Source organism: Hibiscus syriacus, unplaced genomic scaffold, assembly GCF_006381635.1.
Source record: "Hibiscus syriacus cultivar Baekdansim isolate YM2019G1 unplaced genomic scaffold, ASM638163v2 tig00117056_pilon, whole genome shotgun sequence".
Classification (NCBI taxonomy): Eukaryota; Viridiplantae; Streptophyta; class Magnoliopsida; order Malvales; family Malvaceae; genus Hibiscus; species Hibiscus syriacus.
Window position 1 is genome coordinate 3,544,669 of NW_024063539.1, and position 144,179 is coordinate 3,688,847.

General features: G+C 33.5%; 10 protein-coding genes, 1 non-coding gene and 4 pseudogenes across 12 annotated transcripts; 5 read left to right on the plus strand and 10 right to left on the minus strand.

Moving 5' to 3' along the window:
- Nucleotides 1-287: 287 nt before the first annotated feature.
- LOC120198000 (squalene monooxygenase SE1-like) lies at nucleotides 288-25,956 on the minus strand. Its single transcript, XM_039199398.1, has 11 exons — nucleotides 25,664-25,956; nucleotides 24,917-25,028; nucleotides 24,650-24,824; nucleotides 23,615-23,783; nucleotides 23,279-23,497; nucleotides 22,878-23,153; nucleotides 22,482-22,760; nucleotides 22,258-22,382; nucleotides 12,930-12,935; nucleotides 4,091-4,097; nucleotides 288-315 (listed from the first exon to the last, which is right to left on the minus strand). The coding sequence occupies exons 1-8, from the start codon at nucleotides 25,952-25,954 to the stop codon at nucleotides 22,275-22,277; spliced, it is 1,629 nt and encodes a 542-aa protein (XP_039055329.1). The 5' UTR covers nucleotides 25,955-25,956; the 3' UTR covers nucleotides 288-315; nucleotides 4,091-4,097; nucleotides 12,930-12,935; nucleotides 22,258-22,274.
- Nucleotides 9,790-11,081, plus strand: LOC120198001. 2 transcript variants are annotated; one of them, XM_039199399.1, is made up of 3 exons: nucleotides 9,790-10,012; nucleotides 10,155-10,583; nucleotides 10,667-11,081. In XM_039199399.1, the coding sequence occupies exons 1-3, from the start codon at nucleotides 9,965-9,967 to the stop codon at nucleotides 10,898-10,900; spliced, it is 711 nt and encodes a 236-aa protein (XP_039055330.1). In that variant the 5' UTR covers nucleotides 9,790-9,964; the 3' UTR covers nucleotides 10,901-11,081. The 2 variants fall into 2 exon arrangements, with proteins under 2 accessions (XP_039055330.1, XP_039055331.1); XM_039199400.1 differs by having other exon boundaries at nucleotides 9,792-10,012; nucleotides 10,670-11,081.
- Nucleotides 11,149-18,734, minus strand: LOC120197999 (annotated as a pseudogene).
- A 20,463-nt stretch (nucleotides 25,957-46,419) lies between the features above and the next one.
- On the plus strand, nucleotides 46,420-49,198 carry LOC120197858 (annotated as a pseudogene).
- A 306-nt stretch (nucleotides 49,199-49,504) lies between these two features.
- Nucleotides 49,505-51,329, minus strand: LOC120197975 (annotated as a pseudogene).
- Nucleotides 51,330-54,632: 3,303 nt separating this feature from the next.
- On the minus strand, nucleotides 54,633-56,436 carry LOC120198102 (ribosomal RNA processing protein 1 homolog). The gene has a single exon (XM_039199482.1). The coding sequence runs from the start codon at nucleotides 56,319-56,321 to the stop codon at nucleotides 54,672-54,674; it is 1,650 nt and encodes a 549-aa protein (XP_039055413.1). The 5' UTR covers nucleotides 56,322-56,436; the 3' UTR covers nucleotides 54,633-54,671.
- A 3,607-nt stretch (nucleotides 56,437-60,043) lies between these two features.
- On the minus strand, nucleotides 60,044-60,814 carry LOC120198275. The gene is made up of 2 exons (XM_039199622.1): nucleotides 60,495-60,814; nucleotides 60,044-60,422 (listed from the first exon to the last, which is right to left on the minus strand). The coding sequence occupies exons 1-2, from the start codon at nucleotides 60,810-60,812 to the stop codon at nucleotides 60,054-60,056; spliced, it is 687 nt and encodes a 228-aa protein (XP_039055553.1). The 5' UTR covers nucleotides 60,813-60,814; the 3' UTR covers nucleotides 60,044-60,053.
- Nucleotides 60,815-73,361: 12,547 nt separating this feature from the next.
- Nucleotides 73,362-73,966, minus strand: LOC120198010 (basic leucine zipper 4-like). The gene has a single exon (XM_039199407.1). The coding sequence runs from the start codon at nucleotides 73,845-73,847 to the stop codon at nucleotides 73,368-73,370; it is 480 nt and encodes a 159-aa protein (XP_039055338.1). The 5' UTR covers nucleotides 73,848-73,966; the 3' UTR covers nucleotides 73,362-73,367.
- Nucleotides 73,967-78,945: 4,979 nt separating this feature from the next.
- On the minus strand, nucleotides 78,946-79,515 carry LOC120198213 (protein PHLOEM PROTEIN 2-LIKE A10-like). Its single transcript, XM_039199572.1, has one exon. The coding sequence runs from the start codon at nucleotides 79,513-79,515 to the stop codon at nucleotides 78,946-78,948; it is 570 nt and encodes a 189-aa protein (XP_039055503.1).
- Nucleotides 79,516-88,347: 8,832 nt separating this feature from the next.
- On the minus strand, nucleotides 88,348-90,286 carry LOC120198214 (protein PHLOEM PROTEIN 2-LIKE A10-like). The gene is made up of 3 exons (XM_039199573.1): nucleotides 90,198-90,286; nucleotides 89,988-90,042; nucleotides 88,348-88,929 (listed from the first exon to the last, which is right to left on the minus strand). Exons 1-3 carry the CDS (start codon nucleotides 90,284-90,286, stop codon nucleotides 88,348-88,350), a joined length of 726 nt encoding a protein of 241 aa, XP_039055504.1.
- On the minus strand, nucleotides 90,117-94,240 carry LOC120197989. The gene is made up of 3 exons (XM_039199389.1): nucleotides 93,524-94,240; nucleotides 91,705-91,893; nucleotides 90,117-90,915 (listed from the first exon to the last, which is right to left on the minus strand). Exons 1-3 carry the CDS (start codon nucleotides 94,184-94,186, stop codon nucleotides 90,427-90,429), a joined length of 1,341 nt encoding a protein of 446 aa, XP_039055320.1. The 5' UTR covers nucleotides 94,187-94,240; the 3' UTR covers nucleotides 90,117-90,426.
- Nucleotides 94,241-98,449: 4,209 nt separating this feature from the next.
- LOC120198215 lies at nucleotides 98,450-98,905 on the plus strand. Its single transcript, XM_039199574.1, has one exon. The coding sequence runs from the start codon at nucleotides 98,450-98,452 to the stop codon at nucleotides 98,903-98,905; it is 456 nt and encodes a 151-aa protein (XP_039055505.1).
- Nucleotides 98,906-99,989: 1,084 nt separating this feature from the next.
- TRNAP-UGG lies at nucleotides 99,990-100,061 on the plus strand. Its single transcript has one exon. It is a non-coding gene; the product is annotated as a tRNA-Pro (tRNA).
- Nucleotides 100,062-101,251: 1,190 nt separating this feature from the next.
- Nucleotides 101,252-101,716, minus strand: LOC120198217 (increased DNA methylation 1-like). Its single transcript, XM_039199575.1, has one exon. The coding sequence runs from the start codon at nucleotides 101,714-101,716 to the stop codon at nucleotides 101,252-101,254; it is 465 nt and encodes a 154-aa protein (XP_039055506.1).
- A 7,106-nt stretch (nucleotides 101,717-108,822) lies between these two features.
- LOC120198129 lies at nucleotides 108,823-110,865 on the plus strand (annotated as a pseudogene).
- Nucleotides 110,866-144,179: the final 33,314 nt, after the last annotated feature.

A 144,179-nucleotide genomic window follows, 5' to 3' on the forward strand; every position in this document is an offset into this window, starting at 1 on the left:
AGCTACCACTTTCTTCCTTTATTGCAGCCTTTTTTGACTTTGTTTTGCCATCTCACTTCTCTTAATAATTAAGCATTTCTAAGTGTTTCACAAGCTACTGCCAACTCACTTTCTTCAAGTATTTTCTTGCTTTGCCGTCATGCTAGAAATTTCATGTTTGAACATCTGCAATTTTTAACTTTTTCAACTTTCTAGAATCAAGTTTGATTTCTAACATGATTTGATCTTGCAAATAATTTAGAAGGCAAGTTGATCGTATTTATTAAAAGAATAATTTAGAATAAGATTGACACTAACTGCAACAAACTAGTTTCATGAACAATTCTATAAATGAATTTGAATTTCTAGTTTAGTCTCTAATTTTTGGGATAGTGGTTAGGTATATAAAAAAAAAGGGTTAGGCACCAAGTAAAAATAGGTTTCTCCCCAACCCCATTGATGTGCATTGTGTCCAAACAGAAAAAAGGAAGGAAATTTTGATTAGATGATGTTAATTTCGCATACTAATTACGTCTTAAATTTGTATCTCCCATATGTTTAAAAAACAATTCGAAATACAAAATTATTATAATGTGATCTTTTATCTTTAAAACGAATTCGCCTTTATATATATATTGGGGGAGATATGATTCTGTTATATTAAGTAAAACTCTTTTAGTTTTACATAGATTTAAGATTGATGGATTAGTGAAAATAGATGGTTGATATTAACAGTAGGAAATGAGAATATATTCACTGGAAAAAAAAACAAGGAGTCAATCTCAGCTATCTATTTTCACTCATCTAACGATCCTAAATCTGTGTAAAACTAAAGAGTTTTATATTGTGTAAGTGGATCCTAACCATATAATATATATATACTGAATTTAAGGTTTAATTTATATATTATAATTATTATTTAATATACTTATATAGTTTTTGAACTCACAAGAATTAAAAAAATTGTTACGTACGTTTCTTATTTATTTAATTTTTATTTTAAAAATAAAAATCAAGAATATTTGATGGTTTATTAACTAATTTATAAAGTTGGAAAGCTTCATCACTAATATACCAAATAATTATTCATATTTAGTGTGATTATTTTCTAAAAGGATATCTCAAAATTTTAATATACATCAAATTATTTATCTTGCTTATCAATTCATTATTCTAATACAATATTCTCAACAATTTTTTTGTCCAAAACCTTATTAATATAGATGATAACGAGTCAAACTTTTGATTAATCTGAACAAAAATATATATCTCTTCCATCTAAATTTGACTCAAGCTTATAAGTATATCTCTTTCACTTAATCAAACTCGACTCGAGAAATATATCATCTCCACTTGAATTTGATCCAAATAGAATTTTAGGGTAAAAATCTTTATTTTGATTTGGCTTGACTTAACTTATATATATAATTATTTTTATTTGATAACATAGAGACATGATTGAATAATTATAGGGAGAGTGATATTATAATAATTATCCTTAAATTTATAGAAGAACATTATACCACTCCCTTGAGATAGTTGGATTAAATATTTTTCACACTAAACACAAACTCCATTCATCCCAAATCCCAATCTTACTTTCAACAAAATTCAACCTAACTCAACTCAACCTAATTCGATCCGACCCGTACTCAAAATATTTTTTTTTTTAAATATGAACATATAAAATTAAATCAAAGTCTATCGATTCTAAATGAAATTAGTATCCGATGGGTGGCGTACTTGGATTCTCAGCGGACGATGAGAAATAAACAAGATGGAAGCACAAATGATTTGGTAAGATGGAGCATTGGATTCTAAAAGGATATGATGATTGTGGGAGCAAAAAGGAATGATAGCATGGTGTGGTGTTGGAGATAATGTGTTCCGCCCTTTGGGGCTCTCCTTGTCTGCATCCATTTCTACTAGTTTTATATATAACCCACCTTCTCAAACTCAACTCCTCTAATTTATTTCTTATATAGGTATTTGCAATCTTTTTTTTTTTTCCTTTTTGAACTCATTAATTGGTTTTAATAAAATAAACAAATGTTATTTTTTTAAAGTTTTAAATTCAAACATTGTCAATTATCAATTGTCAATTGATTAAAAGTAAATAAATGTTATTATTTTTTAAAAGTTTTAAAAAAAAATTATATGTACATCGTCAATAAATTTATAATTTATATTTGATGTATATAATTAATTCTGTATAATGTCATCTTTAAAACTTAAATTTGAATTATTGTTGGCAAAATTTAATATATTTTACAATCACACATTACATAGAATAAAATAATAATATATATATATATATATATATATCTTTATATTAAGTTCATATTTAAAATATTAAATATTAATAAGAATATTTAAATATAATATAATATAATAATAATTCTTTACGTAGATATTTTAATAGTCATTGTCATTTCCGTCTCACTAACGCTACTATTTTTAGTTTCACCTGAATTACTGTCACCATCCTTCCAATTAGATCTCGACTAATATACGTACTGTTTTTATAAAAGATGATAGCTTTATTTAGAGAGAGAGAATATTTAAAATTATAATAAAAATTATAAATATAATAATAAGAAATTAGTTATTTTTCTATAATTATTGATTCAAGAAATTAATCATTTGAGATTATACAATGATATATAAGGAAAAGGTAAAAAATTCATTCTAAAAATTAATAAAAGATAAATATAAACATATATGACTACATTGGCAAACGAACTATAAAATACGATCAAACTAATGAAAGGTCAGCGAAAAAACACAAATTTGAGCCGAGCGATATGTGAACTATATACGAGCGTAAACCACGTATGTAAATCCAGTCTAAGAGTTCAAAAGCAGGAAATATCAACATAATAATAAATAAAAATCATATTGATCAGTTGAGGTGACTTCAAATCTAACATTGAAAAAAAGATAAACGGAAATAATGAGCAAATGACCAATAAAAAAGATTGAAAACGTGCCAAAAAAAATATCATAAAGACAGAGTTATTAAATATTAAAAAAATACAAAAATATAATATAAGAAAGTAAAGAAAAAAAAATACTAACGATAGTCGTCTGCCAAACAAAGATGAAAAAAACAAGTACACAATCTAATAATATACTGTTAAAACTTGAAGAGAACGAATCAAAATGAAGAAATGCTTCTATAATTTTCATTCAACTAATTTAATTTACAAGGAAGGTATTTATAAGCTTCTAACTACATGCTAACTAATTAACCACCTGGTAACAAACCTACTAAGTGTACAACTAACTATTCAACACTCTCCCTCAAGTTGGTGATTGAAAAACATTTTTAAGCCCCAACTTGCCCATCAGATTTTCATGTTGCTGGACACCCAAAGCCTTAGTCATGATATCAGCTAGCTGCTCCTCAGGTCTTACATGACTTGTTTCCCTCACAACTAACTATTCAACACTCTCCCTCAAGTTGGAATTGCTGCAATCTGTAAGGCTGCCCTATTATCACATAGCAGTTTAGTCGGCTGTGTATTTTCAACTCCAAGTTCTGTTAGCAAGCCTTTTAGTCAAACAATTTCAGCAACAGTCATTGCCATACTTCTATAATCGGCTTCTGCTGAAGATTTTGCTACAGTACTCTTCTTTTTATTTCCAAGAAATCAACGATTCACCCAGCTTTATACAGTATCCTGTTGTTGATTTTCTGGTCACTGGGCATGAAGCCCAATCTTAGTCACAAAAAGCTGTCATAGTACATCCTCCATCAGCCTTCATCAAAATTCCTTGTCCAGAGCTCTTTTTAATGTATTTCACTATTCTAAGAGCAGCTTCCATATGTGATGTTTTTGGCTGCTGCATGAACTGACTCAAAGTATGAACTGCATAGGCTATATCCGGTCTTGTATGTGTTAAATATATCAATCTTCCCACCAATCTTTGATAGGCACACTTGTCTTTTAGTAATTCATCAGCCCCATCCATCTCACGCCCTTTATCATACACAACTGTGGTGAACCTTTTATTTTGTTCTAAAGGTGTGAAAGCTGGTTTGGATCCTCCAATGCCTGTTTCTTCAATTAATTCCAAGGCTTATTTTCTGATTTAGCAATATACCTTTCTTTGACCTCAGTACTTCAAAGCCTAGAAAATACCTTAATTCTCCAAGGTCCTTTATTTTAAAATTCTTGTGTAGATTCTCCTTGAGCTCTTCAATCAACCCTTCACTGTTGCCAGTGATAAGTAAATCATCAATATAGATAAGGAGAATGACAATAATGCTGCCCTTTCTTTTGGTAAACAGAGAATAATCATGTTTACTCTGTTGATAGCCTTCTTGAACCAAAGCTTTTGTCAACTTAAGGTTCCATTGCCTTGATGCTTGCTTCAGGCCATAAATGGATTTTTACAGGCGACATACCCGAGACTCCCCCTGACTGCAAAAACCCTCGGGCAGATCCATATAAACTTCCTCCACCAAATCACCCTGAAGAAACGCATTATACACATCCATCTGATATAATGGCCAAAGATTATGGGAAGCTAAAGCAAGAACAGTTCGAATAGTGACCAGCTTTGCAACAGGAGAAAAGGTATCTACAAAATCCACCCCCTCCTTTTGAGTGTATCCTTTTGCCACAAGACGAGCCTTAAAATGCTCAACCTCTCCATTAGCTTTGTATTTGACACGATACACCCATTTGCACCCAATTAGAACCTTTCCAGATGTCAAAGTTACCACAGGCCATGTGTTATTTTGCTCTAAAGCTGAAATCTCTTCTTTCATAGCTTGGACCCACAAAGGATTTTGGATGGCCTCAGAATAGGATTTTGGTTCAAGAATTTTAAAAGTGGAAGAAAGAAAGGACTTAGTAGACAAAGGTAAATGATCATAAGACAAATATGTTGAAATAGGATACTTACTTGGCATGGAAGAGGATTGGTAAGAGTGAACAAAGTCATTCAGCCATGATGGAGGTTTGAAACCCGAGAGGATTTTCGAAGAGAAACACTTGATTCAAGAACAACAAATGATGGCTGACTATTATCTTGGTTTAAAACAGAAGACTCATTATTGTCCAATGGAGCCACCAAAACCTATACCAGAAGACTCAATTGAATCTGTTAAGGGTTGAGATGAACCAGAAGAATGTGATAAAGGTGAGCTGGTTGGAACTATAGGAGAAGAATCTGAACCGAGAACCAAAGCTGGAATATCAAGGACCAAAAAATCTGAATCTGGAGCAAAGGAAGAGTGAGGAAACAAAGGAGAGTCTTTGTGATTAGAAAAACGAAAAGGAAAAAGATGTTCATGAAACTTGACATCCCGACTGACAAAGAAAGTTTTAGTTTCTAAACTAAACATGATGTAACCCTTTTGAGTTGAGGAATAACCCATAAAGACTGAAGGCACAACCCTAGGAGAGAACTTATCAGCACATTTAAGTTGAGTAGCATATCCAAGACAACCAAAGATTTTCATATGTGACAGATTAGGTTTTTTGTCATAAAGCATTTCAAATGGACTTTTCCATTGCAAAACAGCAGAAGGGAGCCTATTGATAATATAGCATGCAGTTTTGACACACTCACCCCAGAATTTTATTGGTACATTTGACTGGAAACGTAATGCCCTAACCACTTCAAGCAAATGTTTGCGCTTACGTTCGGCTATTCCGTTTTGCTGAGGTGTTCTAACACAAGAACTTTTATGGAAAATTCTCAAAGATCTAGTTTGTTCACATCTGATCAGTTGAAATTGGACGTGATTCCGTAGCACATGAAATTGGAGATTTAAGACTGTAGAAATTAGATAATATATGATCTGTGGCACCTGTATCTAGAATCCAACACACATCAGAACCTTTAGTCATTGAATAAGCGGAAATATTACCTGCCAAATTAGCGGATGCCTCTAATGTAGGCCCTTTGAGCAATTCAAGAATCTGATATATTGCTCACGCGTGAAACCTGGTGCCCCTGTAGGTTTTTGAATGTCAGCCATGCCTGTTTCCTGACCCGAACTATCTTCAGATTTATTGACAACCATGGCAGCTTGTGAATTATTCTTCTTTGTGAACTTAAAATCCGGGGGGAAACCATGCAACCGATAGTAATTCTCACGTTTGTGGCCTCTGATTTTACAATGATCAGATGTGTCATTAAATCGACGGCGTTCTTGATTATGTGAGGTATTCGTGTACATCACCGTGGAATATATCAAGGGCGATAGACCAGACAATTGAACACGATGAGATTCTTCTTGTGTAATCATCGAATAAGCCTGGTTTACGGTAGGCAACGATTGCATGAGCAAAATTTGACTCCTCACAGCAGTGTAAGTCTCGTTCAAACCCATAAGGAATTGAAATAATTTTTGCTGAGCCAGAAGCCTCTGATTTTGCTGCGAATTCTCACATTCCCAGGAAGAAAATGGCACCAAAGAATTATATTCATCCCATAGCAATTTCAGTCGTGTGAAATAAGTTGAGACTGAAGAATCACCTTGATTCATCGTTGCAATTTCACGATGAAGGTAAAAAAATCCTCGATCCATCCACCTTGTCAAATCTCTCTTTCAAATCTTGCCAAACTTGCGCCGCCGTGGTCGCAAACACTATCCCCGCCGGCAAATCACTGCTCACGGTGTTAAGTATCCAAGATAGAACAAACGCATTACAACGCTCCCAATGCGGATGCAAAATCTCGTCGTAATCCTCCCGTCGACAATCTCCAGTAACAAATCCCAACTTATTCTTTGCTAACAGAGCAATTCGCATGGTCCTGCTCCAGATGTTGTAGTTCTCAACTCCTGTGAGACGATGCGACACCAAAACGCCTCCTGAAGTATCAGATGGATGGAGAAAAAGAGGACGATTAAAATCGATTTCCTGATTTCCGATAGGCGGCATGACGAGCAATCACCAAAGAAATTTTGCTGAAGAATTTGGGAAGAAAGAAAATAATGTGATAAGCCCAAAGAAAAATGGCCCAATAACGTGACCCAGACCAACAACACAAAAAATGGTCTGCTGAAGAACTAAACTAAATCAAACGGAAAAGAAAGAGCTGAAGAATGCCAAACAAATGATGAAGAATACAGAAAAGATGAAGAACACCAGAAACAATTTACAGGACGTCAGGATCTTTGGCGAATGATAATACATTATTATTGTTTATTTCACTTTCAGGTATAATACATTTTGGTTTTATAATATTTTTACTTGAATTATCAAATGGAATTCAATTAAAATATTTTATGCTATAAACATTGATATTTAATTTATTAATCGATTAATTCAAATATAAACAACGATTCTTCCAACTCGGTTTATTATATTCACAACATGAATATTCTTATTTCTAATCTTACTAAAGATATATCGCATATCATCCTGCTAAATGAATATATAATTAATAAAATAATATTGTAAAACAAATAATTGGACAAATTTTCATTAAAATCAAATAAATATAATGATTCTACAAGTTTTATTTTCTCACGGCCCTATCCAGTTACTTGGCCCATCATTTCATAGGTCCATTGAGATTCACTTAAACCAAATCTCAATCTCCCAAAGCAAGCCCAAAAACTTGAGAAGATTACATAAATATGTTTTTATTCCTAAATTTCTGCTTTTTCTTTGTTACGACATAAATAGCCGCCAGCACTTGCTATTTTTTTCACAAATAGAAAACAATAAAGAAAAGAGAAAATAACTTCAGTGACAAAAAATCCTAGATAATATACGATTTTGATCAATTTTTTTTGGATTTACGAAAATGACCAACAAAATCGCAATGCGATCTTTAATTCGCACTGCGATCTCCACTATCGCAAATTCGCGTTACATTTTGCGTTGCGATAGTTGAAAAGCGCGTTGTGATTTTCCATTTTACGTTGCGATAGTCTACAGTTGTCGTTGCGATTTTCTAAATTCGTTGCGAAAATTTGTTGTGATAGTTAAAAAAAAGATTTTGTTTCTTAAAAATCTTCTCTAAAAAGTTAGTATCCGCGCGGACGTGTCGAAGACACGTATGACGTATGACCACGACCACAACCCGACCCGACCCGAGACGGACGGCGACGGTGACGCGCAAGAGTCCCCCTTGCTCTCTATCACTCAACAAGGAAGTGGGAAAGCCAACCCTTAAATACCATTCCCAATAGTGTTTCCAATACTATGTGAGATTTGAGCATTACCAACACTTGTTCCCAATACTATGTGGGATTGAGCCTTAAATAGTGATATTATTTTTGAATGTTTTGCTTAAAATTACAATAATCGCGATTGATTGTAGATTAACTTTTAATTATGACATATTTAATCGTATAATACTAATGCAATTGGTTGCTGATTCAGTTGTTTTAAGGTGCATGATTGTTAATTGTTTTCTGAATAATTACATTATATTGGAAACAAGTGTTGGTAATGCTCAATCACACATAGTATTGGAAACACTATTGGGAATGGTATTTAAGGCTTGGCTTTCCCACTTCCTTGTTGAGTGATAGAGAACAAGGGGGACTCTCGCGCGCCGTCGCCGCTGTCTGTCTCGTCTCGGGTCGTGGTCGTAGTCGTGGTCGTGGTAATACGTGTCTTCAACACGTCCGCGCTGACACTATCTTTTTAGAGAAAATTCTTAAGAAACAAAATCTTTTTTTTTAACTATCACAACGAATTTTCACAACGAATTTGGAAAATCGCAACGACAACTGTAGACTATCGCAACGCGAAATGCAACGCGAATTTGCGATTGTGGAGATCGCAATGCGAATTAGAGATCGCATTACGATTTTGTTGGTCATTTTCGCAAATCCAAAAAATATTGATCAAAATCGTATATTATCTAAGATTTTTTGTCACTGAGATTATTTTTTCTATAAAGAAGATTATCCAAAAAAAAAAAGAGAGAGAGAGAGAACAATAAAGAAATAAACTTCAACAGAAAGACTAAATACACACAAAAAAAGGGTATAGTATAAGGACTTTTAATACAATTTAACCCAAAAGAGACGATTAATTCAAAGTCGGTTTGTAGATTGCATATCCAAAGAGACGAATATTCTATAACAATGAAGCGAGAAAAAAGAAAAACTCGTCGGCTTTCGTAGGCTCGGTCCTTTTTAAAAGAGGCAAAAGAAAAACATAAAGTTAAGATTAAGACAGAAGAAGAAAGCAAAGATGTGTTACGAAGCGAAGTGCTCAACATGCGGCAAGACAACATGGGGAGGTTGCGGAAGGCATGTTCCGTCTGTTTATAATCGGGTGCCGGAAACCCAACGCTGCAACTGCCGGGAATGGCCGGGTGTCAACTCTTCCGCCGCTCAAAATAGTGACCAACCTTCCAGTTATTGCACCGTTTTATGAAAAGAATCTTGCCTTTTTGTTTTTCCTGTTGACTTCCAGATCTGTTTTATTTTAATGCTTGTGTTGTTCTATCTTGATTGATATCAGCTGGGTTTTTTGTTGACTTTGTTTTAAAAATTGTTATCTTCAGCTCCTTGCATATCGTTTTAAGTCTCTTACTTCTACTAGCTTGAGCAAAGAGCAAACTTACTCATAAATCATTAATATTTATGCATCACAAGAGAAAAGGCAATACTTGATCATGAATGGTTAATTAGATGCTACTAGGGATGGTAAAGGTTGCAAATTTCTCAAATTACGAATCTTTTTGTCGTAGACTAGATGAATTTTTTGTGGTAACAACTAACAAGCATTACTCCCTGCTAAAAATTGAAAATACTATGAAAGATTACGATAAAAAAAGGTTGAAAGTTTGACCCAATTAATTTTGGGTTTTTGTTTTCTTCCAAAACGAATTGATCCATAAAACTACGATTGGACCCAGAGTTTTTGGGTTGAGCTTCAGCCCATAAGGATCAGAACCCCATCCCTTCAATCAATCGTCGTCTGCACAAGTTAAACCCTAGAGGCCAAACACACATAACAAATCTCTGGTGTTTACGAGTAAAGTGTTTCTGTGTAACATGGCGCTTTTGGCGTCCTCCTTGGTGCCTTCAACTCTGAATATCAAGGTATTCCTTCGACTTATTCTCTGCTTATATATAATCTAACTATAATTATCAGCTTAAATTTATCTTCCATATCAAAATGGAACTTGAAATTAGTACAAACTCCAGTTCGTTTACACCCCATTTTTTCTATTTTCACATACAGGTTAGGCAACATGAACACCAGCCTTGTTCGTTTCAGCTCAATAGTTTTCCGTTGCAATTAAGTCGTCGTCGTCGTCGAGTTTCTACAACACGTCAAATGAAAATAACAATGGCACTGTTTGGGAATCCGAATAAGATCAAGGAACAACTCGTTATCATCAGGGACAAATTATGGGAGAACAGCCCCAACTCTGTAAAATCTTTCCCTTGGAAAAAAGCTGAGAATTTACTGCTGGATAAACTAATTATCGCGGGACAGAAGGCATTGAAGTTTTTTCTCGTTACATTTATTGTGATCAGTTGTCTGTCGGATTTCATGTTTTCTATTTCCAGAAATCAAGAATTGATAATACCCTTCGGTCTGATTGTTGGATTATTGATGTCTTATTTCTTAAAAGAAACATCCCAAGAAGCATTTCGAAGCTTCCAGGTAGATTCTTCGTTCTTTAATATTGTGTATGTGATCATTCGAGTGCCTGGTTTATTGTAATTCTGGGGTTTTTCCTGTTTAAGCAGGGGAAGGACTTGGAATTTAAATGGCAGCTCTTAGCAATGGGTGGCCTCTTTGTTGTTTTTAAGTTTGTTTCTGCATTTTTCGTGATACGAACAAAGGTGTTTCTTTTGCATGTCGCGAATGGTGGATTGATGCAAGTTTTGTGGCTATGGAAAAGCTTTGAGGCCGGAAATGGAGACGATTTGTTTTCCATGAAAGATGGATCATCTTCATCTGGAGTTGCAGAAAGTTGAGTTCTTTACTACGTCGTAATCTGTAAGTCACACATCGTGCTAGTTGTGCTGTGACAGTTAGTTGAACAAAACAATTAGCGAGTATTTCAGAAGCCGCATAACATCAAATGATGAAATTTTCACCTGCATTGAAATATTGTTAACATGCACTGACGTAAATGGGCAAAGAAGTTGAAGAGCAGTGTCATTTTCGTTTAGTTTGGTTAAAATCGAACCACCCAAATACTCCAGTTATTTGCCAACCAAAGTAGAAAAGAAACTAACATTTATTGTAATAACCAAAATTGTACAAAAGAGAGTATCGGTTCAACATTTCAATTCGTGTATACACATCAAATATATTAACACTTGGAAACTGTACAAGTATGCATATCAAAGGGCTTTTTCTATGTTTATCTTTTCCCCATTAAGAATCAAAACTAAAATGACAAAGTAATTCGATTGTAGTGTCTTTGTAGAGCAAAAACTTGATGTTCTATTTTGTAAATCCCATTGCCACCATTAACAGATCCTCTAAATGGATGTTTCTATCAACCGATTCCCCTTCCAAATGCAACGAACAGCCTACTTTTCATTCAACTTAACAAGCGGATTTCCTGAAAGTCTAAAGGTACAGATTCAAGCAATTACGAATCGATTCTAGATGGAAAGAAGTCGAACAAGTTAGCACCAGAACCACTATACCTGGATTAGGAGACTCTGGATCTTTGGAACTATCGTGATCTTTGTTCTGCCCGCTGTTTGCGGGCATGGACAAGTCCTGAGATGTGGACGGGTCCTGAGAGATGGACAAGTCTGGACAAAGAAATGGGAACTGACAATATGCTGTGCGTAGCAGCTTATAGATCTCTTCTGCCCTACCCAAATTCTGATCTTGTCTATCCTTCTCTATAAGAACCTGAACAACCAAATCATCACACCAACAAAAAAAATGTTTCGGGAGTTTGGTAGAGAGAGATTTCTGGTTCTTACCTGTGCAGGACTCCTCTTGAAAACAGGGGAAAACCTCTGCCTACAGTACTCATTGAACAGAAGAGTTAAAATTATCAGGGGAATGGTGAAACCAGAAGCAACAGGTGATCTTTTTATACCGAAGACCCCAAGGGCAATAACTTGGGTCAACACTAATGAGAAGATAGTTGTGTTGTGAACAACAGGCCAAAACAGTCCCCCGCATTCATATTTAGGTACATATACATTGAGAATCTGGGAAAAAAGAAGAAAAAAGCATGACCAAAGAACAGGTAGAAATTGAATTCTTCTAGATCTATCTTGTACTTAATTGCATAATATCATCATGCTTCATGCAGAATAAAAACACACCACGAACAACTTGTAACATAAATGTGAAAATTGTAGAGGCAGATTATCTGCTAGCTACTTAAGTACAAAGAAGATATTGACATATTCTATAATACAGAGGAAATGGAAGCTTAGATGTAAATTCCATAAAGAAGCTTTCCAGAGTTACTAATATATAAATGTGTTTTACAAACAAGGTTGACATGTAGGTTGTAAAGCTTGGAATATACTTCCAAGAATTGGCTCTCACTAAGGGGGACTTTGGCTGTTCGGCACCATTTCATTGCTCGCACTCCCCGTATTTTCTTTTACAATTTACAATATGTTTAATGGGGACTACTTCATTGGAGTGAACAAAAACTAAAATAAAAAATGAAAAGCAGTTCAATATCCAAAATGTGGAATTTGTTTAACAAACTGTAATCTAGAAATCTTATTCTCTTAGCTTAGTTTTTATTAGTGTGAATGAACAAGGTTAACAATATATCAAGAAACCATGTCAACATAAACAAAATGCACTATTATTTGATTAACAAAAAAGAAGGGCACAAAATTGATCAGAAAGCACACACACCTGGTTCCGGTAGACGAGGAAAGCAAGAACGAAGTAAATCAACAAGAAGGGCACTATTAAGGGTGCATGACAGACACGTGAAGCCAAGCAGTCCAAACAGAAGAAGTCGTGGGATTTCAGTATGGTGAGGGAAGGTTAGAGCAGAACTACTACATGGCTCTTCCTGCTTTCTTAGTATGAATCTTCTGAACCAATTGTAAAATAGAGGAAAAAGTTGAATTACTTCACAGGACAAGCTCGCCCAGCCCGATGTTAAAACATAAGTGGTAAAGAAGGTAGCCTGCATTTACTCAAGAAGACAAGAACACTAATGACTGTCAGAAATATTCCTGAAGACTCGACTTCAGATGACATTAAAGGGAAAAAAACCCAAGAGTAAGGTATTGCTATGCAGGCTTTTTAAAACCAGAAGTTGGCTATCACATGACGCATCTCTTGTAGACCAAGATAAAATTTAAATCTAGATGCACCTGAAACTTTGCCATGAGGTTGAAAGAATTGAGGTTCTATTAAACCAAATATTATGGAGTGGCATGAAAAGTTACCTGGGTCGGTACTGCTTTGGCAAGTTGTGTAGGTATATCTCTAACACTTGAGAAAACACTCAATTGTCTAATTATGGATCCAGAAAGAACATTAACAAAGAAAACATTCCAGATTGTGAAGTACAGAACTTTAACACATGCACTTCGTTTCCTCTCACTGCGTGAAACAACTCCCTCAATTGTGGAAAACAGCATCATGGTTGGTGGAACAACATACATAAATAACATCAGAATTACACTTGGTAGGTAACCTGTTACAAGCTGGTTCATGAACTTGCTGCAAATATGAACATATAGGAAAGGTTAATAAAAAAGCCAAATCTATTCTTCACTAATAACAAAAAAAAGCAAATTATGATGTACAAAATAAAACCAATTACTTTTGTAAGTTGGTTAATTAGAAGCTAGCTGTACTAGCTCCTGAATAATTTTACTCTCAAGTGTTCATATCATATATGTATATATATATAAAAGTAAATAAAACCCAAAACTTTTAACAAGATCATGAAATACCGGAAGGAGTCAATAAGGAACTTCTTCCAGAATAAGTAATAAAAATTTCATCTGTAATCTATCAGTTGTTAGAAGCAAATATATTGCAGCAGATTATACAAGGAACAAAAAGCTACGAGCATGATGGTCAAGGGATATTATTATTTATTCTTCTATTTACATCCATGTTCATTTTTATACATTGAGATTGTCTTGTCAGAGCCTTCACTCTGTGTCTGTTCCCAGTATATGCCACAACATTTTCAAAATATTTAAGTATAATGCTCATATCACCCCAGTGCACATGAAATTCCAAGCATTTAATTTCCATATAGTTTCCAAAATTAAGATGGCATAATCTATTCCTGTATACTGATTTCCTTGAGGAAGCCGATATAAAATATAAACAAATGATCACATAAAAACTTATAATGGTAGATATATAGCAGTACAAAAGGGTTTAACAAGTATTGTTCTTTTCATGTGTTATGTATGTATAAATGCATAATTGCATATATTCTAACATGCTGCAAATTCCATATTCTATTTCATTGCTTCAGACATCAGCCACAACTGCAATGTGTAATGATAGCAACATAGCGAAGACTAACCCCCTAACACAACTTAGCAATATAGTTAGCAGAAACATACTTACTGTTTCAAAATTCCTCTAAGAAATGGAAAAGTTTGTCTTAACTGGTCTAGTTGAGTCAAGCCTTGTACAAATGTAACTGGAACAAGGAACACGAACATAAAAAAAATAGCACCTAGAAGTGTTGCTATTTTAAGGAGCCAAACTTGCTTGTAGGGTATTGAGAGGTTTGACCAATAAACATCATTTGGCTCTGGGGCTAGTTGTGTCACCCATAACATGGGATTTGATGATTGAAGAACTTGAGCTGCAACAACAGCATCATAACGAGTCCTGAAGAAAACAAAAGAAGCTGGACGTTCCTGTATCAAAGACCAAAATAACATAGGATATCACACGGCCATTTCCATCAAAAGTTAAAAAGTTAGAGATCAATATTTGATTTCAAAAATCAACCACCACATGATTGCAAAAGGAAATGATAAGATTGAACCATATAGGGAGTCTCCACAAAGAAATCAAGAAAATGACCATGAAGATGGGAAGGAAATAACAGCTTAAAAAACAAGTGTTAAGATGATTTAGGAGGCCGCTACTATATCTGATATACAATGGATAGAATTATCAATTACAGTAAATGCTGGCATAAATTCAAACAGAAGAAAAATACTTGCTCAAATTCAATTATGTAACTTACTTTAATTGTGATAAGTTAACTTTTGGAAACAAACCGCCAAAGGAATATACAAATTATACACGACTACTAACCCTTAAATCGAAGTTATTAAACTCTACTTATTTGAAAATTTCCAACCTTGTCTGTTTGACTTGGCTGCAACCTATCACTGCTGGCATTACGCTCAATACTCTCATCTTCATTTTTAAGTACCTTGAAGGAACGTAACATTCCACCACAAAGAAAACATGACATAGAACTCTCTTTATTCTGCAGCTCAATGGTTTTTAGCTTTTTGTAAATCTTCTCCACATCCTTCTGCAAAGACAGCATTGTTAGAGAATACATAGAACTTATTACACATTATAAAATAAACAGAACATTGTGTGGTGCTGTGGAATAGAATAAGAATGAAAAAGGTGAAATACAAGTTCATTTTCAAATAATAATAATAACAACAACAACAACCAAATGAACATGAGAAATTGGAAATTTCAACTTAAATGCAATGTACTAGCATATCAGCATGGTAAATCCTAACTTATTTTCTAAAATAAGTAATTGTGATTGTATGGCAAGTACTGCCAAGTCATGACTGCATAATAACACTGAACTCAAACCGCTTTATATGCAATTTTTTTCAAACATCAATAACCACATGATGGTGACGGGGAACAAGATTGAAACCACATAAGAGTCTCTAAAGATATAAAGAAAAGGACCATGCACTTGGGAAAGAAATAACAGTTTAAATAAATTGTTCAAATAATGTGGAAGGCCACTACTGTATCCCATATTCTTACAATGGTTGGAATTACCAGTTACAGTAAATGCTACCATGCCATCTATCAAAACAGAGAGGAAACTAGTTGCTTAAATTCAACAATACAACTTTCTTTTTTTCGCATCATAATTCTCTAGAAAAGGAGGTAAGAGATCTAGCAGTACGCTAAAACACCCATCTTGGAAAAGGTTGAGATTAATAACATGTTAACCATCAAAGCAAGCATGCAAATTGCTTTTTAGCATCAAATGAGGGGTATTGCAAGGGTTACAAAGATCAGATCTAAATCCAGTAGGTTTCTTTGACGTCAGGAAAAACAAGATCATGGTGAACTGATATGCCTATAGCAAATTAAAATAATCCAGAGGAGATATAAAAGGCAAAATGACTTTGATGACTGAAAACTATCCAAGGCAAGCTAGCTTTTGGAACTGAATCACTGGAAAGGAGTAAATAAACTATATAATATTACTGTGACCCAGAAATCAAAATTATTATACTTATTCCAAGATTTTCAACCTTTTCAAGCTTTTCTCTTTGACTTGGTTGCAGCCCATCACCACTGGTTTTACTCTTAACACTTTCTGCTTCGATGTTAAGTGCCTTAAAGGAATGTATAGTTCCACCACAAAGACAACATGGCATATAACTCTCTTTACCCTGCGATTCAATGGTTTTTATCATTCTGTACATCTTTTCTGCATCCTTCTGCAAAGAAAATATTATTAGAGAATATACATAAAACTTGTTAAAGATTATAAAACAAACAGAACATTGCATGTGCATGGCAGAGTAGAATGAGCATAGAGTAGGTGAAATACACATTTATTTTTGAAATTACTCCTTTCAACTAAAAAGAAACCTAGTCAAGACAACCAATAAAAATGAGAAATTTGAAAATTCAACTTAAATGCAATGCATCAGAACAAGCATCAGGTTAGTAATACCTATTTTATATTCCAAAATAAGTAAAGAATAATTGTTTGGTAAGTGGTAGCTAGTCGTAAGTGTATAATAACACCGAACAAAGTCATTGATATAAAGATTTAAAACACTGTAACCAAAACCAAATTTGAGAAAATCAAGATCTCCTATTGGAGATAGTATGCAATGGATAAATTATCTTTTACTTCTCTCAGGTTTCATATCATATGTTGAGTTTTGAACTCCCACAAAGAAGCAACTTTATTTGGTCTATAGAACAAAATGATTAACAAAAAGCAACATTTTCTGTTTGTCAACACTAATAGCATCCACCCCAGAGGCCAGATGAACACCAAATCCATTCATTAGAAGTCAAGAAAGTAGTGAGTAACTGCACAAAAGCCAACCAGCTATGCCCTTTTTTCTTTAGAAAAAAACTAAAGAATTTTTTAAAATTAAAGCCTTTTCATGAAAAACTCATATGTCAACCGAACCACAAATGGAGTGGCAAAAGACTTGATATTAAGTCTTCAATTAACACTAGCCCTGGGTTCAATCATTGAACAAGCCGTATCCCTTTTCCCCTAAAAAATAGATAAATAAATAAATAAAACCATATATATTTACATCCCTAATATAGTCACTCAAGATAGATGCGTACCATTAATTTGTCAACTCTACTAGCTCGATATACCATCTGATGGGACACATAGCTTGCTGGATAGTAAGTTGAAAAGAAGTTTTCTACTGTCTTACTGTAGGAATGATCCTGAGACCATGGGATGCCACGGACTAGAACTGTGAAATGACTTGGATTCACAGGAGATCCAGTAATATGTGCTATTCTCATTTTAGTGATGCTTTTGTACTCCTACAGAAAAGAAGTAATCTCTAAATGAATGCTGGAGGACGTTTAAGAATGCATCAATTAAAGTCAAACAATGTATGAGTAAATAATGCATTTCAGTAAGCAAATCCTTACAAAGTACAGTAAAATACAAGCTGAGCAGGATATGACGTATAATGCAAGACAGTGAGTCCAAAACCTGGAATATTAAAAAGAAAGAGAAAAACAATCAATAAATAGCTGATTTTATCCAAACTATCTTACCACAAAACCATTGTGTTGGAGTTGCATCTTAATATCTCAAGAAGAAGCTAGTGAAGCAGCTTGCTTTGAGTACTTGAAATCAATTCTTAATTAGATCTCTCCAAGGAATTTTATAAACATACAATAGATAATTAACAAAAATCTTGGATTCTTCCTTTGGGTTGCATGCAAACACAGAATTCTACAGTGCATAAGCAACTATCACATCACAAAAATGGATCCAATTAACATACCATTTTGAGCCCTCTTTTACATTTCCAATAGTAAATACTTCCAGTGATTCTGCATGGATTTTCTTGTGCTGCATTTCTTGTCCATAATAATTTACTGGAAGCACTAGAAAAACACAAATCATAGCAGCAATGATGAATATCCGAATACTGTAAAGAAAAGGAGGAAAATAGAAGTGCGGTTAGTAAACCAGCGGAAGAAAAAACACACCGACCAACCATAATTGAAACATGAAAGTATTTCAAAAGTTTTTGGATATAATCACCTGAAAACAACTATTCTCAAGAAAACTAGAGCATCCACGCCACCAGCTTCCAATATGTCTTCATTAGTTGCTTGCCAGGCCCTCACGATCCAGCTTGCAGAGGGCACAAGTCTTTCAAAGCCAAAAGGATCAGGCTTTATTTGTTCTGAAATAAGCCTCCGCATGAAATACACACTAACATTGCTCGGTTGTTTTCTCAGTATGGAATACAATGACTGCAGCACCACACATATAGCTATATTGATTCCGGCAGAAGTTAAAAGAGCTGCTATGTCCATCTCAGTCCTCTATATCCTTTTATTCAAGCTTTAGAAATTTCAACTAAACCGAGAAAGGACATCAATATTACTTCCAATTTCCTCAAAACAGAAACTTTTAATGCAGAAGAAAGTAGCACGTCACAGAGTCAAGTGCTGCAAAATTGATTTGGGAATTGCCATAGTTCAGAAAACAAAATTAAACAACATTCTCATCGATTAAATCACAAAACAAAATATTCAATCCAAGTAAGAAAAGCAATGCTTAAACTGAAGCACACGGAAAACATCATCAAACTTTAAAAAAAAATAAACAAAAAACACTAATATCACTTGTTTTCAATTCTTAATTCCCTTTCTAGTAATAGAGCCAACAAAAATTCTAAACCATTTTTCCTGTCCGCTTAAATTTCCACATTCTTTTCATTCATTCCTATAGTTCCAGGACGAAAGATTATACAAAAACTAAAGCAATAAAAAAATAAAATTTAAAACAAGAAAACTGCTATTAACAATTAGTCCAAGACGGAAACTCGAACACAATCAAACAAATTGGGAAAAGAAAAAGAAAGATAGTCTAGGCAAATACAGAGCCCCATAAACTTTGAAAAGGTTCCCAACACGAACGCAATGAGATTCTGGAGCAAAATTACTCTACTCGCTTAAAAAATAGGAAACCAAACACTTGCAGAATTCCGAATTTATTACTTGTACGTCAATTGCTATGTTTTCCCTCTTACTTGAAACAGAAACAAAAATTTAAAATGAAAATAAAATTCAACCAAATTGCAGAAAGAGAAAAAGGTCTAATTTCAGAAATAAATAAATAAATAAATAAATGGTAATATCTTATAAAATAAATTTATTTCAAAAAAAATTCAAAGGATAAATACACGCGTAGAAATCTTTTTCATGTTTCTGGTGACTGAGAACATTCCAGCGAATATACACGCGAATGCCACGGTTAAAAGAGTCGATTAATTATTAAAAAAGAGCGATGATTTTCTTAACCGCGATGGCGATGGAACGCCACGTGGCGCAAAAATTAGGTTAGCGGTAGCAAAATGTGAGATCCTAGTACTCTAATCTACAACCGCCTCCGTTGTTGCAGTTTTTTTTGTTTGGTTTGGCGGGCGAGGCGCCACTTTGTCTCGCGACCTAATTCTTTTAAAGAGGGATGGCGCTCAGTGACGAATCAGAGTTGTGGAAATTTAATCGTGCCTAACTTTTTAAAATTGCTTTACACGTCATCATTTTAGATTTTAATATTTTTTTTGAAATTATTGAAATGCATTTAATAAGGTATGGTATAAGAGAAGGAAATTAGCCGACATGTTACCTTTTAATCTTATTTGTTAACTTAAAAAACTAATTCTTACTATAAGGTTAGGAATGGCAAAAAAATCCCGAATTCAAAGGGAAAATCGAAAATCGAATTAGACGGGGACGAGGAAAAAATCGTATATGTTAAACGGGGACGGGGATGGAAAAAACCGTTTATGTTAAACAGGGACAGGGACGGGTTTAGTAATCCCCACCCCGATTACCCGATATCCGACACGATAAATATTACAAATAATTATATATATATATATTAATAAATTTAAATTAAATAAAAATATATATATATATAATATTTATATATTTAATTTAAATATATATACTCGGCCCGATACCCGACCCGATACCCGTTTAAATAATCGTTTATGCTAAACAGGGATACTCGTTTTCCCGCGGTTTTTCCCGATTACCCGATGGGGATCCCCGTTTAAATCCCCGTAGTTTTTTAAACAGAGACGGAAACGGAGATGGGGGACCAATACCCGGCCCTTTGTCATCCCTATATAAGGATCAAACTCATGATTCCTATAAAAATTGGTTTTTAAAACTAGTTTTTTTTATAATCATTTATATTTTAATTATTAATTAAATAATTCAAATCATATATTGTAGATATGAGAATAATTTTTTCAACTCGGTTTAATCTATTCATAAATATCAGAATTTAAACATGAACCTTAGAATCTAATGTTTCATCCCAGTAACTAACCAGTTCTTCGTTAAAAAATTGATTCTTAATATATAGAGATCAAACTCATGATTTATATATAAAATTATTAAAATATCCTTTATTTTACTTTAAGACACTATATTTCTAATTTTAAAATATTTAAAATATATATATCAAATACATTTTGGTTGAAAAGCAAGAACTTATGATTAGAGCCATAATTTTAAAATATTAAACTTTTAATATAAATAATTCCATGCGTGGTATTACCTTATTGACTACTTTGAACTATAATTTTGGTTTTGAAATATTAACTACTTTTAGTTTTATATTGGAGATTCCATGCTTTTCTTTATCCATAAGTGATAAGTTTTTCCCTATAAAATTCATAAGTGATACGATGAACGTTGAAGGATCAAAATAAAATATTGATGCATGATAAACTTTAAGAGTCGCCTATACACCATACATTAATATGTATGTGATGTTAGCCAAAGATTCATATATGTGATATCTTGTTAAATATGATAATTTTTAAAATGTTAATTTTTAGGGTAAAGTACACAGATGATCCCCACTATAGGATATTATTTTGTTGAGTCCTCCGATTATTAAAAGTTACAAAATAGTCCTTCGATTATAGGCTTTAATATGTTGACCGGGATATGATAAAATTTGATCTCAAAATCTCAAACAACTATCATATCTCAATTAGGATGTTAGCATCCAGATCCGATGACCGTCAATTTTTAATGGAAAAAAACGAGTTTGAAACATATGAATATTTGAGCGATCATTTTGTAACTTTTAATAGTTGAATGACTTAACAAAAATAATGTCCTATAGTCAGAGAATCATTTTGTAACTTTTAATAGTTGACATACCTATAAAATAACACCTTATAATCGATGGACTACTTGTATACATTGCTAATACGTTAAAAATTATAACTTCATATGAAAAAAAAATGTGGAAAATATCTATCCATAATGTAAAAAAGTAAAGAAAATGAGGTAGAGGTTGAATTTCTCCGATGACAGATCATCTATGGACTTCGTCTTTCAGAAAAAAATTCAACGAAAGAGCAGTAAACTTTCAAGCGAAACAACTTTCTCTTTGGCGTCGATTGCAGGGGTAAACATTACTCTGGTGGTGGTTATTAGAGATGAAACATGTCTTTTCGTTTTACGAATTTTATTACTGTTTTTTTAGGATCTTCATACTTTAAAAATAATGTCTATTGGAAATAGTTTTTCGTGACTGAAGGGTTTATAACATGATAAGATGATAATTGAATCTAACTGTTTAAAGGTTATTTGTTTTTTCAAATAATTCTTTTAAATTTGGTTTTTCAATATGCTAATTAGGTAATTTATTACCTAACACGCCACAAGTAGTCTTATCACATATATATCAATTTATATGAGATGATTCCTTTTAGATTCATGATATTTATAATTATATTTTTAATTTAATTGTTATTGATATTTCTAAAGGCCATAGGATATACAAGATAAATCTATTGGTTTGGGTTGTAATAGTCCTTCAAAATGTTAACTATCTTGTGCTCTGTATAGATTATTATATGAAAACATTGCTAAATTCTTGCCTCACTTTACAAGTGGAGGAGCTCTATAATATGCAGGAACCATCGCCGGGAAAAACATCTGCCTAACTCCTTCCGCTTTGATAATGGGGAAGATGATTCCCGACGCTCCCTGTAACACACCAGACCATATCTGAGTAAATAAAAATAATACTCTAATGCCAAATGATGAAATTAAAGAAAATGGGAGGATTTGGATAGGGATGGGCACCGAGATCAATCTAGCTCCAATCCAGATTCGCTTAGGTGAAGGGAATGGCAGTAGTAAACGACCAACACCGTATATTGCCACTGCAAAAAAATGTAGAACTAAGCTCAAGGGACGGGGGTTTAAACCAGACAGCAAGGAGATAGGTCCTGTCGAGAATACACCACCGAGGCTTAGATAATCGAAGCAAGCTTGTCGCATTTCCTTCCTCGCTTGATCAGGGGAAGCACAGAATACCTTGTACAAGGCGTCTGCCAAGGTATTGATGGTCGATGCCACAGGCTGTAAAACATGACAGTCGAATCAGTTTCACCGAGTTAAGTTTGGTTAAATCTTGAATTCAAAGATTTTGACAATGCGGTTATGGAATCTCAAACATATAAATAATATATAACTCACCTTCCTCAAGGTGTAAAATGATTCAAGATATTTGCAGAGGGTAGGTGCATCATTGAGGTCACGTAGAGGCCTTAGTAGATTACGGAGGACAACAATATCGGATAAAGCAACAGTCATTCCTCCACCGGTTAATGCATTCCGCATGTTGAGTGCATCTCCCATCAATAGTGCTCCGGGCGTGGGATGAGGAGAAGCGGGCATGCTCCTGTTTGGCATTGTCCTAATATTTCCCTTATTGACGGCTGCTACAAATGAATCATAGATTTCTGGGGGAACCTGTTAGATATGCAGCACATTGACAATCCAAGTGATTCTTAAACATAAATTCAGATATCATGAGCAAAAGAACAACCAAAACAAATAAAGCTACAAGGAGCTTAAATGCAATAGAAGTTAAATACCTGGGGAGCCACGACAGTCTTTAGATAGCTTGCCATCTCACCACTCGCAATAGAAGGAACCCTCTTCCCAGGTACATCAACCAGACAGCGAACCTCTGTGCTGCTGAACTTATAGAACACAATGGGGGAAGGATCTGATAGTATAACATGCCCATAATTTGAGTATGGAAGATGACAATTCTCCAGCACCAATCCCACAAAATAAGAAGGTATGTCTACCTACAGAGTGTAATTGAGGTCATATTAATTTCTAAAATTAATAGTTTATTTAAAAAACAAAAAGAAAAGGAATAAGAAGATAAATATGAACGGAACAAAGTTGACGTATGAAATCACCTTAGGGTTGCAAAGGGAGCGACGCAAGTTTGAAGAACAGCCATCACATACAATGGTCAGAGGTGCAAAAGCAGTCAATTCTCGACCATCTTTAGTTTTGTACTTCACTCCTCTGATTATCCCTTTTTCTTCAAGTAGGGAAGTAACTGTCCCTTGCTCTAAATGTACACTGGTAAACCAATGGGGGAGAAAAAGGCATAAATACCTTAAGGAATTACTATTTCTTACCACAAGGCTACGTTAGGCAGTTGAATATTTTCATCATAATTTTAGTCAGTATAGGTCACTGAACAGCAAAGAGTTGGAGGGATGAATATCTAAAAAGGAGAAAAGATATACCGAGGAAGTCTTAAACTTTTAATTTCACCATGATGCTTAGGGATGAGTGTACAATCGAGTCGAGTCAAAAAATTTTGAGTTATTTAAGTTGATGAGTCATATTTTAAAACTTGAAGTTGACCTGAATTTTTTTTAACCGAGTAAGTCAAGTCAAATTTTCGAGTTTATGTTTAAATTTAATTGCAAATATTTATAATATTATGATAATATTTGATTCTAATTTAAATGGTTTTTTTATAATGAGCTACAATACATGTATATTTTTTCATATTTTTTTCTTATATGATATACATATATCATATAGAATCGAGGGACTCAACTCAAAATTAAAAATCAATCTACTAATTACTAAAAAATTTGAGTTATTCAAGTTATTTGAGTTGTATTTTACAACTCAATTTGAACTTGAATTTTTTTAATTGAGTCAATTTTATGAAATTACAACTCGAAATCAATTCAAGTAGAGTTTTTTCTTCAATTCGAGTCGAGTTGAAAAAAATCGATTTTTTGAGTTGAGTCGAATTTTGCTCACCGCTAATGATGCTACATTAGGCAATTGAATGTTTTACCTGCACGCCGTTTATAGGGGTGTTTTGAGAGTCTTTCAAATAAATATCACCTTATAATACTAATAGAAGGGAAAAAAAAGAAAAGGGGAAGTTTATTAAAAAAAGGAGGGGGTAGGTGGAGAGATACTTAGGAAGGGAAGCTGATTTCCCCCGCATCCTCTGAATGAAAAGTCCATTGTGGAAGCCCCTACCGGAAACATCTGGGTGGAACTTTTCTAAAGGATAGGGAAGTCGGGTATGTTTCCCATCTTTGAAAAGAGCATAACCAAATGCTTGCTGAGCATCAATCCCCTCCACACAATCTGCACTCACAAAAATACAGAAGGCTCATACAATTAATTCCATTAGTGTACAGAATCAAGAATAATCAATAAATAAGATACCCAACACACACCTTCAAGTCCCAACTCCATTAACTTGAGATAGCCTCCTGGTTGTAGGAATTCCCCAACTATACGGTCAGGCTCAGTCAAATCCCTTTCAATCACATGCACTTGACGTCCATCCTGTATGTTGTACCACATGAACAATTTACAGTTGAAATAACTTTGGGTTAAATAATGATTTTGACTCTATATTAAACGCAGAGCTATGTGGTTCATATGTTTCCTTCTTCCTTCACGAGTTAGATAGGATGTAACTACGAGTGGACATCTAAACAAAGAACCGGTCATAGAGAATATTAAACAATGATTTGACCTCTATATTCTCTATATTATATATTAGATCTATGAGAGTAATACACTTCCTTATCCCTCCACTTAGGATATAATCTACAAAAAGCGGAAATCAGAACAAAGAACAGGCATAGAGAATACATGCGGAGTGTAACTTGGCTGTCTAACTCTGTAAGGGGCTAGTATTTGATGGCTAACTTCAATGTGCTCCAATTCTTCATTTTTCTTAGAATAACCATGTACAACATATTTAGACATGGAGATATGTCCAAGGATCCTCCAACTATATGAAAAAAATTGAACATACTCATACATAAGAATTTCCAAATCCGACAATACCATGTAACATAGAGTAATCGATATCCGATCAAGTACAGGGAAGTTCATACATAGAGTACTAGTGATTGTTATTTTGAATTTTTGTTGAAATAACTAGCTCCTGATTGGATACTAAGAGAATGTACCTTGCCGAGAGTGTAAGCGAGAGCGGAACCAGCAACGCCAGCTCCAACGATGATGACATCAGCGTGGCTGCCTTCAGTGGATCCGCATTCTCTGTTATTGGTTAGGACGATGTTCACGGTCTTAGTCCTGTTCACAGAGATCCCCTTCTGTTTCCTTCTTCTCAAAACGACACCGCATAGCGCGACCAGCGTGATCACGGAGCACAAGATCCATCCAAACACGGACGAATCCGCCATTTCCTCCGCCAAAAAGCTAAACCAGAAATAGAAGAAAAAAATTGTTAAGCGCATACAAAGAAATTTATAAATTATTATATATTAAATGAAAAATGACCGTATTTTTAAATTCATATATATGTGAGAGTTCGAAACCTATATGAGAGAGAGAGAGAGAGAGAGAGATAGAATAATATTTTTTTATCAAATATTGATCTTTCCTCCTGTCAGAAAGCTGTTTTAGAGTCATAAAAAGATAATCTTCATAATGTGAACCGTGAGGTTCAATTATATTTGATGACCACCTCCTTGCATGGTCTCCAAATGGTGCTTCCATGGAGGAAGTTTTCTGACAATAACTAAAAAATGGTATAAAGTTTTTGCTTTTGGACCATAGTGTCTTTTTCTATAGAGAGAGAATCTTCTTTCCCCTGATTGGTGCTTTCATGTTCATATTAAATTTAATTTCAAAATAAAATGCTCATATTAGATTTACTCATATTGTCTGTATAAAAACATTATATTGCAAATGTCATCAAATTCAGTATCAAACATACATTGGATTTGAACAGCTTCTCACTAACTCATTTTGTGGAAGTCACACATGGGGAACAGCTTCTTATTGCATTACTTTGTTCTATTAATTACTACGTTGCGTGATCTCTAAATGATTTCTCAGTTTAACGATATATTGTTGTCCAAGCCTAAAACATGTGTATACCATGTTTTTTATTCTGTACGTATTTCTTTTTCTTTTTTCTTTACAACAACTCACTTGACCTGAATTTTGTTTTTCAACGTGTTCTTTAATTCTCAGTATGTTTGTTTATATTATGTGACATTGGTTCTTTTGTTTTTCCTGTACCTTTGAATTACGGTAAACTTTCTAATTCATTATGTTTTCTATTTTTCTTTTTCTTTTCAGATGACCTATATCGGGAGAGATATGCTTAGATTCAGAGAATATGAATCTCGAATTTGCTAAAAAAATAAAAATAAATTAAATTGTTTATTTATGTTCTTAAATTATGACGAGATTTCAAATTAGTCTTATGTATGGTTGGTGATTTTGAAATAAATTTATTTCTTTATTGTAATATAATTTTACAAATCATTTTGTGGTCAATATAGTCTTCTGAATAATATTTAAGAAATTAATCTATAATAATTTGAAATACTTAAAATCAATATTAAAATTTTCGATTTATTACTTTTAAGTTTTAACAATCAGATTTAACTAAAATATACAACTATAGTATCACAATTACCTTTAATTAAATATAAAAAAAATGAGCTTGAGGCTTTGTATGCTTGAATCGAAATTTTCTAATATTTTTATTTTTTTTGTTTTTTATTATTTCCCTGATTAAGCCATTTTAAGATATATAAATGTATATATGTATTTTTTATTTTTGGATTATTTCATTTTTAAATTGCAGCTGCATTTTATAAGTAGCGGGCGGGCGGGCGGCTGCCGGGGTAGAAAGCGAAGATAGCGGGGAAGTTGATGAAGCCACGACAGGCTGCCGCCGGCTTCTGTTGTCTTCCTCCGCTCACCTTCACTTGCCGCGTGTCCTCTTCTCCCCGTCTCTTCCTCTCACGCGCGGTTCTCTAATCACTCTACTCCCATACGTGTCACAAAATAACGGCCTTTTTGACTCGGTCCTGGAATCTAAAAACATAATTATTTACAAACTCTCTTTCAACCTCTATTATGAAAATCTATTTATATATGTTATATACGCCAATTTTAATATAATTTACGAGCCAAATAAAAACCTCATCAATAAAAGAATATCATACTTGTTAACCACTATATTCTAAGATATATATATATTTTAATAATAAATTGAATTGAGTCAAATTAAATCTAATGTTAATATTATTTTTCCAAAAGGAAAAAATATGTCATATAATAAATAAAGTAAGATAATGAACACTTTGAATGATTAGTGCAACCTAAGTCGATACACTTATCTTGTACACTCAGTTTTATGTCACTCAAAAGTTTCGATCACAATAAAATTAAAAACAATAATTGTAACACTATAAAATTAAAAAGAAACATCCTACAATAAGGCCACTTATCTTAAACAATCAACTACCTTATTAATATCTCGTAAAATGCAATGAAATCATATATCTTTAAACTTTTCTTTTCAGTCTTCATCAGTAATCAAATCAAACTTTAAAAAATCTTTCGAATATAATAAAAAGTAAAATGAAGATTCTTCGATGAATGTCAAACAATTAGTGGAAAAGAATATATGAACTTTGTCATCAAATTATTAACTTTTTTCAAATTTAAAATAACGATTAAACTTTAATTATCAAAAACGACGAATTTACTATATATGAAGATTCTTCGATAATGATGGAGGACTAAATCAGTTTATTTATTTATTTATTTTGATTAAATTTCGTGCCAAAACAGAAACGCTGACAAGCTGAGTCAAATACTTCAATACTTGTCAAAGTAAAATTTATCCCAGTATTTAAGGTAGTGGTCCTCGACCATTACAATTGTCACAGTGGAATTTCTAATCTCGCCTCCATCTTAAAATAGATTTTTGCATAGTTAATTTCAATTATAATAAAACGAAATTAATATTGAAATATCGCAAGAGATGGGTTTTAAGGTAGTTTGATTTTGCATACTTTCATATATGAGAAGAATAATGATATTCTACATTACAGATAATGTGAATACATGATATTCTATGTATCTTAAAATCTGATATATACATCACTCAAAACACTCTTTTTAACATCCATACAAAATCATTCATGTAATATAATAAATTACAAATATCTCAAAATATTAAAAAGTATAGGAAAATAAATATTTTTATATCTAGTTTTTGTAGATAATTTTAAGATGTGTGATTCCATATAAATAGTGATAGATTTAAAAAAAAATTAAGAATCCAAAATTTTAATATATTTTTCAAATGAATTTACAAACTTCTTTTTTTTTCCTACTCTCATAACACATTAAACTAAGTTTAGCAGCTTTTTCAAAATAATAAGTATATAATTGTTTCTCCTCTAAGACTTAATACATCTACCCTGCACGCAAGATCGATCAGGATAATGAGATCCTGTTCTATTAGTCATGTGATTATTATTTACACAAATGGTATTTCATGTTTGAATTTAGTGTAGGAAAATTAATAATATTTATTTATCTTTTGAGTTGTTCTGTCAAATTGATCGTTCAAAATTTGTGGTCTCTATTTAATACTAATTGAAGGTACTGGTGACACGAGAAATTTAATGAGAAATTTCAAGTTTTGTATATATATACACGAGATGAAGACATTGATTAAAGAAGTATAGAATAAAGAATATTCTTATATTTTATACTTTTTACTTTTTAAATAATTTACAATTATATATGTCTTCAATATTTTTTTTAAATATTTATAGTTATTTTTATAATTTATATCTAATAAAACTCTGAATATCGAAGAAAATAGTCAGTTAATATTTTAATATCAAAGAAAATAAGTAATTAAATATTCTACATGCATGAAACATATCATTATCAAATTGACAATTAGTATTGTCGCAACCGTCTTTCGGTTGGGCCTCGGAATTGGGCTTCGACTTAGATTAAATGGATTGGAATCGCCACCGATCTTTTATTTTAAAACAAATAGGTAGACCATATACCTTATTTCTTACCTGATCTGCGTTTTACCAGAGACATGTCGGATTCGGGAGTCGGTTACAGTCAAGGAAGGGTTAGCACCCTTGAACTGCCCTTTTGGTACTATGTAATTTCCAGTTGTTTTAAATTAAGAAAATTGTAAGTTTAAATTAAAAGGTAAAATTTGACCTTGATTACTTACCTCTGATTGTTTTAAAAAACACCCTTGAAAAGTCAAGAAACACGTTAGATAAAAAAGAAGAAGATAAAACACAACAAAAATGAAGATGTACATAGTATTAAATAAAAATAATAATAGAAAAATAAGAAATATATATAGAAACATATAGAACAAAATATAATAACAAAAAATATACGTAGTAACTAAATAATAATAATACATCTCTACTTATACATAAATAATGACATAATATATATATATATAGAAAAAATTTAATATAATATAAATAATTCGAAACAAAAATAGAGAAATATTGTAAATGAAAAGAAAAGTATACTTAAATATATATATATATATATATATATATACTAATATTAATATTAATAAAATAAATAAAGGTAAGAAAAGAAATATATATATATACATGTGTAAATAAACACTAGGAAGACAAAATAAATAAAAAAGAATATATATACATGAGAAATAATAATAATAAATAATAGTAAACATAAAAAAGTGTATATATAATAACGTGAAAGTAAATAAATATAATAAAAATATACAATAAATAAATGAGGGAAAAAAGTTGGATTTCAAAAAGTGACTAAATCGAAAGAATCGAAACGTGAAGGTCCAATTTTGAAGAGAAAACATTGATTTTGGGGGGCAATTAAATACTTTAAAAAACAGAGGGGACCAAGAGTGAGATTGCCCCTTTTTCACACCCATTCTGAAAATCAAAGTATTTTCTCAAGAAAAGAAGCCTCGGAGGCTAGATCTATAAAAATAGATCCCGAAAAATGCCTCTGTTCATCGGCAAAAAAAAAAATCGTTTTCTTTGGTGTTTTTCGAATACAAAATGTAACAAGACACAAGCATGCAAGCATAAACTCGAAAAATATACTATATTTACCTTGTATTTCTCTTCGAAAATTTACAGGAAAAAAACTCTAATTTCACTCTAAGATTGCTCGTAATTTCTGCTTGTATTTCGTATCACAATCCGTGTCTTACAAATGGAGAGGATTACATGTATTTATAGTGAAAAAAACTAACTATTCATAGAATCCTATCAACAATAGAATCCTAATGTAACTAGACTCCTTGCCCGGTTGTTGCACGTTTGTTGGTGTAGTTGTTGATTTAAAAGATATGGTGGTGGAAGAGTCCCCTTAGGAGAGAAACTCTTGCTAGTTATATCTTTTAAGAAAATAGGTGTCTACAGCTGCCCCTCTTTGTCCTTTTTCATGGAACGAAAAATAGGACAAAGATAAAAATACACAAATTTTCGTTCAGTGGAGTCGAAGAATAACTCCATGTCTAATTGAGTTGCGGATGGCTCCTCCGTCGCGAAGTCGAATCCATCTTGAAATGATTTGTCAATATGAAATGACCCCCTTGTCGTGCGATTGAGTCAAAACTGGAAAATTCTGAGCCTGAAATCCTTCGTCGTGAAGTTGAAATCGAACTCAGAGTACAGGAAGTAGCTCATGGATTGTCTTCTAGCCAAAGATACTTCGTTGTGAATCTGAAACTCGTCTTGAAGACTTTGGTGTTGTGGTGTTACAGATGAAGTTGTGTCCATCTATTCGTGAATTTGAAATCGTATAGGGCCCCTTCGTCGTGAAGTTGAGCCTGAGAATTGGATATCCTTCGTCGTGAAGTTGAAATCCGATGCAGGTCCTGCTGTTCTGAGTCCAATATCTTCTGTCGTGAAGTTGAAGTTGGTTCTGGAACTGGGAAATTGTTTTGTTTACAGTCAGCCGTCTCTTCGTTGTGAAGTTGAACTTGTGCTGTCTCGAGTCCAATGCCCTTCAATGTGAAGTTGAAATTGGCTCCGAAATTGGGAAATTGTTTGTTGACAACCAGCCGTCCCTTCGTTGTGAAGTTGAACTTGTGTTGTCTTGAGTCCAATATCCTTCGCTGTGAAGTTGAAATTGGCTCTAGCTAAAACCTGAAAAAGTTATGTATATATGTGATGAGATGGATGCAATGCTCTTAGGTATGCCTAAAATGCATATGCAACATTTGTTATTTTTTGGGCTCAGGAGAGAAATCTTGATCTCCGGTTGCTTCTCTGGAATCTTAGTTCTGGAATCTTCAAGTTCTGATCCCTGATCTCGAATTCTTCAAATATTCAAATATGATGTGCACATTCTATTTTTTGATTTGAGAAATGCTTCTCGACCATCCCAAGTATGTGCCTGAGCTGAGTGTAACAGTTTAAATGATGCTTCAAGAGAAGTTGTCTTAAAAAAGACATAATTCGTTTCAAGGGAAACGATCTTAAAGATATATGTTGTTTCATGAGAAACGGCCTCAAGGGAGACAAAATTTGTTTTAAGGGAAATAAACTCAAAGATTTTGTGTTTCAAGAGAAACTGTCTCAAGGGAGACGAAATTTGTTTCAAGGGAAACAATCTCAAAGGTTTTGTGTTTCAAGAGAAACATTTTCAAAGGTTTTTTGTGTTTCAAGAGAAACAATTTCAAAGGTTTCTTTTTGTGTTTCAAGAGAAACTGTATCAAGGGTCACAAAAAAACATATTCAAGGATTGATGTTTCAAAAGAAACTGTCTCAAGGGAGACAAAATTTTGTTTCAAGGGAAACTATCTCAAGAGAGACAAAATTCATTTCAAGGGAAATGTTTTCAATGTTTATGTTTCAAGAGAAACTGTCTCAAGGGAGACAAAATTTTGTTTCAAGGGAAACTATCTCAAGAGAGACAAAATGCATTTCAAGGGAAATGTTTTCAATGTTTATGTTTAAAGAGAAACTGTCTCAAGTGAGACAAAACTTTCTGTTTCGAGGGAAACTATCTCAAACGAGATAAAATCTTGTTTTAAGAAAAACAATCTTGAGGGAAATAAATATTCTTTCGAGTAAAACAGTCTTAAGTGAGACAAAGTCTGTTCTAAGAAAAACAATCTCAAGTGAGATAATCATCTGCATTAAATGAGACTGTCTTAAGCAAGACAATCCCATCTTCTCCTGAAAGATCTGTAAAATGTATCGGGATGTAACTATCATGATGATGGATGTTTGATGTATGCCAAGATGAAATTTATTTACTGTTGAATTTTCCCTCAAGAGAGGAAAAAATCAAGGTTTTTATTGCTCATGATGATGAATGCAAAGATGCAAATTTCATACATCATGTATGTACATGTTGATGTATATGTTGAGATGTGAGGGGAATGGTTGCGTGTGTAGTCTTCATTCTATCTCTGACTCAGTTTGTCTTCATTTCCACCAGGGTGTACTCTTGCAGACCTCAAGACAATTTTTCCTTCCACTATCAAATTTTGCCCCAAAAATGGTTTCCTTTGCCTCATTTTCGATCTTGAGCTTCGGAGCGATTATTTGTTGAATTCCAAGATATGCTTACAGAGAACTTATCTTGTTTGAAAATGCTTTTATTCTTTCGAATTTTCAAAATTTTGAAAAATATCAAAAGGAACTTTTTGAAAATGTTACCTCTTTCTAGGTTTCACAATTGAAGCAAATCATAAAACATGAGTTCATTGGATATCAAAAGAATCAAACACTCTTTTAATCTTTGATAGCTGCAAATCTTTGACAAATATCAAGATCGAAAAGTTGGTTTAGAGGTGGGTTTGTTTCATCGATTTGGTTATCGTGAAGATCATGGCATGCCCCTTTTTCTTGATTTGGTATTTTGATCGGAGGCGAACAAAATGACACAACTAGCATAATCAATGACTAGACCTTTCAGAACACTTCTGTTTCAGTTCTCTGAAATCTTCCATTTGTTCAAGTTTCGTAAGCTCTTCTAACAAAGATAGTGCAGAAATATCGGTCTAAAAATGAAATTCTTGAGTGCTCGTGTGAATTTGACTATAACAGGTGTTTCTCAACTCCCTTAGTCTATTATTACCGAAAATTTCTTTTTTAGATAAATTTGATTTATTTTGCCATTGTCTGGCTAGCCGAATCCATAAAGCCGGGGCGTTCAACCAATTGCTTTAGAGGGACAGCTTATTATTATAATCATTTTTATCAGGTTTAACTAAAGGGTTCATCTCATCACAAAGTCTTTGGCCTGACAAAAGCAATGGAGCAAACACCGAATTGCCAAGTGTCCGAGCAATGTCATGGTTTGAATGTAATCTATTCATAAAGCCAGGGCTTTCGAGTTTCCTCTATAACCAATTGCCTTAGTGGAATAGCTCAGCTTTAGAGGGACAAATCACTGAAGGGTTCGTCTCATCACAAAGTCTTTGGCCTGACAAAAGCAGTGGAGCAAACACCGAATTGCCAAGTGTCCGAGCAGTGTCATAGTTTGAACATAATCTATTCATAAAGCCAGGGCTTTCGAGTTTCCTCTATAACCAATTGCCTTAGTGGAATAGCTCAGCTTTACGGATTTAATTTCTTAAGATTGTCAAGAAGAACCTGTTATAGTCTAGGTGTTTTTTGAAAGTCAATGGATCTCATCTTTAGAGTTCAATTTCCAAACAACTGACCTAAACTGGATTTGCTTACTCGACTATTACATCTATGAAGATCATTATCATCACTGAACGTCATAAACAAATGTATAAACCAATTAGTTTTGCAATCTCATGTGTTAGTTGCCCCATTCTGTTCGCTCTTAATGCATGTCTGAATGCCAGACCTTGGATGGACTCTTCATGAGAAGAGAAAACTTAGCTCGGTAAGAGAAAAAACATGTAATCTGATGTATCTTTTTAATTAGGACCAATGGGTCTTTGTTTTGCCGGGTTCAATCTTGTCATTTGTCAAAGATTTTACAACCTCAATTATTAAACAGTTTTTAATTAAGGTGATATTCAAAGAATTCAAGATTAAAATTTGTTCATTTCCTAAGAAGGAAGTATTTTATTTAAAATGTTTAAACGTCAAGTGACTTAAAAATGTTTACGCATAAGAAGTACGAAAGAAAAACAAGTTCAAACAATATGATATGATTGATAATGCAACAAAATTCCTGACGGATGCCCCATCTGACTCTCGATCAGAATGCCCCATTACATATTGAAAGTGAATGCCCCTGAATTGATCAAATCTTGGACCTTACGTTTCAATGCCCCACAATTCTCAGTGGTGTGTCCTGAGCTCCCAATATGATAGCTGCATACGGCGTTAATATCATGACCTTCAGGATATGGGGCCTCTCTATGTTTGGATTGAACTGGAGTCACAAGATGCTTCTCAACTAGCGTTGGGAGTAACTCCTCATATGTCATTGGGATTGGACTGATGCAAATCTTTTCTTTCCTTGGTTCTCTCTGAGTTTGTTTAGAAGTACTAGACGGTACAGCTGCAACAGTTTTTGGACTTGAGACCGTAATACCTTTTTTGGCGTTGTAGGTGCTGACATTGTTGATATATCCCTCAATTTTTCCTTGTTTTATAGCTAGCTCGATCATCTCACTAGCCATAACTAGATCTGAGAAACCTCCATATGTAATTGCCACTAGGTGTCCGAAGTAAGGTGTCTTCAGGGTTTGTATAAACAACTTTCTAGTCTCTTTTTCATCCAAGGGTGGATGAACCTGCACAGACAAATCCCTCCATCGCTGTGCATATTGTCGGAAACTCTCGTTGTGCTTCTTTTCCAGGCTTTGCAGCATAACCCGGTCTGGTCTCATATCATTGATATGTTTATATTGTTCTAGGAAAGACTTGGCTAAATCTTTCCATGTCTTGATGTGAGTTTGGCTGAGCTGATTGTACCAACGGATAGATGAACCAGATAGGCTCTCCTGAAAGCAGTGGATCAAGAGTTGATCATTCCCTCCATATCCTGTCATCTTCCGACAGAACATAGTGATATGGGCTGATGGGCAGCTGTTCCCATCGAACTTCTCAAACTCAGGAACTTTAAACTTTGGTGGAAGCACCAAATCTGGAACCAGGCTCAACTCTCTTGCGTCCACTCCATAATAATCATGGTCCCCTTGGACCATCTTCATTCGATCTTCTATCATCCTGATTTTCTCTTCCATATTTTTCGCTTTGTCATCTTCATTGAAATCCGGGATATTGTAATCACCCGGATGATTATCAGGATTAGTTTTGGAAGTTTGCACCTTTACAGCAGATGATTCTTTTCCATTGACAGCAGAAGAATTTTCTTGTGGTCTGGGTAAGATCTCGGGTGACATAATCACCTGTGAGGTTGGTGATATGGTTACCCCTTCGGAGGGACTTCCCCCTACTATACTAGCTTGCTGTAAACATGATAACTTGGACACTATTTGGTCGACCAAGGATTCCTGGTTTTTCTTGATGGACTCCAGAGTACTCTGACTGTTTTGAGCCATCTTATCTTCCAGTTCTTTTTGTAGCCTTGCCATGTTCTCCTCGATTTGAGCGATTCTGGCCTCCATTTGTCTTTTCTTTTTCAAGCGGATGTTATGCGGATGATGTGTGTCCAACGCTTGAGGCAGTGTATCCAGTATTTATTCCTTTATTGAGACATTCTTCCGTTAGTTGATGCGAATGCAAGGAAAATAATAAAATGCAGAATATGTCTAAATGCATGAAATGCTCGAGGCATTGATCCAAAAAATGTGCCTGTTATTATGAATAATCCTTATTGGGGACAAAAGTATTTTATCTTTTAAGAGAAAAAAATATCCTAACAGCTTCTGACATGTTGACTAGTCTTCTGCATTCGTCTGTCACCGGTTGAATATCCTGTCGAACCGTTCAGGCTCCTTTGGCTATAATGTGCAAGCGACAAGCTGTTTGCCCCAAAAAAGGTCTAGAAGGACTGCATCTCCGACCTTCACTTTCTACCGAGCTTGTTTCTAACGAAAGTACCCATTGAAGCCCTCCATCCGAAGCTTATCGACTTGTTTCTGGAATTCATCTTGTTCTCGTAGTTTTTGAAAGGAATCTCCGGGTCAGTAACTTTTTCCTCGTCTTGCCCCTACAGCATTTTCCTCTCAAAAATTTGACTTTAGTGTGCTCAGTGTAAATTCCGGTCCATTCGAAGTCCTTTACAATGTAGCAAAGTGACATATTCTTCGATTGCGGGTACCACGTCTTCTAGATTGAATGTGACACATAGTCGCCCTGTAGACTGTCCTCTGTATTTTCATCTCTTGTATTACAACCCCTCTGTCCATTAATGCAGATTATTCATGTTTAACAAACACGTTTTTTGTGGATCAACACCTCTTTCGAATGATGCAAATGATGGAAATAAAATAAAAGAGAGAAAAAAAAATTAGTGAAGTAAAACAAAATAAAAAAATGAAAAATCCTACCCCACATGATATCTACCCGAACATGATCTCTATCCCGCATGCTAATTCCACACAAATCCTAACCGCATATTTGTCTAGTTCACATGTTTTGAACAGAAAGTAAAGCATAAAATAATTTTGGCATCTTAGGGTTTAAAACGAGGTTTTGGGGTAGGCCATAACTCCTTGTAGTCTCTGAGTTTAGGTTCTAAAAAAAGGTACTCGAGTTCTCCTTGCCGGTGCCCCCTTGGGCTTGCCAGACCCTTAGTCCTAAACCCATCACAGGCTTGTGTGGACTAAGTTAAACTCGAGAGGATACATTCCCTTATGCCCGCACGGTGAATAAATTCACACGAAGACATAAGGTATATGATCCCGAAGGCTATTTGCTAGGCCCGCACGGTGAATAAATTCACACGAAGGCGTCGCTTTCACCCCCACTTAAAGGGTTCAGAGCTCGGGTATAGAGCCTTTGGATGAAAAAGTTTGGAAAGCTGAAATCATTAGAAAACGGTCAGTCCAACTATTTACTCGAAAAAATATAACCAAAAGTAAGTAATAAGGATCGAAATGTTACCTTAAAATTCAAACTTACCCTTTCTATTAAAAAGACAACTGGAAATTACCTTAGCCTGACTCACTTACCTGTCCCCAGCGGAGTCGCCAAGCTGTCGCAACCGTCTTTCAGTTGGGCCCCGAAATTGGGCTTCGACTTAGATTAAATGGATTGGAGTCGCCACCAATCTTTTATTTTAAAACAAATAGGTAGACTAGATACCTTATTTCTTACCTGATATGCATTTTACCAGAGACATGTCGGATTCGGGAGTCGGTTACAGTCAAGGAAGGGTTAGCACCCTTGAACTGCCCTTTCGGTACTACGTAATTTCTAGTTGTTTTAAATTAAGAAAATTGTAAGTTTAAATTAAAAGGTAAAATTTGACCTTGATTACTTACCTCTGATTGTTTTAAAAAACACCCTTGAAAAGTCAAGAAACACGTTAGATAAAAAAAAGATAAAACACAACAAAAATGAAGATGTACATAGTATTAAATAAAAATAATAATAGAAAAATAAGAAATATATATAGAAACATATAGAACAAAATATAATAACAAAAAATATACGTAGTAACTAAATAATAATAATACATCTCTACTTATACATATAAATAATGACATAATATATATATATATAAGAAAAAATTTAATATAATATAAATAATTCGAAACAAAAATAGAGAAATATTGTAAATGAAAAGAAAAGTATACTTAAATATATATATATATACTAATATTAATATTAATAAAATAAATAAAGGCAAGAAAAGAAAAATATATATATACATGTGTAAATAAACACTAGGAAGACAAAATAAATAAAAAAGAATATATATATACATGAGAAAATAATAATAATAAAATAATAGTAAACATAAAAAAAGTGTATATATAATAACGTGAAAGTAAATAAATATAATAAAAAATATACAATAAATAAAATGAGGGGAAAAAGTTGGATTTCAAAAAGTGACTAAATCGAAAGAATCGAAACGTGAATGTCCAATTTTGAAGAAAAAACATTGATTTTGGGGGGCAATTAAATACTTTAAAAAAACAGAGGGGACCAAGAGTGAGATTACCCCTTTTTCACACTCATTCCGAAAATCAAAGTATTTTCTCAAGAAAAGAAGCCTCGGGGGCTAGATTTATAAAAATAGATCCCGAAAAATGCCCCTGTTCATCGGCAAAAAAAAATCGTTTTCTTTGATGTTTTTTGAATTCAAAATGTAACAAGACACAAGCATGCAAACATAAACTCGAAAAAGATACTATATTTACCTTGTATTTCTCTTCGAAAATTTGCAGGAAAAAAAACTCTAATTTCACTCTAAGATTGCTCGTAATTTCTGCTTGTATTTCGTATCACAATCCGTGTCTTACAAATGGGGAGGATTACATGTATTTATAGTGAAAAAAACTAACTATTCTTAGAATCCTATCAACAATAGAATCCTAATGTAACTAGACTCCTTGCCCGGTTGTTGCACGTTTGTTGGTGTAGTTGTTGATTTAAAAGATATGGTGGTGGAAGAGTCCCCTTAGGAGAGAAACTCTTACTAGTTATATCTTTTAAGAAAATAGGTGTCTACAAGTATTAATTATATTAATAAAAGTAATGATCAGTGTGGTCAAGATTAACGAAGAAACTTAATTAATCTTCCTCGGTTAAGGAATATTTAGTTGATTGTTTTTATGATAAAAATGAACTGTTTTTTTTTCATTTTTAACTAAAAATACAAACCCTTAAGTCTAAATTAAATTAACCAAAACTCATATTATCTCTGACGGAAATAAATGTTTTAGGTAAAGATTTTTGAATAAGTGATTTCTTCGGTTAAGTTGTACCGTAACACGGTGATTTTCCCGGTATATCACCGGTTATTGGTATTATTATCGATCTAACACCGGTCAAATTATATTTCTCGATCTAACACCCTTAGTAGGAAAGCGCGCCCCCTGCACCGCCCTATATGCTGATTTGGCGCCACGTGGGTATAGCGCACCCCCTGTCCCGCGATATACAGTGATCTGGCGCCACGTGGGTATAGCGCGCCCCCTGATCCGCGCTATACCTGGATATCTGACACGTGGGCTATAGCGCAGTGAAGGGGGCGCTCTATACCCCTAAATACACAACCCTTCACGTCCCCATCCTCCCTATAAATACCCCCGTCCTCAATCACTTTTATCACACCAAATTCTCTAAATTTCTCTTAAATACTCTCTTTTTAAGGTATATTTTATAATATTTTTACTATTATATTTTTACTTTATTTAATATTTTACTAATATAATTCTTGTGCAGATATATAATGGAAGACAGTCTACTTCGCTCGGATAGAAATCATATATCTCTACACTTTGCTGATACGGTAACATTTTAACATTTTAATTTAATTTAAATTATTAGTAATATTTAGTTGATTTATTTAATGCATGATTATTAGATTAAAAATTAAATATCTCGACACTTTGTTGATACAGTAACATTTTAACGTTTTTATTTAATTTAAATTATTAGTAATAATTAGTTGATTCATTTAATGCATGATTATTAGATTAAGAATTAAATTTTGTAATTATTTATTTTTAGGAGAAGGACCGTGTATTAGATCCTTTTATTAGGAATCTTAAGTTAGTGATACCCAGTCGTGTCTTGCCGTATTTAGTAGAGGTTGGATTCGGTTACATAGGTAGATATCAGGGTCACTGTAAGATAGAGCCAGACCTGATTTCTGCCTTAGTAGAGCGGTGGAGGCTGGAGACCCACACATTCCATCTTCCGTGCGGAGAGTACACGATCACGCTTGAGGATGTTTCTATGCACCTGGGGCTTCCGGTGGATGGAGATGTGATATCGGGGATAGCTTCCGGTTCTTGGACTACTTTGTGTCGGGATAGTCTAGGACGTGTCCTGGAAAATTTTATCGGAGGTAGGATACCGTTAAATTGGTTAGATGCCAATTTTCGGGAGTTGAGCGCAAACGCCTCTGAGGATGAGGTTAAGATGTATGCACGGGCATGCATACTGCAGCTGATAGGATGGTTGCTGATGTCGGACAAATCGCGCAACCTAGTTCACTGCATGTGGTTGCGACATCTTAGCGACTTTCGTCTCGTCGGATCATTCAGTTGGGGCTCGACAGTTTTGGCTTTGTTGTACAGGGAGATGTGTGGAGCCACTGACTACAAGCGTAATGCAATCGGCGGATGTCTCCTGCTGCTGTAGTCTTGGGCATGGTATCGATTGCCCTTTTTATGTCCCGTTGTGAAGAACCCATTCGTATTTCCACTAATTCTGAGGTAATTATAAACCTGATTTTGTATATTAATAATTTTATACAGCGTATAACAATTTTTTTCATTGAATAGGTGGTCTACTGATAGGAAAATCATCAGGAGCTACCTGATGATTTAGAAAAAATTAGGATGCTAATCGATCAGAAGGCTGGCACACAGGTATGAATTTTAATGTTTAAAAATCGATTTTAGATTATAGTTATATAATTAGATTATTATTTTGATAAAAATTATATATTATTTGTTTTAGTTTGAATGGGTGCCATATTCTACTGATGATGTGAGGGTGGTGATCCCACCTGAGTTGAGGGGTCCATCAGATGTTTGGATGGCGATGGTCCTTCTTATTTGTTATGCAACCGTCGAGTGGCACTCCACTGATCGCGTGCTCCGACAGTTTGGTTGTTTTCAACCAATTCCGGAAGCACCTCGCAATATGGACGAGTTGCATAGCTTAGATAGACGCGGCAAGACATATACATATTGGCTGGTGAGGCATCATGAGTGGGTCGTGTTATGGGAGGATCGACATCGATGTCTTCCACGTAGAGAGCCCATTTTTACTAACTTCTTGATGTATGCTGAGGATTATTATGAGTGGTTCAACAGTAACGGGAAACCGTTTCTATTTCTCGAGGATGCACGAGGGCAGACCTTTCCACGACGTCGACAGAGACGTTTACCGACACAGCACCATCGTCCCCCGACTCGTGGACGGAGAGCAGGTGCTTCCGGTTCATCCTCAGCTGCACCAACAGGACCTTCCCAGCAGCCACCGCAGCCATATATGATGCTGCCATCGCCTTTCTATTACCAGATACCGCCGCCGCCTTCACCTGGTTTTATGACCCCGCCACCGTCACAGATGACCCCTCCTGGAGGCTATTATGGGTCTATGTTTGCAGATCCGACTTGAGGTTCATATGCTGGATATTTGGCAGGTTCATCCTCATCACCCATGGCCGCAGTACAGACACCTCCTGTACAGTTTTCACACTCAGCGATGTCTGGGTTTTCCCAGTTTTCCCAGTTTTCGCATGCCGGTGGGATAGTCAGTCATACACCTCCAGGGTCCTTATTCTATGGAGGTGCTTCATCGTCATCAGCTCCTCATCAACCTGATGTACCTGCTCAGGACGATGACGACGATGACGACGACGATGACAGCGAGGAGTTAGAACCAGTGATACGAAGAAATCCTCCTCGAGACCGACAGCCACCGCCATGCGGAACACATTCGCGACGTAGGCATCGCTAGATTTTTTTATATATTTATATTTACTTTATTTTGTTTAATTGTAATTTTTTATTATTTCTCATTTAATACTTACTTTATTTTGTTAAATTTGTTGGACTTTTTTTTAATATATTTTAGTTAATTTTGTTTATTACCATTTAATATCAGTTATTATAATTTGGTTATCATTTACCATTTAATTCTTATTGTAAGTTTGTTGTATTTAAATATCAAATTGTTATTAGTTTGATAAAATTTAATAATTGTGTTCATTTTTTTAATCTTCATCAGCGATTATCGAATGACATTAACTTGAAGTAAATGCAAATTAAAATACAAGAATTATTATTTGATAAACAAATACATCATTTCCTCATCAATTGTTACTTGATGACAACAAAAGTGGACATGTTTTTCTAGTGTGTCCTGGGTTTCTACAATGACCACATCTTCTGTCTTGTCTAGATCTTTCTCAAATATCCATATCGCAATGAATTCGATTGGATTTTGGACGACCACCCTCCCTCAATAAACTCGGATTTGGTACAATCGGAAGCCAATCTTGAACCTCATCAGGGTCTTTGCCATTACCTATGGGGGGAAACTCAAATTCGTATAACTTAAAAACTTCAGATAGTAGGTATACGGGATCCACAAAATGGTTATAGTCTTGACGTGTATGCGAGCAAGCTGTTATCACATGAGAGCATGGATACTTCAGAGCTTGAAAAAACCCGCAGTCGCACGCTCTGTCCCTTAGATTTACTCTTAACGACACAGCTTCAATCCCTTGAAGAGGTTGGGGCAACTCTGTGACACGAAACATTTCATGCCTTCTAGAGAAGCTTGTTACAGACATTCCATTTGATGCAACAATTTTTTTATGTAGATCTGCAACTAATCTAGGGTGATAGACATGACCGGCTTGCATCCAGGTTTGAGCTTATCCCCCGAGCTTCGCAAAAAATGCCCCCAAACGAAAATATGTAGTTTTTACCAAAGCCGCTACAGGTAAGTGACGTGCACCCTTTTAAGGTTGAATTGATTGCCTCAGCCAAGTTGGTCGTCATGTGTCCATATCGATATCCACCATCATATGCATTTGTCCACATTTCTTTATCGATTAGGCTGATGTATTCGTAACCTTCCTCGTTCTTCGCCCGCAAATCTTGAAGCATTGATTCAAACGTTCGAGGAAGTAGTTCGTAACCTGATCAAAAAATGTATAACTTACTAACTTGCTTTCTTTGCAAAATTAAAATGATCAAAAAATGTATAACTTACTAACTTGCTTTCACTTACCCATGCGTACAATTAATTGACACTCATCATTCTTCTTGTACCTTCCATGATAGTTCGCAGCAATGTGTCGGAGATAATACATATGTTGGACAAAGGGTGGTTGCCACATTGGACCCAAAGACTCCATTGCTGCTTTGATCCCAGCTCCGCGATCTGAAATGACACAAATTTTTTCCCTCGTGATAACATGTGCACGTAAATTTCGGAGAAAAAAAGCCCAAGAATCTGTATCTTCTCCTTCGACAAGAGCAAAAGCAACTGGAAGAATGTTGCGATTGCCATCTTGGACAACTGCCAATAATAAAACTTGCTTGTATTTTCTATACAAGAAAGTCCCGTCGATCTGGACCACAGGCTTGCAATATTTGGCAGCATTAACGCACTGTGGGTAACTCCAAAAAACCCGGTAGAATTGACATCGATCGCGAAGAACTCGATCATTATGGTATGCATAGGAGGTTTTGAAGTCCACAATTGTCCCAGGATTCAACGTCCGCACCAGCCTAAACCAACCTGGAAGTTCGTTGTAAGATGCATCCCATTCGCCATGAAGTTTGACAATGGCATTTTGTTTTGCCAACCAAGCTTTTTTATAGGAGACGGTGTACCCATACTGCGATTGTATAGCTGAAATCAACACTGCAACAGCTATATGAGAGCTTGCTTTTACCATGAGCATGATGGCTTGGCATATCACTTTAGAGTCCAAGTTCGGATGATCTTGGCTGACCCCTCCAGCACAACATGTGTGAGGACCGTTGTATACTGTTAGTTCCCATATGTTGTTTTTCCTCTTCATTTTCGATACGCGAACCATCCAATTGCATCCGTTTTCGCGTCAGGCACAGTAGCATACATATTTTTTGGTCGTCGATCGGTTGACTCTGGACTGAACAGAATTATGGATATTGTAATTTTTGATAGCCATCATCGCTTCTTCTTTGCTTGAAAACTCCATGCCTAAAGATAACTCACCATCATTTATTGATGAGTAATATCCATAGTCACCGAGATGAGGCATATCCGTAAATTCTGGCTCGTACATTGCACCATAATCAGCTTCATACATGTGTGCATGAGGGTAAGTTTGTGCCACATTTCCTGGAACTTCATCATCATCGGAGTTGAATTACGGTGATTCTGGGTGAATGAATAGTCCAGTCTCAGCACCATCCGCACCAGGCTCACGAAGCGGTTCTTCTAGTGGAGATGATGGTTCCTCCATGCTCTCCACATTTAGGTCGAAGAACCTACTACTTGCACGCCTTCCCCTTGAACTGGAAGGCATATCGACAATGAGATCGAAAAAGCTCACAGTCGAATGCCTCCCCCTGGAGCTTGGAGCCATCGTGTCAAATGGAAACTGAACAGATGGTTGCGTCGATGACATCTCCATATTAAGGTCAAAGGGATTTGCAAATGAATGCATTCCCCTTGAACTGGACGCGGTGTTGCCATATGTATTGTTCATGGACCCACCTCGGTACATATCATAAGGAGTTGCGGATGAATGTCTCCTCATTATGGCATTAAAATCATTACACATTATTGTAGTCGGGCTGTCAACTTGATCAACTTGTTCAGCCAACCCATAGTGTGAGCTTAAAGATTGACCCCGAACATCATACACTTGAACAAAATGTGCATACATCTCAATAGCGACGTCTGAATAATTACTTTGAGCTTCAACCATCATTTCAACATCATCATTGTTCGAAAGTTCAAACGCTGTATAAGTTAATGGCAACAATGATGTTGGAAATCTATAATGCAACGACGACACTCTTCTACTACTTCCAACATGAATCTTCCTCGAAATCTTCGTTATCAGCTCCTTAAGAGTTATGTTTCTCTTGAATGATATTTTAACACGCTCATTTGATACGAAAACAACGTCGGTTTCATCTTCTCGAATTTCACCATCATAATAAACAATAACTGAAAGTCGCGCCATTATTTGAGTTTAAAAGTGCGGAACTATTAAATTTGTAAAAAAAATAAATGAAACAAACCTGATTTAATAAATTATATATGAACGAACATATAACACAATAGAATTTTTACACATCAACGTAAATAAATTAAATAATATAATTTTATATTATTACCTGTACCGCAAAACTATTTCGACGTATGCTCCCGCTTTCCAATTTTACAAACACAAAAATTAATTGAAAATAATTAGTATAATATTTTTTTCAAATAATCATAATAAATAATAAATATAATAAAAAATTATAACAAAATTATCTTTTAACGAAAAATCGCACGAACTTCTAAATAAAATGTGAGAAGATTGCCAGAATTATTGACTCGTTGACGGAATTGTTGTATTAATTTATAAGTTGAGAGGATAAATGTGATAAATTAACCGGCGGAGAATGATATTTATAGCGAGAAAAATTATACAAAACGTAGTACCTGATCCGCGCTATATAAAATTATGTCAGAGTAAAGGTATGTCGCGGTTCCTGTCCAACGCTATATAAAATTATGTCGGGAGTAAAGGTATTCGCGCTATACCCCTACGTGACGTATAGCGCGCTGTAGTGGCCGCGCTATACCCACGTGGCGTCAGTTCACCGTATAGTGCGGTGCAGGGGCGCACTATACCTCACGTGGCGCCAAATCATAGTATAACGCGGTGCGAGACGCGCTTTACTGCTAAGGGTGTTAGATCGAAAAATATAATTTAACCGATGTTAGATCAATAATATTATCGTTTACCGGTGATATATCGAGAAAATCGCCTGCTGTATAAATATCCTTTTAATTTATATTAGAAAAACTGTTCCTGTTTCCTTATCATTATTTGAATCGACAGAGAAACGTATGTGTTAAAAAATGAAAACTTTTTAAGAATAATTTTCAGAAATTCAAAATCAAAGTCGTATCATTTTTCTTTTGACGCTAACCTTTTTGCACTTGAATGAGAAGAAAGTGTGTCGCTGAACTCAGCAGCTCATTTCTCTGTCTTCTTCAAATCCATCCAGACCCCTCTTTTCTGTTTTTAATTTATATTTTTTCTCTTCTTCGTTTGTTTTTGATAATGTTGTTCAATTTATAGCCATTTTCCGGCAACATTTTCAACTTTTGATCTCCCAAAGATCGAAACCCAACACATTTTTTCAAAGGTAAGAAAAAAAACCCAACAATGGCGCCGTCATTTGGGTGGTGGGCAAAAGGTAGCCACAAAGGAACTCCGGTGGTTGTCAAAATGGAAAACCCAAACTGGTCAATGGAGGAGCTCCAAGCTCCGTCCGAAGACGATTTCCCTGTCGGTAACACTCCGAGAGGTACTCGCGAAAAAGCGCGTGGCAAAAACGCCAAACAACTCACTTGGGGCCTCATCTTAAAAGCCCACCGCGCCGCCGGTTGCTTAACCTCCATTGCTTCCACATTGGTCGCTCTCGGTTCCGCCATCCGTCGTCGAGTTGCCTCCGGTCGAACCGACGCCGACACCGACAACGGTTCCGCCAACGAAAATAAAACTGTTAAAACCAGGTTCTATAGCTGCATCAAAGTGTTCCTTTGGTTATCGTTATTGTTACTCGGTTTCGAGATTGCCGCCTATTTTAAAGGCTGGCATTTCGGTGCGCCGAAGCTTCAATTGCAGTACGTCTTTACGGCTCCGTTCGGCGTTAGGGATTTCTTCGATTCGTTGTACTCCCGTTGGGTTTTGATTCGGGTCGAGTATTTGGCCCCTCCTCTTCAATTTCTCGAAATGTGTGCATTATTCTTTTCATTATCCAAAGCTTGGATAGATTAATCCTCTGTTTGGGTTGTTTTTGGATCCGCTTCAAGAAAATCAAGCCAATTCCCAAACAAGTTGCTGTTGCAGATCCTGAATCTGGGGAAAATGGGTTCTTCCCCATGGCTCTTGTTCAGATCCCTATGTGTAATGAAATAGAGGTAAAAACAAACACAGAAAGCACCGTGTTTGATCATTTTAAAAGAAACCCATCAATTTTAAATCTTTGGTTTGCAGGTTTACCAGCAGTCCATAGCTGCAGTGTGTAACTTGGACTGGCCGAAGTCGAAAATTTTGATTCAAGTTTTGGATGATTCCGATGATCCGACGATTCAGTTGCTTATCAAAGAAGAGGTTCATAAATGGCAACAACAAGGTGTTCATATTGTGTACCGGCACCGTGTGATTAGAGATGGTTACAAAGCTGGTAATCTTAAGTCTGCAATGAGTTGCAGTTATGTTAAAGACTATGAATTTGTTGCCATTTTTGATGCCGATTTCCAGCCGAATCCTGATTTTTTTAAACGAACTATACCCCACTTTAAGGTAACTAAACCTAGTATTTCTGTGTTTAATTTTGGTTGCAATTCAGTGAATTTCAAGCTCTATTTAGTAGATGTTTGGATTAGTTGAATTCAAAATTTATTTTGGTTATATTTGCTTTATAGGATAATGAGGATGTAGGATTGGTTCAGGCAAGGTGGTCATTTATCAATAAGGATGAGAATTTGCTAACAAGATTGCAAAACATAAATTTGTCGTTTCACTTCGAGGTTGAGCAACAAGTGAATGGTGTTTTCACTAATTTCTTCGGATTCAACGGGACTGCTGGGGTTTGGAGGATTAAGGCTTTAGAAGATTCTGGTGGGTGGTTAGAGAGAACCACGGTTGAGGACATGGATATTGCCGTCCGTGCTCATCTTTGTGGATGGAAGTTCATTTTCCTCAATGATGTCGAGGTAATAGCTATAGATTCATCTGCCCTATTGGTAGCTGAATTTTGCAGCTATTCAACGTTCTTGGAAGTTAGTGTTTGTTATTATTATTATTTTCTGTTCAGTGTCAGTGTGAACTTCCCGAATCTTATGAAGCTTATAGAAAGCAACAGCATCGATGGCATTCAGGACCAATGCAATTGTTCCGCCTCTGTTTGCCGGATATTATCCGTGCTAAGGTGAATACCTTTTCAAGCCACTTTTTTTGCTTAAAGTGGCAATGATTTATTCTAATTGTTAATCTCGATAGTTCTCGAGTGATTCCACTTCTTAACAATGTTCTTGTTCTTTATTCCAATTGGTGCAGATTAGTGTGTGGAAGAAATTCAATATGATCTTTCTGTTCTTTCTGCTCCGAAAACTGATCCTACCATTTTATTCTTTCACTCTTTTCTGCATAATTCTTCCGATGACCATGTTTGTTCCTGAGGCTGAGCTTCCAGCATGGGTTGTTTGTTACATCCCCGCTACAATGTCATTCCTCAACATCCTTCCAGCGCCAAAATCCTTCCCATTCATTGTTCCATACCTTCTTTTTGAGAACACAATGTCGGTGACCAAATTCAATGCCATGATCTCTGGTGTATTCCAACTTGGCAGTACATATGAGTGGGTCGTTACGAAAAAATCCGGTCGTTCATCTGAGGGTGATCTTGTCTCCTTGATTAAGAAACAACCGAAACATCAACGTGGGGGATCAGAATCCAATCTTGATGAATTGAAAACCGAATTCAAGCAAGAACAAAAGGCTAAGAAAAAGAAGCATAATAGGATATATAGGAAGGAGCTAGCTCTTGCATTCCTTCTTCTAACAGCTTCAGCAAGAAGCATCCTTTCTGCACAGGGTATCCATTTCAATTTCTTACTATTTCAAGGGATATCTTTTCTTCTGATTGGTCTGGACTTGATCAGCGAACAGGTCCTTTAAAAGTACAGATTAAGAAGTTTGTAGGAAAACACAGCCGCCATTGGTGAAACACCTAAGCTGAGAAAATCACTGCATGTAAATGAAGTTTTATGGGAGCTGAGGTGAGGGTGCTTTTCACCGTCGACTACACTGACTCCAGTTCCATGTTTGCTGAATACGAGAAGAAGAATGTTGTGAAACCGTAGAAGAATGGCATGGATTTGGACATTATAGGCACACTTGAAAATGATAATACTCTTCAGTATATATAAAGCTTTTCCCATTTATTTTTCCTTTTAGTTTTTTTATCAATTCTTTTTGGAGAAAAAAACCAATTGTTGTTGAAACACCAAACAGGGATTAAGTGACGATCTGATCTAATTTAATGTGCTGTTGTAGATGTTTTGTTGATCATTTTGCATTTGCTACTACTTTAGTAATGTAAATACCATTGTGATTCTATTTCTTTCTTCTGTTTACACAAATTTAACACTAAAGAAGATACATGCAGCATGTTTATGACACAGATTATGCCTAAAAGGGCCACTGAACATCGATGGTTAAATTTCCCTAAGCCGTTCAGTTAAAGAATTTACTAACCCTTCAAAGCCTAAACAGAGTCAATCAATCATCTAGAAACTTCTACACTTGAAGGCTTAAGTTTTCCATCAACACTTTTCTGATCCTGTTCGGCAGCAGCACCAACGCTATGCTCTTTTAAACCAGAACAATCAGTACGGACGTTTACTGCTTCAATCTGAGGTTGAATGTCATTTGTAGGCTGATCACCATTCCATTTCCCATCAACTCCGGTTCCCATAAACCCATTGAACCCACCTGCTGCTGCACCCACGAGACCGACCCCGCTGTTCATATAAGCAGGATAGACGGATGGACTGCTGTAAGGCAGCGGGTAAACTCTAGGTCCGAGCATTACAGGGGGATATAAAGGACCTCTAGGAGTAGCTGGAGTGACACCATAACCAACCCTACTGTAGCCTACCATAGGGTACCCAGAGCCATAAACACTTGTACCATATAAATAATCCCCAACCGGATTATGTGCAGGAAGAGGAGTATAGCCAGGAAACATTCCATATCCAGAACCATTCGAAGCGAACTCAACAGCCTGAAAACCGTTATAAGGAGATCCCCTCACAACACCAGGCTTAATCATGTTTTGATTACTGTAACGACCATTACTTCCCTCTTTCGGCACTGCACGCTTGACTTCCACGAGCCTCTTATTCAACTCATGGAAATTCTTCTGCATAACATTCTCCACAGACAGCTCCGAGTCAAAAGTAACAAGCCCAAATCCCCTAGGCCGGTTAGACAAGCTGTCATGCATCACAACAACGTCTGTTATCCTACCAAATCTTTCGAAGTAATTCCTAAACTCTTCCTCAGTTAGAGTAGCAGATAACCCCCTACAAAAAGTTTCTTAGTCCTAAAGTTACTGTTACTGTCAGCAGCAGCATTACCATTCATACATAACTCACTATTCTGTTGTTGATTTGAATAGTGGCGTGGTTGCTGCTGCTGTTGTTGGTTCTGGAGTTGATCACTTCGGGGTATCGCTTTTTTCACTTCTACCTAGAAAACCCATTCATAAATCATATACATTAAACAACCTAAAATGCCTGCAAGCTATCATTTCCACAAACAAATTTAAAACCTTGCACCTCATTCTAAGTACATTTCAACAATGTCTAACAGTGAGAAATAGGATATAAAATGACCGAGAGATTCAAGAGAGCTTGGAACTGACCGTTCTCCCTAGGTAACATGGGTGTCTTGAAGAGCTTTATCAGCTGAGGCCGATTCAGAGAACAAAATAAAGGCAAATCTACGAGGGCTTTTGGTGTTTCTGTCTATAGCTACAACTGAGCTCAATACGGTGCGTATTTGCCGAAATGATCCATGAGAATTGCTCCACTTGTCTCCCGAGATATCCCTCCCACAAACAGTTTGCTTTTATCAGATTCCATGCTAGGCTAAAACCCTAGTTCCCAAATCCCTAGATACTGAAACAAATAACAAATGATAAAATTTCCCAAATGCAACAAAGCACGAATTACATTACTTTTTTGCAAAGGAAAAACCCTTATTGCAATGAGAGCAGTAGAAACCCTAACCCTAAAAATATAACTCTACCACGGAAAAATAAAGCGAATGGAAACGCTAGAACTCCCAAACACAGTTGTGGCCCGAAATTCCCAATTGGAGTAGGACCCCAGAATTGTAAATAAATAAACAAAAAAACTAAAAAATGCAGCAGCAAAAGCTTGTCTGGAACGAGTAATGAAACTGGTGAAAAGGCGTGAAATTTGTTTCGAAGAAGAAAGGGTTAAAAATGAGAGTGGGAATTATTTAAAATTTCTGGGCTAATAAATTGGGCCTTATTAAGGGCAGTGAATCTGCTGCCTTGTTGGTTATTGTACAAGTAAATTTCTTTAGGGTAAAGTATACAGAATAGTCATTCATTTATATTAAAATTATTGTTTTACCATTAAAGTTTGAGAAATTATATGATGATCATTAAATTTATTGAATTATTATTGAATGGTCGCTTTTATAAAATTGTAATAAATTTTAATAAGTTTAAGGATAGTTTGTAATAGTTGGTTAAGTTTAATGTCATTTTATAATAGTTTAATAAAATTAAATGGTTTTTTATATAAGCGTTTGAAAAGTTTAATGATTATTTTATAATTTAAAAAACTTTAGTGATTAGAAAGATCATTTCAAAATAAATTAGTAATTACTTTTGTACTTTACCCATTATTTTTCACCGTCTTTAATCTTTATGATTATTATTTGGGTAAACTATAACTTCTCATTACTAAATTTTGACTATATTCTATTTTTATCACTAAGCTTTAAATATTTAATATAATTATTAAACTTTTGAATTATTTTTTTAGTCGCTCGAACGCTAAATAAAAAATATTAAGACGATGTGGTCAGTGTTATGCTGATATGTAGTGCCATTGTTAATAAGTTAATATGAATGTCACTTACTGGCCACGTCATTTTTTATTTATTTCTTTTATCTTTTAATGATGAAATTCTTAAAGTTTCATCTTTAATTACGTTGATGTCTGAATAATTATTTTTCAATATTTTTTAACTATATAAAATAATGATAAATTTATCTCATCAATGTGTCAATTTAAATTTTTTACAAAACATTTTTGAAACTCTCTGATCCGCAAAGTTATCTTTAGCAGGGAAGTTCTGCTGTGCGGCGTCTAAAAATTGGCTAAAAAATGGTGTGACCGTTTAAACAAATGATCGGTTAAAATTTAGACCGGTTATGTTATATTATTTAACCGGAAATATTATCAAGCACAATAACATATTAGGTAGCGCTTATATAATGTAATAGGTAGCGCTTATATAATAAAATAGGCATTTAACCGGAAATATTATCAAGTACAATAACAAATTAGGTAGCGCTTATATAATGTAATAGGTAGCGCTTATATTGACCTATTTTCTCATAAAACCGGTAAATTTAAACCGATTACATTATAAATTGACCTATTACATTATAAATATTAGTTTCGATGTTTTCTGGATCGATACAATTTTAAATGTATCGACACTTTATGCGTGCAACTAGTTTGTGCTTTATTTTCGAAAAAAATATCGACACATATTTAAAGAGTGTCGATGCATAATGTAAACCTATTTACTAATTAATCGGTATATTTTAACCGGTTACATTGTAAATTTACTTGTTACATAATAATTATCGATTTCAAAAACTCTATCTATTTTCAGAGGAAATTTAGCTATGCCTTTATATTTACACCAGATATGTTATTTATATTTAATCGATACAATTATATAAGTGTCGATACTTTTATGTGAAGTGTCAATACTTTCGATAGGATATTTACCTATTTCTTTGAAATTGTCGATACTTTTTTACGCGTACTTATTAAAGTACCGACACTTTCAACATAACCGGTAGCGTTTTACCGGTTTTGTTATTTCGATACCGGTTTTGTCATATTCTTACTTGTTATATTGCTATGGATCGATACATTTGTATAAAGTATCTACACTTTATACGCGCTATAACTTCTTCTCTTTTAAATTCAAAAAGTGTCGATACTTATATTAACGTATCGACACTTTCAATATATCCGGTAGCTCTTTACCGGTTTTATCATTTCGTGACCGGTTTTGTCATACTTATACCTGTTATATTGTTATGGATCGATACATTTTTATAAAGTATCGACACTGTATAGGCGCTATTACTTCTTCTCTTTTAAATTCCAAAAGTGTCGATACTTATTTAAATCTAATCAATACTTTCGATATATCCAGTAGTGATTTACCGGTTTTATCATATTTTTACATGTTATATTGTTATGGAGCGATATATTTTTCATTTGTATCGACACAAACCAACAAACTAAGTTTACCGGTTGCCAAATTTTTTAATATTTTCTTCATGATTTCCACCTACAACATTGTTATTACTCGATATTTCCGGTAACGCTAAACCGAATTTGTTAAATATATTATAATGTATCCGGTAACGCCGTATATTAGCCCGCCTTTCCTGAGACAATACCTTTTAGCAGAGATAATGCTATGGTTATATTTTCTTATAAAATTGTTATTTGTTCAAGGTTTTAAACCAAATGCGGTACACGTGATTTTAGTATTCTAAATAATGTATTAATAAACTTCAAATTGATTCTTTTTATTAATCAAAGGTAATTATAATAAAATATTTATTCTAAAGATTCACATTTGATAATAAAAGTTCACTCTTATAGTATATCACTTTAACCAGTGAGATAATGTGGATTATACAACTTTGAACAACAATTAAAAGTCGAAATAAAAATAATATTTTTTTAGTCTTCCATTTTAAATTTTATTTGAAAACGATAATTTTATATTTTAGCGCTCCATATCATATTTAGTTTCACTTTCGTATTAAGAGGAATACAGACAGGTTCAACCACAATACCAAGATGTTTAAATCATTCAACTTATGAAAGCTTTTAATCACACATAATGACAACTTATAGTGAAAAACAAAATCACAACTTCAAAGAAAGGGTAAACTACACGTTTAGTACCTAAACTATTACTTTTATTCCATCTTTTAACTAAACTTTATTTTTTTCCAAAATCATATCTAAAATTTAGTTCAGGATCTAAATGTGTAGTTTACCCTTAAAGGAACTACTGTTCAGAAGAGCAGATGCTACATTCATTTCCTAACTGAATCCTAGTGTCGGAAGGACATTTAATCTCGTGAGAGAGATGATGAGTCACACCAGGGAAATAACCCCAAAGATGCAGCAGTGGAAAGCCAATAGGGAAAACAGTGTGAATATGATGACTCGGAAATAAAGGAAATATTACAAATATATAGAAAAGGACCAAATGGTGAACAAATCATAAATTCCCAACAATTGCCACCACATCTGTATCAGTGAGAATGCATACGCCCTATGTGATGAAAAGTTAGCTTCTTATCACAATCTACTTCGGTGTTCAAAGCCAAAAAAACTATATATGTGTTGAAAAGTGTAAACTGCAAAAACAAACTAGACGACAATTACGTTCTTCATGACCGAGCATGTAATATTTTTTCCCTGAAAGAACAAAATGATAAAGCAGACTTCACTAGGAGGACTTAGATTTCAACTTCTTCGTGCGTTTGACTATAGGGTGCATGTTCTTTTTTACTTTCCGGACCTTCTTCACAGATTTAGCTTTCTTTACCTTCTTTGTCATAAGAGGCATTTCCCTTATAGGACCTGGAGGTATTCCTTTCTTAAGCGCACTTCCTCTCGGAGTAACAGAAGGTGGTATTCTCAAGCTTAATGGCGGTAAAGGGCTGTGTGGCTTCCAAACCAAGTTGTTGTTCATTGAAAATCTTACCCTCTTCGAACTATTCTCACAAGATCTTGCAGTTTCATCAACTTCACCATCATCTTGATTGGTTTGCTCCCCATTCTGAGATTTTTCGCCATCCATATTTCTTTCTCTCTTTCTCTTCTTGGAGAAGGCACCACCATTAACTTTCGGCAAATCAGAGACACTTGCAACATCACCATCCAAGCCTACTTCAGCAGCAACCTTCTCAAACTGGAGCTGAAGGTTTGCAATCACTGGTTCAGTAAATGTTATTGAATCCCCATCACCGTTCTGCTCATTATTAGAACCGGAACTTTCTGCAGGTATCATAACATCATTCTCCTGACCACCGGAGCTACATTCAAAATCCTTGTTTTTCTTAGTCTTCACCTTCTTGCTCTTCTTTAAACTTTTCTTGACAGAACCATTAACATGAAATTTGACAGGCTCCGAAGCACCATTGGAGCTATCCACTTCCATCTCACTAGCAATAGGTATCAATTCAGGCAACCCAACTTCTTCATCCCTTTCCTTACACTCAGGAATCGAAATATTAATACCCGATGACACCAAATCATTCTCCAACTTCGAAAATTCCTCATGTAATCCTAACAGAACTTTTCTATTACCCTGGCAGCAATCCCCTGAAGAACTCAATTCATAAAACTTTGTAGAGAATCTCATCACAGAACTAATCATCCCCAACACAACCACTTCATCGCTTTCATCAAACTCGTCAACAGGCCACTTAAGTTCCAACAATCTCCTACCCATTTTAACAAAAACGTCAAACACGTTGCTTTTAATCTTCCCAACCAAAACTTTATCACTCACTTTACCCATGATTCCAACAAATGGGTCCAACAAAATCTCAAGAACCTCGTTTTCAACAGGAAGGAAGGGCCTCAGTTCCTCAATAAAAACCGAAGCGATGTGATAATGAACGCCATTCCCTTGAAACTCGTCATCAGCTAAAAATGTTTCATCCACTAAAACCCTAATCCAACGACGCGTAAAATCCAAATCCCACTTCCATCTCTTCAACGTGGCAAAAAATGAATTAAAAAACCTACGAATTAAGAGGTAAAACTTATCTAACCTTAGCTTATCAATTCCAGTCCACTCACGACGCATCGTAAGAAGAAAAACTGAGAAATATTGCAAAGATAAACCCGGTTCGAGCTTCGGGAGAACCGAAGAAAGCTTTTCGATGAGGTCGGACTGAATTGGCAGCTTGTCTGCGTGCCAAACGCAGAAAAAGAGACCTTTCCAGATCCTCTTCATCTCTTCATCGGAGACTTCGGCTCGCGAAGGAAGCCAAGAGTTGAGGAGTGACCGTACGGCTCGGTCTCGGGTCGAGTTTTCGCAAGACGCTAGTTGATTGATCATGTTCCGGCTTTCTCCGGGTCCTGTCATGTTGAGCCGGTTTGAAAAGGGAGTAGAAGAAACTGAAAGCAAACAATTGGATTTAGATATTAAGAAAATGGATTTGAAATCATCAGGAGAGAAACAGAAATCGTCGGAATCAGAAGTTTATTTCTACTTTGCAGCTAAAAAGGAGTTAGCTATCAAATAAACCCTAAGAGGAGTAGTTTTCGAAAGGCTTAAACAGCAATTTGACCCCTATATTATTCTCAAAATTTCATTTTGACCCTTTATGTTTTTTTTCTTAAAGCGACCGTCAACGTTTTATACCGTCACCTATTTTGGTTTTTGTTTCTAACAAGATTAAAAAAATTCGTGTCAACCTACATGGAATTAATGTAGGATATTTTTCTCATTTAATTTTATGTTGATCAAAAATTATTATAACAATTGTCTATTTTGTCAATTTCCTCTATGTAGCGTTAAAATTGAAATTTATTAAACAAATTCGTTAAATCTGAAAATAATATAATAAAAATAATGATAATAATATTTAAATATCATTATACATATTAATAATAAATAACAAGTTTATTATCTCTTTTAAAGTTATTAGAATATAACAATCCGAGACCATAATCATACATGAGAAAATAAAACAAACTATATTAAACTTCTTAAAAATTAAAATAAAATAAATAGAAAGAAAAATACTTTATCTGATATATCAATCGATCGGAAATAGTTGAATCTGTCGCTACACCCAGAATACAACAACTAGATGATTAACTACAGTAGCACAATTGTAGAGATCACGAACTATTGATTACCTTCATCTATCATCGGAAAACTAGTGAAGAAAAACTTTTCTACTTTTGAATTTTTGAGATCTAAAAACTTGTGTTTAGCATAGCAGGTTAGTACAGTATTTATAGGGATTCGCAAAGGAAAAACAACCTTCCGGAACTACGATATTTGTATTTTAATTAAATATAAATTCATAAATAATATAGTTGTACTTAATCAAATATAAATTTATGAATAAAATATTCATATTTCAATCGAATATAAATTCATAATTTTAATAGAATATAAATCTTAAATAATAGAATATTATCCTATTAATATTCGAATTTTAAAGAATCAACTCACACATTTTACCAACAAAATCAAATAATTAAAGATCACTCTAAAATCACTTATTATGTTGTCATTATTCTCTTCCCAAAAGACAACCTAATAGGATTGTTGAAGCTCAAATTTCAACTGAAAAAGTTGCCAAGAGAGAGTGAACTGGCCATTTGAAAATTTTGGATATGGAGGAGAAATGATAGAAAAATCTGTACAATAATTTATAGTGGTTCGACTTCTAAACCAAATATACATCTACTACCTTAGCTCCACAATAAGGATTTTCTAACAAATTCACTAATTTATTCTTTTTTTTCTAAGCTTAAGAGTAAACTTTACAAATATCTATATTTTCAAAGGCTAAAATAGTATCATTCCCTTTTTTACAAAAGGAAAAAAGAAGTAAACAAATAAACTTCACAAGATAGATGTTTACAAGATTTTAGCTCACAAGAAAAATTCTTAAAGATTTACAATTAAGCTCAAAATACTATGAACAAGAGAAAGAGGTAAAATAAGATTGAAAGAGCTTTTCTCTTGACTTCTATTGCTTGTTTAGATGTTGTAATTTTCTTCAAGTGTCCTCAACTTGTTTTTATATGTTGGAATAAGTTTGTGGTCGTTTCTAGCCGTTGGAAATTAATTTTATGCAAAAGTAAAAATGCTCAAAACAAGGAATACCGATCTTGTGCTAGGAGTATCGGTATTACCTTTGTAATATTTAAATAAACTAGTAGTTAAACTAGGGTTTTATGGTATCGATAACACTGTGTAAAGTAGTATCGATACCAATTTTGAATTCTGAAATTTGAACATTTTGGAAAACAACAAGTAGTATCGATACTACCAAGAGAGTATCGATACTTCTTTTATCTTTAATATCGGTACCACATGAATAATATCGATATTATTCATGTAGTATCGATATTGTAAGAACAATATCGATACTAACTCAAAAAATTGTTTTGTGTTCAAATCTGAGTTTAATGGACTTAAATTATTTTTGAAAACTTTGAACAAATTCAATAAAGTCCAAAAATATTTTACCTTAATTTGTTATATTAAAATATTATAAAATATGGTTCAACATATTGCATCGTCATTATTTTTAAACTATGAGATCTCTCTTTTCCATTTCGACATGGGATTAGTATCCCCACCACTCCAAAGCGTGATATTCTTCCTCGCTCAATCTCATAACGTCCTCGTTACGGGTCATCGTCACTGTTGTCCACCCTACCTACTCCACCCACTGAGATGATCTATATGAAATCAAACATTTAAAAAGTCACTACAAGAGCACCTTTCACGAAGCCACTACCATACTCCTAGGGATGGCAACGGGCCGGGTTCGGGCCGGGTATTGGTCCCCCCGTTTCCGTCCCCGTTTAAAAAATCGGTACCCGTCCCTGTTTAAAAAACCGCGAGGATTTAAATGGGGATCCCCGTCGGGTAATCGGGAAAAATCGCGGGGAAACGGGTATCCCCGTTTAGCATAAACGGGTATTGGGCCGGGTATATATATATATATATATATATATATATATATATATATAAATTAAATATATAAATATATATTTTTTATTTAAATTAAATTTATTAATATTATATATATATATATATAAATAATTAATTTTAATATTTATTGGGTCGGGTATCGGGGCAGGTAATCTGGTAATCGGGGCGGGGATTACCAAACCCGTCCCCGTCCCCGTTTAAAATAAATGGGTTTTCCCCATCCCCGTCCCTATTTATCATCCCCGAATCCGACCCGTTTAATTCGGTTTTCGGTTTTCCCCGTCGGGTTCGAGTTTTTTTGCCATCCCTACATACTCCCAAAAGAAATTTGTGATAGGATGTGCAACATCGCCGTTTTTAAACTCTTTAACCTCTATTTTCTTTTTCGATGTAGGATTACTGTCCTCATTTTTTTATCCTCCTGGTTCTAAGGCTTAACCTTGACTAATCCAGACTAACTCGCATCGTACACTTGGTTTTGTTAGGTGAGTCTCCAAACAAAGATTTTTTGCATTCAAAAGAACTCGAACTCGAGATATTGCTTAAGTAATAATAAGTTGCTTACCACTTGAACCAACACTACTGGTAATGTACTCACCTTTTTAAGACACCATATTTGCATGTAATTTTAATGATTTTTTAATTATATTTTATTTTTTAAATAATATTAAATTGAGTTATAAAAATAATAAAATTGAGTTTAAAAGAACAAAATCAGGTCATGGGTTTTTATCCTGACGTTTGTGAATGAAACAAACTGGGTTGGGAGGATCGCTCTTGCCTTTGCAGTACCCGATCTGGATTAGTCGGTCAATAGATCAAACATCGGTGATTAATTAAAAAGAAAAAAACAAGTGGGCTTAAGTTGAAAACAAGTGTTTTGTGGTCCAATTTAAGCCAACCCATATTGCATTTATAATTTTATAATTTTTCATTAAAATTCTAAGAGAAAATAGAAATTTTGGGGGAGGGGTACACAACATGGTTTCGTTATTATCAATTAGACAAATTTATGTGAACACCGGATAAAACCAAAGAGAACACATCTTCCATTTGACAAAAACTATCACGAAAATCAATCTGAACTAAGACAGGAACAATCGTCATGTATGATTGAAACAAGCAAACTACATCTTAGCTATGAAACATGAAGATAATCTCCTTTACAGCTTCATTTATAATCTCCTCTGCAATGGCGTTTCCAATCACTAGCCCTATACTCTTCTTCTGCTCTTCATAACCATTCCAATCCTGGGTTGAACCCATTACATCTGATTCCACCAATTCCATTTTCACTTCATTGAGTTTCTTTGCTTGCTGCAAAACCCTTAATGGTGAAGAATTAGACTCATCGGCCTCCTGTAATATTCTTACACAACTTTGTTTGTCTGGTGTGGTTTGAACAAGTAAATTCCAAAGAGAAGCTGACAATATCGAGTCCCCCATTATCAGCTTACTCAAGAACAAGCTTTTCTGCCATTGAACTCCATTGGAACTTGGAATCTGTAGCAAAAATATCAAAGCTCTTGTCATTTTGCAAAACATGAAAGATAAAACTATAAAAGGTTTTTCTACCTTCGTTATCATCAATGGTTCATCTCTGTCACTATCTGTGCATGAATTATACACTGTCGAAAATCTATCTGGTTCTGCAGTTTCTTGCTCATTTCTCTTCATCTCAGGAATCTTGGTCTTCAACCTTTTGATTGCAAATAACTTGTTACATATCACAAGTTTAAGTAGTTTAGGGAAATTCGAAATACCCTTCTTCTTCTTGTTCCTGAAACACCCTCTTTCGGAAAGGTAAATCTGTAAGACGAATGGATATTGTTGTTGTTTGAGGAGTTCACCAAGTTGCTTTGCTGCAGGCTTAGATGACTCAGTAGTCGCCATTGGAACAGTGTTGTTGAGCTGAGAAATGAAAATGGTTTTAAAAGTTGAAAGAGTGCATGTGAAACGGGGATAGGTAGGTTATTAAATGGGGGAAGACAAGACATACCTGTCAGTTTGGGACTGGACAATACCAGAAACACAAAGGAAGATTGGGTTTTTAAAGCTATGAAAGGGAGATGTGGGAGAAAGACAATTGTCATAAGACAAAACTCAAGGATATATTGCTTTAATGTCTAAGTTATGGTTATAAATGAGATCGGATAAATATTAAGTTATTTGAGATTGATTTAGTTAAAGTTTGATCAGTTCTCAATTCAAGTTTAAACACAAATCGAATTCTTAACAAGTTGAAAGTTGAAAGGAATTATTTGATATTCGACTCGAAAAGTTCACAAATAATTTGAAAAAAATAATATATTAAGTTTTAAAATTTTAAATTAAATTATTATTATTATTAATATTTATATGCTATTCTTTTAATATATATATATATATAATGTTTTATGTACTTAAAATTCATGTTAGAGTTCGAGTTTGAGCTTCAATTGATCTAAGTTTGAGAGTCTATCGAGTTCGATTTTTTTTCGAACTCGAGTCAAGTTTCAAAATTTGATTTCGAGTTGAACGTAAAAATTTTAAGCTCAAGAATTTTTTAGTCGAGTCGAGTTCAATTTTATACTTTTCGAGTAGAATCGAGTTCAACAATACTCAAAATCTATTTATCTCATTTACAATCATAGATAAGGTATCACCCCCACACCGTTTAAAAGATTTTTTTGCCATTATAATCCAATGTTTTCATCTTTATTCAAAAATTTAATTAATTAATTATAAAAGTAACTACATAAATCAATTAAGATTTCTTCTCATTATAATCCTCTGTTTCAATATTTTATAATTAATTAATTATAAAAACAATTTAGTTATTTTTAAAATCATATCAATTTTAATATTAAATAGATTAATATTTATTTTTTATTCAAATACTTTTTAATTCTATATTTACTAGTTAAACAATTTGGTCCTTGACTTCAACTAGTTATGTATCTAATATCCTATCTTTTTACCTGCAGTGTTTGACATGTTAGTCAATCTCTCCCAGGATTTGTCGGGATCTATATCTTATTTTATAGGGTAAATTATTTAAATAGTCACTTTTATTTTATAAGTGTTCATTTTTTGTCACCAAATATTGAAAATATAATATTTTGACCACTTACATTATTAATTTATAATATTTTAGTCATTGAGATGTTAAATACCATTAATTTGATGACGTGACTTATTAGTAAAAGAGAGTAATTTTAAATTTAACTTTTAAACTTTATATAAAATACTAATTTAAATTTTAAACTTTAGATAAAATAGTAATTTAATCTTTAAACTTTAGATAAAATATATTTTAACTTCTGATCTGATCGAAATTTCTTATTCTCGACCGTTACTCACCACTATCATCAATCACTGCTAGTCATCACCGAGGGTTGAATTCTAAAATTTTAGTTCATTCGTTTTTTGATCTCTTAAACTTGAATTTTACCTAATCTCACACCATATTTATAAACCTTATCCCTTTATTCTTTATTCTTTTTTTAAGGCACATGAAGGAATCCATTGTGTTTGCAAACGTCTTGAGAATCGTCACTTCAGAGATTGACGTTGCACTGAATGAGGAGCTCTGTGTAATTGCTAATATTTATAACACAGATTAAAAATTATAATTAATATTATAATCATAAAAAAATTATGAAATAATAAAGTTATTAAGAAATGATAGATTTTATTATGATATAGACTTTGATTTTTAGTAGCTTTATATTTAAAGAAATATTAATGATGAATTTATTATTATAATTTAATTTCAAAGGAAATCAAAATATTATAGGTTAGGTTTATTTATTTGAGGGATTTTTTCGGTGACACACACATTAGATTGACGTCCAAGAGGTTAAAAAGAAATTTATTATTTTATCTAAAGTTCAGAAGTCAACATAAAAATTAAATCCTTTTATTATCGTAAAACATCATCATGACATTCAACGTCTTAATAAATAAAATAAATAATATAAATGACCAAAATATTATTTTTAAAATTTAATAACAAAAAGTTACTATTTTGACAAATTACCCAATTTTATATCTATTCGAATTTATTTTACTTATTAGGTCCCAAAAGCAGTTGTTTTTTTTTCCTGAATGGCGTCCATAACTAGTCTACTTAGGTGATGGGAACAAAGGCAAATTGAATACTGAAGTTTAACATGTGAAAGTACGCCGAAACAACTAAAATAATATTTATATATACAAACTTTCAAAATATATTTATATATACAAATTAATTGTTAATAAACTAAATATTAATAACTATATTAAAAATATATATTTATATAATATAAAAAATAATTTATCACTATAAAAATGCCTAAATTATGTTAATTTTGTCCATTTAGGTGCTTAAATTTTTTTCGATCAATCTAAGTGTCTAATGTTACAAATATTATTATTTTAAGTACTCAATCGTACTCGTTTTTAAAAAATTATGTTAAGGGACACATGTCGTATTCAAGTAATTTTAAAAGTTTTATTTTTTAAAAAAACTTAAAATTATATTAAAAAAACTCAAAAACTTTCTCAAATCATAAAAAAACTCACAACTTTGAAAATTCTATTTTTAATCCCTATACTCACGTCGCCTGTTGTCATTTGCCGTCGCTTCCGTCGGCTGAACTTCCATCCGACCGAATATCCATCGGAAGATAAGACCCTGACAACCCAGAACCCAAAAACCGACTTCATCCACGCGACCCAACGTTTAAAAAAAAATCTTGAAAAATCATGACCCTCGCGACTTAACGACACGATTGACAATAAAAATGACGGCAACAAACAAGACAGATGACGAGGGCAGCAACAGTGATGGCAGCTGTGGCCGACATGGGAGATTGTAAGGTTAGGATTAGAAATTTTAGGGATTTAATTTTTTTTAATAATTTTAGAGAAATTAGGATATTTTGAAATATAAGAATATTTTTAAGTTTCTTTTTAAAATAAAAATTTTAAAAGTATTTGAATGTGACACATGTTAATTAACAGAATTTTTAAATAGTTATTATAGTTTATGCATTTAGAATGATAATATTTATAATATTAGACATCTGAATTATCCAAAAAAATAAACACCTTAATGAAAAAATGGTGTAATTTAAATATTCTTTTATATTAAGCCACAATTATTAAAAAAAATACCCAAACACAATGTAACTTAAATTTTGAAAATAAAATTGGGTAATATTTTATTTAGGGGCTGACATAAATTTTTAGTTATATCTGATCATATTTATTTATTTATAAACCTAATCTGAATTTAAATGTATTTTTTCGATATTTTTATTGTCTTTGTGAAAAAGTTAGACTGACATCTTATCCAACGCTGGAATTTTACACTTCCTTTAATTCTCAAAAATTATATATTATATTGTAGGGGACCCTTTATCCTTAGGCTAATAGATAGTGAATATGACCCTTTATACTTCGGCTAATATTTTTATATAATGTGATATGTGGGGTATCCCTTACGGTTGAGAAAAACCATGATTGAAGGGATAGGACGGGGGTATTATGGCGGTAATTGAGTTGAGTTAAGTTGAGTTTAAATATTGTTAAATTTGATTTAGTTAAAAAAATATAAAATTTAGTTTAATTAGATTTAAAAATTTATGAACTTAAAATTGTCATATTTGCCTCAAATTTGTAATAAAAAATTGAAACTTGAATCCACTTAAAAGCTTGCAAGTTTAAAATTGTTAAACTCAACTCGAAATCAAAAGTTGAAGTTCAATTCGAGCTTAAAAATTTTTGAACTCGAAATATTCTCATGTTTAGCTCAATTAAAGCTCAAACTCGGGTTTGAACATGAACCTTAAGTACATAAAGTCCTTATATTATATTTTAAAAAATATATAAATGTTAATATTATTAATAATTTAATTTAAAAAAGTTAAAAATTTAATATATTATTTTTTGAATTACTTGCAAGCTTTTCGAGTTTAATATGAAGTAGTTCGTTTCGGCTTGTTAAAAATTTGAATTGAATCTAAACTAGAATTGAGTCGTTTGATTTGAGAATTAACCAAACTTTAACTAAACAACCTCAAATTGTTCATAATTTATCTCATCTCATTTACAACTCTCACAAGTACCTTTGTCTCCTCCCATCACAATAATGAAGCACCCAACCTTTTTATCTTTCGGCTTAAACATCTTCTACTTTTTGCTTATATTCATCGTCCCGAATGGGAAGATTTCCCTTCTTGTCTGTTATCGTTTAAGACTAACTTCGTTTCGTTGTTTCAAGATGGCATGGCAAGGATAACATGTTTTTGATGTCGGTTTTCAGCATTATTATGACTCGGATATGTATATGTGTGTGATTACAAGAATTTTATTTATATATTCAATGATTGTATTTCGTATTTGTTGCTGCGTTTTTATCTAGGATTTGTACCATACAAAATTTCAGATAAACATATATATTTTTTTCATTTAATATATATTTCACAAAAATAAGATATAGTGATGGTACTTTTGTAATTCATTCAAATAATTCAACAGTTTTGGTTAATCTATCGCACTAAAATTTCAATTTCTTAACTAAATGGATAGTAATCTGAAAATGAAAAACATTGTAATATAAAATAAATAAAAAATTTAACGTAGTTTTATTTATGTAGTACATATTTCATTTTAAACTAATATTAGTAACTAAATTTATTGAATAGAGTGTAAATATTTCAAAAGTTCCAAAAAAAATAAGTATACAAAAGCCGAGTAAAATATTTATATAAGTCAGATATTTTTTCCTCTAAAATCATGGAAGTACGTAAACTATAGTCCCTTAAGAATAAAAATGATTATACAAGAAAACAGTTAAAAATTCAACTAGAACTTTTGAATAAATGATAGATACAAACAAACATCATTATTGTCGTGAAGGATAAAAACAACACTAACATAAAATACAAGACAATGATGGCTCGTTGACAAATTGACATTACCAAAACTCAATTATTATCGAAATCGTTTTTGTGTTCAATTTTTTTTGTTGTTCTTGAAAGTCATGTATGTTATTGACAAAAATGAGTTGCTATTGATTGTTTAGGTTAGATACGACCGGATACTCATAATATCACATTTTTTAAAAGACTTTATAAAATTCTAAATGAAAGATATTTTTTTTTGAGGTTTTCATTTAAAATCAAAGATTGAGTTTGAGAGTCAATTACGCATAATAAAAATTGAAATAATTTTCTTTTTGATTTCTTAATTTGCAACTTTCTCACTAAAAATAGTTTCATGATTTAAAATCAAGTTTAGATAGTTTAATTTATTATAATCCACAATTGAGGATGAGTAATTTTAAGAATGGTTTGACTGAAAGAAAGTCTTGGGAGTTGAGATTTGATTTGGAATTTGATTAGGAGTTGGATTTTATGAACAATTGGACTTTGGTTTTGGGTAAAAGAGTTTGGTCAAGTTTGAACTGAGTATTAAGTTATCGGGTTGACAAGATTTAGGTCGAGAATTTATTTTCGGGTCTGGTGTAGTTGAGCCCAGATAAAATTAATGGTAACAATCATAATTTATCTTCAGTGAATGTGAGCGTCTGTTAATATCTAATCTGATATTCTAAAACATTGATCAATAAAAAGAAAAAAAAATGTCATATGAATCTAAAGAGGCGACGTAAAATCTAAACTTAAGAAAAAAACTAATTAAAAAAAAAGGAAAAAAATGTGCTATAAGATCATTTTCATATGAAAATAAAAAGATTAATTGAACAAAAAAACCCATAACTAATATTAAAGGATATGTTAACAAAACCGGTAGAAATAATAATGTTTTAGGTAATTTTTTATCGGAAATATTAAAATAATAATAACAAAACCAGTAACATCTTTTCTTAACCGTATATTAATGCTGCCGCGCGTGAGACTTCCCGATATTATTATCAACAGTAAAAAAACTAAAAGAAAAGAGACATAATAGAAAGAATATTTTATAGTACACATTGAATATATATACAAATTGAAAATTGGATCAATTGTGGAAGCAGTAATATCTATGGGCCGAGTGGTGAATTCAATTCGATGGGTCTAACTCGGTGGGTTGGGCAAGTTAATTTTTTAACTTGACCCGGGTGAAAACAACTTACATTCAAATTAATTTTATAAGTACGAATTAAACGACCTTAGGAATTAAATGATTTATTATTATCCTTTAAGGTTTCAGATTTCTATACCTTGTATATACGACTATGAACGTTCATTGTCAGAGGATTGAGAGTCTGAATGGTTACTACATTGTATTCATCCCATATTTATCAAAAATAAAAAATAAAAATATTATTAATATAAACATTATTTTTAAAATATTTGAAAATGAGCCAAATCAAATTTAAATTAAAACTTTTTAATTCCATACCGCTACTCTATAAATGAACAAATTTAGCAATATTTAGTACTCCTTAATTGTAATTATCTTTTAATTGACACCAAACACACATAGGCTAGAAATTGAAATGCATGGTCCTTATCAGTTCAATATCCCCGGGAAATAAAGAGGAAAAGTGTAAAAACTATGACGATAGCCTGCTTTTTTAGTGGACAATAAAAAAAGATAAAGCATTTCTCACCAATACAAACCTTCCCCCCCCCCCCCCAAAAAGCAAGATTCACAAATCACCCATGTACGATGATATTAGATATTGTCGTCTTATGATAATCGGTTAAATTAAGAATAGACGCATAATTTTATATTAAAAGAGGCAAATTTATAAATTTTGATAGACTAAAATATATTACAAATAAAGGGTATAAAGAAAAAAATTTAAAATATATGAAAATTTTAAAATTTTAAAATTAACTATCGTCCTCACTCACTCTCCTCTATCAACTCCCGGGTTAAACTAAAGAGAAAGGCATCAGCCAACGAGCCTATCAATTGCAAACATTTAGCCCAATTTTATGGTTTAATGGCAACATAATATTGGCTCCTATTTTTCTTTTTATTTTGGTGGTTGAATTATCAAATCTGTTTGTTTGTTTTTCTTTATTATAATTTTTTTGCATTGATCCAAATACATCCCCTTTACCTGCACATGTATAAAAGCTTGGAGAAAATTCAGAGGACTCAATTGATCCATGCACTTTGTTAAAAGTTCGATTAAACATTTGATGTAAAGTTTTATCGTTTTTTATAATTGTATTCAATTTAATAAAATTACTACCTACTTAAAATATTAAACGAATAGACAAAATAAATTTACGAGTCATATAAAAAAATAATTACATGTTTTTAAAATAAGTAAGCCCTAATATTTATTTTACGTGGTCTAACCGTGTACGCGTAGGGGCGTGCATGTTTTCGTTACGTAAAGTAATTAATAGTTATAAAAATGAAGGTTAGTCGTGTTTACATCATGATCCATAAATTTCGCTAACAAAAAGGATGATAAGAAAATGGTAGGTTTTCTTTGCCTTTTTGACTCGATTGCATTCGATTCGTTGGATTAAAGTTTGAAATTTGATAGTTCTGGATTTCTTTATAAAAAATAATTAAAATTATAATATATATATATATATAAAGTGGGGTATTAGGCTGTGAACTTTGATGAGTGTAAACTTTTAATAACTGGAATATTCGCAGAATAACAATCATATTTGATGAGCATAGAAGCAAAGTGTGTGATAATCTCATCAAAATTTGGATTTTAAAAGCATGAGTAGATATAGTGTCATTGGTAGATCAAAATCGAGTTCAGTTTACGGTATTTTTTATTAGGTTTTACGAAAATCTAATATGATTATAACTAATCGATTGACGAAAATATTTTCTCTTAATCACTATCAAATTTTATTATTTAACTTGTTATTACCTGACATTCTTTCACTTGTTTCAGTAGATATATCAAAATTTTAAATTTACCTTTCAATTTTTTAAAAAATAATAATATTACAACCTTGAAATTTTATAAATAAACAAATTAATATTTAAAGTTTTATTGTGTTTTTAATGAGAAATAGCACATGATTTGTTTTGAAAATTATTAGGGGTGACTTTTGCTTTAGGGCAAGGCCCCCTTTACACGCACGCTTCACAAGTTCTAAAAGAATTTTATTCATTTAATTTTTATTTATTGGTTTCAGATTTATGCTAAATTTAGAAGGTCGGCATTACAGTATACTGAATGATTCCGCTGTTTGGGGACAGGCTAATTTGGTGGCCCCTTTTACATTTAAAAATATATATTTTAATTTAATTCAAAATAAATTTATTATTAAATAGTAATTCAAATTAAGCTGATTTGAGTGTAAATAATTTTGTTCAAAAATCGATTTATGAATAAGCTTATCTGGTATTAAGATTTGAGTCCAAATATGAGCTTTTAACTATTGGCTTTTCCCATTTATCCCATTATGTAAAAGGTTAATTATTTTTAGGAAAATATTGTCCTTGTAGTCTTATTTAATTTGATGAATTAATTATTACTTAGATTGTTAAATATATCGATAAGATAAATATATAATTAAAATATAAGATGGATGATTTATGTTTTCTTATTATTATCTATGATGGGTGGTTTATGTTAAAATTTTATTATTATTCTCTAAAGTTCAAACCCGAATTCCCTCTTTTAAAATGTAGTATCCTAACTAACAACTAGTTGGTTTAGTGGGACGAGGCACTAGGTCCCTTAAGCAAGGTCAGGAGTTCAAATTCCTGTGTTTGCGAATGAAGCAAACTGGGTTGGGAGGGTCGCCATCGCCTCTACAGTACCTGATTTGGATTAGTCAGTCAATAGATCGAATACTAGTGATTAATTAAAAAAATGTAGTATCCTAAATTCTTTGGTGAAGATGCAATATGCCTTATATATATAACTAAATAAGTCAATAACCTGAAATTTGTATTCACTTAAGCCTTTGTCTTCAACCGAAATCAATAAAGTATTTTTATATTTTAACTTAATTAGTTTTGTGGAAAATATAAAGATTAAATTTATCTCATATAAAGTAATGATATAATACATGTCACATGTTGTGTGGTATACATCATGTACCCAAAGTAACGATGTAGCACACGTCATGTGCCCAAAGTGATTACATAATGCATGCCACATTCAAAACGAAGATGTGATATTATCATGTGTCTAAAGTGATAATATAAAATATGTCATCTCATCACTTTAGACACACACGACTTAACAAACATTGGCTGTCAGTTTTCATTCAATCAGAGACATTTGAACCCAAAATAAAATGTTAGGAGCTAAAGTTCTTAAAATAGAATGGGGTCAAAGTGATCATTTTATCTAACATTAGGGGTGAATTTTGACATTATGCCTAATAAAAAATACTTAAACTATTGAAATGGACACTTTTGTTCACCAAATTTAAAAAAATAATATATTGGCTACTTATATTATCAATCTATAATATTTTCATTACTAGCACATTAAATTCATTACTTTAATGGTGTGATATATCGGTAAAAGAAGTTAAGTTTTAGTTTGACCCTTAAATTTATATAAATATTAATTTAACTCTTGAAATTAAATTAAAATATCAATTCAATTTATGAATTGAATCAAAGTTGGTTGCTGGTGGCTATTTTTACTACTGTCAGCAGGAATTAAACAATAGAACAACTATTGTTAATAAATAATAATAATAATAAGGGTAATCTATGTCAAATACCACTCACCTTTAGGCATTGACTCGAAAATGTCACTGACGTTTCAATTTTGCCAATTTAAGCACTGACGTTTATGTTTTACTCCAATTAAACCACTCCGCCGTTAATCCGTTAACGGGATGATGACATGGCATGGACGGGCCGTGACGGTGATGACGTGGATGCCTTACCAAAACGACGTCGTTTCAACACAACTATTTTGATGCTCAATAAATACAAAACGACGTCGTTTTGCTTGAACAAATTATTAAAATAATATGCAACTCATGGGATTCAAACCCCAAACCCCTGGATATTAAACATAATATTTAACCACTAAGCTACCTTATATTTCTCTGTTGGTTTTTCTATAAAAGTTTTTAACGATGCTTGAAAAGAACGGATGATATTGCACCGTATAAGATGTTGTGACTGAGATCTAGAACTTGTAAGAACCTAATATTGTCGATGTTGTCTAGGTTATTGTTCCTCATTGAGAGCTCGATGAGAGATACTGGAAACGTTGATGGGACTTGACCGGATACGTTGTTATTGCCAGCGTCGAGAAAGTAAAGATTTCTGAGTGAACCCAGATCAGGAAACTCACCGAAAATGTAGTTTCGTTGGATTTCGAGTCATTTCAAGCGTGTTAGGTTGTTAAATCTTGGAGGAATTGGTCCATGGAGATGGTTGTTGTCAAGGTAGAGTTCTTTAAGGTGAGGGAGTGAGCCAAGAACGACGGGTATTTCAACGGTGATTGGGTTTTCGGAGAGACCTAGTCGACCCAAGCGTGTTAAATGTGAAGGATCAGGTGGACAATTTCTATCAGAAGGTGGAAGATGCAGAAAACTCATTTGGTCAAATGTGCAATGGATGCTTCCTATGGTGATATGGCTAATGAATCAGGTGGTAATATTCATTACAAAGGTTGTGGAGCTTTTTATTTTGGGGGTGGGTGGGTGGGGGATATTATTGTTTTGATTAGCATTGAATATGCATTCGTGCTATTTTAAGGTGTTTTTGTTGCAAGTTGAAGCAATTAGAAAAACATTATGGCTTTATTAATTTCTGCCTTGAAGAGGTGTTGCACATTTGTAAAGTTTAAACTAACAACTGTGTTGCATTGATGTACATTTTGTTGTTTCTTTGGACTTATTATTGAAGGCAAATGGTCTTTGTAAGCATATGATCTTCAATTAGTCACTGATATCTGATTTTGGATTCAAGATTGAAAGTTCTTTGTAATTTGGAAATGCCATATGTTCAGCTTCAACATTGCGTATATTCATTGGGCATGGAGCTAGTTTAACCTTGACATTTTTGGTTTCTTAATGAGCTTGGATGCACCTGTGATGTGCATTTACCAGGAGCCTATAAATTGGAGAACGAGTCAGGAACTCGAAGCAAACCAGAGACGAGTGTATCACACTTGAGGCCGCAAGTGAAGTGGTCAGTGAAGATGTTGTCGCATGGGTCAATGGAGAAATCCCAGGAGCTCAATCAAGATCCGGAGCAATAGAAGGAGGGTCCACATCATTTTTTAGATCTTTGAGAACTTGTACATCTGCTGGGCGTGTTCTTGAATTTACTAAAAGCAACAACTTTGAGAATATGGTGATGAAAACAAGAGAATGAAGATGGAGATAAAGGGTACTAGATATCGATGCCAGGGGTTAAGCACTAATTTTATTTGGGGTTCAAGCATTGTTAACTGGAGTTTTAAAATTTTAAAACTTTTATAGAAAAACCAACAAAGAAATATAAGGTAGCTCGATGGTTAAGTAACATGTTTAATATTTAGGGGTTTGGGGTTCAAATCCCATGAGTTGCATATTATTTTAATAAATTTTTCAAGCAAAACGACGTCGTTTTGTCTTTATTGAGCATCAAAATAGTTGTGTTGAAACGACATAGTTTTGGTAAGGCATCCATGTCATCACCGTCACGGCCCGTCCATGTCATGTCATCGTCCCGTTAACGGATTAACGGCGGAGTGACTTAATTGGAGTAAAATATAAACGTTAATGCTTAAATTGACAAAATTGAAACGTCAGTGGCATTTTCGAGTCAGCGCCTAAAGGTGAGTGGTATTTGACATAGATTACTCTAACAACAACAACAACAACAACAACAACAATAATAATAATAATAATATAGAACTATTGAATCATTGATCATGTAAATATATATATATATATATATCTATAGATTTCTTTTAAAATTAAATAATAAAAATAAATTTGATATGGATACTAATTATAATTAAATACCAATAAAAAAGTGTATAATACCAAAGTAGAATCATAAATAAGGCTTTTAATTGGCACGAATCAACATATTGGCACAATTAAATTATAATTCCATGCATGGTGTCAATTCAAATTTTATAGTATAAGCCATTTAAAGCTAACAAACTCCCACGCAAACCAAACCAAACCACACGAATAGATTTCCAACTTCCAATTGTGCTTTTTCCTAATTATTTTTTCAATGGCATGGGATCAAAATGATTAATTTTGATAATATTAGTGGTAATAAAATTTGAGAAAATAATTCATGATCGAAGTAAAAATATATTAAAATTTAGATGATTAGAGGATCACGTACGTAAATTACTTAATATAAAATATCATAAATATGATTCTAATCACACGATAAAGTTATATACATACGTAATACGATACCAACAACACAAAATCTAGACGCATATACAAAATTCCTTTTTCTCTTTGACCCTAACTAGCTAGAAACATGCAAATTAAGCTACGATTCCATCTTTTATGTGAATCATGTATTGGATGGTTTAATGCATTCAACAAGAGCTTAATTCGTTGATTTAGTTGAAGTTAAAAGTTGATGAGAATGTTGGCTGTTATCGTGACTGCATTGCATGGCAGGTGACGTCCAGTATAGATCCATGAGTTTTGCCCAAAGAGCTTCGGATTCGGATCTTAACACTTCATTTTCTACCCATACAACGTGGTACTGATTAATAACTAAACTTAGTCGGTTCTTAAGCTGCCGGTTCTCTACGTTCAACCGGTTCACTTGGTCCGTGAGGTTCTCCAAATGCCTCTTTTTTCTCAAACGGGACCGCCTGGCTGACTCTCGATTCGATATCTTGCGCCTTTGCTTTCTTTCGTCCGGTGAATATACCACCCGACTCGAACTTTCCGAACCGGAGTTTAAACTGATCGGTTCTTCGGATTCGAAAAATGATAATAATTCTCGGAGTTCTTCGGGTGAAAAACCGGTTTCGGGAACCGGTAATGGGAATTGAACAGCTTCCTCAGCTAAAAACATTGGGTTAATTAGACTCAATCAAATATAAAAAAGTAAAAAAAAAAATGAACCAACCAAAATGAGAGTGGAAATTGAGAAAGATAAACCCTAATTTTAATTTGATACTAGGAAGTTAGAGAAGAGGGGAAAAGGGAAGGATAGAAGGGGAAGGGGAAGGGTATTTAAAGAAGGAAGGAAGGGACATGTAGGGTCCTTTGTAAACAAATTATTTTTTTTGGAAGAACAATTGCATACTTTTCTTAAGATAAAGAAAGAAAAAAAGTTACCATTTCAAAGCTAAGTTTTGTATACGAGATCTTTCGATGTTTAATAGTCATATAGACTCCGATCATATCAAAATTTAAATCGAATTAGAGTTTTAAACATGAAATACAATTCTTTTAATGTTATTTATTTTCTCATCTAAAAGATTTAAATCGATATTTTATTCCGAAAACATTACTCTTTATAATTTCACCCAACAAACACGATTGATTAAAAAGGCAAAGTTAAATAATTATAGGATACACTACATGAGTAGTCATTTTCGTTTACGTTCTGTACGCTTTTCCTCGCTAAATTAAAAAAATATAATATTTGATTTCTTTTGTTTTTATTTCATTAAAATAGGGTTATGTTCATTTTTTTTAATTAAGATGTGGTCATTTACCTTATCATATTTTAAATGCTTAGTCATTGAAACTTTGAATGTTGTTAGTGAGAAAAGGTGAGTAAATTAAATAAAATGACTACGTCTTAATTAAATAAAAAAGAAAGTGATCAATATTATATTTTTTGAATTTAGTAAGTAAAAGTGTACAAAATTAAAATGAAAGTGATCAATCATATAATTTATCCATAATTAAACAATATTTCAAAATTATCCCAAGTTTAAAGGTGATGGGTTTTTTTTTCCAAGACTTTTTTGAGAGAGAATTGGTGGGTCAAGGAGAAGATTAGGTTTACCTTAATCACGAAGAATCAAACAAAAACAGATAAAAGAAAATTGCTTGAAACACGTTTATTGGAGAGACTAAAGACACAAGTCATGTGGGATACACATAGGGGCTCAAAGGTTACAATATTTGTCTGAAAATATGTATAATATTATTTTTATTATTATTTAAATTCAGTAAAAAATCATTTATTGTATATAAAATATTTTTAATGATAATTCAGTCATTAGTTCTTAATCGATAATTATAAACACTCAAGGCACAGTGCATGCGGGAGAAAAAACAATGGCAAACATGCATTATACTTGCAAATTAGGGTTTTATTTCTTCCTTTTTCCCCCTTTGGCTAAACTATTTGTGTATTTTATATTTATGAAGCGTATAGTAGAAAAGGATCTTCGATTCTTCTATTCTTTGGCATTTAATTCATTACTTGATTTAAGAAGAAGAAAAATTCTTTTATTAAAGGGAGAATGTGCCATTTTTTCCCTGAATTTAGTAATTTTTCAACTTAGTCACTGAAGTTTTTTTGTCCATATTAGTTCTTTACTTGGTGCCTTTGATCCACATTAATCTCGGAACGAGGCAAGTTTTTCCCCCTTCAATTTGATCTTTTAACTTAGATATTGCCATACATTTTAGTCTTTAATGGAGTTTAAGTTAAGTGACTAAATTGGGAATTGTTAAGTTTGAGATTAATATGGACAAAAACTAGGGGTCAAATTTTTTTTAATTTTTTTTGCCAAGATTCAAAATTAAACGTGGATAAAAAAAATTAAAAATCAAATTTAAAGACTAAATATTATCATAGATATAACTGCTCGAATTTGAGACCTATAAAGAGAATAACACTCTTTTCTAGTGCTAAGGTCAATGGATTCAAATTCAAAACAAATAAATTCAGTCCACAAACATTTGTACAAGTATCTGGAATTTGGATTCCAATCTAACTTTTTATCCAATGGCATAAAGGAAGTTAAAAAGGGCCCAAACAGATACTGCTATGGGATATGATTGTCTCAACTTTGAAAGATGCATTAGCAAAACATGTATTTGGCACAATGGATGTCTCAAACATTTCATTGCAAAAACCTTCACACTGGGGAGCTTTATAAGGCAAGCGATTGTTTAAAGGCAAAGAGCACTTGCTTGGCCAAAATTATTATGGCCACGTGTCACAACACCATACCACAAAATTCACCCTATTCCCATATTTGGATATTTACTTTAGCCTTCCGGCAACCCCAGTGGGGCTTCCCTCTCCCCATGTTACTCACTAAAAGCACCTAAAGCTTCGATCTTCAAATCCTTCCCCTCTTTTCTGCTTATTTTCAGAGGCCAGCACACTGAGTCCTCAAAGATCAAAAGGTGACACGTCACGCATAACCTCGTAACAACGCGACACGACTTGTTGGTGGCCTGTCTGGTTGAGTTACTTGAAAAAAAGGCAGCTTCTTCAGCCATGTTAGTAAAGGTGTTCCGACTAGACGATGCCCTGTTTCTTACGTCAATGAACCACTTCCATTTACAAGATCACAATAATCATTAACATGAGTTCCCAAAAAAGGCTGAAAATCTTCTAATGAATGATTTAACTAGTTATGGATTGCATGATGTTACTAGTTCTGGTAAAAGAAGTAAAGTTAACAGCATGAAAATGCATTGTAAATGTAAAGACACTAAATATCACAAATGACCTGATAAAGGACCCAAAGCTTGCTATTTTCGTCATCATAGATGCAGTAAGACATAAATTACCACAAATGACCTAATAAAGGTCACAAATACATCAATTTGAAAGAATATAATATATCATGTAATGCACACTATGATCAATAACATCGATAACTTTTTCTAGTCCAGATGAAAATTTACAACCTGCACGATAGCAGAATGAAAGCTCGTTGGTTATGTAACGCAGCGTCCTAATGTCGGCATCGACCTTTTGGAACCCTTGCAACTTGCAAGAGACAGTATTTGGTTTACCATAAATATCATCCAAGTTCTTAGATTCAAACTGCAAAAGCTATCAGCCTATGGGCTTCAAAACAAGAAGAATGAATACAGTAATTCATGCACTAAATGGGAAGCAATGGTTGAATGTTTTTCTCTACACTAATCAGCAAAAGTGTTTGGTCAGATTTCTCCATGAAAACAGCATTAAGTTACATGAAGATCTGCTTGTATGAAAAATCGATCCTTGATCCTTTTCATCCTTCATACCAAGCGAGGTCTAAAGCAAGAGTTAGCATGTTTATAGCAAACGATTGTGTATCTTGCTCTGCTTGATGATTTCTTGGGGTATAGTGACTGGGGAAAAAGAACTCGTACACGCTGAAACTATCGATAAAGAAAAATAGAAGGGGAAAACCCCCTTAAGCAGAAAATAAACATCTATTTTCTTTCTTAAGCTACAACATTCAAATTCAGAGACGGATAAAGCTAGTTCACCTAGGGATAAGAGGAGAGGAAACAAATGGATATTGCAAGTAAGAATAAAAACAAAATATAGCATTAACTTCAGGAAAGCATTAACCTTCCAGATGGTAACAACATGAAGCTGATATACTGCAAATAATCAGAATATGCATAAAATTGCACAAATAAGACACAACACAAGAAGAGAAGTTACCTGTCACAAGCTACGACAACTAGCAGGCAGAGGGTCAAACACAGCTATGATCACAATAAATGATAGTCAAGACTCAAGACTATGCCATTGGATATTCATTTTTCCTGAGTGCATTGAAATAGTCATAAATGCATGTTCAACAACCATCAATGAGATGAATAAGATAAAAATTTGTTTCGGTTATAATCCCCTCTTAAAACTGCTTTCATCAACCCAGTGCATTTAGGATTTTATGAATGAAATGCCAAAGATCAAATCTTAGTTGGTACAGTTTTTCTTACCAATTAGATTTATCCCATCTGGGTTTATTCTTAAAGACTTTTATGAAAATATAAATTTTAACAGGCCCAATAAAAGATACAAAAAAGTTCTTACTATAATCATAGAGCATAGTTTATATGAAGGTCAGTAGGATGATTCTGTAAAGAACTAGATTTTTCCGGTAGTGAAAGAATTAAAATTCTTTTATTCAAAAGGAAATTGCATCTTATACAAGAGGGTACATAGGCTTTTTATACATATGAATTAGAGACCTAGATAAAATAGGAGTCGTCTTTTCTACAAATTAAGTAGTAGTTTTAGAGATAAATTAGGATGAAGAGTTTAACTTAAACACTACTTACAGATTCCATATCCAGACTGCATAGTCCATTCTCATTTCGTTCTCATAATTTTAAGCATCAGAAGCTTGGATGAGAAGAATCAACAATCATTACTACCTTTGCTTCTGATAAGCAGAAATATGTGACGATTGTCTCAGTCACACAATTTACAGGTTCATCCCTATCAACTTGGGAAAAATAATATAACTTGTAGCATAGGTTTAGTTGAGAAAGAAACTCAACTTCCTCATTCTATAGCAGACTTTCACTGAAAACAAGCTCGATTTATATGCACAGACACTTGTATCAACAAGAAAAAGTACAGAATGAAAAATAGACTAGGCTGAAGGATAGCACATAAATCCACTCCAATCATTTTGTGATTGCTTTTATTCCAACATTTTTTGATTAAGATTGACCAATCTGTTTCCAGAAAAATGGATTATTATCTCTATCATAATCCAGTCATCATGTAGAATTATATTGCGGGATCAACTAAATTTTCCTTAGCAGTGCTGATGCTCCTATTGATAGGCACCTCCTATTCAGTAAAATCATTGTTCAAAAAGCATACGATGTGATGCTAAATGATACAAGCTCTTATCAACAAGACAACAACAATGGAAAAAATTGACAAGAAAATTGGAATTCTTAACCCCAGAGCACGTTTTCGTTTCTAAAACACCAAGTAAATTAGTAAGAATAAAATTTTGTAGAACAACAATATAGCACTAGTTGTGGCATACAGCAGTGAGAACTGAGATTATTGAGTATACATTTTGATAAGGCAAATAAATTTGCAGGAAGCAGAGTATTGCTAATGCTATATACATTTTGCATGAGAGAAATATACGTACAAGACCCTCTGATATAAGCAGCTTCAGTGAGACTTCATTGTATTTCAGTGAAAACTCGGAACAAATGCACATTCAAGCAGGCATCACAACCCTACTAGCACTCAAGATATGTAAATACAAAGCAAGACAAAAGGTGACTATAATGGAAGACTTGGCACCAACATATCTGACAACATCCAGTCCCCGTTCCACGACCTCCTCACGAAAAATATGAACGCTACTTTTCACACCCTCTGAAAGCTTCCATAACATAAACACCACTAAAGACCTTAATGTTTCAAAGGTCACCCTCTCAGATACATCAATCACAAACTTTCTATTGTCGGGAACCGCCCATGACGAAGAGACCTTATCAACCCACCCAGTATTCTGAATCCCATCAAATGAGTTCCCTCTTTCAATTCCTTTACAAGATACTTCCTTCTCGAAACCATCTCTCATTTCACCGGCATCCAGGCTCCGATCAAGAACCAAACAAGTAGAACCCGGCTTCGAGTCCGAACTTGTCAACACTTGATGAGACGTTCTCACCAGGGTTGCCACAGCACCATTACTAATAGAAACTAAAATGTCTCTAACCTGTTTTTCATGTTTAGGATTAGTCATCCCAGCAAAGATTTCATCATATGTATTAATGTCCATCGTCTTGTCAAGATAAACTGCGACAGCCGTTCTTACAAATCTTTGTATGCAGTCAACAATTAGCTCCTTACATTTATCATCATACAACTGTTGGTAAAATAGACTGCTGCAAAACGAGGCATTAGCACTGACAGGAAATATATATATTGAAATATATAAATAAAAAACAGATTAATCGTGTCGTGGTATTAACCACTGCCTTAGAAACGAATTTGCCCCGATGTGTATAATCGCTGCAGTAGGCGGACCGTCCCCCGAGGCTAACACGGTCGCTCCCAATTCCGTACACCCGAAACCAGAGTGGACTGCTGGTGGTATTGCACTTCTGATCGGAAAGCACGGAGAGAACAACTTTAGAAAACACTTGGAGAGTGAATTCTAATTGTAGAGTGTGAGTTGAGAAGTTGAATTTAGCTCTCTATTTATAAGCTAGAAGTAAGGGTAAATCCGTCCAACAAAAAATCAAATTAAATTTGATTTTAATTCTGAATTTAAACCCTTTTTGTAACTCCTCTTGATGAATCTGACTAAAAAAAGAGTCCATGTTCATTGCATAAAAATTAAACAGTTATAACTCTAGAAATTAAATCATATAACTCTTGTAACTCATGATATTAACAGTTTGTCTCTCCCATGAACAAAGCTGAAAATCAGTTCAGATACATCTTAAATTATGATTTAATTTAGAAAAATAACTGTTTAATTTATTTAATTTTAGATAACTAATAATAAGATGTTATCATCTGAAATATTCGAACTTTAACAGTCTCAGTAGCCTATAAATATAAGATGAATCTTTCACATTTTTCATTTAATCTTTTAGAGAAAAATTCCTTACGAATTTTCTCTAAAAAGATAGTATCCATGTGGACGTATCAAAGACACGTATTATCACGCCTTGTTCTCTATCACTCAACAAGGGAATGGAGAATGTAAACTTTAAATACCATTCCCACTAGTATTTCCAACTCTATGTGGGATTGAGCATTACCAACATTCCCCCACTAATGCGAAAGAATTCTTCTGAAACTCGAAAACAATCTTTCCAGAAGAGTAATAGCGAGATTAGTTGCTTAAGCACTAGTGAGCGTATCTGGAACTAGTACATAGCGATGATGAATAATCCTTCTCTTAGATAAGTGAAACTAGTCTGGAACTTTCTAAGATGGGGGTAAACTCATAACACACAATTAACCCCTTCATCCACTTGAGTCCTCGATATGTAAGATATATATATATATATACAAAAGTATATATTTGGCCATCTTACCTTAGGATTCTAGTAAGTGTATTAGAAAAATGGCCCAACATTTTTCATAGAATGCGGCTAACCCTTCTCACTTACATAGGTTATTTCATCAAGTTTATCTCAACATAAACCACCCTTAAAAGGGATATGAAATAATTAAGAGCTTTTATAATAGCTCAACCTCACAAAGGGTATGGTGACTTTCTTCAAGAGCATCATTAATGAACCACCCAAACTCTGGGCTAAGAAGTCATTAAGAATAAATATTCATCCTCAATTATTGGTAAATTCAATAAGTCCTTCTCACTAGAACCATCCAAATACTTGGATTTGAATTTATTAACAGTTTGACAAACTTAACCTTTCTGTCGGTAAGTTATCATTTCCTACATACTCACTCTGGGTTATGAACTTATTAAGAATAAATATTCAACCAAAATCGGTAAATTCATCAAGTCTTTCTCACTAAGACCACCCAAAGTCTGGGCTATGAATTTATTAAGAGCAATTAAGCTCATCCTGGGCATGCACATTATTCATCATAGGGATAGGCAGTAGGAATGTGCACTATGAGTCTTTCCATGGTTTAGTTTGACCACATGGAACTTAGATAACTAAGTTGGGTATCCACCATGAATTCCTCAACCAATGGGCTTTAGACCCATCCCCATCGACGAATCTAGGACCAAGGATCTGCTAGGTTCCTTTCCGACTTCACATACTCTAAAGAGAGCACTCCATTCTTTATTAAGTGTCTGACTGATTCATGTCTATGCGAATGTGTCTTTTCTTACCATTTTAAGATTGGTTCTTAGCCATACATATCGCAGCTTGTGAATCACACAACAATGAAACTGGAGAAGTCGGTCTTCCCCACAACGAAATATTTGCTAACAAGATTCTGAGCCACTCGGCTTCTTGCCTAGCTAGGTCAAGAGTTATAAACTCTGACTCCATGGTAGAATGAGCAATACAAGTCAGCTTTGATGATTTCCACGAGATTGTTGCTCCACCTAAAGTAAAAACATGCCCGCTCGTAGAGCTTACCTAACTATTATCAGAAACCCAGTTGGCATCACAATATCCTTCCAGTACCAAAGGATAGCCAACAAACTCAAGTTTCCAATCCAAAGTACCCTTAAGATACTTCAGTAAGCATCTAAGAGCAATCCAGTATTCACCACTCTGATTATGAGTATATCTCACAACATAAGCAATATCATGTCGAGTATAGTTCATTAAGAACATTAAGATTTCGATTAATTTAGCATATTCTGTTTGGGAAACGCTACTTCCTTTATTCTTAAAGAGATATATGCTAGGGTCACAAGGGTTTGAACAGGGACGACATCAAAATTGTAACACCCTTAACTCATATCTAACCCGAATACAAGTCTGAGGTGTCACATTGACTTTTCAAACTTTGACTCTTATAGAAAATCCCAGGAATTTTTAAAACTTTCATTAAAACGAAATACATTAATTTACATAAGACCATAAAATACAAAATCGATCAGAGTATTCGTAATTAACACTTATTACATGCCAACATTCTATACATAACCAAGTACATACTTTTTCAATTACTTCTGATCTGATCTCTTAGTAGTATTGTTGTCCGTGCTACTTCTATTTCCACTTTTCCTGATTCTTGGTACCTACGTGTAAATCACTTACACGCTAAGTCATAGACTTAGTGAGGCAATAAATGAATATGCAACAATAAACTTATGAATGTTCATACTTACCATTGGATCATGACATTTCAATATACATGTATCTATCGCACGATAACATATAATGCACATACGAAACTTACCTTATTGTATCACTTTCACTGTAAATCTGTATTTCAATTGTATAACCCATGTATATTATTGAGAATAGAGGTATGTGAGTACATTGAGGTTGTGCACTAATACTGTCACCACAGCTCGTATCAATTCCCTCATGGGGCACCGAACCTTAGTTCAGTATTCGTCCCGTAGGACTATTATCTATGTCCCGTAGGACCCCTATATCCCGAAGGACTACATCCCGAAGGACTATTATACCCTCGACTCTTGGCATGCCAATTACACCTATAGTTCTCATATCGTATACTATGGGCATTATTGTTATATTTCATATGTTCATGTACTCATAACATTTCTCTTATGATCATGTATCTCATATCACTTCATATCATGTTCTCATATCACATGTCATATCACATATCATATCACATGAAAATATATATGTCTTATGCATGTATCACAATAATTATCATGTATGCATGTTCACCACTACTATATTATAAAAATCAACTTAGGGATTAGACTTATCACAAGTCTTATTCCATTATAATATACATATAGTATGCACTCACCTTAGCTTTGCTTTGATTCGATTCTAATCCTTTGATCATTCCGAAATAAGCTTACTTTTAGTATCTACATAATCACACGTGGATTTATATCAGTATTATAACTATTATACTCTAATGGTTCACTCTTTAGACTAAGAGAAAAGTCAATTTCATCTTTTAATGAAGGTATGCATCGATGCACTACTGATGCATCGGTGCATAAAAGGTATTCGATGTATTATTATTGCTGGGATGCATCGATGCACTCCTTATGCATCGATGCACCAATTGCATTCGATGTTTCATTATTAATGGGAGGCATCGATGCACTACTTATGCATCGATGCATGAATTGCATTCGATGTTTTTATTTTAAAAGAGTACATCGATGCACTACCAATGCATCGATACACCTTCAAACAATTTCTGGGTTTTAACCTTGATGCATCGATGCACTATGAATGTGTATCGATGCACTCTGCCCAGAATCCTCTTTTTGAACCCAAAAATTCATTCATTTTGGATTAAATCCTTCATGTTTAATCCTCTTTTTCATTCTTAACTCTAGTACACATCCTTAAACCAATTTATACTCATTTATTTCATCTTAAACCTTCAAATCCTATCCTTCATATGTAATTCAAGAATTACATTAATAAATCAACATGTTTGAATTCCGCTTTTAACACTTCGTATATCTTAACTAGATTGATGACAAGTCAAATATAACTTTCAATTCTAGTTATGAACTCTATTCCAAGATTTCATTTAAGAACTTCAAATCTTAAATCTCTCCTAACTCAATCATCCTTTGATGTTAAGATAACTTAAGCTTTCCTTAAGCTTAGTTATCATCTAATAATCAAAACCCAATATTAAATTTAACAAGAAACTCAATAATCAGAAATCTTACCTTTGCTTTGGTTCACACGCACAAGGAAGAAAAAGAAGAAGAGAACTCTGGAAGCCTTTTTTGTTCTCTCCTTTTCAACCCACTTGTACTCATATATATCATTATCCCTTCTTTAATTAATTTTCCTTGCAAATGACTCTTTGGCCCTTCCATTCCTTCTTCCTTTCAATTAAATTCTACACAATCATTTACATATAAATCTTTATACTATTCATTCATTCTATTTTAATCACCAAAATCTAAAACTTTCTAATTTAGTCACTAACCCGGTATTGAGGATGTTACAAAAACTGTCAAATTTCTTTAACACTTTCTCAAGATAGTGTGCTTGACTTAAAGAAAATCCATTTTCAGTTCTGGTAATTTTGACTCCTAAGATTACATTTACTTCTCCCAAATCTGTTATCTCAAATTTAGTGGACAATAAACTGTTTGTTTTGTTAATGGGCTCAATGTTAGAACTAAAAATCAACATGTCATTAACATACAAAACTTATGATGACACAATCAGTACCAAACATCCTCGAATACACACAAGCATCCAAACCATTCACAACAAAACTAAAACTATGTATAGTTTTATGAAATTTCTTGTACCATTATTCTCATATAGATCTCCTCATCTAGATCTCCATTAAAAAATACAGTCTTAGCATCCATTTGATGTACTTGCAACTTATGAATGGAGGCTAGTGCAAATAATGCACGGATCTTTGAGATGTTCATAACGGGGAAGTAAGAATCAAAGTAGTCTAAAACAAACTTGTGAGTGAACCCTTTGACAACTAGCCTTGCCTTGTACCACTAGATCAAACCATCTGGTCTCATTTTCTTCCGGAAGATTCATTTGCTACAGATTGGTTTAAATCTTCTAGGCAAATCAACTAATTCCCAAGTATGATTAGACATTATCAATTCTAGTTCATCATTAAAAGCGTTTTTCTAGAAACTAGCATCGATATATCTTATAGCTTTTTAGGATCCTCATATAACATTTAAGCTATATGATCAGAAAGACAGTCTAAATCATTTATCTCATAAATAAAGGAAGTGATAAAATTTGGTCCAAATAGCCTTTTACTTCTTCTAGGCTCGAAATTAATTGCTTGAGAAGACCTAGAAGGAATACTAGAAGAAGTGAATAGAATATTTTCTATTTGAGTTTATGCATTTAATCTACATTTTAAGACACCCCCACATTTCTAACATTTTAGGATATCCATAAGTGTCTTGTAAAACGTGTAAACAAATACTCAATCATACTAGAGTAAAGTTTGTTATGAGTTTTAGCCATAAAACTATATTTTAACAAACTTAAGTTTTGTTTACACATAATTATATTCTCAAAGTTTTGAGAAGTTACAAATCATTAAGATTAAAATACATAAACCATTATGAAATAGATAATCTCTTTTCTTTCCTATACTTAGGAAAATCACTTAAAGAGATTTAATAGCTACAACACACTCTTAGTAGCAATAATGTCTATCATATTTTTATTCATGATATTCAACATATTAACCTTAAAGAGATCATCACATATTTTATTTACTATGACTAAGTTTGGTATTTCACTCAACCAAATTAATCTTTTAACTTCTACACTAAGTTTAAAGAGTTCTCATCTTGTCATAGTATTTTATAAATTGAAATAGTGAGCATAGTAATGAACAATGCACCAGGTAGGTTTCTATGAAAGAGAGGTGGTGCACTAGGCACGCTTAAATACCAAGTCTTCATAGAACCAATCCTAGACATGCACTTTCATACTCATCACACTACTTTCCAATAAATTATTTATAGATTTTCTCTTTCTTAAGGCTTTCTTAAATAATTATGCTTGATAATTTTATTCACAATAGTATCTTATTAAGCATATATATTTTTGGCCTCACACTACCACCTTAGCCTTAGTAGTACTACCTTAGTCTTTACTAGTGATTTTATCTCATTTCATAGTATCCACTGAGTTTTAAAGACTACCTTAAAGGCTCATGCAGTCTAATTCATGTATTTAAAAGAACATGAATTAACAAACAACAAGTCTAAATAATCTGACCTCGTAGGTAGAGTCATAATTTCCAAATAGACTTGTTTATCCTCACCATGCATGCTACTTCAGCCTTTGCATTAGGACCTCAAAATCTATCATGACAATCACTTCATCTGACCCATCATCTCTTTTGAATCTTCTGAATTCAAATGAATAATATATATGGTTAGTAACAAAAATATTTTTACTAACAGTAATAAAATAAAAATAATTTACTGATAGTAATAAGATCCATATCTTTGAGATTTTGGTTCCTTATCTTCAGTAGATTGTGAAAATCAAACCCGAATTTAACAACTATTTCGATTTGAAGAATCTTCTCGTCCAACATCAGCATCTTCATGATTCTCCAAAATTGCAACGCTATGTTATCTTTAATAATTTCTCAAAAGAAATTATTAGTATGACAAGAGAGTTGACATTTATTTTTCAACTTACTGTTCAAAAAATGAATAGTTTCATAGCTCAACTCATTGTACATGAAACATAAACACATAATAAAGAATTAAATAAGGCAGGCCATGGAAACATGAAATAATTCACTAAGAATAAAACGACCATCTACCACCTTTAGACAATATTGTTAAAGCTTAATAAATTGTCATTAAAGCTTAATAAACAATTCAATTGCTTGCTATAATATAACCATTAAAATCTCTATTCAAAGCTTACCGTTTTTTTCATGATTTTTCATTATTCAAATATTAATCCATTTATCACCTAAATGGATTGTCAATAAAAATTACCACTAATGCATATTCAACCGATACATCATAAACACAACACAAATGTGTCAAATTTTTAAATGTAATTTTAATCTACATTTAAAATTTTTTTTTATTGTTTCATCATAAACACAGAAATGTTAAGGCATAATAATAATGCCATAAAACAGTCAATAACTCCAAATCAAAAATTATAACCGTATAATGATTATAATACATTCATATTTTCCAATAAATATCATTTCTTAAAATGATATTATAGTTTTCATTTTTCTTAAACGCATTATATATACATTTCCATTCATATTAATACACATTACACAAAAGAAATGTGCATATTTACGTTTAACTATATAAATTAATGCATGTAAATGCATTCATTATTCAGATATTGTATTACTTACAAACGTTTAAAAACATTTATAATAAGTATTGTATTAATCATTATTAATATTAAGAATGCAATCGTACTAACCTTTTGATTCTTACCATTCTGAAAAGTATAATGAATTCAAACTTTGCAAAGAAGAGACACGATCTCATGCATAGTAATCCATATTCGATTTTTTTTATCGATAATTTTCAGTGATCATAGAATCCATCTTTCTTCACAACACGAACAATAATAATTATTGTAGTATTTAGCAGCAGTAAGAATTCGTTTCTAAATTGTTGATAAAATAGACTGCTGCAAAACGATGCATTAGCACTAACATGAAAGATATATATTGAAATATATAAATAAAGAACAAATTAATCGTGTCGTGGTATTAACCACTGCCTTAGAAACGAATTTGCCCCGATGTGTGTAATCGCTGCAGTAGATAGACCGTCCCCCGAGGTTAATACGGTTGCTTCGAATTCCGTACACCCGAAACTGGAGTGGATTGCTGGTAGTATTACACTTCTGATCGAAAAGCACGGAGAGAACAACTTTAGAAAACACTTGGAGAGTGAATTCTGATTGTAGAGAGTGTGAGTTGAGAAGCTGAATTTAGCTTTCTATTTATAGGCTAGAAGTAAGGGTAAATCCGTCCAACAAGAAAATCAAATTAAATTTGATTTTAATTTTAAATTTAAACCTTATTTTGCAACTCCTCTTTATAAATATGACTAAAAAAAAAGTTCATGTTCATTGTATAAAAATTAAACAGTTATAACTCCTGAAATTAAATCATATAACTCATGTAACTCATGATATTAACAGCTTGTCTCTCCCATGAACAAAGCTAGAAATCAGTCTAAATACATCTTAAATTCTGATTTAATTTAGAAAAATAACTGTTTAATTTATTTAATTTCATACAACTAATAATAAGCTGTTATCATCTGAAATATTCGAACTTTAACTGTCTCAGTAGCCTATAAATATCAGATGAATCTTTCACATTTTTCATTTAATCTTTCAGAGAAAAATTCCTTAAGAATTTTCTCTAAGAAAATAGTATCCGTGTGAACGTATCAAAGACACGTATTATCACATCTTATTCTTTATCACTGAACAAAGGAACGGAAAAAATAAACTTTAAATACCATCCATTCTCACTAATATGTCCAATTGTAGGTGGGATTAAGCATTAACAACAACAGCATCAAGTTAACCCATTTGGGAACATTAGCTGATCCATCGTTCCCATTCAACCCCTCCATTGCTCCACCACTAGAGTAAAACCCCATAACCATATTCCTAGCAAAACTACCAACAACAACATATACAAAACCAGTCCCAGCATTTGAGAAAACCCTATCCAACACCCTATCAGTAAAGCTGGAATTCTCAGAACCGGGTTCAAATTTATCCTCATTCCCTGAGTCTAACTTATAACCTCTTAAAACCCCAACTGTTAAAGTCTTGGTAATCCTAATTAAAGATTGGGAAAATTCCTCTGATCTCACAATCTTTGAAATCTGCTTCAAACTATTCGGCACTTCATCAGAATCGTATTGCAAAAACTCCTTCAAGTTCTTGGAGAGAACATTGATCGTCTCCGCGGATTCCGATACCAACTCAGCTAACGAAATCAGGAGACGCCACATATAGCTAACAATATAAGCCATTGTTTCTTCCTGCGCGAAAAAGTCAGCGCCTTGTTCACCAACTGCAAATCCATTAACCAAAGCGAAACCCTAGAATTAAAGAAATTGGTACTAAGGGCTTTTCAAATACAAAAAATGGAAAAAGGCTATCAATCTAGAGATTTTTAGTTTTTGGATAAGGTTTCACAGTTCGAGAAATCTGGGGTTTCGCTTCGAAGTGATGAAGATAAGAGAGTTTTATTTTAAACAAAGAAAGATGAGAGAATTGAGAAGTAGCTTTCAAAGAGGATGGAAGACAAATTAAAGTGTAATTAAAAAATAAGATGCGTTCATTTTATACAATAAATTTTTAAGAGCGTCGAGATATATTTACAGTTCATTCTGCAATGTTACAGCAAAAAGCCAAAAAGTGTAAAGATGCTTCAGCTTTTTCTGTAGTGTCTTTTCAAGAATATCGAGTTATCTCTTCTTTTGCCTAGAACGTTAAAATGTCATTACTCCACTCTAACTAAAGGAAATCTTTGTTGTCTTTCTATTACCTAGTTAGAGAAAGTCGAGATTCCTCAACTCTAATAATAGGAATCTTTTCATTGCTACTCATAGTGTTGAGATGTTTTCACCCTTTCTTTAACGTTTTCTAAAGAGCGTCGAGATCTTTCGTTATATGTTCAATGTTGAGATGCCTCCGTTCATTCTATGTTGTCTCTTTAAGGGTGTCGAGTTATCTCTCACTCAAGAAATTAAAGAGTGTTGAGATATCTTCCCTCCTACAATAGGAATTTTTCCACCACTTTAGGAGTGTTAAAACGCATTTATCCTAATAAGGAGAATCCTAAGAAGTATAAGTATCTACTTATTCTATAGTGTTCCCCTAAAAGAAATATCAGCTCAAATTATTCTTAACTAATTGATAATGGATATATACCTTACAAAAACAATTGTTCGAATATGAGACTTTTAAGAAAAATAACATTCCCTTTAATCATTGAATCGATTTGATATTTTTTTATAATAATCACATAATGTTCATACTTTTCTATCATGTGTTAATTTATTTATAGTGTATAGTTTTATTGTAGTAATTTAATATCTTGTATCTTTTATATAAAATTCAAATCATTAAAATAGTGATATATTAATACAAATACTATGTTGGATTTTATCAAGTGGCGTAAACGAATATATTCTAATTCCCGCCCCAAGCTAAAAATAAACAAAATAAAATAAAACAAAGATCCAAGGTGTATCATCTATTCTCGTTTCAACTTGAATTGGACATTTTCTATTGGCTCAAATGATCAACCTTTTTTCACACTGTTTTACCCACCTTGGAAATTCACTTATGTTCTTCTAGTTACCATTCTTGCACGGTGATCATCACTGCATTAAAACTTGACTGATCACTCGCTATATGCAAACAAGCTCCAACAAACATCCAAGTATCCATGGTGTTCAATGTCGGCGATCCCAGGTTTTACATCAAAGCAAATGACCTTTCGGTTTGGTCCAACGAGCAGAGCCTACGCCAAGCTGAAGATGAATCCAATCACAGGACTTCTGTTGTAGAATTTTCAAATCCTTTTGAAACTATCTTCGATTTCTAGGGAAACTATAATCATTGACATCCTCAATATCACTGAAAGAAAAATCTTCTTCATTCTCCACGCATATTTCAGCTCCTCCAAATTCAGAATCATCAACTTCTGGCCAATTGATCTCATCGTCTTCAAAATTTGGAACCGATGTTTTTGAGGATGGACAAACCTCATACTCCTTATCCTCAGTCGTAAACCCCGTTTTTTCCACAATAACAGGCTTGTCTACAAATGGCATCTCAATAATTTCAATTGGATGCTTCTCAATCTCAATATCTGTTGTAATGCAAGATTCAGGTTCAGAAACATAAGTCCTAGGTGACATGGTCTCAACAAGAAAATAACTGGATGAGGAAGAAATAACATCATCGTGCATGGTTCCACAGTTGTCACCTACGAGAGAAGTTCTTCCATACCAATCAGATTCAGGCTTTGTTTGCTTTCGAAGCTCCTCCATCGACAATGCCCGGGCTTCCACCACCTGCTAGCAATATGTAAACCAACCATTAGAATTAATCAACGATTTAGTACTCCAAATACTCAATAATATCCCCACACCATGGGTGGAAAAATAAAGTACATGAAGTATCTAATGGTAAGTATACTTATGGCAAACAAATCCTGATCACAATTCTAAGAAACTATAACGTCACTTCCATAGAACTATATGAATATGTTATTGCACGGAGGACATAACAAGCTTAGCTAAGATTAAGAAGTCATGAAGAAAACCAATTTTGGTAGATGGTTTTGTAAGCACAACCTTCCGGACACAGTGAAGAAGATTTTCAACACATCAGGTATGGCTTAAGAACCATGGAAACCAAGCAAATAAAACTTTGAAGTGGACTGGTGAACTTGCAGACACTGTTGGACTCCGAATATTAGATATGATTTACATGGAAATGATTTAGAGTTCAACTGAAAAAAAATTGCTTTGAGAGCTGAAGCAAGGGCAATGAACAAGAATGAATATCTGGAAAACTTGGAAGGAAATATCAAGTCATCAGACTTCGCTACAATTTATATTCCATATTAAATGAAGTATGACGACTCGAGATTAAAGTTTAAAACATAAATTTTAACCTGAACACCAACAACAATAATAAAACCACCACCACCTCACAGATATAAAATTGAACATTTCATAAGGGACTAAGATATTCAAAATCCCTAAAAAGTATTTTCCCCATGAAAGAAAAAAGAAATAAGAAGCTTCACAAAACAATAAGATTGAGCCCCTGATTATGTTGTTTCTGTAACAACTGACCTGAGGTGTAGCCAGCAACTCTGCATCTTTCTTGTTAAGTCTTGGACGAAGAAGAACAAAATAAACTTTCCAGAAGTAACTGTCACTCATATGGCAAGGACAAAGTTCGATTCTCAGAGCTGCTAGTCTTGGAGCGAGATGTTCAATAGCCTTAGCATGGTCTCGTTGAGAGACTGACATGTCAAAATCTAAAACAAGAAAACAAAGGGTATCAGTATTTCACAAATTGTCATTTATGTAAATTTATACATCATAAATCACAACTCCGTCTACTCTTATGCTAACAGTCCCAAGTCCAAATAAAGGAAGAGGATTGTAGGCACGTTACAACCAGAGTAAAAGTGCAAGATCAGTCTTGTGTGATTGCAGTATACTGTATATCTATGAGCGTGAAAAGGAAAGTTCTACGGGACAAGTACTGTACCTATTTTGCTATACTGATGGAGGGAAAATTCTAAATAGCAATGAAATTGAAAAGAAGTCGATGAACGTGACTGAATTAGGGAAAAGAGAGGGTTCTGGAATTCCCGTAACCAATTTTAATAGAATTCTAAAAAAAAAAATCTTACTCCTAATACACTCTAATATTTATAATAAGACTCATTAATAGTAGCATGGTTGACTTAGAACTCTTACTAAGAGTCCTAGGCTAATCACATTATTAATTAAATGAACACCAAAGATAAACCTGGATAAGCTTAAAAACTAGCATAAAACTGATCCTAAATATTAAATAAAAAAAGCAAACGTAAAAATTAATGCTAAATATTAAACTGTAACTTGGATGCTCCTGCATTATATACGGTAGAGAAAGTTGGGCAACATAAACAAAAAAATAAAAATGCAATCATATGTCAATATCAGAATGGATGTGTGGTGGACTAGGAAGGACACTGTTATATGTGAATATCAGAATGGATGTGTGGTGGACTAGGAAGGACACTGTTTGAAATGAGGATATTTATCTCCAAGTTAGGATAGGTTTTATGATGGATAAAATGAGAGAACTTTTCCGGTGCTTATGACATAAGATGTTGACTGATAGATGCGCCTATCAGAAGGGTAAAGCAAATTTGCAATACATATGATAAAAGATTGAAGTCGAAACCAAAAAAGGAACATGGCTGGAGATGATAAATAATTATATGAAACTATTAGAACTTGAAGGAAGTATAATAATGACTGAAGGACAGAAGGAGGATGATTTGTCTACCTGATGTAAATGTTTTTATGTCTTGGTTCAAGTAGCCAAACCCAAACATATTGGGATTTGATGATTTGGTTCGGTTTAGTTTGGCTATATACATTGTAGATCACCAAATTTGCAACCAGAGTTAAAGCTTGTAATAGAATATTAACAAGACAAAGAGGCAAAGAATGCATGAGAAATGTGTTGGATTGAACAGGGAAACTAAAAGCTTTCCCATGCATCTAAAATTCAAACATAGAAGGTTGATATTGATCAAAATTAAAAACGGGAAGATATGTTTCAGCTCAATCACTTGATAAAGATGCATACACTTTCACAATGGTTAAAACTCCAATTCAAAAAAGTGAAGGGCGGGAACTACATAAGATGACAAATATCACTTAGTATATTACCTTACCTATATTTACTTCAATAACAATAATGATCATTCTTCAACGATCCAACATGTCAAAGACTTTCAGCAACAATTTACATGCATTATGATCAATTGCTCTGAACAACTGAACTTAATAGCAAGAATTTCGTAGCAGAGAATATAAATAAACACCAAATTATAGTACAACGCAATGAAATCAAATTAATCATGATTAATTAAGAAAATAAATTAGCATCCAAGTCCTCCTCGGGGTCAAGAGGGAAATCCAACCACGTCTCAGTGTGATGCGCGATGTTCCTTGCAAATGCCAAAACCTCATCCGTTATCCCGACCGCATTCAACACATGTTCCTCCTTTTCCGCATTGTCATTTTCATTTTCCAAATAATTTTCTTCTTCATTTTCCCCAGATCCAAACGGAAAATAATCCGATGCCATCTTCGACAACTTCACCCCGATCTCAGAAAAATCGTCCCTAATACCCGCAACCGCCACGGAATCAGACGGATCCTCTTCGTCCCCGGAGACAGACCGATCCAACGGATCAGATTGATTCGAATCCGAGAATGATCGACCATTTGATTGGCAATTGAATTGCATAGGAGTAGGCGGTGGGGCGAGAAAGGAAGCGACTCCGCAGAGTTGGTGGGTAAGGGTTTGTTTGAGTTCGGTTAGATCTTCTTTGACGCCACGCGATTGGAGTTCCGCTACTTGTTCAGGGGACAACGATTGTTGTTCGGCATTGGTTTCTTCGCTTTGAATCTTCTTAGGAGACGATGATTGAGACCCGTGCGTTACGATGTCGTTTTCGATTCCTTCATCACTTGAAGAAGCCGATATGTTGTCGTCTTCGTCGAGACGAAGCGAGGTAGCCAGCGAACGAGATAACCACGACATTTTAGGGATCGACCGATAAGCTTCAGGGTTTGATTTTTGAAATTCTTTTGGAGAGGAGTGGGGCAATCATATGAGGTATTGACCACCATAAGACTTTTGCGGTGTGAATAACACATCCTATTCTACATGCAACGATCACGAGTAAGCACGGATAAAAGTTTACTTGAAACGCATATTTTTTTTAAAATATATTATCTTGTAATTATTTTAAATTATTTTAAAAATTAACTTAATTTATCTATTTGTTTTAATCGTAAAAATTAATATTATTTTTCTTATAAATTCTAATTTTAAACAATTATATATATAAGATATTTTGTCAATTAGATTTATAGGATGTGTTGTTAATAAATTAAGAAAGTGTAACGGAAAAAACGTTAGACACATATTTTTAATGAAATTTTTTTAAGAACTAAAACATTTTTGAAGGTATAATTTAGGCAATTACTTTTGTATTAAACTTATTTTTTTATGATATATATATCCATGTTCTTTTTTTTTCTTAATAATATTAGTATTGACCAAATACCTTTTTATATTTTTTGAGATATTAATTTTTAAAAAAAATATATTGTAAACGATAATAATGTTAAAAATTTAATAACAAATTCAAATTAAATAAAAACATTTTTAAATATTGAAATAGTTTTTGGTGGAGCAAGAATGATTCTAATTATAAATCACATTTATTTAATAGTATGAGGTGATTAAGAGATAGTATCTTTTTAAAAAAAGTTTGAGTTTATAACAACATACACATTCCCTACAAATGTAACTACTCGAACTTGAATTCTTTTAAGGAAAACAACATCCTCTTATACCAATTAGACCACTTAATAGATTCATAAATCACAATTTTTAAATATATTTAATATATATTTATACCAACCTTTGACAATTCATACCGCTCTTATTACTAGTATTAGTCAAACAATATTTTAAAATTGTCTTATATATATGAATAGTATACTTGGACTTTGCTTTTCATGGTATTGAAAAATAATTCTATAAGACATTGATTGGCTTGAATTTCAATGAAAATAGTTTGGTCATACATACATTGATTGGCTTGAATTTCTATAAGACATAATTATATTTATATTTGATTTTTAAGAATTCTTATTAATATAAAATCATGTCGTTCAAAAGGTAATTTCTTTAAAATATTTTAACATAAGAGAGTGCTGAAACAAACCTAAGATTTGAAACGTGGAATCAATTTTACAATGAAAAATACAGTCTTTTAATCATTATTGACTTTTAGTTTTGAAAGAAAAATTATGCAAGTTTAAGTACGTAAATTAATATTAATAATCAATTGATTTAACTTAACGAGATATTAACTTTTTATGTTCAAATTGTGAGAATTATAAACTGCTTTTATAATAGACTTTTATAATATTTAATCTTAATTAATTAATTAATAGATGAAAGGTTGATAATTAAATTAACAGAACACCCAAACAAAGTGAAAAAGTAAAGGAACCAAGCTTCACAAGCGAGGTAAACGTCGTTAATATTTATTGTAACTGGGCGTGTTTTAAGTTTAATCTTCTAACTTAAATTTCTTCTTTTTAGGGTTTACTATAACGTCAGTCACATGTCGTCATTATGAAGAAAACATAGATTTTAAAAGGAAATTAAAAAATTAAGAAAAAACATTTTGGTAATATTAGTTACCATTAATACATATTTATATAATATAAAAAATATAAACTAACATATTTATAGATACAATTAAAATATAAAATTATTGTTAATTAATACTTAAATAACAATGTTATAATAATCTGAAGTCGGTTAAATAGTTATTTAACAGTATAACATCAAATAGTTTGACTAATTTGAAAATATATATAATGTGGAATTTACACAAAATCATCTTACGAGTACGAAATCCAAACAATAAAAAACATTTCTAATATCATTTAAAGTATTATTTTTAATATTTTTATTAGTATAGAATGATTATAAATGATAATTTATTTAAAAAAAATTAATCTATTAATAATATATATACTCTGTAAGTACAATTATTCGACTTCAATAAATTTTAAAAGTATATTCTAAATTACTATTGAGATTACTTTATGAGTTTAATGTTTATCCTACGAGCATAAACACTAATAAATAATTAAATATTTGTTTATCTTTTGGGTTTACTTTTTCTTGGCAAAGACGTTGTGGTTTAGAAGCGACGGTACTCAATAAATGCAAGTTGATTATTTTGACATTTGGAAATTTTCTATGGTCAGACGCCGGTATGGTACGTAATTCTATTTTTTATCTTCTAAAAAGACTTTTTAGTTAAATTTGATGATTTAAATATAAAATTAGTTATTTAATTAAATTTTTAATAATATGTTCCTTAGAATTTTATGTCAATAATCTATTTTAATGTAAAGTAAAACAAATCTAAATAATTACTCTATAAAGAAACTGGATTATTAGGGGTGAACAAAACTCGACTCCACTCGAAAAATCGATTTTTTCGACTCGACTCGAATTGACTTTGAGTTTTAATTTCATAAACTCGACTCGAAAAAATTTCAAGTTCAAATCGAGTTGTAAAATATAACTTGAATAACTCGAAATTTTTACTAATTAGTAGATTAATTTTCAAGTTTGAGTCGAAGCTAGAGTCAAGTCCCTCGATTTTGTATGGTATATGTAAATCACATATGAAAAAAAATATAATATATATATATATATATAATTATAAAATATCATTTAAATAAGAATAAAATGATGTCATAATATTGTAAATATTTACAATTAATTTTAAATAGAAACTTAAAAATTTGACTCGTCTCGACTCGACTCGAAAAAATTTCAAATCAACTCCGAGTTATAAAATATGTATCGTCAACTCAAATAACTCAAAAATTTTTGACTTAACTCGACTCGATCAAACTCTTACCCCTACTATCATGACTCACAAAAATCATAGAAGCAATAAATGTAGACTTGAATCTAAATATATTATTTTAATGACGGGACTCAATTCTCACTGCTTAAACATTATCGTTATGTGAATGTAATTTAAAAATTATAATTGTATTTAGATTAAGTCAAATTATTTTGATTGAGGAATAATTTGGTTAATACCTTTATTATTCTAATATCTTAGAATCTATAGGTTTGAGTATATTCGGGTTTAGGAGAAGTTTCATCCAATTTTAAATCTATTCCTACTTAAATATAAATAAAAACACGTTTATTAGATAAAACAAGGATTTAATTAAAAATATAATAAAAATGAGATATTATTATAATTATCTCAAAATATATAAAAGATAATTATATTGTTATATTGAGTTAGAATGAGATTTTTTCACCTTAAACCTAAACTCTACCTAATCCAATCACCTTATAAAAAATTCGACTCAACCCAATTTTTTAAAATAAAAAATTGACCGGAACGGTTCTAATTAGACCCATTAAATTCGAGTAAACTTATCTTCCTAACAGGAGGGAATATAATTCAATCTCAGAGATAAATATTGCCAATACATAAGATAATAAAATTATGACTTAGTAAACGAGGTTCTCAAACTTTTTAAAATACTAATGTGCTCTCGAACTTTTTAAAATTATCATATACATTAGAAAAAAATTATATGGAATTTGTTGTGTTCTCGTGATAAATTTTATTTTCTTAATATATTTTATTAAACTCGTCATTTCCTTGTGATAATTTCACTTACACTTTAACAAATGACCTAAATCTTAAAATAATTCTCAAACATATGCATGCTTCAAAAAAATAAAAAATAAAAAAATCCACTTGCATTATTTGGCCAACGGAGTCGGCAGGTAAATCCGGTTTGAAAATTTGGCGCAGAGATGGAATGAGGAACTGCAGCGTGGAGGGTTTGGCCATGAAAAGTGAAGATGTCAAAAAGTATTTGGCAGTCAATACCCTTCTTCAACCAACGGCTGCTGTTGTTATTTTATTATAAATCATTATCCTATTGATTTTTAATGACATACTCCACATGTACTCGGTCTTATCTGATGGGTTTTGTGTAGCCTGCGCGCTTGGGAAATAGTCAAAATCCAACAAAGAATCGGACTCCTTCTATTAATTTTAGTTTCACTCAACCACTTTATAATGACTTCCAACTATACCAATTACCTTCAATCAGTTCCACCTTCTCGTACCTAATCCTTTGCTTTTCAACTTTTTTCATTGATTTTAATCTAAACCCGTCATTTACCTATCACTGAATCTCCATAATCAGTTTCCTCGACTCTGCAAGGATGAGCAGAAAAGGGCATACGCAGAACAAGTTGGTGAGGTTCATCACGATTCCCTTTAGAGCCCTGGCAAAAGCAAAGGATCTTTACGTTAGAAGCCTGACGAGTTGCGCTGCGGGTTACGCGGGGCAATACCCGGGCCTGCCGAGGAGCATTAGTGCGAGCTCCGTGGCTTCTAGCCATGAAAACGAAGATCTTAGGGACCTCATCAGGGCTGCATCGGTTAGGAGCTTGGGTCATAGGAACGAGTTGGAAATGTTCTTGCAGGAACAGCTGAAGCAGATGAAAGTAGCGAAAGGGTTTCCCAAGAGTTCCAGTGTTGGCATGGGAAGAATCGACGAAGATAAGCCTTTTGAAACCGAAGAAAAAGATGAAGTGGAGAAACAAGATTCTTTGTTTAAGAGAAGTAAAACCTACGGTGTCACGAAAAGAACTAGTGTTGCTTTTGATTCTTGTTGATTTTTACGTAATCGTTTGTTGTTCTTGGTTTTATCCTGTTGTGTAGTTGATATTTTCCATATTGAAACTTGAAAGCAAAGGATATAGCCTGCTGGTTTCTTCAACAAATCTATTGAATATATCCACCATTACTCTCTTTGGTTTCAAATTCATGAACCCACACGTAAAGAATACCGTTGTCACTTAACAGGGAACCTACCAACTTCCCACTACTCATTTTAATTAAATAGCTACATCAGTCACATATATGATTATTTAACAACTCAATAGATATAAATTTCAAAAAGTACATATATACATATTATTATCGAATACATGTGTTTATATCCTATATTAAAGTTTGAGTAACATAAACTAGTAATGACATTTGATATATTGATATTTATATTAAATTTGTATTCGTTGATAGAAAATGATGGTTATACCAATAGTCATTAATTCATCTTCTTCAATTTTAATGGAGAATCGTGACAAGAAATAGTGATGGATTATAAATTAAAGATGAACTAGGTGTGTGAAGAAAGATTGTGGAAGAGAAAGAATTCAGGCTTTTTTTTTTCCTTTTACCATGCGTATTGACTTTTGATTAATGGAGGTCTAACTTATGAAAGAAATCCAAAGAGGTAGTAACTTTTTAAAATTAAAATTTTTCATTTAATTATTTTTATATGTATATTTGTGGCACTTAAACAAATTTTCAATTGTCAGTAGTATATTGGTCTCATTTTGATTTTGGTTGTTAGCTTAAAAAGCAGAAAACATAGTCGGATGATTAGTATAATAAATCAATGATAATATGCAGGCATTATCAAAACACAATTAAATGCTGCCTTCACTTTTATTGTGTGTGCATAAAACAATACCTTTGAGATAGTAATAAACTTGAGTTCCAATTTCAGATTTCATCAGTATATCATCGCTTAAATAATTAACCTAATTTTGAAACGGCCAAGGGAAAACTATACTTAATACAATAATATACGTATTTATATTTGGGTCAGTTATTATTTTCGGCCTTGACATCTCACGTAACCGACAACTTATAATAATAAAAATTTAAAAATGTTTATCCCTTGGAGTAAATGGGTGCTTGGTCTAGTGGTATGATTCTCGCTTTGGGTGCGAGAGGTCCCGAGTTCGATTCTCGGAGCACCCCTATATTTTTCATTGTATATAATTTTTCCTGCCAGCAGCCCCATAACTTTCTCGATTACGGTTCATTGACTCTCCTGTTGCTTAGTTTGAAGGGTAAACTACATGCCCAACCCTTTTATTTTTTGTTTGTCTTATTTTAGTTATCGATTTTGAAAATTTGAGTTTGGCCATTTTTGTTCTCAATCCGGTTTATTTTGATCATTGAGTCATTAACTCTCATTAGTTTACGTGATATGTTAGTAAATATGGTTAATTTTTAACCTGATCCTTGAATATTTTATACGTAATATATAATTTAACCCTAAACTTTAGATAAAATATTAATTCAAACTCTTCAACTTTAGATAAAAATTCAATTTGACTATTGGATCTAATCAAAGTCGCAGCCTCTAGCCGCCACTCATCATCCTGGCCGATCACCGTTAGTTTTCATCATCGGTCATCACCAACAATCATCGTTGACGATCGTTGGGCTAAAAAAAATTCAGTTCACTATTTTTTACCTCCTAAACACGAATCTAATATCCATTTCACTGAAAATACCTCTAACTTCACAAGCCTAGTCTAAAGCGCTTCAAATTCCTTTTAAAAAATACTATAATAATAAATTTTATATTTTAAAGATTTCTTAAATTCTTTTTTAAAGACTAAATAAGTCATCAAGCTTTTAATTAAAATCAATTACGTCCTCAAACACTCAATTAAAATCAACTATACCCTCAAATTCGGGAAAAAAATCAATTAAACCTTTTACTACATCATTAATACACATTAACTACTATATTAGTACTGTAATGATCAATGTCGGTTAAAGAACAAAATTGATATAATTAAATAAATTTGATGACAAAATTGACAAAGTTAAAAAGCAAGGACAATTACTGAATTGAGTTAACGTAAAAGTGCCCTTTCGCCAAAAATATATTATGAACTAAGCATTGCATGAATAAACAAATTATGAATGATTGAACGAACTTGTTCTCTGTGAATGTTTGCAGGACAGGTAAGGCTAACAAAAATAGACAGTGTCGTATAACCGTTGTCCTGGTACCATTTACAGAATTGAATGTGTGGATAAACTATTGAACAAAAATACAGTTGTTTAAACAAAAGGAGAATAATCCCAGTTTTTACATTCATATAACCATACGTGAAAAGTATGAGAATAGTAGCACAATATAAATAATGCTTCTATCTTAAGAGTTTTTGACAAATTATGGTCCCCTGGAAGTCTAGTGAAGTATACTGCAAAAGCTTTGCTCTATCTGTCATACGGCAAAACCCGAAGTTATTTGTCCACGTCTCGACTGTGGTCGGCAGTGATGGCAAAACCAGCTTCTCCACTCCTAGTTTCATCTGATTCTTGTCAAGTTCATCCACCAAAACTCGACACATTCCACGGCGGCAGTGTCTGAACGTGGTGGCAACAAGGGGCATTTCAGCCACCCTGTTATCACACACCCTCATGGTGGCCACTGAAACCAGATCATCATTTTCCTCCAGAACCACAGTATAGAATCCTTTAAAATTCAATCGTTTCAGCTTTGAGACTCGGCTGAATATCACGTCATCGACTAAATCTCTCCCCGTCTCGACACATTCGTTTGACTCGAAACACTCATGCATCACTTCACGTGCAGCTCTCAACTTACTCATATTCTTTTTCTCTGCAGATGACTTATGCCGTGCCCATGAGCTCGATGATCAGATTTCAGCAATGTCCAAGTCAGATTGTTCCCCACTGGAATTGGCTTCCCTGCCAGTTTTTGCAGGCCGTAAAAGATCTTTTCACAGTTCTGGCTACATAATAGTGCCTTGTTCTTCTCCATCTTCATCTCACTTGGTTTCTTCGAATTCAAGCAATCAACATGGAATTTAAGCTCGCATTGATGACAAGTAAGAAAAGGTGTATCCTTTACAGACCCGATTCCTCAAATTTCACAGCAGCAAGGAGGGCAAATCCAGTCGCCATTGGGGATTTCCTTTAAGCCAAGGCATTCCATATGGAATGCTGAAGGGCAGGAATCACAGCAAATTAACTGTCTCCCGTCGTTGCAAGAAGAGCAAACTCCATCGTTCTCGTGTCGAAACGAATCGGCAGCCTTCACAGTTTTAGGGCTCTCTGCAACAGAACGTCGAGTCATTGAATCACGAACTTGTCTTTGACAATCGGAGTGTGACCTTCCAGTGCCGTCATCCTGGATGATGTTGGCGTGTGGCCTGTGATTGGTATTTTCAGCATGAGCTTCAAAGGCAGTGAGAGTGAAAACCTCGGAGCAGCAGTGACACTGAATCCCATCACGAGTTATCTGTCCTTTCATCAATGGAGTCCCCGTCTTACTTCGATAATACACATTTCCCAACATCGGAACAGCATTGTTATCTATCAACCATGAGAGAACGGTTCGAGGGTTACCATTAGAAACCGGACCCTCTCGCACTTTTTTGCCAGATTTTACTACCCGGTTCTCTTGTATCTTCAGCAGTTTTCTCCTTTTTGGCGGTTCGGATTGAACAGATTTAGGCGATGGCCGATTCTCCAGACCCGAACACTTTCTTTTTTTAGGTTGCTTGGGCTCCACGCTTTTCATCCTCCCTTCTCCAAAAGCTTGATCGATACAACCTTTGCAAGCCATTTTGAGTGAAGAATAAACTTTTCCGGTGGGCGATTGATATCGGAGTTCTTGTTTTCCGTTCTCAGGAACATACCAGAAAACCCATCCCTTTGACGAAAGAAAGCTTTTCGCTTTGAAGGAAAGTTCACCTGAGTTCTTGGGGCGACCTGAACCTCCACCGTGATACCATTTCAGAACAGCTTCTTCACATGCTTCAACTCCATCTGCAAACATGGTCGATTTCTCCTCCATAGCCGAATTTCTTGGAGCGGAAGAAATTTTTTTTCTTGAATAACAGAAGAACGTATAAATTTTGGGATTAGGTTTGGCTAGGGTTACATATATATTTATAGTCGATTATTGTAATTATTAAATAATATGTCAAATTAAATTTTATAAACATTTTTATTAATATATATAATATTCAAACATTTTTAACGTTGTTTAAAATGTACGTACCAATGCTCAAAATACCAATCTCTTTTAAGCATGTATGTTTTAAAATTAATAAATTTTAAAATTCATCGAACGAATTTAATGGTTAAATAAAATATAATTTTTTCTAAAGGTTATGATTTTGAATAATTGTATTTATAAAGTGCGTGTGTTGTCAACGATTAAGGAAAATTATGAACATATACTACCTTGTAATCACCTCATCCTATCTTAAAAGAAAAAAAGAAAAAATTTAATCCCTCACAAATTAAATTAATTTATTAGAAAGTATTAATTCATTAAATTAATAATTAATGTGACCCCAAAATATTTTTGTTGATGTAATATCATGACACATCAACAATAAATATTTATTATTAGTCGATTAATGATTTTTTTTTATCTAAATAAGAGTTATTTAAATCTAAATTGAAATGTCAAGAGATAGAATGATTAAAAATAATAAGAACTAAAACAACCAATCAATCAAACGTTATTATACCATTATACATTAATTTTAATAAAAATATATATTATCTAATTAACAACATAAAATCTTTTCGAAATATTGCTATAGACTAAAAGTGTTATACTTTATAATCTAATACACTACTCCGAAATGAAATAAATATGTTACCTCTAAAAATGACTAATATATAACATAAATTTAAAATGTTTATCTTAAGAGATTTTGGGTTCAAGCATGACGTTTGTAGGGGTGTTTTAACGTTCATTGTCAAATGATTGAGAGTATTTCGAATAACTATTATATTGTATTCACTTCAAATTAATAAAAATATTTATTTAGGAAAAATAGAGAATAAGAAAAAAAATGAAAATATGTTTTAAGTATAAAAAAAATGAAAATATGTTTTAAGTATAAAATTATTTACAATATATAACATATAGATTGAAAGTAGATATTTTGAGGTTTAGTAGTTTTGTTAACATATTAGTGACGGAGAAAGATAGGCGTCGGAGATTGTGAAATGTCATTAAACGTCATGGCTCACATAAGCCTACGCACATTTGTTTATGCATATTCTGTCCTTTTTCTTTGTCTTTCCAATTCAACCACCAATTAGAGATGTTTGTAAATTTATTGAAATTGAAATCAATGTTTGAATATTCTCTCAAGTCAGAATAGATATTATTTTCTCAGAATATTATAATGATAGGTATGACTCATAAATATACCAGTAAATAGGATAGGGGATGGAGCGGAGTGAGCGAAGCGAACATCAACTGTCTTTACAAAGAAAGTCTCGTAGAGGGGGTTACGATTATGTGGGTTGGGGTACGGGGGTGCTGCCCCGTGGTACGGTACAAGGTTAATTACGTAATTATGTACCAGGTTTTTTTATTATAAATAGAGATGTAACCTAAACATATGAGACATTGAATAAAACTTCTAGCGCCGCCTAGGCACCGAGGACATAAGCACATTGCCGAACCTCGTTAAAATTATTGTGTTCTTTCGTTTTCTTTTTCGATTCTTCAACAATTGGTATCAGATGTCAGGAGCAAAATTCGAAGTTGCGAAATTCAATGGTCATGGTAACTTCGGATTATGGCAAACGAGGGTGAAGGATCTGTTGGCGCAGTAGGGGATCCTGAAGGCTTTGTGACCAACAAAGTCGACGTCGATGGAGGAGGAAGATTGGGAAGGATTGCAACAGCGAGCGGCAAGAACTATACGATTATGCTTGGCGGACGAGGTTATGTATCACGTCATGCATCTGTCGTCTCCAGACGAAATTTGGAGAAAGTTAGAAAGTCAGTTTATATCCAAATCCTTAACGATAAAACTGTATCTGAAGCACCGACTGTATGGGCTGAAGATGCAGGACGATTATGATTTGGCGCAACACGTGAATGTCTTCAATCAAATCGTTTCTGATTTGGCTCGGCTTGATGTGAAAATTGAGGATGAAGACAGAGCGATGATTCTGTTGTGTTCGTTGCCTCCCTCTTACGAACACATGGTGACTACTCTTACATATGGGAAAGAGACTATCAACGTTGAGGAGATTACTGCAGCCTTTTTGGCTCACAACCAGCGGAAGCAGAATGCAGGGGAAAACTCTCAAGCCAATAGCTTATATGTCAAGGGTAATCGAGACCGTGGACGGAAGCCAGAGAAGGCAGGGTCTGGAAAGTGGAATTCCAGATCCAAATCTAGGGATAAGAAGATAATTCACTGTTACAAGTGCAAGGAGGCGGGATATATGAAGCGAGACTGTCAGAAGTTGAAAAAGTAGACTGATGAAAAGCGTGATATTTCATCCAAGTCTGTGAACGTGGTCGAGGATGATAATTCTGATTGCAGTGAGGGTGATATGCTTTCTATTTCAACGACTCAATTGACGGATGCGTGGATTATTGATTCTGGATGTTCTTATCACATCACGCTAAATAGGGAATGGTTTTTGACATACATGTCGGTTAATTCTGGTTTTGTTTATTTGGATGATGATCGATGTTGCAATATTGTTGGTATTGGTGATGTCAGAATTAAGATGTATGACGGCTCTGTTCGGACGTTGAGTGGTGTTCAACATATCCCAGATTTGAAGAAGAATTTGATTTCTTTGGGCACTTTGCACAAGAATGATTTTATCCCTAAGGCTGATGAGGATAGGGAGACCATTCGGATTGTTAAAGGAGCTTTGACAGTGATGAAAGGAAAGATGACTGCAGGGAATATTTACAGATTGTTAGGGAGTACCGTTGTAAGTGGAGTTCATTCTATTGAGTCTTATGATGATACAACCAAACTGTGGCATATGCGTCTTGCTCATCTTAGTGAACGTGGTATGACTGAATTACATAAAAGAAATTTGTTGCATGGTGTTAAAAGTTGTAAGCTCGAATTTTGCAAGTATTGTGTTCTTGGTAAACAGACTAAAGTTCATTTCAAGACTGCGAAGCACATAACTGAAGGGATTATTGATTATGTGCATTCGGATGTATGGGGGCCTTCCACGATTTCGTCTTTGGGTGGATCTAGGTATTATGTTACCTTTATTGACGATTTTTCACGGAAAGTTTGAGTGTATTTTTTGAAACATAAGTCTGATGTTTTTGAGAAGTTCAAGCTGTGGAAAGCTGAGGTAGAAAACCAAACAGGATGAAAAATCAAGTGTTTGAGGTCTGACAATGGTACAGAGTACACATATTAATAGTTTCTACAGTTCTGTAAGGAGTATGGGATTAAGAGGCATTTTACAGTACGCAAGACACCACAACATAATAGTGTTGTAGAACGGATGAACATGTCGTTGAATGAAAGAGCCAGATGTTTGCGGTTGAATGCGAGGCTTCCCAAACACTTCTGGGTTGAGGCTGTTAACATGGCGTGTTATCTTATCAACAGATCGCCAAGGGCATCATTGGCTGAGAAAGTTGTAGAAGAGCTATGGACTGGTCATGATGTTAGTTTTGATAACTTACGGATTTTTGGTTGTCCTACTTATGTGCATGTACCTGCTGATGAGAGATATCTCCAAACTTGATGCAAAATCGAAGGAGTGCATTTTTCTGGGTTACAAGAAAGGTGTCAAAGGATTCAAGTTTTGGGATCCAGTTGTGAAGAAAATTGTGATCAGTGGAGATGTTGTTTTTGATGAACAATCCATGTTGCAACAGAAGAAAGACACAACAGTGGTGAATTTCAAGCAGTTTTTAGTTGAGAAACCATAAACTTCTCAATCGACTTCTGGTGGTTCCGCTACGGATGATTTGCAGGATTATAGTCTCACCATAGACAAGGTGAGACGGACGAATATAAAGCCCCCGAGCAGATTGAGTTTTGAAGACTTGGTCTCTTTTGCACTTACTGTTAGCCGTAATGATCCGGTTACTTTTCATGATGCCGTTACTAGTCAGGAAAACGACAAGTGGATGGCTGCCATGGTTAAGGAGATGGAGTCTTTGAATCACAATCGTACATGGGAGTTAGTTCCCCTTCCTGTGGTCAGGCACACTTCAATCCGAGCAGTACTTGCATTGGTGACTAGTTGGGATTTGCATTTAGAGCAGATATATGTTAAAACTGCTTTTTTGCATGGTGATTTAGAGGATCAGATCTACATGCGGCAACCTGAAGGTTTCACTCAACCTGGAAACGAGCATTTAGTTTGCAGATTGAAGAAATCTTTGTACGGGTTGAAACAGTCTTCGAGACAGTGGTATAAACGGTTTGACTCCTATATGATCAAGATTGGATATAACCGTTGTGAGTATGATTGTTGTGTCTATGTTAAGAGCCTTGATGATGGTTCTTTTATTTTTCTGTTATTGTATGTTGATGATATGTTGATTGTTGCGAAGAACATAGATGATGTTATTGGTTTGAAAACCTTATTGAGTCAGGAATTTGATATGAAAGATTTAGATGCTGCAAAGAAAATTCTTGGAATGGAAATTTGCAGGGACAGAGACTCAAGGAAACTGTGGCTATCTCAACAAGGTTATGTTGAGAAAATGCTAGAAAGGTTTGCGATGAGCAGCGCAAAACCATTTAGCACTCCATTGGTGAATCACTTTAAGCTCTCATTAGAACAGTGCCCGAAGACAGATAAGGAAGCTAAAGATATGGAAAAGGTTCCATATTCTAATGATGTTGGTTGCTTGATGTATGCAATGGTATGTACTCGTCCTGATTTAGCTCATGTTGTTAGTCAAGTTTGTAAGTACATGTCTAAACCTGGTAAGCAACATTGGGAAGCAGTCAAGTGGATTTTTCGGTACTGAAAGGGTACTGTGGGACATGAAATTGTTTTTGGTAGTCAGCGGGATAATCCTTTAGTTGTAGGTAACTTGGATAATAGAAGATCTACGACAGGGTATGTGTTTACTCTTGGTGGAGGGCCTATTTGTTGGAAGTCTACTGTTCAATCTGTTGTGGCACTATCTACAATTGAAGCTGAATACATGGCAGCGCCTGAAGCTGCAAAAGAAGCTTTATGGCTTACTGGTTTAGTGAAGGAGTTGGGTGTTCAACAAGGTGGAGTTCATTTGATTTGTGATAATCAAAGTGCTATTCACTTGGCTAAGAATCAGGTGTATCGTGCTAAAACTAAACATATTGATGTAAGGTTCCACAAGATTAGAGAGTTGGTTGCATATGGAGAGGTTTTGTTTCAGAAGGTACATACTGATGAGAATGCCGCTGATATGTTCACCAAGCCAGTTACGACAAACAAGTTCAAGTATTACTTGGACTTGTTGAATGTTTCGAGTTGTTAAAGAAGTAAGGTAACCCAACCCACATTGAAGTTTCCAAGGGGAAGGATATTCGCCAAGGTGGAGATTTGATAGGTATGACTCATAAATATACCAGTAAAGAGGACAAGGGATGGAGCGGAGTGAGCGAACATCAGCTGTCCTTACAAAGAAAGTCTCGTAGAGGGGGTTACGATTATGTAGATTGAGGGTATGGGGGCTACGCCCCCCGGTACGGTACAAGGTTAATTATATAATTATGTACCAGGTTTTTTTATTATAAATAGAGATGTAACCTAAACCTATGAGATAATGAATAAAACTTCTAGCATCGCCTAGGCACCGAGAACGTAAACACATTACCAAACCTCGTTAAAATTCTTATGTTCTTTTGTTTTCTTTTTCGATTCTTCAACATATAACATCAACATCACCAATTGTATTTTTATAACAAAAATTACCTTGACAAGAAAAGGAGTTTCACCAGCCTAAAGGGAAGCAGAGAAAGGAAACAAAACCAATGATTAAGAGTGTGTTGAGGTCCAAGTTTGTGGCATGTCTGGTTTCTTCTATAGTTCTCAATCTATTGCTTATCATCAATCTTTATGTGGGTGCTCAATGGAACCTGAGTCCGGGTTGGAGCTCGAGAGCAGCTGCGGAAGCTGAAGCTGTGGCAGAAATAGACTGTTCGGGCCACGAAAAAATTTACTTGGATGGCTTCATCGGCGATGGAAATGAACATGTTTGTGAATGCAACACGTGGTATATAGGCCCCGACTGCTCTCAGTTTATACCTCACTGCACGGAGAATGCTGATGGGTACCACTCTGCAACACATGATATGATCATAAACTCTTTATGCCTTCTTTTTTTCTGTCAAGTTTGATATTTTAATTTAGGGTTCATATTTGCTTCTTGGATAACAAGTTATTGTTATTGCTCTGTTTTGATTTGACAAATTCTCATGTATATGCAGAGGATATCCATTTTTTTTGGAACCCTTTTTGGTGCAGCACTCAGCTAGTAGTGCACTGGTACTATTAGGGTAGAACCGAATGAGCTATACCTATAGTGATAACACTTTCTTCTCACAATAACTCGAAGGCTTAATCCTCAAACTACATGCATTCATCGGGAATGCAATCACACAAAACCAATATATTGTTTTCGGTGCAGGTTCGACCCAAGTCCTTGGTGCAGCTGCGTATGCATTGTCTCTTCAAAATGCCTCCTTGCAGTCGCCTACACGAGTTGTTGCTTCGATCCCCTACTACTCAATTTATTCAAGAACCAACACCAATTTTGTACTTCTAACTCATGTTTTTCATTACTGTTGTCACCGATTTGCATCCGAACATAACTTTCACAGCTCTACAAGTACTAAGTGGAATATTTTAATTCGGTAAAGTTCAAGTTCGAAGGAGATCCTAATACATGGAGGAACATGTCAGATGGCGGTGCAAATGTGATTGAGTTTGTAACTGCACCAAACAATCCTGATGGACGGTTAAACAAATCGATTCTTGAGGACCCTAACGTGAAAACAATTCACGACCGAGCTTATTACTGGCCGTATTTTACACCGATTCCGGCTCCAACAGATGAAGATTTAATGGTGTTCACACTTTCCAAACTTACGGGTCATGCTGGCAGCAAATTTGGGTAAATAAGATTAGCTTCCATATGTGAAAGAAAATATGAAGCAATTAACATATTTTTTGTGTTACATAAACATGTGGGCAGTGATAAAAGATGAAACTGTGTTTAACAGCATGGTATCACACATGCAAATCAATTCCATGGGTCTTTCAAAAGATGCTCAGTTAAAAGCATTTCAGCTTTTGAAAGCAGTCCTAAAAGAAGGAACCAGAATATTTGACTTCGCATAGTGGACGATGAAGACCAGATGAGAAAGATTGGTCGCGATGTTATCCTTGTCGAATTGCTTCTCCCTTCAGAAAACCAGTCCTCAATACTGCTCTTTTTACAACGAAGTCATAGTGTTTTCTCCAGGTACTTCTCTCAACCTCAATTTAGACATGTTATTGAAGTCTTTATCACCTTTGCTAAGCAACCATAAAGAATAGATGTCTTTAATCTTATCATGTTGATGGCAGCTTATGCATGGTTAAATTGTGAGAGAGAAGAAAACAGAGACTGTTATACAGTTCTCAAGGCAGCTAATATCATTGGTCGTCAAGGAAATGTGTTTGGTTCGGAAGATCGCTATGTTCGACTCAGCCTGGTCAAAAGCCAAGATGATTTTGATGTATCGATAGAACGTTTACAAAAATTAGTCTCGGAGGAAGACGGATCAAGAATTATGTGAAGAATGAGCTCAACACTTGTTGATCAATAGCTTCCATTCCATCACTTCCATAAATAATTATTTGTTTACAGAAACATGGATAGAGAGATATCATGCAGGTTTTTGACCTTCTCCATCCATCCATACATACAAGCATATGCATTTAGCTAATACTTTGATATAGAAATCTACTAAAGCTAGCCATGGTGCAAGTGATGAGTTGAGATACCTTATTTTACATCAATCTCCAAAAATGAAAATTGGAGAAAAATCCTTGTTTCTACATTCGTGTTAGTAAATAATAAGTAATGCTTCTGTTCTATGTTAAGAGTTTTTGGCAAATTATGGTCCCCTGGAAGTCTAGTAAAGTATACTGCAGAAGCTTTTCTCTTTCATCATCTGGCATGCGGGAAAACCTGAAGTTATTAGTCCATGTCTTGACTGTAGTAGGCAGTGATGGCAATGTTGGGAAATAAATAGAGTACAAGCAATTTCCCTATAACCAGATTAGTGAGAATGTAAAATAAAAGCGGAAAAATAATACTCGAAATTGATAATGGAGTTCAATCAATTTCGCTTCTCCAGACTGCTGCAGATCTTTTACTAAGAGAGAAAATTTACAGGTGTTTACAAAACACTCACTACTCACAAGAAAACTCTCTAGTATTGGGAGAAATAAAATGATTTTGGGATGATTTTGAAGCTAAATGAGCTATGGTATTTATAGTTGAAACTTAGGGACTAATATTTGAAAATACCCTAAAGTACAATGACTAAAGTGAATTTACTCGTTCTTATTTTCAACAAACATCTACCAAACTTTACCAAACTTTGAAAAACATTTTTCAAAGAAACATTTACCAAACTTTGAAAAACATTTTTCAAAGTTGGTTGCCAAACTTTGAAACTAACTTTTAACAATCTCCCACTTGAAGACTGATTTTAATATATCTTCACACCTCGATCAATGCAACAGTATTTCTGGTATTGTTATTCTAGCATGCCAACTGAAGCTGAACACAACTTCAATTTGTTCGTAGTCACCGTCTTTGTCAACATGTCTGCCGTATTTTGAGCTCCACTAATCTTTTCAAGTTTCAAAATCCCATCTTCCAGAAGAGATCGGATAAAATGATATCTCAATTGTATGTGCTTCGTCCTGGAATGAAAAGACGAATTCTTTGCTAGATGGATAGCACTTTGACTGTCGCAATACAAGACATTGTTTTCTTGTTTCTTGCCTAACTCTTCCAAGAAACTTTGGAGCCAAACCATCTTCTTGCTGGCTTCCGTAACAGCGACATATTCTGCTTCAGTTATGGAGAGAGCAACTATCTTCTTTAGTTGAGAAACCCAACCCACTGCAGTTCCTCCTAGAGTATAGACATACCCTGTAGTGCTCATTCTGATGTCAATATTTCCGGCTAACTCAGCATCTACATAGCCTGTCAGTATCGTATCTCTACCTTTGAAACAAATTGCTTTGTTTGTAGTACCCCGCAGATATCTGAGGATCCATTTAACTACTTCCCAGTGTACCTTGCCCGGATTATTCATGTACCTGCTAACAGCTCCCACTGCTTGAGCAATATCTGGTCTGGTACAAACCATGGCATATATTAGACTTCCAATTGCTGAGGCATATGACACCTTCACCATGTGTGCACGTTCTTCCTCCGTCTTTGGTGACTGTTCTTTGGATAGTCTAAAATGAATACCTAAAGGTGTACTTACTGGTTTAGCATCTTGCATGTTGAACCTGGAGAGTACTTTGTTGATGTACTCAGCCTGTGATAACATCAGAGTCCCCGACTTTGTGTCTCTCTTGATCCTCATCCCAAGAATCTGCTTTGCAGCGCCCATATCCTTAATAGCAAACTGCTTCGACAATTTTTGCTTCAAGTGTATAATCTCTTGCATGTTTGAGCCTGCAACTAGCATGTCATCAAGGTACAACAATAAAATAATGAAGCTATTGTCGAACCTCTTGATGTAGCAACAATGATCTGCTTGACATCTGGTAAAACCACTGCTACCCATGAAGCTATCAAACTTCTTGTACCATTGTCTAGGAGCTTGTTTCAAACCATACAAGCTCTTCTTCAACCTGCATACCAGGTTTTTCTTGCCTGCCTCTATGAAGCCTTTTGGATGCCTCATATAGATTTCTTCCTCCAAATCACCATGAAGGAAAGTTGTCTTTACATCTAACTGCTCAAGATGTAAATTCTCTGCAGCTACAATTTTCAATACCAGTCTGATTGTAGACATCTTCACAACTGGAGAGAAAATTTCATTGTAGTCAATACCTTCTTTTTATTGAAAACCTTTGACAACCAATATTGCTTTATAGCGTTTGCTCCCATCGTGCTCTTCTTTGATCTTATAAATCCACTTGTTATAGAGCGCTCTCTTGCCTAGTGGTAATTCAGCTAATTCCCACGTCTGATTTGACATAAGCGAGTCTATCTCATCTTTTATTGAAGACTCCCACTTGACTGAATCCTCCACCTGCATTGCTTCATCATAGCACTCTGGTTCACCATTGTCAGTCAGCAACAAGTAGTGCAAAGAAGGTGAATACCGTTGGGTTGGTTTAGGAATTCTGGAGGAGTGTCTCAGTTATGGTGTACGCGGTTCTTCTTGAATTGCTTCAGGATTGATCTGAACATCATTTCCAGAAATCTCCTTGAACTCAGTAAATTCCTTTGTTTCAGCTTCGGTATTGGAGCTACTTGATTCTATGGTTGACATGTCTTTGTACATCACATTCTCATTGCAAATGACGTCTCTGCTTCTGATGATCTTCCGATTTTCATAATCCTAAAACCGATAACCGAACTCATCACCGCCATAACCAACAAAGGCACATTTGTTGGACTTGGCATCAAGTTTAATTCTTTCAGCAGAATCTATATGTACATAATAAATACAACCAAACACTATTAAGTGTGAAAGGTTTATTTCTTTCTTGCTCCAAACTTCCTCTGGTATTCTGTCATCCAAAAGAACTGAAGGCCCACGGTTGATCAGGTAAGCTGCAGTGTTGATAGCTTCAGTCCATATAAATTTGGGCAATCTGGCATGTATCCTCATGCTTCTGGCACGTTCATTCAGAGTTCTGTTCATGCGCTCTGCTACGCCATTTTGTTGTGGTGTCATGGGAACTGTTGTCTCCATCTTGATCCCATTGCTTGCACAAAATTCTCTGAATCTGTTGTTTCTGTACTCTCATCCATTGTCAGACCTCAGCCGCTTGACTTTCAAACCAGTCTCATTTTCCACCATGGCCTTCCATTTTCTGAAGGTATCAAAGACTTCTGATTTCTTCTTCAGAAAATAAACCCACACCTTCCTTGTAGAATCATCGATGAAGGTGACATAATATAGTGAGCCTGCAAGAGATGGAACTGGAGATGGTCCCCATACATCAGTATAAATCAACTCTAACTTTTCTGCCTTAGGTGTCTTGTTAATATTTGCAAAGCTGACTTTCTTTTGTTTGCCAAAGATGCAATCCTCGCATAGTTCGACATCTACATTCTTTAGATACAGCTTCCCTTTTGACAAAAGTGTCTTCATCCCTTTCTCGCTCATATAACCAAGCCTTTGGTGCCATAGGTTTGGTTTTCCATCAGTATCTGCTGCAACAATGATATTCTCTAAATTTGATGTTACATAGAGAGTACCAGTCTTCTTACCACGAGCAATGACGAGTGCTCCTTTGGTAATCTTCCATTCACAGCCTGAAAAGGTTGTGTTATATCCTTCTCCATCAAGCTGTCCTACAGAAATCAAATTTATTTTGAGGCCAGGAATATGTCTCACTCCCTTCAGCGTCTGGTGGTCTGGTTTGATAGCTTTAGTCGGATATCTCCTCTTCCGACAATCTTCAAGGTTTCATCATCAGCTAGATGAACCTTCCCAAAATCACCACTGACATAATTCTCCATGATTTCTTGGCATGGGGTGGAGTGGAAAGATGCCCTTGAATCCAAGATCCATGATTCAATCAGACTGTTGACGCTTAGAATCACGGCATCACCTGTCTCATCCGTCATGTTGGTAGATTCTTGTGCGCCGGTATTTTTCTTCGGTGCTCGTCAATCTCTTTTGAAGTGACCCTTCTTGCCGCAATTATAAAGGTAAAATCTTTATTTCCTGTTCTTGATTTTCCCATTCTGGATTTCGATCTGCCACGATTTGAATTCCTTTATGAAGTTATCCCTCTAGAGTCCGTGTGCAAGGCTGAGGAGCTTGATGCTTCACATGATTCTCTCCGTCGAATTTCTTCACTCAATACCAGATCCCGAACATCGTCGAATTTTAATTTACTATTTTCCGACGAGCTGCTGACTGCTGTAACAGTAGCATTCCAACTGTCTGGTAGAGATGATAAGAGAATTAAAGCTCGAACTTCATCATCAAATTCAATTTCCACTGAACTCAACTGCGTTGTGATTGTGTTGAGTTCATTTAGGTGTTGAGCCACTGATGCCCCTTCCGTCATCTGCAAATTGAATAATCGCTTCATCAAATGAACTTTGTTTGAGGCCGATGGCTTCTCATACATATTGGAGAGAGCCTCCATAAGACCCGCCGTGGTCTTTTCCTTTGCTATGTTGAAAGCAACATTTCGGGACAACGTCAGTCGGATAACTCTGAGGGTTTGTCTGTCGAGAAGAGCCCAGTCTTCATTTTTCATGCCTTCTGGTTGTTTTCTTGAGAGAGGTTGATATAGATTTTTCTGGTATAGAAAATCTTCAATCTGCATCTTCCAAAAGCCAAAGTCCGCATCATTGAACTTTTCAATTGTCCGCTTCCTCGTGAGTTTTTGCATGCCATAAAATATCTTTTCACAGTTACGGCTACATAAAAAAATCGCATTGTTCTCAGTCTTCATGATTGTTTTCTTGGTATTCAAGCAATCAACATAGAATTTAAGCTCGCATTGATGACAAGTAAGATAACTTATATCCCTTAAATTCCCGATACCACAAATTCCGTAGCGGCAAGACTGGCAAAACCAATTGCCATTGTGGACTTCCTTTAAGCCAAGGCAATTCATATGGAAAGCATAAGGGCAATATTCACAGCCAATTAAATCTTCTCCACCGCAGCAAGCAGAGCAAACTTCATCGTTCTCGTGTTGAAACGAATTGGCTGCCTTCACAGTTTTAGGACTTGAATGAGTACTCAAGGTCGATGTGGTGACCTTCATAGAATCTCGAACTTGTCTTTGACAATCGGAATTCCGGTGCCGTCGTCCAAGATTATGTTAGCTGCTGGCCTATGATTGGTACTTCCAGCATGTTCTTCAAATGCTGTGAGAGTGAAATCCTTGGAGCAACAGTTACATTGAATTCTATTACGAGTGATCCGACCTTTAATCAATAGAGTCCCTGTCTTACTGCGATAATACACGTTTCCAGTTCCGAAACAACATTACTATCTATCAACCAAGACAGAACAGTTCGAGGGTTACGACTAGAAACCGGACCCTCTCGTACTCTTCTACAAGATTTTACCATCCGATTCTCTTGCTTCTTCAGTGTTTTTCTTCTTTTCAGCGATTCGTATTGAACAGATTTCGGTAATGACTGATTCTCCAGACTCGAACAATTTCTTTTCCTAGGTTGCTTGGGCTCCACGTTTCTGATCCATCCCTCTCCCAAACCTTGGCCAATATAACTTTTGTCAGCCATTCTCATTGAACTATAGACTTCTCCATAGGGCGACTGATATCGCAGCACTTCTTCCCCATTTTCATCGACATGCCAGAAAATCCGTCCCTTAGCCGAAAGATATCTTTTAGCTCTCAATAAAAGTTCACCTGAGTTCTTATCCTGTCGACCCGAACCTCCATGGTAGTACCACTCAAGAACATCTTCTTTACATCCTTCACCACTTTCAACTGAAAAGATCGCGGATGCGTTATTCATGAACAATTTTTTTGAAGAGAAAACTAAATGTGATTTCTTGAAGAACAACAAACCAAAAGAATCTAAGGAACTGAGGAAGATAGGTTAAGGTTATGATATATAATTAAATTTTGATTAAACAATGTAACAAAGATTAAATTTATATGTTTATTAGAAATAGTAGGAATTGTCTTATAATACAAATCCAAGTTCAATCTAATCTCCACCTTTAAAAAAGAAGAAAAGAAGATAGTAGGAATAGTAGAAGACTAGAGCTAAAAACTACAATACGAAATTATCTTAAACTCGGCCTCTTTCAGTTACTTGGATCACAAGTCTCTCCTATTTGATATGAATTACAATAATATATACTTATAACCTAATGAATTTAAATGTATACTTAATATATTAATATATTTTATGATATACAATTATTTATATAACATAAATAATATATTTATAAAACATATAATATTAATATAAACATATTTTAATAATAAAATAATATATAACATAAAATATAAAATATGATAATTTTTATGTTATAAATATATAAATATAAAAATATAAGAATATATTTATTAAACATATTATATGTTACTAATTTGATTCGGTGACTAAGCAATGGATTTTCCATCTCAAAAACTCAAGATCAAGTTCCATCATTAGCTTCTTCTTTTTTTAATTTTTTTTTAATTTTCATCTTCTACGTAAAGCATAACATGATACGTTATTTTACTAGATGAAACTAGTTTTATAAAAAGATTATATAATATTAATTTAATAAATAAAATAAAATAATTTTTACTAATTTAATATGTCACATTATCACTTTAAACATGAGACATGACATATAAAGACAGACGGTCATTGGGGCTCAAAGAGGCCCTGATCCTGTTGTGATTTATAAATTTAATTTATATACTAGTATAAGAATGCAAAAAATTGAATAAACTATAATTTTAGTATCTAAATTATTATTTTTGTTCCGTTTTGATACCTAAACTTTATTATTCTTCGAAATCATATATAACGCTTAGTTTAAATTTCAATTTGGTATCCGTCATTAAAAAATTAACAAAATTACTGACACACTATTTTTATTTTTTTCAATGATAACATGACATTATCTTATGGTGACACGTCATATTACCATTAAGTTTTTAATCATGGGGTATCAAAATAAAACTTAAACTAAACATTAGATATAATTTTAAAAAAAATAAAGTTTGAGTTCCTAAAGAGAACAAAAATAATAATTTAGGTACTAAATGTGTAGTTTACCTTAAAAATTTACAAAGATTTTGTCTTTCTCTAAATAAAATATAATAAGTTCTAAAGTATTCGGTCTTCCATTATAAAATATTGCGATAGAACAATAAGCTCCACAATAAAAGTAATATCACTCGCAAATGCATTTCGAGTTTTGAAGGAGCGACGTGTTTTATTATGATTATGTAATAGTTATGCATTTGACATCTTTTAAAATCCTACATTTTTATTTTTAATTTATTTTAATTTTATTTCTAATTTTCTACTTGTTATTTCATAGAAATAATAGAATTAACATGCATATTTGATGATATCATTTACATTTTTTAAAATAAATAATAAAAAAATTATGTATAAAATTTAAAACCATTAAAAATATTCGACCTCTGCTAAAATTAAATTCTAGCTCTTTCGCTTATGACACATCATAACTTTAGGCACATAGTAGGGCCACGTCATCAATTTAGACACACAATGATACCACATAAGTTTAGACGTGTTTTATTGTGTTAGAACAATAATTTTTCATATTTTACTTAAATGATAACATTAGTTGTTATTTTATTCGATGAAACTAATTTTATAAAAAAGATTAAATAATATTAATTTAATAAACAAAAATAAAATATTTTTTTAATATAATATGTCACATTATCACTTTAAACATGTGACATGAGACATCATAATTTTAGATACATGACAATGATACGTCATCAATTTAGACACACAATGATATCACATTGTACATGTGACATATACTATATCATCACTTTGAACTCGTGACATGTGACACATCATCATTTATGTACACGTGAAAATATCACATCAATACTTTAGACACATAAAACTTGTCACATCAACGACAAACAGTGATCGATAGTCAATTGATGCTTTTCATCCAACCATGGATTATTTTGATCCAAAATGAAATATTAGGAATTAAAATATTTTAAAATGTATGAGTTAAAGTGACAGTTCGATCAAACGTTAAGGGTGAAGTTTTTCATTATATCCATTCGTTTAAAATATAAGATTGTAAGTTGATTTTGATATTATTGTGATATATTTATATTTTAATTATTTTTATAAAAACTATATATTTAAAATTTTATGTCATTAAATTCATATGTCTAATAAATTAGATATGATTATTGAATATGAATACTTAAAAGATAAAAAATAATACAACTTGAACTCATTAAGTGCTCTCATTGATTAAATAAATTGTTATTTTATCTAGAGGTTCTAGATTTGAGTAGTTGTTTCTATATAGTGGGTGTACGTTATCAATGAAAAAGAAAGATTATAAATAGATACTAAATTTAACCGCTTCAAACTATTAAAAAAGGGGTAAACTACACATTTAGGACCTAAACTATTTTAGTACTTATTAATTGTGTTAACTATTTAATGATGGTATATATAGACCGTGTCATGTTAATAATGTTACCATTATCTATTTTTTCTTCAAAAAGATAAATGTTATTATATTTAAAAATAATAAAATATATTAAAAATTGATAGACTAACTTTATTAATTTCACTTAATTGATTTGCCTATATTTATTCATTTGTTTAATTTTTTTTAACTTTTAATATCTATTTTATTTTATCACTAAGCAATATTTCATTTATTTTACTTCTTATTTTGTCACTATGCAAAACCATATGCATAGTTTGATATATCATTATGTGGGATCCATTCTACCCCAAGACACCGTCCCGAATCAATCTAATGTCAAATCATTCGATAATCACTTCTTATGTTGTATAATAACAAACGATGAAATATTAATTATAAATGATAAATGTTATCCAATTAAGGATGTTCATTCGGCCGATAAGGTTAATTGAACGATCCGAATCGGTAAAAAATCATTAACTGTTAATTGATCGAATATAAAATTAACCGGCCGTTTAACATAAAAAGTTTCAATTTAATCAGTTCAATCAATTTGAACTATTTAATCAACACTCCTGGTTGTAATTTGACAAAAAAAAAATTTATCGTAAAATATAGTGGTGTGAATTTAGGTTGAAAATGAATTGAGTTAAATTTGAGTATTATCAAATTTAATTTAACCTTGAATTTTTTAAAATTTAGTTTAATTTAATTTGAAAATTCACGAGTTTAAAATTATCAAGTTTAAATTGAATTTGAAATCAAAAATTAAATTCAACTCGAACTCGAAATATTCTCGGATTTGGTTCAATTGCAGCTCAAATTCGAATCTAAATCTTAAATACATAAAAATCTTATATTATGTTTAAAAAATAACATATAAATGTTAATATTAATTATAATTTAATTTAAAAAATTAATATATATTTTTTTGAGTTGATTGCGAGCTTTCGAGTCGGATATCAAATAGCTCACTTCGATTTGTTATGAACTAGATTTAAGTTCAAACTCGAGTCAAGCCCATTCAATTCAAATGTTAACTAAGTCAAACTAGGATAACTTACAATTTGTCTAGTATAATTGACAGCTCTATACGTAATAGTGTTAAATTTTTTTAAATTAATATTTAATGTATATATATATATATATATATATAATTTTAAAATATAAATAATTGTAAAATTATAACAGTTTTGATATTATTTTTAAAAATGTTTAAAGATGATATAAAAGCTCAAAAACTTTAAAAATATTATTGGGTCTTTGTTGTTGTCTTTGTTTTCGCAAATATACAATATATAATTTTTTTATTAAATGAAAATATATAATATTTAAATGGATGATTCTTTTACGCTCGACGAGCACCGATGAGTACCATGAACAATGATCGCCATTAATTTAATTTATAAAAATGTAAAATTTTAAAGGGCTCAACATGGGTAAATTATATCAGTGACCACCTAACTATTGTCCATTTTCATTTTGACCATCATTTTTGAAATTTTATCAATTAGGTAACTCAACTATGTAAATGCATTCAATTAAGTCACATGCCGTTAATATTTAACAGAAAAGCCCATGTGATAATTAAAATATTTGGTATAATCTTAATTTTAATAAATTAAAATAAAAAATTGATTTTATTCTATCATATATAATAATGGTATATATATGCGTATTATTTAGCCATCAACCAAGTCTTTGCCGTTATCAATTAAAGCACTATATCTTTCAACATATAAATATTGATTAAACAACAACTTTTATATTTAAATTAATGTAATATGTTCATCATGTACTTTATAAAATTATTAGAAATTATATCGTCACAAAACAATGAATTATGATAATAACAAAGAAAGGAAGTATATAATAATAAAAAAAATTATCATTATAAATCATTTTATTTTCTGGATTTAGGGATGCAGTCAAATGGTTGAGAGTTATCTTAGAACATATATCATATTGTACTTACTCTAAATTAATACGAATTTTAAAAGTTTTTTCTTATCACAAATAGAGAAAGTTTATTAACTAAAAAAAGATTAATTATGTATTTAATCACTTAACTATCACTTTGGTTCTGTTAGGTTATCTAATTATTTGTTTTTCAAAATCTAAACTAATATTATATTTTGATTTCATTTTGATCACCTACTGTTAAAAACATAAGAGAAATATTGACTTGACATATTTTTTTTTTCAATGTTGATGTGGCATTACCTTATGGTGACATATTAACATTACCGTTAATTTATTAATGATTGTTGATCAAAATGACTAAGTATCTAATTTACCATATATTTTATTCGACTTGAATTTTTACTGCAATTCTTTTGTAAATTCTCTCCTAAAATCACTTATTTAATTTTTTATACTTTAATCAATACTTTATTCTCAAAAATAATTCTATAAAAAATATAATTATAAATATATCTAATAATTTTATATAATATTTAATTTTGATAAATTAAAATTTGGACCAAATTGATAGAATATATAAGTAACAATGACCAAATGTGTAGTTATACCAAATATTTTAACCGCCACATCAATTTCTCCGTTAAATATTAACGTCAAGTGGCTTAATTGAATGCATTTGAATAGTTGAGTGACATGATTGACAAAATTTCAAAATGATGATGAAAATGAAAAGGGACAATAGTTAGGTGGTTATTCGTATAGTTTACCCTTTATTTTAAATAATTTACTATTATTTTTAATTAATTTATAATTATAAATTGAGCCATTTAGAATTTAAGATTTTTATAAATTAAATTAATGGTGTTCATCGTTCGTAGTACTCATCGATGCTCGTCGAACGTCGTAGAATTTTCGTATTTAAATATGCTATTATACAACATAATTCCACTATTGAGGTATTGGATAAGATTTTTCTTTAATGCGTGTTTAAATTAACTTGAGTTATTATTTTTGTTTAAATTTATTTATAAAAATATAATTTTTAATACTAAAATGAGTTAATAAGTCTGATACAAGCCCGTTTTAATTTGTGCTTTTGTAAGGGGTTTCGGAAATATTTTGCATGCTATTTAATTCAATCCATGGACATTTATATATAAAAATCACTTAAGAAAATGATTCATTTTTTTTATTTATAAGAGGTCTACGACTTAATTTTTCATAAAATGTAAATTTAATATTTAAAATAGTATAAATTTTATGATTTGTAAAAGAAATTTTAAAATTATAATTTTAAAAATATTCTATAAATTTTTATACTTAAAAATGGATTTCTTTATTTTTAAAATTATATCTTAGAAATATTAAAATATCAAAAATAAAATTTTAGTGAGCATTCAAATGAAATATTACCTATTAATTTAATATGTCACGTCGTTCTTTAATAAAAGTTAGAAACATTCAATGGACTAATACCCATCTCATAATAAAGTTTAAAATTTAATGTATATTTACAATTTTTAAAAATTGGTATCAAAAAATTATTTTATATAAGTGTGTTTGAATACTCTTAAAGACATATTGTTCTTCAATTTATAGGTGAGATTTGAATAATATAAATATTCTATTTAAAAATTTTAAAAAATCAATTAACACAAAACATTTCACTCAGTAATAAGTTTATACGTAAAAATATGGCTTAAAAATTAAAAATCAAACCTTTTTTCAAATATTATTTGACTATAACACCTAAATTTAAACCGTGAGAATGCAAAATAAAATTGAACTTAACGAATTTAAACTCAAAAGAAATTGAATCCAAATTTTGATTTAATATCTATATTTTAGTTAATTTTTACATTATATTACATTTGTATTATTTAGTTTTAATATTGTTAAAACATGATATCATATACTATATATAATATATAAATTGTTATTAGATTCACAAAATTATATGTATATATAGATTTATATAATAAAATTATAAAGTATCGTGAATATTTAAACTCAAAATTAATAAAAAAGTTAAATAAATGAATAATAAAAGAAACTAATAAAAAGAGCCGTTACTCAGTGCCAGGATAAATGATTAAAAATTAATTTGACTAAAATATCCTTCCTTAAGTCGGCTTAAAATTAACTTCGTCTCTTCTTTTGCTTCTTTTTAAACGTCCATGGCAGGAAAAAAATCAATCTTAGCCTAGGAAACAAAACCCTTGTTGGAAGGGTCGGATCAGATCGTAGCTGTCGTCGATGTCCTCCTCGACGCTGGGGAAAATTAAACACCCATCACGATTGGTAGTAGATCTTGCAAGTTGATCGCCGATTAGAAAACGATTTCATCAAGAAACAGCATCGTCGCCTAGCTCTCTTTCTCCGCCCGACAGAAACAAGTTCCCTTTTGCTGACAAGCGTTTAAGATTGCAGTCAATGCAAGGGCCTTATAATTGTTGCTGGGTTAAGAGATTAGAATCTCCTCTTACTTCCCCTTACGAATTTACATCGAGGATTTGAATTTACTCAAGTAAGCCTTTTTCGAGTTTACATGTTCATCATTTTCTTTTATAAGAATGGAGACTTTGCGTTAACTGTTCTTCCCCTTTTGATTTGATTCAAGATTATACGGAGAGCTGTTGTAATATCCTCCATACCAGATTAGTGATTAAATTGTGAGATTTAAAAATTTAGTGATCAAATTGGATAAATTGAAAAGTTCAAAGAATTGTTTAAAATGTTTTGTGTAGTAGCAATTAATAAAGAAAGAGGATTAGAATGACAAAATTATCTTTTCATAGCAAGATAATTATTTGGGCTAGTATTATATTAACCTACGTGGAAGTTTAGAAAACCAAAAACAAGTTTCCAGAGTTCTCATCTTCTTCATACGTGAGACCCAAGCTAAAGGTAAGATCTCTTGTTAGTGATGAATTTATGGTTGATTTATGACCATTAGACAATAGCTAAGCTTAAAGGAAGTTTAATTTGTTTTAAAACCATAAGATGAGGAGTATATGAAGAATTAAAGAAAGGAAGTAGAAAAGTGAAATCTTGTATTAGAGTTCATAATAAGAATTGGAAGTGGAATTTGACTTGTCATTAGTGGAATTAAAGGATATGAAGTGTTAGAATATGAATTAGAACATGTTGGAATTTGAGTGAGATTCTTAAATTCTATATGGAGGATTGGATTTCTAAGTTTTAAAAGTATTGAATGAATAATAATTAGTTTAAGTAAGGGTATGCAAGTTAGGGATATAAAAGGAGGTGAATTATGTAGTGTTGAGGGGATTATGAAGGAATTTCGTACTAAAAATAACATTTCTGTGCTATGTACATCGATGCACATTCAATGTGTACCGATGCATCAAGGGTAAAATCTCAGAAATTGTTCAAGGTGTATCGATGCACATGAAGTGTATCGATGCACTCCTTTAAAATAAAAACATCAAATGCCATCAGGGTATCGATGCACAAGTAGTGCATCGATGCATTCCCTTAAAATACAAACATCGAATGAGATTTATGTACCGATGCATAGATAGTGCATCGATGCACCTGTCAAGGGATGCATCGATACATGGTGTAGTGCATCGATGGATACCTTCATTAAAAGATGAAAATAGATTTTCTTTTAGCCTAAGAAATGATAGTTTAGAATATATTAATTAGTATACTGATAAGTATCAATGAATTACTATGTAGATACAGAGCCTAAACAAGTTACAGAATAATTGCCCAGTAAGATCGATCGAGGGGAATACAAAGAAATATAGGTGAGTGCATATGCATAACATGATTATAGTGATATATTCAGTTCTAGACTTGTGAGAAGTCTAGATTCAATACATTGATGCATGATTCATTTCATATAGTGAAGCATGATATGAATTCATACTATGTGCATTGTGTAACATGTTTTAAATGAATATGTATACAAATTTATTTGAGTCATGTGAGGAAGGTAAGGAAATGATATGTCTATGTGATATAATATGTAAATTGGGAAAAACCCATGTTATGTAGATGAGAACTATAGGTATAGTTGGCATGCCAAGAGTAGAGGGTCTACGCTGTCCTTCGAGACATATATGTATTCCTTGAAACATGTGTGATGTCTTTTGAGACACGTATTTGATCCTTGGCATATGTATATGATTCTTAAGGAATTTTCTACTTGGTCCTTAGGGACATCTTATATAGCACTACGGTGCAATTCTACGCGGCACTTCGGTGCAATTCTACGCGGCACTTCGGTGCAATTCTACGAGCTGTCGTGACAACATAGTGCACAACCTCACCGTACTCACATACCTTAGGTTCTTAGTATGGTGTCATGGGCCAATAAACTTATTAATACGAATTCATTAATGTTAATGTAATATGCTTATAGGTAAAGAACATGGTGATATAAACTGCATTGTTAAGTATAAGATTTCATCTCATTTCATCTTATTATGGCATTTTCATTACATTTCATTGTTGTTATTATTATTATATTGCCTCACTAAGTCGATGACTTAGCGTGTGAGTGTTTCACACGTAGGATACGAGAAAGTAGACGAGACAAGTTAAGCAGCTGGACAACATTACTCCTGCAACTATCAGATCAGAGGCAACTTAATCATTAGGTCATTTTGTTATGTAAATAAATGTTGGCATGTAATCAAAGGGTCAAGTTGTGTATGCTCTGAGTATTTTGATAAACTTGTATTAACATATGTATATTATTGTATAATAATAATATAAGTTCAAATGTTTTATTGTTTTTTTTAGAATATTGTTTTTTTATAGTCAATGTGACATCCTGAACTCGTATCCGGTCGGGTATGGGTTGAGGGTGTTACAGCTGTCATCAAATTGGGAGGCTATGAAAAGGTTTGTTTGTACATTAAATGAAAAGTGTAAAACGAAAATATAATGGCATATCAATCATTTTAAGTTCTTTGGTAATGTGTTGCTTTCCTGATCCTTAATGTTAAGGAGATGCCCGTGATTTGCTTGATTTGAGTATCGAAAGCCTAAACTTTCACATATTACAATTGCTTGTTCAATTGTTGGTGAATGGTGATTTTGTATGACTTTTTAAATTGTGAAAAAATCTATCAGGTTAGAATTTTTATATTTGCTAACTCGATTTCTTGTTTTTATGAACATAATTTGCTCATGTGCTTATACATTATTATGGGCCTATGGCTAACCTTTTATTTATATATTTATTTGGTCATGGGACCTGTACTATTGTGTCTTGTACATACCGTAAGTTATATTATCTCTAACATTTATTATCTTTATTTTCTATTTTGACTTGGAATTCTCCTGTAATTTGGTTCCATTAATTTGTGCAGGCACTACTGGGGTATGATAAGCATAAAATGCATGGTGTTGTACTCCCTCGTTCCGTTCCTTCCCTCATAGGGCCTTTCACAGTTGTTGTTTCTAACATTTATTATCTTTATTTTCTATTTTGACATGTGGCTCTCCAGTAATTTGCTTCCATTAATTTGTGCATGCGCTTATGGGGTATGACAAGCATAAAATGCATGGCGCTATACTACCTCATTTCGTTCCTTCCCTCATAAGGCCTTTCACAGTTGTTTGTCTGGTAAAATCCAATAATTATAATGCTTTCCGATCTGCTTCGCATAGCGTATTTTGCTTTCATATAGTGTTTACCTCTTTTGTACGATGATGAAATGTGATTTTGACTTCTGCATACGATTTTTTTTTCAAAAAACTTGATTACTTTAAAAATTCTTTAATTTGAAGTTTAGAGACTAGCCATGAGTGAAAAGAAAAGAACAATCAAGTGACATGAAATATGTGTTTCATGCACTAAAATAACATGACTTCTTTAGAATGGAGATTTTTGCCTAAATTAAATATTTGATAGTTTGACATAATTAAAAGTTGCAGCTAGTTTTGTACTCGGCTCTTTATAGTTGCATATGTCTTCATGCTCTTGTTCTCCACCCTGACAAAAATAAGTTCCCTTTCGCCGATCACGCGTTTAAGATTGTAGCCGATGCATGGGCTGTACAATTGTTGCTGGGTATAAGAGATTAGAATCTACCTCTTTTTTCTCTTTTTCCAGGCCGACTGCTTGAGGTATATGCTTTGATTCTCGGGCTTTTGCGCGAAAAAATCGATACTCGGTATAATTTGGTCCTCAAAATTTTCCTTAATTCGACTTTAATTCAATACTTAAAATTATTATAATTTTACCCCTAAATTGGGGTGTGACACTGTGAAAAGCGGTAGCCAATACTATGAGCCACAGCAGCCAACGAGGGTTTGACCTGAACCTACCGGCTAATTTCTTTGTCTCCGGGGGGTGATGAGGAAGTGGAAAGCCCACACCCTGCTAAGAAACCGTGTGTCTTGATTCGGATGCCATCCAAAATTGAAGTCAACTAAGCTTTAGGCCAGATTCGATGTATTCTTTTTGTAAATACCTCGTGGACGATTCATCAATTAGTTTATGGATTTTTATCTGTCTGTTTTAGTTTATTTTTTATGCCGTTTTCACAAGGGGAAGCGATTAGGATCAGAGGGTGGCTTCTTATACAATGGAATTGATTTTTTACTCATTTAATTAATATTCAATGCAACTATAATAGTTTGATTAATTTGTTCAATTCCATTTTTCTCCCATAATATTTGTTTTATTAACTAATCAGATGATAATTTGATAACATTTTAAGAATCATATATTCACCTTTGATTTACTAATCTAAAGTTGATAGTTTGATAATATTTGTTTTATTAGATAGTAATTTTTTAAGAATCATATATTCACCTTTGATTTACTTTCATTTCCATTAGGAAAAAAAGTATTATCAACCATACTATATTTTTGTTAAGATTCTAAGAATTCTATTCTCATTCATTCATGTGATATTTGTTAATTTACATCGATAAAATTACCCACCACATAATGAGTTTTTTTCTTTCTTTAATATTAATCCATTTGTTGCGTACTTTTGAATTAGATAACTAATTATTTGAGTTATAAATTTATTTATTTTTATGTTTTCATTAAATAATTTGGCAAATCGAATTTAATTTTGATTTTATTGATTAATAATAATTGTTATATCATGTTAAAAACATTTTTTATTTAAAGATTTTATGTCATTTGATATTAAATGCTCATATATATAGTTACATATATGGTGTTTGAATACAAGTTATCAAAAAATAATAATAATTTTTAATCACTAATATTATTTAATTCGTGTACCATAAACAATGGACAAATCTTTAATTTTCCAACTTCTTTGCATTTTGGTATTTTAACCGTACAGTATGGCTTGGAAAAGCGTTCGAGTTTGGCGGCCGAAGGCAATTAAAAGTAAACGATAAAAGAAAAATAAAAGGTAGAATTGGGTCATCAACCCATATTTATTAATGGGTTTTGATCCATTTATTAATTGGGTCATACTCTGTCTCTCAACCACTTCCCTTTTTCTCGATCCAATCTTAAATTTCGATCGTTTTATTCTTAGTTTTGCTTTTTAAATATTGTAACACCCTAAAACTTAATTAAAAGAAAGTTAATGACCAAATTGCAAGTTTTTAGAACTTATAGTCCATTTTAAAAGATGTAAGAAATTTAGGGACTTAACCTCAAATTTCCCTTTTCTGTTGGCATGGAAAATAATAAAGATCAAGTGAAGTGCTGCAAGGATTCAAACTCTTTTCCCCCAAGTTAAGGTCGCCCATGCTTTAGCCATTTAGGATAAAGTAATGTTTATGATATTTTTTTATTAAATATATATGTTATTGTTTTAAGCGCGGGATATAACCCAAAAACCATAGACCAAGAACTAAACCCCCAGTGAAATCTTAAACCCTAAACTCATTCAACCATCCCTATTACTAGCTTCGTTCGACCACCTCCGCCCAGTGTTGGACAACACCGACACCACTAGTAGCTCCAATGTCCTCCCGTGACCCAACCTCGTCCGTTGGATTACAGAAATTGACTATCGTTTTGCCGAATTGAGAAAGAGTAGTTACTCGACTTGCCCGCCACTCTTTTCACCATTTCATCGTCAATTGGCCACCGATGACTGTCACTGCCACCTCTAGTCAAAGGACCGCGACCGCTGTCGATTGACGTGGAGAAGCCGAAGAGGTTTCACCGAGAAAACCCTTTGTCGTTTCAATTTTTCTTCTTTTTTCGGCTTGTTCGCCACATTGTTGCCACCACGAGACTCCCAGAGCGTCGATTTACGGATATAGAAAATTTCATGCCACTCCGAAGATCGGAGCCGCCGTACGTGCTGCTTCCCGGCGTAGGCGTTGCCTATCGACCAGGGGAGAGTGTGACCGACTGAATTGGTCTGAACCGGTTGGACATGTCTAAGTCGAGTTAAGTCGAGCCGACCCGTCTGGGTGAGCCGTTAATCGTTGACCGGCTGTTGACTTTTTTTGGGAACGCATATCCTGATGTTTTTTGATGCCTTGAATCTGTTTTTGAGGTTCTTTTCACCAAATTCAAACTCTGTAACCTACTTTTCATTGATTAACCTCCTAATTCGATCCGTTTTTTGCAATTAAACTCTGTTTCTGATGTAATTTCCGTTTATATGTATTCGAGATATTTTTGGATGTTGGATTCAAGTTCAAGAGCGATCGAGTGGAGTTGAAATGTTCGATTGGTGGAGCTCGAAAATTGAGGTAATATATTACTACCTTATGCATGTTTTATGAAACAGGTGAGTAGTGGTAAATGCATGGTTGAATATATATGGTTACATGTGTGTAGTTAAAATTTCTAAACTCGATCTGAATGCAAAATAAAGTAAATTAAATCGAATAAGGCTCAGACTACCTGTATAGACACAAGAATATTGATAAGAAATGATTTCAAGTTCAATGATTATCCGAAAAATCAAATAACCTCAGAATCTCTAAATTCTATTTATCCTCGTTAAAAACTTTAATACCAAAATTACCTGGTTATAAAATTACAGAATTGCCCCTATGAGGTAAAAATGGTCCTGGTTAACCCAGATAGTGAAAGTAATATGAGAATTCGTATTTTAATTCGATAAAATACTGATTCACCTGTTAAATTCCTGATTTGTTCGAAAAGTCACTGTTAATCAAATCCTAACATATGAGAAGGTGAAATACCTAAAATTATTGATTTATCAACAAACAACTAAAGACTAAAACATCGTGAGTATTATTTATGTTTGAATTGTTCAGAAAATTGGATTAAATGGAAAGATTGGATTGAAGGAAATGACCAAAATATATCTGAAGTGTAAAATGACTATATTATATGACAAGGTTGAACTAAATTGGATTAAATCGAATTACTTTGGAAAATCCAAAGTAATCAGGATAAACTTGAATGCTAATTGACCTAAGTACCCTCAATGACCTAGAATTAAGCGAATGACTTAGATAAGTCTGGAAACGCTGATGAACTTATATGTTGTATCCATACATAAGGGTTTTGAACCATAAATTAAGCACATCGACATTTTTTGATATCGTTGTAATACATAAATGAAATAAATACCTTTAGAATACCTTTTTGCCTCCCTAAGATCCATTCAACGATGATTCTGAAGATGATTAGTTCGACTAGTGATGTCAGTATTAAAGTGTGAATATCCTGATATATCGACATGAATCTTAAATACCATGAATCATCGTTTCACCCTTATTAAATTAAATTAGTAAGAATTCTCCAAGAACCAAATATCCAAAATGCCCTTGATTTCCTGAATAATGGAATCACTCTTGTCATATCTAAAATCTCAAGTAACTCTGATGCAAAAGATTCTAAATATCGTCTTGATTACTTAGCACTTCCGAAAAATATTTGAATACTATATGATCTTGATAAATCACTTCCTGAATGACTGATGAATCTATTAGCCATCAAACCCCTTTTCATAAGGATCTCGTCCTGAAATTCAATCAGTTTGCAGAAATTTTGTGACTTCCTACTTGATAAATACCAAGTACCCCTGAAAAAATAACTGGATCCTCTACTGTGTTCCTTATGTTCTAAATGATTATTTTATTTGTCCTAAAATGTGATTTATCGAAGTTACTATTTTATAGAATCTTTTAATTGTTCGATATTCTTACTTACTGATGTATTAAATTAATGTTTATGAACTATGACTACATTAAATGTGCTCTTTAGTTACCTGTTTTCACTGGAAAATATGATCGTTCCTGATTTATGAATCATGGAATCTACTGGTTACTACTTGAACTGTTTTATTGGGACACTATCTGGGTAGGTTGGAGTATGGAGGTTCAGCATCAAGCTGGTAATTCCTTACGGACTTAAAGTACTCCTTGGGTAGGCTCTAAGGCCACTAGGCTATCACTTAGTATGAGGATTGTATTATGGTGTACATATAGAGAGCATTCATGTGATTTAAATAACTACATTTCATTTTTACAACATTCTACTGGATAATGTATGGGTAGAATTCTGGAGTATGAATGTTTAGTTTTAATCAAGCTGATAATTCCTTACGGACCTAAGGAGACCCTTGGGTAGGCCTATAGGCTCCAAGGTACTCCCTTAGGGTGACTCCTTTGATGTGTTCTTAGGGTAAATTCTTATGGATACAGTTATGGGGAAACTGCATATAGGTGTTCGGTTGGAGGGTATTACTGTGAGTTTTAAAATATGTTTTAAAATACTAACGTTTTTAAAGGATCTATATACACTACTCTGTTTTGTTGGAACACACTAGGCAACCTATTCCGATCTCCTGAACTTTTCCTCTGAACGTTTTCTCAGAACTGAAATCTTCATATCTTTTACTCGAAGAAATATCAGTGGAACCTCAGCTCATTCCGAAAACCTGTAGACGTCTGAATCAAAAAGGAAAAATTTATGCTTTTTCATTTATCTGCATGTCATTTTAGATTAAAAGAATTGATCCAGCGCAACTATTGACATCTGTAGTGGGAGTTCCTTTGGCTTGGGTTGAAGAGTACGGTAAAAGTGTAATTAGAGGGCATGTAGGTCATATTTGATTTTTATGTTGAGTCTGAAACTTGTATTTTAATTATAAATAGTTTTATGATTTTACGCGTTTTAACAAAAAAATTAATTTTTCGTGGATTTTTACTGTAAGTCGCTCTGGTAGCCCTAATGTGACACATCGGATCAGATTGGGTTACCCGCATCTGACATGTGTTACAAATATTATTTTGAATCATTGTATATATCTATTGACATTGTGAACTGAAGGATTTCACCGTTCAAAGGACTAAATCAATCGTAATGGATCCTTCCATAGTAAAGTTCTTCGAAGAAGATGAAGTTTCTCTTTCTTTTTTTCTATCAATGCTTATGGAATTCGTACTGACTTAAGATTATTCAATATTTATATTTATATATATATATATTACACTGATAATAGGACGAGCATAAGCGTTCCAGGCCCACTTGAATCGAGATATTGAAGGCGATGCATCCACTCACAGCCACATGATTCAAATACCGATGTCTTTGGCTTTCCTTTTATGTTAGTTCTAATTGTTGAATTGTTTCTACTGGGAAATTCCCTGATGATTTTTAAGTACAACAGTTTTGTCTCAAGGAAGCGATCGAGCTTCCACTCAGTCACTTGCACAATGGTCAACAATGGAGCAAGAGGGGTGAAGATACTATTTTTTTCTCCATTTACTATTATTATTTATTATTATTATTATTATTTTATTACAAACGGGCCAAGTCCGGCCCAACCAGTTAACCCAAATACAGTGGCCCAACTAAGCTAGCCCAATGGAAACCCTAAACCAGATTAGGGTTTCCCTCTTCTCCCAGCCGCCTCAGCTTGCTACCGTTGGATCTGGGAAGATCAAACGGTCCAGAGATACCCAACAAGGAAACCCTAGGGTATCATAACCCTAGGGACACGTCCCAGCTGCCAGTGCCACGCCACGACGACGCCGCCTCGTTGAAGAATCCAGAAGCTTTGCTACTTCAATACCCGCCGCCCACGTCGCAAGCTCTAGGGGTGAGTCACCACATAGCTCGGTGACTCACCGAACTCCACCTTTCGGACCGGTCTGAGACAAGCGCCGGTGATGGCTATAAAGCCATCACCCAACCTGCAAAAGAGGAGAAGGGAGAGGTAGCCAACAGAAAAAAAAAGGAAGAACGGAGAACAAAAAGATGAAAACCCCACAACACAGCAAGGAAACGAAGGAGAGAGACTTACCGTGAAAGCCACCGCCTTGATCGGAGTCACCACCGGCCTCTAGACGTCACCAAAAACCTTCGAAAACCGAAGGTATATTTTTTAGATTTGCTACGATCGGGAGCCGTTTAAAAGAAAAGACCATCGAAACCGTCATTAGGACGGTCCGATCTACGTTTTAATGTAAAAAAAATTATTCCGGCCACCGAAGGCGGTGGTCGGCGGCGGGATCAACGCCGGCAAGCGGCTGCCGGCCGGAGAGCTTCTCTCTTTTTTAGAGAGAAGTGAGAGAATTTTTTCTCTCTCAGAGAAGAGAGAGAGAGGGAAGAGAGGAGAAATGAAGCTGGCCCTTCGGGCCAGCTGATTTTGGACTTAAATAGCCCTCCCCAAACGACGCCGTTTTGGGGAGAGGTCTGTTTGTAATTAAATAAAAGTTAAATCCTTTCCGCAGTCATCCTAATTTGTAAACTTTACATTTTAGTCACTAAATCAATTTATAATCCTTTTAATTCGGTTCTTTAATTTTAATTTTATTTATTTAAGTCCTTTATATTAAAATAATATATTTAGGGTAAATAATAGATTTAGTCCGTTATTTTAAATAATTAATATTTTAATATGAATAGTATGTTTTAATTTATTTTAATCTAATATTCGAATTTTATATAATTTTATTTTAGTCACTAAATTAATAAATAAAAAATATAGCATGTTTAATCCCTATAATTTTGATTAATTATGAATTAGGTATTTAATTTTAATTTTACTATAATTTAATCACTAATTTTAAATATTTTCATTTATTTTACTGCTTTTAAATATATAGTTCTAATTGTATTTTTATTGTTTTAATTTTACTTGTTTATATATTTAAATATTTTTATTATTATTATGTAGTCATAAATATATATATAATAAATAATAATTTATTTTTTTAATAAAATAATTTTAATATTTATTTTTCAATATCGAAGAAAAAGGCAGCCTTAATACAACTAGATGTCATATTTTGGTATTTTAAAAATAAATGCTATAAAAATTATTATTTAATTTTATTTAAATTAATATTTATTAATATCAAAGAAAAGAACTGTCTTAAGGCACCTAGAAGTCCTTTTCTGATATTTTTAAATAAATAAATATTTTTTTATATAATTTTGAAATAATAAGATTATAAATTAAATATATTTTGAATTTTTAAAATTTTAATAATAGAGACAATTTATAATTAAAAAGTACCAATTTTGGGCGTTGTAGGGTGCTAATCCTTCCCTAAACGTAACCGACCACGAATCCCTTTTTATTATTAAAAAGAATGAATTTTTGGTTATAAACGCAGATCAGTTCATCTTTTAATTGATGTTTTCTTAAAACTCTTTTTAAAAAATAATTTTTAGGTATTCGACCTACCTGACCCAAAAGGCCGATGGCGACTCCCAAATTATTTTCAAAACCATTTATTCACATCAATTTTCCCGCCAACCAAATATTTCGTGCCCGGACGAAAACCGGTTACGACAGCTTGGCGACTCCGCTAGGGACTGGTCAAACTTTAAAATCAATTATTAATTGTCTCTATTAATTAGAAAATTAAAATTCATATATTTAATTTATAATTATTTCTTTTCAAATTTTTTTATATACTTATTATTTTCATAGTATTTATATATTTTCTTATTAATATTTTATTTGCAAGTATTTTATTTCATTATTTATTTTTCTGTCAGAGGTTTGAACATTTCTCCTCACACACAACACTTGCATTGCATAACATAAAGCTCTATAATTGAGTTTGTCCCTTTTAAGTGGGAGTGAAAGCGACGTCTTCGTGAGAATTTATTCTCCGTGTCAGACCTAGCAAGTAACTTTCGGGGTTCATATGCTCTATGTCTTCGTGAGAATTTATTCTCCGTGTCAGGCATAGAGAAATGTGTCCCCTCGAATTGAACTCGATCCGTTTAAAGTCTGTAATGGACTAGGATTGAGGGTTTGATAGCCCAAGGGGTATCAACAAGGACAGTTCGGGTACCTTTATTCTTAGATCTGAAACCCTGCATATAATAAACCCTAGAAACTCTTCCGATCTGAAGCCATGCCGAAATTTTGTCCAAAATAGGTGTACACACAGGAGAAATGAATTCTAACTTTCTTTTTAATTTATTTATTTATTTTCTTACCGATTAAGTTACATGTGAATTTAAATTATTTAAATTATGAAAAAGCATGTTTAAATAAAGATATTTAGGTAGATATTATTATTAAATTTCTTTATTATGTAAACTAATTCATTTCTTTTTGTGTGTTTTTTATTTTTTCTGTTTGCATAGCATCATACAGGATAAAAGGCATTGATCCTCGTGTTAATTGTCTCATTGGAAAGCCTTCATCCATGGATAAAAAGTGTTCAAATCAAATAATTCTAAACTCAGAAGTAAGACAGTGGGCTGAGGACTTACAAAGACAAGGAGGAGACAGTCTGCAAGATGATTATGTATCAGACTCGGCCAGTTATGCTCCAGTTTTGCTAAAAAGAAATGACATGCAAGATTTGCGAAGCATTTGGGAAAGTTGGGACTCAAACAAAAAGTTACAGTTTTATCAGACTTACGGAGACATCCCATATTTGCTCTATGTCAAAGTTGATGATGACTTACTTCGAGCCCTAATTTAATTCTGGAATCCAGGGTACAATTGCTTCACTCTCAATAAAGAGGACTTGGTCCCTACTATTGAAGAGTACACAACTTTGCTACATATAGAAGGGGCTTTGGAAAATCGAATTTATTCAAAGTCAATTAAAACTCAACCCTTTCGAGTTAAATTAGCAAAGATTGCCAGAGTACGAGAAGAATGAGTGGCATCCCGTACAAAACAAAAAGGCGAAAGCGAAGGCATTGCTTGGACCAACATTTAAGAACTTATTCAGAGTCATCAAGACACTAAAGTACAATTCGGTCTATTTGCTTTGGATATGTATGGTATGGTCATCTTCCCAAAAGTATTGGGATATATTGAAGCTGCAGTAGTAGATTTGTTTGAGCAACTACCAAAAAAGATTAATCCTGCTTCTGCAATTCTAGCAGAGACTTTCAGATCGTTAAATGCTTGTAGAAAGCTAGGAGGTGGACGATTCTCAGGGTGTACCCAATTGTTATATGTTTGGATCCGTAGCCATTTCTAGAGGACAGAAAAGGTTTCATACAGGCGCTTTAATAAGGATTACTCACCATTAAAAGAATTTCTGGAACAAGAATGGCCGAAAGAAATTAAGAAAGATATGTGGATTAATGCCTTTCAAAATCTGGAAAGCAATGTCATTGTTTGGCGAGCCCCATGGCAAATCCAAAGAGAATTCTTTTACAAATGTGGTGATTACAACTGGATAATGCTGCTCGGATTGTGGGGAGGAATTGGATATGCACCACTTCTGGTCATAAGACAGTATGAAGGTCGTCAATTTGTACCTGTCACCACTGGATTACATTCATCTGAGTTCGCATTCCACATCAAAAATTATAAAAGAAATATCATGGAAGCCGTTACAGCTTGGAAAACAACTTTTTGTATCCGAGCTAAAGCAGCAAAAGAAATGCTAACTCCTGATTATGAGGAATGGAGATCTATCAGGAAAAATGAAAATATTCCTCTACCAGATCAAAATGAGGATATCTCTATGGAAGATCTCATTAAGGTGGTTACATCAGAGATTGAAATCCTGAGAGCTGAGTTTGAAGCAGAAAGAGAAGGTTGTTCGATAGAATTAGAGCAAATGAGATGAGATAAAGCTATGTTGGGTGTTGACATTGACTTTCATTCATCACAATGTGCAATGTTGAGAGAAAACAAAGAAAAAGTTGATGGTGAATTTATAGCATTAAAGAAAAATTACCAGGAGTTATATAAATCCCGGAAAGCATCAGGACCAAGCCAATCAACAGTACAGATGACTAGAGAATTGAATATCGAGAAAAGTCGAGTTGAAGATCTGAAAGGAAAGAATAGCCGTCTACTCAAAAGCCTTGAGAAAGGAAAGAAAAAAATGAAAGATTTTGAGGTTGACAGAAGAGAGCGAATTATAAAACACAAAGTTGAACACCGCGAGATCATGAATGAAATACAAAGAGAAAGGGATCGAGCCAAAGATTTAGAAGAGATGAAGAATGACATCTTTGATAAATTTGAAGGTGAGAAAAATATCATGTTCAAGGGATTTGAATCTGAAATGAACTAGCTGATTGCTGAATTTGAAGTCAGGGGCCAAAAGATTGAAGAGTTTAATATTGAAAAAGAAAAATGGGAGCTGGAAAGAAAGAATTTCAACACCAAACTTGAGGTAGAGCAAGAAGTGGCTAGCAATTGGATGCAAAGATGCAGAAACAAGAATGTTCAAATCCAGAAGCTTAATCAAAGAACGCAAGAAGCACGAACAAAACTTGAAGAAGATCTCGATCAGTCTAGAAACAAAAATGCAGAGTTTAATGCTTACATTTTGCAACTTGAAGAGTCATTATTTCAAGAAAAGGTTCGTCTAGGACATAATGATCTCAAAGAAAGTAATGAGGAAAGTGCTTCACTGCGAAGACGCATTAGATATCTTGAAAAAACTCTGCACAATTGTCAAGTCAGAATCACTGAATTAGAGCAAACTCTTGAAGGAACTAATGAACAATGGCAAAAGTCAACTGATTTCTATGTAGAAAGAAGTGAAGAAAGAAGTAATATGGTATTCGAGGCCATGGTACAAATGAGCGAAGTTGCTAGATATGTTGGGGAACTAGCTGTTGAAGCTAAAATAATTGAGCATCACGTTGATCCAGTTTCTAAGTTTGGAAAGAAGGTGTCATGGCTAATGAAAGAAATTATAGAGCTTAATAGGAAAGCTACGCCTTATCTGTAGTTATGAACTATTATAAAGAAACTTTTGTATGCCGATGAAAGTTGTTCTATGACAGTTAACTTTTTGGATCAATACCTTTTGCATACATGCATTTTGCATACATTCATTATTCATTGCATTATTTTATTTATGTATAATTTTTATTATTAAGATAAAATTCATTAATTAAAATTTTAAAAAATATATAATAATATCAAAAGATTTTTCAATCGCAGTTATTCTGGCCAAAAGAGAAATACAACATCACTACGGTACTAGACAAGCTACTAAGAGAATTATGGAGGATAAAATACAACGTATTGAGGAACAGCATAATAAAGAACAAGCAGAAATGAGAATGAAGCTGGAGAAAATTGAAGCCAGTATTGCAAATTCACAAGACAGCATGATGCAGAAAATAGAAGACATGTTTAAAAGGCAGGCTATCATTGGAAAAATGCATGAAAATCCTGTATCTTTCGACCAAGAACCTATGTATCCTTTAGGTTTTCCACCAGAACCAATTTATCACTATGGTATCACACCTATACAAATCAATGCTCGCACATCAGCATTTCAAGAAGCCAAACCATATGAAAATCGACAAGTGGATCATGCATCTTCAAGCAAAAATCCACTTATATCAGATGTGAAAATAGGGGATTTTAATGCTGAGCATCTAATCCCAGATTTGAATGAACTGAATGAGAAAGAAAAAGTAAATGAATAATTGACCAGACAGATCAAGAGCTTAGAAGAACGAATGAAATACGTGGAAATAACTGAATCATTCTATGGGTTTGACGCTAGTGAGTTGAGTTTGGTTCCAGACCTAATCCTCCCCATCAAGTTCAAAGCTCCCGAATTTGATAGATATGACGGTACCACATGCCCTTCATCCCACATTACTATGTTTTGTCGCAGAATGACAGGATATGTGAAAGACGAGAAATTGTTAATTCATTACTTTCAAGATAGTTTGACAGGACCAGCTTTAAAATGGTATACTCAATTGACCAAAGCCAACATTAGATCCTGGAAAGATCTGGATAAAGCATTCTTAGAGCAGTATCGCCACGTAACAGACATGGTCCCTGATAGATGGACTCTCCAAAATTTGGAGAAAAAGAATAACGAAACGTTCAGACAGTATGCTCAGAGATGGCGTGACACGGCAGCACAGGTTCAACCACCTTTGTCAGAAAAAAAGGCCACAGTAATATTTGTCCATACATTGAAAGCTCCTTATTTAAATCATCTAATGGGGAATGCAACCAGAAATTTTACAGATTTGGTCATTTCTGGAGAACTCATTGAAAATGTCTTGAAAAGTGGCAAAATTGAATCAAATGAGGGGTCTAGTTCCAAAAGACCTATGTACCAGATAAAAGAGAATGAAGTCAACAATGCAAATTCTTACAACAAGGATTCATCGAAAAGTGTTACAATAACCCAACCAAGGGTTAAGAAAGAAGAAACAAACACTAATCGAGCAGAGTCCAGAGGATCTCGAAAGGAAAATGAAAGGTTATCTTTTACACCTTTACCAGTACCATATGCTGAGATCTATGATTCGCTGTTAAAAGCAGATGTCATACGGCCCTATCCTTTGGTTCCCATGCAACCACCATTCCCTCCATGGTATGATGTAAAGGCACACTGTGTTTACCATGAAGGAATTACGGATCATTCTATTGAAAATTGTTTGGCATTCAAAAGGGTGGTTCAAAATTTGATCAACACTGGAAAGTTAGAATTCAATTCACCATCTACATCAAATCATCCATTGCCAAATCATAGAGATAAAAACGTGAATGCAATTCAGGAAGAGAACAGAAAGAAAGCAAAAACTGACATTTCTGAAATTAAATCTCCTTTTGTTTGGGTATTCCAACAACTCTCTTTAGCCGGTATAATTCCACAACAATTCAAGCCAAAGCATAATGAAGGCAAGAATTATTGTGAATATCATCAAGAGAAGGGGCATGAAATTCAACTATGTCCTGAGTTTAGGGATTTGGTACAAAAATTGATGAATAGCAGAGAGATAGAATTCTTTGAAGAAGAGCCAGGAAAAAAGAAGATGATGTTTGTTCATCAGAGGATTCTAAACCTAGTCAGAGAACAAATGATCCTGTGATCATTAATGTGAAATCTTCTACGATGATTCCTGAACCAATAAAGTCAAAAGTAGTTATCACCACTCCTCTACCATTTCCATACAAGGATACCCGCAGGGTACCTTGGAATTATACTACCAATGTTTCAATGGTAGGAGGATCCGTTTCTCTAGAAAAAATAGAAGAGAAAATACAGAGTATGGGTTCGACATCTGAAGCAGTGAGTGAAGTTGGATTCTTTACAAGAAGTGGGAGATGTTACTCTCCCGAAACATCTAATGCTTCAGACCAAGTGAAAGCAAAAGGAAAAGCCATGGTAATACCCCAAAAGGTATTTGATGATGAATCCCCTCCAGTATTCAATGAGCCTGTAACAGAAAAACAAGCTCAAGAATTTTTGAAATTCCTGAAACATAGTGAGTATAGTGTGGTTGAACAACTACACAAACAACAAGCGAGAATTTCTATTCTTGATCTATTGATGAATTCAGAAGCACATAGAAATGCTTTGATGAGAATGCTCAATCAAACATTTATCCCTGAAGATATATCCATCAATAAACTGGATAGAATTGTGGGACATATAGCCGCTGACAATTATATAACGTTCACGGATGATGAAATACCTGAAGGCGGAATGGGGTCAGTAAAAGCTTTGAATATCACTACACATTGTCATGGTCATGTTTTGCCAGGAGTATTGATTGACAATGGATCTGCTCTCAACTTGATGCCTCTAGTCACACTTCAAAGAATGCCTGTGGATAAATCACACATGAAGAGCTATCAGAATGTAGTACGAACCTTTGATGGTACTCAAAAAGAGGTGCTTGGGAAAATGGAAATACCGTTGTTAATCGGACCAGTCGTGTACAATATTGACTTTGTGGTGATGGACATCCACCCTACATATAATTGTTTATTAGGGAGGCCATGGATTCATTCAGCATGAGTCGTTCCTTCTTCATTACATCAAAAATTGAAATTTGTTGTTGATGGACAACTAATATGCGTAGGAGCTGAAGAAGAAATCATTGCGTCCATAACAAGTGATGTTCCATATATTGAAACCAATGGTAATGCTCTTGAATGCTCTTTCCGAGCTCTTGAATTTTTCAATGCAACTTTTATTGCAGAAGGAAGCAAAATTCCATATCCTAGATTATCTGATTGTGCCAAGATGACGGTACGACAAACTTTAGGCATCGGAGCTAAAGCTGGGAAAGGTTTAGGAAAGAATCTTCAAGGGATTTTAGTTCCTGTAAGTATAAAGATGAAGAAAGATCGTTTTGGGATTGGATTTAAGCCTAATTTTCAGCAAAAGAACAAATAGATGAAAAGAAGATGTGAAGACAGAAAGGCAAGGTTGAAAGGAGAAGAAATCTTTTGGGAACACATGTTTTTCCCACAGTTGAAGACCACATTCAGATCAGGAGGAACAATTAATGTAGAACAACAGCTTGTTGAGGCCTTTAAAGAAGAAAAGTTGACGAAAGAACAAAACATAGTTGAAGAAGCTATGAATGGATTATTTATCAACATGATCATAAATGACAACAAGACTGGCAAATACTTGGATATGATTCGCCCATGTTTTCCTGGAGAAACACTCAACAATTGGACCACTGAAGACCTTCCTATAGTTTTTAATATTAACGCAGAGTAATATTCAGAACTAATCTTTATGTTTAGCTCAAAAGTATGAAAACTTTTTGTTATCTTGTAAAGGAAATTAGGTTAAATATAAGAAATTTTCTTTAAAATTTTCAGATGGCAATCATTCTTTACATTTTCTTACATTCTTACATTTATTTCATACATTTACTATATTTCTTTCGGAAATATGTCCGACTTAAATTTGCAGGTGTCACAACTTTAATAGCATGTTTATTCCTAAATTTAATCAAGAGATAAATTTAGAGCAGCCCATATGTCTAGAAGAAATAAATAAGTGTGAGGATGAACTAGAATGTGATGTTCCTACTGAATTATTAAGATTGGTAGAAAAAGAAGACAAACAAATTCTACCCCACAAAGAAGAGATTGAAACTGTGAATCTGGGAACAGATGAAGAAATGAAAGAGGTAAAAATTGGTACTACTCTGACAATCCAGATAAAACAAGAATTGATAAATCTTCTTCAAGAATTCAAAGATATCTTCGCCTGGTCTTATCAAGATATGCCTGGTTTGAGTACAGATATAGTGATGCATAAGCTTCCAATCAATCCAGAATATAAACCGGTCCAACAAAAGCTCAGGCGAATGAGGCCGGAAATGTTGTTGCAGATCAAAGAGGAAGTGATGAAACAGATCAATGCAGGTTTCCTACAGGCAGCCAAATACCCAGAATGGATAGCCAACATTGTTCCCGTACCGAAGAAAAATGGGAAATTTTGAATGTGTGTGGATTACAGAGATCTTAACAAAGCTAGTCTGAAAGATAGCTTTCCATTACCCCACATAGACACCTTGGTAGACAATACTGCAGGACATGCATGGTTTTCATTTTTGGATGGATTTTCAGGATATAATCAGATAAAAATGAATCCTGAAGACATGGAAAAACAACATTTGTAACCATGTGGGGCACATTCGGCTATAAAGTGATGCCATTTGGATTGAAAAATGCAGGGGCAACGTATCAAAGAGCCATGGTAACTTTGTTTCATGACATGATGCACAAAGAGATTGAAGTATATGTAGATGACATGATTGCCAAATCCCGAACTGAAGAAGAACATATTCAAAATCTGAGAAAGCTTTTCCAGAGATTGAGGAAGTATCAATGAAAGCTCAACCCCGCTAAATGCACTTTTGGGGTAACTTCTGGGAAACTTTTGGGATTTGTGGTCAGCAAAAAAGGAATTGAGATTGATCCAGATAAAGTAAAAGCAATTCAAGATCTTCCACCACCCAATACAAAAAAAGAAGTTCGAGGCTTTTTGGGAAGATTAAATTATATATCTCGGTTCATTTCTCAATTAACTGACAAATGTGATCCAGTGTTCAAATTACTTCGAAAGAACAATCTTGAAGTCTGGAATGATGAATGTCAAGAAACTTTGGATATTATTAAGAAATATTTATCCAATGCCCCTATTTTAGTATCACCAATGCCTGATAGACCGTTAATTCTCTACTTGACGGTCTTCAAAAATTCGATGGGATGTGTACTAGGACAGCATGATGAATCTGGAAGAAAAGAAAAAGCTATTTACTATCTGAGCAAGAAATTTACTGATTGTGAAATTCGATATCCACCAATACAAAAATTATGTTGTGCCTTGGTGTGGGCTACTCGAAGACTCAGACAATATATGTTATACCATACTACTTGGTTGATATCCAAACTTGATCCTTTAAAGTTCTTAATGGAATCACCGGCTTTGACAGGCAGAATGGCTAGATGGAAAATGTTATTATCTGAGTTTGATATTGTATATGTCAACCAAAAAGCGATAAAATGAAGTGTCATAGCTGATTTTCTGGCCAGTCGTGTATCAAATGATTATCAGCCTTTGAGTTTCAATTTTCCCGATGAAGATTTGTTGTGCATATCCATAAATGAAGAAGTCAGAACAAATGATGCATCTGCATCTTGGAAGCTTTACTTTGACGGAGCATCCAATGCCTTGGGACGAGGAATCAGGGCAGTGTTAATTTCTCCAGAAAATATTTATTATCCCTTTACAAGTAGACTGGAGTTCTTTTGCACCAATAACATGGCGGAATACGAAGCTTGTGTCATGGGATTGAAAGCAGCTATAGAAAGAAAAATCAAATGTCTCAAGATATATGGAGATTCATCGTTAGTGGAGTATC

Coding starts and splice junctions, on each gene's coding strand:
- LOC120198001 (XM_039199399.1), top strand. CDS start 9,965: ATGGCGCTTTTGGCGTCCTCCTTGGTGCCTTCAACTCTGAATATCAAG. Junction 10,013..10,154: donor CTTCAACTCTGAATATCAAG/GTATTCCTTCGA, acceptor TTTCACATACAG/GTTAGGCAACATGAACACCA. Junction 10,584..10,666: donor AAGCATTTCGAAGCTTCCAG/GTAGATTCTTCG, acceptor TTCCTGTTTAAG/CAGGGGAAGGACTTGGAATT.
- LOC120198000 (XM_039199398.1), bottom strand. CDS start 25,954: ATGCGCTTAACAATTTTTTTCTTCTATTTCTGGTTTAGCTTTTTGGCG. Junction 23,784..24,649: donor AAATCAGCTTCCCTTCCTAA/GTATCTCTCCAC, acceptor TTGGTTTACCAG/TGTACATTTAGAGCAAGGGA. Junction 23,154..23,278: donor AGACTGTCGTGGCTCCCCAG/GTATTTAACTTC, acceptor CATATCTAACAG/GTTCCCCCAGAAATCTATGA.
- LOC120198102 (XM_039199482.1), bottom strand. CDS start 56,321: ATGACAGGACCCGGAGAAAGCCGGAACATGATCAATCAACTAGCGTCT.
- LOC120198275 (XM_039199622.1), bottom strand. CDS start 60,812: ATGGCGACTACTGAGTCATCTAAGCCTGCAGCAAAGCAACTTGGTGAA. Junction 60,423..60,494: donor AACCATTGATGATAACGAAG/GTAGAAAAACCT, acceptor TTTTTGCTACAG/ATTCCAAGTTCCAATGGAGT.
- LOC120198010 (XM_039199407.1), bottom strand. CDS start 73,847: ATGTTTTTAGCTGAGGAAGCTGTTCAATTCCCATTACCGGTTCCCGAA.
- LOC120198213 (XM_039199572.1), bottom strand. CDS start 79,515: ATGGACATTAATACATATGATGAAATCTTTGCTGGGATGACTAATCCT.
- LOC120198214 (XM_039199573.1), bottom strand. CDS start 90,286: ATGGATACTTGGATGTTTGTTGGAGCTTGTTTGCATATAGCGAGTGAT. Junction 90,043..90,197: donor ATGATCACCGTGCAAGAATG/GTAACTAGAAGA, acceptor GTTTATTTTTAG/CTTGGGGCGGGAATTAGAAT. Junction 88,930..89,987: donor ACTTGATAAAATCCAACATA/GTATTTGTATTA, acceptor CTTTAATTCTAG/GGTTTCGCTTTGGTTAATGG.
- LOC120197989 (XM_039199389.1), bottom strand. CDS start 94,186: ATGTCGTGGTTATCTCGTTCGCTGGCTACCTCGCTTCGTCTCGACGAA. Junction 91,894..93,523: donor ACCCCGAGGAGGACTTGGAT/GCTAATTTATTT, acceptor TTTCTTGTTTTA/GATTTTGACATGTCAGTCTC. Junction 90,916..91,704: donor AGTTGCTGGCTACACCTCAG/GTCAGTTGTTAC, acceptor TATTGCTAGCAG/GTGGTGGAAGCCCGGGCATT.
- LOC120198215 (XM_039199574.1), top strand. CDS start 98,450: ATGAGCAGAAAAGGGCATACGCAGAACAAGTTGGTGAGGTTCATCACG.
- LOC120198217 (XM_039199575.1), bottom strand. CDS start 101,716: ATGAGTAAGTTGAGAGCTGCACGTGAAGTGATGCATGAGTGTTTCGAG.